The 144,179-nt window shown below is 43.7% G+C and overlaps 1 protein-coding gene across 2 annotated transcripts; it reads right to left on the bottom strand.

The window, feature by feature from the left end:
* Positions 1-32,443: 32,443 nt before the first annotated feature.
* Positions 32,444-143,287, bottom strand: ETNK1 (ethanolamine kinase 1). Of its 2 annotated transcripts, XR_010794735.1 has the most exons (11): positions 142,968-143,287; positions 129,081-129,340; positions 126,607-126,747; positions 125,716-125,858; positions 116,903-116,986; positions 115,354-115,514; positions 114,209-114,282; positions 109,045-109,821; positions 70,421-70,558; positions 34,941-35,030; positions 32,444-32,523 (listed from the first exon to the last, which is right to left on the bottom strand). XR_010794735.1 is itself a non-coding variant. In XM_066633767.1 (8 exons), exons 1-8 carry the CDS (start codon positions 143,148-143,150, stop codon positions 109,749-109,751), a joined length of 1,119 nt encoding a protein of 372 aa, XP_066489864.1. In that variant the 5' UTR covers positions 143,151-143,287; the 3' UTR covers positions 104,171-109,748. The 2 variants fall into 2 exon arrangements, 1 of the variants encoding a protein (XP_066489864.1); XM_066633767.1 differs by lacking the exons at positions 32,444-32,523; positions 34,941-35,030; positions 70,421-70,558 and having other exon boundaries at positions 104,171-109,821.
* Positions 143,288-144,179: the final 892 nt, after the last annotated feature.

Here is a 144,179-nt window from a genome sequence, read left to right as displayed (position 1 = left end):
AATGTGGTTTCCCAGTTTCTATGGAGTCTTTATCACAAGGTGGATGTGCAGTTTGCTTGAGTAATGCCTTCTAACACCTCTTCAAGTTCTTTTGCATCACGTAACCTGAGAGTATTCTTGCCTGTGTGCAGGCATTTTTTGTAACAGGAGTGCCCTTGACAGAACTGCATTCTGTTGCTGTGTCTTTTCAGTATTGTGCATCTGTGGCATAATGCTGGAGCCAGGCATTTTGGAACAGACCACAATGGTCTCTTCAAAATGAGTTCTTATGGTTTATGAACACTGTCAACCCTATACACTGGTCAGGTTTTTCTCACAGGAGCCTGCTATTTCCAGGCATGCCTTATTTCAATTTGGGCATCGTGCCACTCAGTCTAGGATAGAGACCTTGATGCAAACACAACAGGCTGGTCATTTTATGAAAGTACAGCACCAAGACTAGTTTCACTGGCGTCACACCAGAGAGCGACATCTTCATTCAGCTCATAGTATCTCCAAACAGGGTGTTTGGTAATGAGCTCTTTCATCAGTTGAAAGTATGCGCTATGCAGACGCAGTCACCTCCAAACAGCACCTAGATCTAGCAACTGGCGTACAGGCTCCACTTTAGTGGCATAGCTGGAGGGGGGCGGTGCACCCAGTCTGGCGGTGGGCAAGCAGCCCCTCCCTTCGGAGCCATTCCCGGAACTGTTTGGCTCTGTTTTGCTCCCCCCGCTGGGAATAGCTCCGAAGGGAGGGGCCGCTTCCCCCCACCAGACTGAGTGCACCGCCCCCCTCCAGCTACGCCGCCGCTCACCTGCACATCAGAGAAGTGAAGAAGACATTTGGTCAGGTAGTTAACAAATCCTAGTAGCTGCTACAAAGGTTAAGTGCTGGATTAACTGTGCATTGCTGAACTCAAGATGAGGTGGCAGATCTTGAAATACAAAGACATGTCCCATGTATGATACCACTGTCATACACACCAGTCTCAGTTTGTTCTTATTGTGTTTGAGGTTCATGGTTATGTACCTGTGCAGGATACAAATGAGATTGTGGCCATGGTCTGCTATTGCTGTGTCCGTGGTGTTGTCACACCTGTATGCCAACATCTCATCTGCAATGAGTGGGTAGTGATCTCCGGCAGCTCATGGATCGTTTTAGCTCAAAGATCTCCAGCAGCTCATGGATCGTTTTAGCTCAAAGATCTCCAGCAGCTCATGGATCGTTTTAGCAAGGCCTGCCAAGATTTTGGACTGACAATCAGCCTGAAGAAAACACAGGTCATGGTTCAGGATGTGGACTCACCTCCCTGCATTACAATCTCTGTGCATGAACTGGAGGTTGTCCATGACTTTGTGTACCTTGGCTCAACGATCTCCGACACTCTTTCTCTCGATACCGAGCTAAACAGGCGCATAGGTAAAGCAGCTACCACGTTTTCCAGACTCACAAAGAGAGTCTGGTCCAACAAGAAGCTGACGAAACATACCAAGATCCAGGTCTACAGAGCTTGCATCTTGAGTACACTTCTGTACTGCAGCAAGTCATGGACTCTTCGCTCACAACAGGAGAGGAAACTGAACGCTTTCCACATGCGCTGCCTCCGACGCATCCTCGGCATCACCTGGCAGGACAAAGTTCCAAACAACACAGTCCTGGAATGAGCTGGAATCCCTAGCATGTATGCACTGCTGAAACAGAGACGCCTGCGTTGGCTCGGTCATGTTGTGAGAATAGATGATGGCCGGATCCCAAAGGATCTCCTCTATGGAGAACTCGTGCAAGGAAAGCGCCCTACAGGTAGACCACAGCTGCGATACAAGGACATCTGCAAGATGGATCTGAAGGCCTTAGGAGTGGACCTCAACAGGTGGGAAACCCTGGCCTCTGAGCGGCCCGCTTGGAGGCAGGCTGTGCAGCATGGCCTTTCCCAGTTTGAAGAGACACTTGGCCAACAGTCTGAGGCAAAGAGGCAAAGAAGGAAGGCCCATAGCCAGGGAGACAGACCAGGGACAGACTGCACTTGCTCCCAGTGTGGAAGGGATTGTCACTCCCGAATTGGCCTTTTCAGCCACACTAGACGCTGTTCCAGTACCACCATTCAGAGCGTGATACCATAGTCTTTCGAGACTGAAGGCTGCCAACACACATCTGCAATGACACTGATGACATCTTGTTAGCAGAACAGACAGTTTGCAGTTGGTTTTATTCCAAAAGGCATTCACAATCACCTCTAATACCCTGCTGGGATCCAAGAGGAAGTAAGATGAGTGCTCCCTTCATCTAATAACAATTGACAATATTCAGTCTCAACCACTATTGGTCTCCACAGCAATTGTGTGAATGATTTGTGCTATATTCAATGTTATTAGGTTCATTTGCCCATTGGTATTAGCTGAAAGGAGGAACGTCTGCATCAAATTTGCAATCTGAAATTGTAGCTGGTACAATTTTCCCTGGTGTTCTGCCTGTAGCATACATTGTCCTTGTGGTGTGAGAATTCTGCCATCATACAGTCCCTCTCTGGCTTTGTTTGGTGATGGTTTTGTTGCTTCCTCTTAGATGATGCTGAGAAAATGTCTATGATGCTGCTTCCTCTTATAAGATGTTGAGAAAATTTGGCATTCGGCTTCTCTTTTGAGAGAATATATGCAAAGATGCTTTACAGAGAGCCATCACAAGCTTAACAAGGCAGCACATTTTCTTACTAGGTGCTGTTTTGATGCCACTTATAAAGAAAGCATCCACTGCTGCCTGGGTCATGATTTGTCACCTGTGCCCAGTTGCAGGTTAGTTTTGTCTACTTTGAGTGATTACAAATTCCAGCACCAGGATTTTTCCTTCTACAGTTTGTGCAGATGATGCCAAATGCTGAGCGCTTGCCAGCATCATGCAGGTTGCCACAGTATGCATTGTTTCCATAATGAAATTTTCAAGGCATTTCTGTGATGCTATTTGTGGCTGAGCAAATGAATTTTGGTTGACACAGTGCATCTTCTCAGCTTCTAGTGTGGTGATTTTCAACCTTTTTTGTCTTGCGGCACACTGACATGGTACTAAAATTGTCAAGGCACACCATCGGTTTTTGACAATTGACAAGGCACGCCATGCTCCTTATGAGGGGCTCACATTCCCCAAAGGCCCTATTAATAAATGACCCCCCCCAATGGCCCTGCTAATAAATGACCCTCCCCCAAACTCCCATGGCACACCTGCAGACCATTCACGGCACACCAGTGTGCCATGGCACAGTGGTTGAAAATGACTGTTCTAGCAGATGAAGCTCTCACATGTGTGTTAAGGTTTGCTCACCAGCCCTGCAGATATCTATGGTTTCGTACAGGGTTAATAAAAGCTTTATGAGTAGTCTCATCTGCATTCCTTTGTCCTTCATGCCTATGACCAATCTGTCCCTAACCAATTCTTCTTTCAAAGTGCCATATGCACAGGAATCAGCCATTAGCTCCGTTTGGCAACATAATGATCTGTGGTTTCAGCAGGACCTTGATCCAATTTGTTAAAGAGAATCCCCATACATGACATTTTGTTCAAAGTTTTGGTTCAAAGTGATTTTGCAGAGCTTCTAACAATTTAGGGGAATCCTTTCCATCTGTGGATGGTGTGCCCAGATGCTGCTGGACCATGAAATTCCTTTCCCATCACAGATACAGTAACAGTGTTGCAACCCAAACTTTTTGTCCTTGTTATGTAAGCCAATTGCAATTTTCATAATTAGGCTGGAAGTGGGCTAATGTAGTCCCCAGTCTTTTAAAAGGGGAAGAAGGAAGACCAGAGAAATCACAGACCTGTCAGTCTGACTTCAATACTAGGGATGATATTAGAACAAATTACAAAACATGCAGTATGCACACATCTGGATAACAACTCATTGAATAATAGAAGCCAACATGGAATTGTGAAAAATAAATCTTGCCAATCAAATTTCATCTCCTTTTTCTGATCGGATTACTAGCTTAATGGACAATGGGAATGCTGTGGATGTAATCTATCTTGACTTCAGTAAAGTCTCTGACAGGGTGCCCCACAACATCTTAATCAGCAAGTTGGTAAAATATGGGCTAGGTGATACAATCGTTAGGTGGATTTGCAACCGGTTGGATGACTGTACTACAAAGGGTGCTTGTCAATGGCTTCGCGTCAACCTGGAGGATGGTTTTGAGTGGAGTGGCCCAAGGCTCTTTGTTGGGCCCAGTTCTCTTTAAAGTCTTCATCAATGACTTGGATGAAGGGATACAAAGAGACCTCATCAAATTTGCAGATGATGCAAGCTAGGAGGAGTAGCAAATATAACAGAACACAGTCGAAGCATTCAGCAAGAACTTGACAGAATGGAATACTGGTTGAAATGAACAGGATGAAGATCAACAGGAACAAATGCAAGGTTCTGCACTCTGGCAAAAATAACCAAAGACTCAGGAATACAATGGGAGATACCTGGCTTGTCAGTACGACATGTGAAAGGGAGTTGCAGTGGATCACAAGATGAACATGAATCAGCAATATGAGGTGGCTGCAAAGAAGGCAAACACAATTTTAGTCTGCATTAGCAGAATCATAGCCTCCAAGTCACAAGTGGTTCCATTTTACTCTGCATTGGTCAGAACTCACCTGGAGTAGTGTCCAATTGTGGGCACTTTTGAAAAGTTGCAACCAAATTGGAGTAGATTCAAAGAACAGTGACAAGAATGATCAATGGGCTGGAGAACAAACCCTACTAGGAAAGATTGAGGGAACCTGGTATGTTTAGCCTGGAGAAGACAAGGCTGAAAAGGGATATAAAAGTGGTCTTCAAATACCTGAAGAGCTGTCATACAGTCTCTGAGAATAGAACTAGATTCAATGATAAAAACTGTAAGAGAGGAGATTCCTGTTGGATATTAGGAAGAAATTCTTGACAGTAAGGGAGGTTCAACAGTGGAACAGATTGCCAGGGGAGTGGTGGATTCTCACCCATTTAAGATCTTCAAGCAGAGACTTGACAGGAGACGCTGAACTTGACCTGCTGGAGAGGCTCCAGGAGGATTTCCTGCTACAGGCAGGGGGTTGAACTAGATGATCTTGTGGGTCCCTTCCAACTATGATTCTACTGAACCATGAGAACATCCAGTTATTAAAAATATCATGTCATGCCCAGGAAGTGAAATCAGGCTAGTTGTTCTTGTCAGAATCTCTGCTTGATCCAGTGATCAGTTTCAAACACCAGAAAGCAACTTTCTTTCAGTTCTTTTTCTTTTAGATATCTAGAAGATACTAGATAGTATCTAGAGATATTAGAGAAGTCCTAGTCATTGTTCCTTGTAAGCTGTGCAGCCACACAGCTCAGAACTGTATAATTTTGTAAGTCTCAAAATGATGCTCCAAAATGATGCTCCAAACTGGTAGTTCGCCACTCAAAGCAACTATGCACACAGCCAAGACCTTCCAGTTCTAGGTCCAGGGGCTGCTGGCAGTCAGCAATGAAAAATGATATTTCCAAATGCCAGAAGATGCTCTGTCCCACCATGTAGCAAGTAGAGGGGTCTGTGCAACAGTGCAGACCTCTTACAGGGAATACTCATAATAGCCCTTCTGACACCATGCTTAACAATGCCTAGCTCAGCAGTTCCCAAACTTTTTAGTGCATCCTCTGTGGTGAGTCATGACAACATGCTCAACGTCATGCCACAAAGTGTTCCTGGAAGCCTCTAGAAGCCACTTCCAGGTTGCACTGGGTCTGTGACCTACTCCATTGGCCTCCACAAACCCCTGAATACCTTCAAAATCCAGAAGTAAACCTGAAGTTGTAAGCACAAACCATAAGTTGCTTCCAGGTTGCTTCCTCAAGGCATTCTGCTGCCCGTGGAAGCCAATGTAGTAGGTCACAGGCTCAGTAGTGTGACCCAGAACCAGTCTCCGGAAGCTCCCAGGCATGCTTTGCATTGTGACATGGAGTATCACATCACAACTCACTGCACATCAGATCACAAACCACCAGTGGATTGCTAACCACAGTTTGAAAAACACTGGCTTAATTTATTCAAAGAATCCAGAGGTCTGCTATTTGTGGCTCCAGTTTATTGATAATATTTTGGTGCTGTGGCTCTGATTCCTACTGCTGCATTCTGACCCTTATCTTGGAGCTGCACTTCAATTGAAGGGAGAATGTCTTTGCGGAGAAGGGGTTGGGCAGCGACACAATCCCCAGGATCACGTCACTAACGGGAGGGGGGAAGGGGTGTGCTTTCACTTACTTTTAAGTAGATAGGGCTGCTGGAAGCTGCAGGAGGTGCAGCCCTCTGCAGCACTCCCGGAGGCTTGGAACAGAAGTGCTTTGTGCCTGCTTTTACTGAATGTTTCAAGCCTCGGGAGCACTGCAGGCACCTCCTGCAGCCTCCAGCAGCAGCCCTACCTACTTAAAAGTAAGTGAAAGCAGCACCCCCCTTCACCCCCCATAGTGATGTGATCCTGGGGATTGCTTCCCTTCCTCTCCCCTTCCCCTGCCCCTTAAGGGGATGGGAGAATCTTTACACAAACTGGTGGGTCACAACCCAACAGTTTGAGAACCACTGTACTAAGGGAAAGAATGTCTGAATAGGACCTCTGGTCTCTTGTAAAGTCAGATAATGCTACTGCTGCAGCTCCCTCTGTTTAAAAGCTAGCGTTCGTCACTTTGGTCTCAGATCTCAGAGAGCTTCTCATCAGTCAAAGTAGGCTGTGCTGAGCTAGATAGATCAGTGAACCAACTTGCACAAGAACTAAAATTGCTAATCAAAGGTTGCCACCACAAATAGCAAATATCAGTCTGGTTCTCCCACCTGTACTTCTAGAGAATAATTAAGGAAATTCATGGAGTGGCCTCATGACAATCCCCCCTCTCCCTAAGGCATCAATCATAAGGGCTGGGGGCAGATAGTTGCCTAATGTGAAAACAGCATGTCACACTTTGTGTATTATGAAGCCAGGAGGAGGAATGCAATTTGGGTTTCCCACTTTTAGTGGCAGGACAGCCCACAAACTACCTTAGTAGCTCTGGTCCCAACTTAAGGCAGTTTTTATGACTTTGCCAGTCATTTGCTCAAGACTAGGAGGAAAGTTAAGTTAGTTAAAGCCTTAACACCTGATTCCTGAGGCTGTGGGAGCCTCTGTGGATACAGAAACAATCCTCAGTGTAAGCAGTGGAGCACCAAGAAAGGCATAACGAAACCACTTAAATATCTCCAAACTATCAAAGCTATAGGTGTCTTGATAGAACTTTACAAATCTTATAATCGACCATAAGTAGCAGCTAAGACCTTGGCTTCCCCCACGTGTCTGCAAGTGGAAAAGGACCAAGAGGATAATTTATCCAAGCTCAGGGTAATGAAGTGTTAACCAAAACCAGATGAAGTTATTACTACAACCACAGGTCTCAAAACACAAGAGGGAGGAGAGCAAAAGACTCCAGTCGTTTTTTTGCTTCATGGATCACCTTATTGCTTCATGATCACCTAAAGGCATTCACCAAAAAAAATGAGGCAATGCAATTGGCATAAAGTGATTCATTAGCTCTAATGAACAATGCCGATCATATTGTCTCTAAATACAGTCGACTGACATTGATGTATATGTGCCTTAACTCATTCTTCCCAACTTTTATTAGGTACATATGTCTATGGCAGACACAAATGAAACATTCACAATAGGCTCACAGCCAAAAACTAATTTATTCTTTAATGTGGTAGTGAATTACTTGGTGGTTCCTTGAGTAGAGATGACAGGTCCGTGCTAATGGAGTCATACTGTAAGTTAATATAAATCATGACAGAGCAATTAATTACAGAAACCGCTGCAAATCCCTTTGTTAGTTTTCCCCATCACCAGAAGGATTTAATATCAGGTCATTTGCTAACACCACAGACAGTACAATTCCAGTGACATTTACAAGTCTTAAAAACCATTTTTAATCAAATCAATATCGCAAGGCTGCTGAATTTAGTTGTGCTATGCTAGGCGAGTCCTGGAATGTGTTGATATGACTGTTCGTTGCTTTCTCTTTCGAATGGAGTCATAGTGAATCCACATACGTCCTCCTCATTTTGCCCTGAACAATCCGGGTAAAAAGAGCAACGAGGCAGATCGGAACAACTTAAAGGGCAGTGCACCAGGCCCAAACAGGTGGTCCGTCCAAACTAGGTGTAGAGTCCAAATAGTTAGAGTAACTCAACAGCCTTGGCAGCCCAATCCTAATTCTCCCACCACAATGCATCTGCCACCACAATCCAGTCAACCCCATCATGCACTCTCCACCAAGCAGCCAGATGCCAGGCCCATAGAATGCCAGTGTTAGACAACAAGTGTGACCTGCATCTCTCCTTATAAACCAAAGTCCACAAAACCAAAGTTACTCTATCACAGTGGCTAATGCGCTAGAAAAATTTCACGTCAACTTTGAACTTTCCATCAGCTGAACGAAGTCAGTGGGTCTCATGAAGGCAACACTTGGTTGGAAGCAGGACAAAGTCTCTTATCTTCAGATGAAATGGCTTTGATATGTAGCTGTGTCTTATCAAACACACGGCTTTCTGAACTATGCCAATACAAACAGTACAATTTCATTTCATGTGCAAAAAAAAAAAAAAAAGAAGAAGAATATTCTAAACAAACAAACAAAAAGGAATGAATAGATCTCGTAACTGTTGTTTTCTGCCACTCCGGGACAGCAGCAACAACAACAACAACTGAAAGGGTTGTGACACAGTATTTCATTGAGATCTCTTTCTTTTTCTTTCAAACTGACTATATCCATATGTGCAACAATGGCTCTCAGATCTCCACCGCTCCCAAAGGACCTCCACCGGTCAGGGAATGAGAACACCAAACAACATCACCAATGAATAATAAACGAGTGGTGGAAGCAAGCCTTCAAAGGTACTGCTAGCTCTGAGGTCTGAGGTCTTTGAAGACCTCGTGTTGCATTCCTCCTGTTTATCTTCTTCCTTTATGCATTCATTTTGGTGCAAGTCAATAATAATGTCAGAGTTGTCTCTAGTTCTCATACACACCTGCCATCAAGCACGCATGCAGCAAAATGGCTGGCAAGAAGTTCTTGTTGTATTGGTTAGTTGGCAGTAACTCAAGTCATCAAAAGATTTAATGGGACAAGCACAGAGAGGTGTATTGGGCATCATGAGACAAACGCTGCAATCTGGAGCCTGCTTACTCTTGAGAAACCCTGTTGGTTTAAGAAGCATGAACACAGAGCAAGTGATTTCAGGATGATTACTAAAATGATCCCAACCACTGTTTGGAATTGCCTTTGGTTCAGCTTTCTAGCGCTGCTGAACCAGCAGATGTATTCCCATTAAAAACCACCAATGAGGCTGGTGAGGTGGGGGGGGGATGGAAGTGGTACTTGGCCACCACCACTGAGTGATCAGGGCTGAGCCAAGGACTAGGAAGCAGATGATGAACTAAGAGACATGAGTTGGAGACAAGAGTTGCGCAAAGGCCTTCCTGCTTAGGAGAGATCTATGGCTGTGTGGGTTAGCTGAGCCATTCACTAGCATAACTAGACAGGGGCTAAATGGGAGGTACTGCAGCTGCTGCAATGTGCTGTGTAAGCCACCCCTCCCAATCGCCATCAGAGCCATTGCGGGTAGCAAAAGCAACATGTAAGAAATGCCGTTTGGTTTGGCAAGCGTGTTGCGGGAGGTTTGGGGGTGGAGTGTAGGAGTCTCCAGCAGAGCAAAATCAAACGGCAGCACAACAGAAACTCGAGGTTGATGTTCAAGGCAAACTCTCAGAAGGCAAAGAGGCACTTGACACGAGAGTTAGGTTCCATCACCAAGATATATTATATACAAGGATATTTACAGCAACACTGGTCAGTCATACAGCAACACACATATACGGCATCCTGATTCCTATTCCTTAACACTCACCACCCTACACGCTCACCCTCACTCACCCCCTCACTCACCGAGGAGTGTTTGTCTTCGGCCTTGTTATATGCACAAGGCACACCCACAATCAGCTGCACAGAGTCCGCAATCAGGAACAGCTGCTCCCTGTTACTTGCTACAAACAGACTGTTCACCACAGCGTTTGTTGCATTCCCTCCTGTGCACAGGACCTGAGTGATTTCCTGGGTTCAGACCTCAACACCCCTCCAAATCATTCTGGTCCTGTCCCAGTGCACAATCTTTTACATTTAACTGATAACAGAGTTTTTCATGTTTTGTTACAGACAATGGTTTTGTCAATACATCTGCCAGCTGTGCCTCTGTAGGGCAATAGTTTAATACAATTAAACAGTTTCGTATTGCCTCCCTTACATTAGCATGTCTCAACTCTATATGTTTCGTTCTGTTTTTAATTCTATCAGAGTTAGCCATGGCAATACAGGTTTCATTGTCTTCCAGAATTTGGATTGGTACACTCATGTTAAGCCCTAGATCTATCAACAGTTGTTTGTACCATATTACCTCGGTACAGGCCAAGGATAGACTACCATATTCTGCTTCTGATGAGGATAGCGCAACGTAGGTCTGCTTTACGCAACGCCAGCCAATCAGAGCACCTGCAAACAATATAGCTAGTCCAGAAATAGACTTTCTTGTGTCTGGACAATTGCCCCAGTCTGCATCAGCATATATGAGTAGTTCTTCTGGACCTTGTGGATGAAGAACTAACCCATGATGTAGAGTACCCTTCAGGTATCTTAGCAGTCTTTTTAGTGCTTGGAAATGTTGCTGTGTAGGAGCGGATACAAAGCTGCTCAGTATATTAATGGCACAAGCAACATCAGGTCTAGTCCACTGAGAAAGATACTGCACGCTGCCCACTACTGATTGATACATTTCTCGATCACAAGGTGGACTTTCTGCACTTGCAGTTTGCATGAAATTAGGGACCATAGGTGTTTTGCAACCTTTGCACTCATTCATGTTGCACCTCTCTAGTAACTCTACTATTTTCTGTGCCTGGTGTAATTTGTACCCTCCAGGAGTGGGTATTACATTCACTCCGAGATATTTACTAATGGGACCAAGGGTTCTTAGAGTGAGGTGTTTCCTTAACTCTATTACTACCTCCTCAATTTTCTGCTGAGTCTTAGCCATAACAATAAGATCATCCACAAACACCGTCACAAGTATCTGGTTTTCTCCATTATCTTTTATGTACAGACATGGGTCCGCCTTAGATGCTGTGAACCCAATGTCTTTTAGACGGGAATCTAAACAGACATTCCACTGGTGAGGGCTTTGCCTCAGCCCATATATGGCTTTATGTAGACATAATACCTTCCCTTCATGAAGGCTTTGAAATCCTTCAGGCTCTTGCATATATAACATTATCCCATCCTCCAATGCGGCGTGTAAAAATGCTGTTTCTATATCTATATGCATGGTTTGCCAACCACGCCTGGCAGCATAAACCAAAACAGTTCTAAAGGTTTCAGCTCGAACAGTGGGTGAGAATATCTCATCGTAGTCCTGAGCTGTCTGGCTAAATCCCTTCGCCACCAGTCTTGCCTTATAGACCGGTGCTCCTCCAGTCTGGCTCTGTTTTAGTTTAAACACCCAGCGAGTGCCAATCGCTTTCTTGCCCTGGGGAAGAGTTGCAGCTGAAAATACAGCATGCTTTCTCATAGATTCCATTTCAGCCTTCATGGCCTCCTCCCAGCGTATCCTCTCAGCTCTAGGGAGCTTCTGAACTTGGGAGTAATCCCGGGGCTCCGGCCCTACAGTCTGACACATTGAAATTGACTCGGGCACATACCGCTCAGGAGGTTTTGTCACTCGTGTGGTTCTGCGTAAGACAGGTGAAACAGGATCCCGTGTAGTTATTTCAGTTTCCTGCCTACTTTCAATTTTGGGTTCACGTAGTCCCTCTTCTCTCCTACTCTGTTGTACCTGTTGTCTAGGTGACACCCCTCTAGGCAATTGAGAAACATTCTCCCTTTCATCAATCCCAGGTGCGAGAGGTATAAACACAGAGGGAGTGTGTTCTACTGAAGCCCACTTAGGGTTATAAAATTTCACAGACCTGGATATTATTAACTTGCCTGTCTTGGTCATTAACCTATACCCCTTACTTCCAGGTTCATAACCTAGCAGGGTAACAGGCTGAGCTCTGGGAGCTCGCTTTCTGCGTCTTCTCTGCACCAGTACTTCCCCACATGTACCAAATGGGTATAAATGTTTTAAAGAGGGAGGTTCCCCATGTAACATTTGATAGGGTGTCATTCCAACTACAGAGGAGTAGGTACGATTAAAGACATAGCAGGCACATTTTGCAGCCTCCGCCCAATAGCCATAAGGAAGTTGGCTATCTGTTAGAAGAGCGCGTATCTTGGTCTGCAACGTTCTGCCATACCTTTCTGCAACACCATTCTCCTGAGGACAATTAGGATTTGACAAACGATGGTGCACACCTTTTCTCTCTAGCCAAGTCATAAAAGGTTCGTTTAAATATTCAGTGCCACGATCTGCTTGCAGACTAATTAGCTTGTGGCCAAACCTACGTTCTGCATAAGCCGCCCATCTTTTAAACGTAGAAAACACCTGTGTTTTAGACCTTAGTGGAAAACAGAACATATATTTTGAATATCTGTCAAGCACAAGCAGTAGGAACCTGGCACCACCAATGGATTTATCCATGGGTCCGATTAGATCTGAGTCAACAAGCTCTAGGGGTTTACTAGCTACCCGCTCACTCCTATTTGCCACAGAAGCTGCTGTTATATTAACCTTTTTACAAACAGCACAGTCCAGGAACTCTTTACAAGGGGTTAAATTCAAGCCCTTTGAATGCTTTACAGTTTGCAAAACAGCCTTAAAGCTTGGATGTCCTAAGGACCTATGCAAGACATGGATGCAACCATGATGCTTAGGGTGGATAGCATGTGTAACATGTGCCTCAGCCCTAGGCTGGACAACAAACAGGCCATCTTTTTCAATTCCCAGCATACATTTCTTCCCTTGTTTGGACACTGTGCAATGCTTCCCAGCAAAAACAACATGATAGCCCTTTTTGCACAACGCTGATACACTGAGCAAACTGTGTTGTAAATTCGGAGCATATAGGACCCCCTCCAAAGGTTCACACAGTTCTGGCAAGCGAACTACCCCACATCCTTCCACAGGAGAGGACAGCCCATCTGCCAATACCACGTAAGACCTATCAGGTGATCCTAAAGTGGAAAAAAACACTCTTAGAATTTGCTACATGCTCAGTTGCACCACTGTCCAATATCCATACAATGGAGGTTGACTCCTTTTCAGTTGCATGTACCAGAGAAATATCTGGTCTATGTCTGCTGGGTGGCCCTTGCCTTCGAGGCTTCCTGGAGCCCCTCCTCACAGGGCAGGCCCTTTGTAAATGATCCTCTGCACCACAGGAAAAACACTTCCTCACATAGTGCAGTGCAGGCACGGGGGAGGACACACCCATACCGCAGGTTGCACCTGCAGAAACAGGGGCAGACGTAGTCCTTCCTCTGGAGTTGTTTTCCAGACGTCGCTCTTGCTCCTGCTGCAGCCGGCCAGTAATGTAAGCAAGAGTCAATTGAGCCTCTGGTAAACATTCCAAGGCAGTGACCAAATGGTCAAAGGTCTGATCCAAGGAAGATAACACAATATAGGCTTTCTGCACCTCTGGAAAAGCCATATTTTGCTCCTGCAACCTCAGGAACAAGTTCTTCATGTAGAGCATGTGCTCTGTAACACTAGCTCCTGCCCGCATCCGAGCACGATACAACTGCCGTGTGAGGGCAATTTTTGAGGCCACAGTTGTTTGTATATGAATCTGTCTCAAGGTCTCCCAACACACAGCTGCAGAGGCGATGCCACGAACATGCACAATCTGACTCTCTCCCACACATAACACAATGGTAGCCAGCGCACGTTCCACCAACCTCCTTTCAGCAGCGTCCGGTTGGAGTGGGGGGTTCTCCACCACAGTCCATAGCCCCTCCTTACGTAGGAACATTTCCACATGGGTAGCCCAGGTGAGGTAATTTGTCTCATGGAGCTTTACAATAGGAAAGCCTGTCGAAGCCATCTCGGTGCCAGTAGCCTGCATTCCGTCTTACAGCAACAGCAGATAAGACTCATGCTTCCAGGCAGCAAATGAAAACAGGAACGACCTTGGAAACATCAACAGCCTGGGCCCATAACCTGTTGCGGGGAGGTTTAGGGGTGGAGTGTAGGAGTCTCCAGCAGAGCAAAATCAAACGGCAGCACAACAGAAACTCGAGGCTGATGTTCAAGGCAAACTCTCAGAAGGCAAAGAGGCACTTGACACGAGAGTTAGGTTCCATCACCAAGATATATTATATACAAGGATATTTACAGCAACACTGGTCAGTCATACAGCAACACACATATACGGCATCCTGATTCCTATTCCTTAACACTCACCACCCTACACGCTCACCCTCACTCACCCCCTCACTCACCGAGGAGTGTTTGTCTTCGGCCTTGTTATATGCACAAGGCACACCCACAATCAGCTGCACAGAGTCCGCAATCAGGAACAGCTGCTCCCTGTTACTTGCTACAAACAGACTGTTCACCACAGCGTTTGTTGCATTCCCTCCTGTGCACAGGACCTGAGTGATTTCCTGGGTTCAGACCTGTGCATTGCCAATGCTACCTGAACTGGATGGATGGCATGTGCGAAGGGTCGCTTACACAGCACATTGCAGTGCCTGCAGTAACCTCCTCCCCAGCTATGTTACTAGAGCCATCCCAGCACCCTGGAACCCTTGTTGTCTAAACATAAGAACAGCCCTACTGGATCAGGCCATAGGCCCATCTAGTCCAGCTTCCTGTATCTTATAGCGGCCCACCAACTGCGCCAGGGAGCACACCAGATAACAAGAGACCTCATCCTGGCGCCCTTCCTTGCATCTGGCATTCTGACATAGCCCATTTCTAAAATCAGGAGGTTGCACATACACATCCTGGCTTGTAGCCTGTGATGGATTTTTCCTCCAGAAACTTGTCCAATCCCCTTTTAAAGGCGTCCAGGCCAGACGCCATCACCACATCCTGTGGCAAGGAGTTCCACAGACCAACCACACACCGAGTAAAGAAATATTTTCTTTTGTCTGTTCTAACTCTCCCAACACTCAATTTTAGTGGGTGTCCCCTGGTTCTGCTGTTATGTGAGAGTGTAAAGAGCATCTCTCTATCCACTCTGTCCATCCCCTGCATGATTTTGTCTCAAAATGATGCTCCAAAATGATGCTCCAAACTGCAACCTGGTAGTTCACCACTCAAAGCAACTATGCACACAGCCAAGACCTTCCAGTTCTAGGTCCAGGGGCTGCTGGCAGTCAGCAGTTGCCCTGGTTTCCCTTGCTCTGTTGTCTCTCCTGTGTCAAATTATAGATTGTAAACCCCTTGGGGCAGGGAGCTGGCCTCTTACACTCTCTGAAGTGCCATGTGCATGGATGATGCTCTACAAACAAATAAATGCATAAATTATTATTATCTTTATCATCATTATCCTAATGACTAGTGACAGGGGAAGGCTTCAGGGAATACAACAGAAGTAGATAGGAGCAATAGATTATCCACGATTAACCTCAGAGATTCTTGCCTTTCATGAAGACATGATTGACAACAAATATTTTCTTCTGCTTTTGAGAGGGAAAAGTGGCCTTCAAATTCAGAGCACATGAATCGACTCAGATTCAAATGTTATACCACAGAGGAAAAAAGTGCTTCATTAAGAATGCAGCAAGGCTGGAGATTCAGACCAATTTGGGATCCTGTTTGCATAATCAGTCTCAAAATAATAAGGCTCTAATTAGGCTCTTTGAATGTTTACATACATAAGATTTGCTAAAAAAATAAAATAAAATAAAGCAGAACAGTGGGCTTTGCTTTGTACAGGAATTTTAGGGAGAAGACTTGACTGAATAGGAATCTCAAAATGACCACTATTAAAATGTGTTTTGCTGATCCCATTTGCAGTTTCACCTTTGAAGTATTATGTATAGTGGTGGGGGGAAAGAGCTGCCCAAAACTCTCCCTGCTTGACAGAAGGCTCTGCAATTCATGTATTTGATTTCCCAGTCCGTGCCCATGGATAAGTTACTTAGAGACCAGGAAGTCAAGAAGCATGCAAAAGCCCGAATCCCAAGCAAGGGCCACTGGGTTCCATTCTTGGGAGCTTAGAAGGACCCCAAACATATAGAATGGATTCCCCACCTGAGAAATGATTTTCTATCTGAAAGCAAAATAGAGAACTTGTGAGAAAAACCATTATCAATGAGGGGGCCAAAGGAGAGAATGGATGAGTGATCTCCCCTGAAAAGGGGCCATCGGACTGGAAGGCAGCTAACAAGGTGAAATTAAATACGAACAAGACCAAGCTGCTATTAGTTTGGAAATATGTGAGCCAGAATTTGACTTGAGTGCATGTGATAATAGTTCTATCTCTTAGCAATCCGTATCAAAGAGTAGTTCTACTGATTAGTACTGTGATAACCCATTCACACATGAATCATCATCAAGTCGTAGGCATACATGCTTGTGTAAGGAAGCCCTAATAATGTTTGGCATGCAGAACACAGATGCCCCCCCCCCTTTGCTAAGAACTTTCAAAACCACCTGTGCCTGCCCAACCAGCTTTCTAGGTCAGAAGCTGAGGTTTGATATAATGTCACTCTCCTTATACTGAAAGCATTGCTGGACAGCCCAATCCTGAGCTGTCCAGCGCGTGGGGCTGCAGTGGCGCCAAAAATGGCTGCCACTGCATCCTGCTCACACCAGGCAGCCACTGCTGCTTCCTTGGGAGAAGGGGACTTTTGTCCCCTTCCCCTGGGTAAACTGAGTAACCGCAGTGGGGTTACTCAGTTTTATGGTAACCCAAGGATTAGTGTAGAAGTAAGAGCCAGCCCGACACAGAGGCTCTGGATCTGGTGGAGCAAAGCTCCCCTGGTCCCGCCTCCCTCCCGCCCCGCTCCCTCCCCCGGCACACCTCCTGCCCGCCCTCTCCCCGCTCTTCAAGGAAACCTCCAGCTGTCTCCCAGCTAGCGCTGGATACAGCACAGGCCACGTGGCCTGGCTGCACCAGCACTAGCCTGAATCAGACTGTTAATGATGCTATGTGAATAAGCAAGGGAGAATTGGCAATTGACCATGGTGCAACCAGAACTTCCTTTAAGCCCAAAGGGCTTTGTGGAGCAATCACCTGCAATCAGTTCAGTTGGCAGAATCCTCCAGTGTGCACCCTCTCTCAGTGCTGAAAAGTTAATATACAGAAATCAGGCCCTGTTTCAACATCTTACTGATAAGTTTTCCCCTACTTAATAATGTGTTTCATGTCGGAATAAGTTGGTTTAAAACAAGCTTTTACATCTTAACTGAGAATGTCTTTCCATTTTTCCTCTCCACTCCCTTCTTTTCCTTAATTCAAATTACACCGGCCATGAGAAGGCGTAGAAGAATTCAAGGATCCCAGAGGATGGTTTGATTAAAATTGGTTGGAAAAAAAAAACTTTTTTTTTTATGATCAGAGCGATGATTTCCTCTGCTCCTTGCACACTCCCCATGTCCACGCATTCTAGCATTACAGGAGGCTCATTAATAGATAGGTTGGCCCAGTTTGTCATCTGTTTCATTATGCAAAATATATACGTTTCATTTACAGTTCCTGTGGGAAAAAAATCAGTTACCTTCAGCAGAATATAATGATTTCTTTGGGTTTCTTCTCAACCCCCTGAACGCCTCCAGCCCCTAAAATCTCAACTGGTGGTAGAATACCAAGGGAACCCTGATGTGTGCCAATTTTAACATAATGATCTTTATGTTCACATTGAAATGCGAATCGTTAGCAGCTTAGAAAGCTGACCACCTGGCAAACAGCACGTTGACCTGAAAGGGAAAGAAAATAGCTTCAAAAGCTCTACGAACATCATTAAAAGAGCCACTTGACATGAAAATTAAAGTCGATACTCCTTAAATAGAGCCTTAGTTCCAGTCTCACTGACTCTATTAACGTCTATGAATTAAAAGTCAAAAAGTTTTGTATTCTGCCTCTCATCTTTAGACAAACTAAAAGCAGAGCCCGCCGGTTTGACAAATGGAGGTCTGCAGCTCCCCAAGTGACAGAGTCCAATAACCTAGACTGCAGAACAGTCCACGGAACCCTAGTCTTTCCCGGGAGAGACACAGATCCATAATCCTAAATGTTCAGGCAGCATCAGAAGCTAAGGGTATACGGAGATCAGGAGTGTTGCAAGTTGATGCAAAACAGCAACCTAAGTAGTGAATATGTTTAAAGTTAATTTTGTCCCTACACTGTGTTCCCTTTCCAAGCACAATTCAATGGCACTTACATGATTGAGGACACCTGTTGGACCATCTTCTCCACATCAGCCTGTAGGTTCATCATCCACGGGGACCCTACCCCATGCGCTTCCACCTCCTGGGATAAGCCAGGAGGCAACTGGGGAGAAGGCCTTCTTGGTGGTGGCAACCTACTTGCAGAAAGCTCTCTCAAGGGAGTCACACCAGGTGTCTACATTGATTTCTTTCCACTACCAGGCAAAGGCCTTCTCATTTTCCAGACTGTTTAAGCTGCTGTGGAGTTCTACCTGATATTTTTTGCACTGCATTTTTATTGTAAGACTGGATGTTGTTGTTGTAAAACATCCTGGCAACACTTATATGTTGAAGAGTGGGAAAGATTTTCAGCCCAGTCCTAACGGGCAGCCCATCCTGAGCTGCCCAGGGCATGCGGCTGCAGCGACGCCAAGAACAGCTGCTGCTGCATCCTCCGCACTTCAGCCTGCCATAGGCGGTGCCACGGGAGATGGGGACTTTCGTCCCTTTCTCCCGGGTAAGGGAAGCAGCCCTGCAATGGGGCTACTCACTTTACCGTTGGCGGTAAGGTAAAGATGTTTGTGTAGGGCGCAGAGCCCTACACGAATGGACAGGATCCAGTGCACCGGAGTGCACCTCTCTCCCTCCCTGCTCCCTCCCCCCAGCACGCCTCCTGCCCACCCTCTCCCCACCCCCACCTCCCCATCATGCCTCCTCCCCGTCCTATTTCCACCCTCTGCCCGCCTCCCCCCCACTCGCCTCCCTGACCCCTCCCTGCCCCTGCTTACCATGCCATGGCTCAGCGTTCTTGAGACCACTGAGTAGCAGAGGCCGGGTGCCCACTGGGCACTAGCCCAGTGCTAGCCTAGCCAGAGCTGGGTTAGCACGAACAATAACCCAGTGGTAGGACTCGCAGACGCGCTTTACAGAGACGTGCACAAAGCCACTGCGCCGATTCCGGGATTGGGCTCTAAATTCCCACATGGCAAGGCAGCAGCACCAGCATAGGTTATGCTGCATCCCTTGAGGAAAGTCTATGGTCTCCTGGGAAGGGGACATTTTGTCCCATGGTTAAGATCTAGAAACCTTCACCAGCTATAACACTGACAGATGTCCAAGTGGATCCATGCAGGTGGATCAGGCCCAGGAAAGGGGGATAGGATACAGTGCGCACTAGCGCTGCCAATCCCATGTTTCTTCCACCTGCCTCGCTGCTTGCCAGACACCCTGACATACCTTGTGGGTAACCACTTGCAGGGCAGGACAGTGGCCCCCATAGGTCCCCTCTTTCATACCTGCAGCTCCATTTGACAAGAGGAAGCAGAGCAAGGAGGACATGATACAGACATGTGGACGTATTGTACTGGAACTGCTTTCATGAGGCATCAAGTGAAGAGTTGCCAGCCATCTTAGGTATACTGGATTGTATGCTTGATTGCTAGCTTATGATCAGTGGTTGATTTCAGAGTCTTGTTCTATGTGCAAAACCACTCTTCAAGTCACAGGCCAAACGTGCACGGGAATAAAACTGTTTTCACACAGTATTGGACTGTCATCAGTGAGGGGGCCAACTGGGTTTCCCAGAGCAGAGAATTCCCACCCACTCTTTTAGGACCAATGTCAGCAGAGGGCACTTTTGGGCAGCTACCACCGGGCCCATGGAGCTAGTAACCAGCAGCCTGCTGTGGCAGCAGACACTATAGGGGTGGGGGTGGGAATGAGGGGTATTCCGGGAGGAAAGTCAAGGCAGGCACCAGACACTCACTCATATAGTATTGCTGCTGCTGGCCTGCTGGGAATGAAATAAACCTACATCCATTGCCATGGAGAGGGGAGACTTACCTGGAAAGAGGGGGCCCACCAGAGGACAGATTGCTGATGGTCTCTTCAGATCTGAAGCTGACCCTGCACTTTGCCATTCAGTATGCAAATGTGTCTCCAAATACATGTATTCATATCTCACCTTTCTCTGTTAACAACACAAGACCTGGAAGAGCAGGTGAGAGCCCTTTTCCCAATGGAATTCTTTATGGTGAAGAAACCCCAGAGCCACATGAGGGCCAGCTAAACCAAGGGGGCACATGACTGCTTCTCAGGCTCCACCCTCCTCAGGCTCCACCCAGGCTCCTCAGGGACCCTAGGAGGTGCTGAAGGGGAGCCCCCACAGGAGAAGGAACAGGGGGTGCCAAGCCACCACAACAAGCACTCTCTTCTCCAGAGAGGACCTGAAAGTGACATCACAATGCGGAGACATTGTTGCATCACTGCCCCCAGGGCAGTGCGTTAGGAATGAGAAACCCATTGACAGAATGCATTATTTTCTCCTGAATGCAGCAGCCCTGAAGCAGCTCTCCTTTTTTCCCACCACGTGAAACTCTGTATCAGCCTCCTTTGTTTGCATTATAATTTTTTTTTATGCGGAAGTGCCCAGGATGAAAGTTCTCGTACAGACTGGAGCCCTTATGTCTACTCTGTTTTCGGCTGAATTATCTCCCTCTGAATCCCTCTGAGTTTATCGCTGGTGGGAAGGCCCTGTTCATTTTTCACCTAATGAATTTCACACAAGAGCTGTAAAGGATCACATTAAAATAGTCAGACCCAGCCATTCAGTGAAAATTTAATTAGAGTCCAGGCGCACGACAACAAAAAAAAATTATCCTTGCCTGTTCTGATTAGGAAGTCTTTCTGTTCAAAATCGCAGGTGGTTGCTGAATGTTACCAAACAATTATGTCTGAATTTTCTTAATCACAGCCATTTTTATATATATTTTTTAAAAGACACTGATGAAAGTACGTGCGCCACTGTACGTTAGTAGGAGAAAAAGGATAGACACACAGTGTGATCCGAAGTACAATTACTTATAAGTAAATTCCATCCAAATTGATTATGGAGTCTGCCCTCACCATAGCTGCAATCAACTTGCACAAATTCAACTATATGCAATTGGCAAAAAAAAAAAAAAAAAAAAACACCCCAAAAAACACATTTTAAATAGTGTAGGTGATTCCACTTACTAACTACATACCTGAAAGAAATCCTGATATGGGAGAATGAAGCTGCTGTTCCCTCTGTTATTGCTTGTGTCTCCTAATTTCCAAAGAGACAGTATGTATTTTCCAGATTTCAAGGCTTTTCAGTGTACTTTCGCATATACACAATTTTAGCTTTATGTGCTGATTTTGGAATGCAACCCTCACATAAGACGAGGGGTGGCTGTTCTTACATCCCAATTATAATGCTCTATGATTTAGATATCCATGCTGAAAATAAGCCAGTAAAACAAGGTCATTCTCATACTTGGGATGAGGCATGCAGAAAGCCTCTTTCTGGTCCCTTTAAACGGCCACAGTGCCAGAAGTTTGGAGGATAGCAAATGTCACACCGATCTTTAAAAAGGGAAGGAGAGGGGACCTGGGTAATTATAGGCCAGTCAGCCTACCATCTGTTCCAGGTAAGATGGTGGAATGCCTCATCAAAGAAAATCTTAAAACACATAGACAAACAAGCCTTGCTGAGGGAGAATCAGCATGGCTTCTGTAAGGGTAACTCTTGCCTCATGAACCTTTTAGAATTCTTTGAAAAGGTCAACAGGCATGTGGATGTGGGAGAACCCATGGACATTATATATCTGGACTTTCAGAAGGCGTTCAACATGGTCCCTCACCAAAGGCTACTGAGAAAACTCCACAGTCAGGGAATTAGAGGGCATGTCCTCTCCTGGATTAGGAACTGGTTAAGGTGGGTGTCAATGGGTAATTTTCACAATGGAGAGAGGTGGAAAGTGGAGTGCCCCAAGGATCTGTCCTGGGACCTATACTTTTCAACCTGTTCCTAAATGACCTGGAGGCAGGGTCCAGAAGGATCTGAGGAGCTCCAGAAGGATCTGAGGAGCTCCAGAAGGATCTCTCCAGACTGGCAGAATGGGCAGCAAAATGGCAGATGCGCTTCAATGTCAGTAAGCGTAAAGTCATGCACATTAGGGCAAAAAATCAAGACTTTAGATATCAGGAGAGAGATCTTGGGGTGGTGGTGGACAGGTCAATGAAAGTATCGACCCAATGTGCGGCAGCAGTGAAGAAGGCCAATTCTATGCTTGGGATCATTAGGAAGGGTATTGAGAACAAAACGGCTAGTATTATAATGCCATTGTACAAATCTATGGTAAGGCCACACCTGGAGTATTGTGTCCAGTTCTGGTCGCCGCATCTCAAAAAAGACATAGTGGAAATGGAAAAGGTGCAAAAGAGAGCGACTAAGATGATTACGGGGCTGGGGCACCTTCCTTATGAGGAAAGGCTACGGCGTTTGGGCCTCTTCAGCCTAGAAAAGAGACGCCTGAGGGGGGACATGATTGAGACATACAAAATTATGCAGGGGATGGACAGAGTGGATAGGGAGATGCTCTTTACACTCTCACATAATACCAGAACCAGGGGACATCCACTAAGATTGAGTGTTGGGCGGGTTAGGACAAACAAAAGAAAATATTTCTTTACTCAGCGTGTGGTCGGTCTGTGGAACTCCTTGCCACAGTATGTGGTGCTGGCGTCTAGCCTAGATGCCTTTAAAAGGGGATTGGACAAGTTTCTGGAGGAAAAATCCATTATGGGGTACAAGCCATGATGTGTATGCACAACCTCCTGATTTTAGAAATGGGTTATGTCAGAATGCCAGATGCAAGGGAGGGCACCAGGATGCAGGTCTCTTGTTATCTGGTGTGCTCCCTGGGGCATTTGGTGGGCCACTGTGAGATACAGGAAGCTGGACTAGATGGGCCTATGGCCTGATCCAGTGGGGCTGTTCTTATGTTCTTATGTTCAGGGATAAGCAAGCGAGGTGGCCAAGTTTGCAGGTGACACCAAACTCTTCCAAGTGGTGAAGACCAGAAGAGATTGTGAAGAGCTCCAGAAGGATCTCTCCAAACTGGGCAGCAAAATGGCAAATGTATTTCAATGTAAGTAAGTGTAAAGTCATGCACATTGGGGCAAAGATTCAAAAATGTACATATAGGCTAATAGGTTCTGAGCTGTCTGAGACAGATCAGGAGAGAGATCTTGGGGTCCTTGTGGTCAGCTCGATGAAAGTGTCGACTCAATGTGCGGCAGCAGTGAAGAGGGCTAATTCCATGCCTGGGATCATTAGGAAAGGCGTGGAGAATAAGACAGCTAATATTGTAATGCCATTGTACAAATCGATGGTAAGGCCACACCTGGAGTATTGTGTCCAGTTCTGGCTGCCACATCTCAAAAAGGATATAGCGGAGATGGAAAAGTTGCAAAAGAGAGTAACCAAAATGATTACTGGGCTGGGGCACCTTCCCTATGAGGAAAGGCTTTCTGGTCCCTTGAAACGGCACCTTCCCTATGAGGAAAGGGAAGACCTCTTCAGTCCAGAAAAGAGGCACCTAAGGGGGGACATGATTGAGACATACAAAATCATGCAGGGGATGGACAGAGTGGATAGAGAGATGCTCTTTTCCCTCTCACATAACACCAGTACCAGGGGACATCCACGAAAGTTGAGTGTAGGGAGAGTTAGGACAAACAGAAGAAAATATTTATTTACCCAGCATGTAATTAGTTTGTGGAACTTTTTGCCACAGGAAGTAGTGATGGCATCTTGCCTGGATGCCTTTAAGAGAGGATTGGATAGATTTCTGGAGGAAAAGTTCATTACGGGTTACTAGTAGATATGTGCAAGCTCTTGGTCTGAGAGGCAGGCTACCTCTGATTGCCAGATACAGGGGCGGGCACTGGGACGCAGGTTGTGTCTGTTGTCTTGTGTGCTCCCTGGGGTATTTGGGGGACCACTGTAAGATACAAGAAGCTGGACTAGATGGGCCTTTGGCCTGATCCAGCAGGGCTCTTCTTATATTCTTATGTAAAGCAAAACTATTTAGTAAATGTCAGTCATTTCTTCAAGGAGCTCAGGGAAATCTATGTAGTTTTGCCACACACATGTGGCAAAGTCGACTATTCTGAGAGAAGGTTACTGGTGCCAGGGTACCCAAGTGAGCTTCTTGGCTGAGAGGGGATGCAAACCCCAGTATAACCTATCCTACTCTGATATTTTAACTACTGTGCACACTTCTAAATTCCTAGTCTTTATTGTTGTAGGTGCACACTTTTAAATAGAAGTGCCAAATGAATCCAAACCTAGGAGGCAAATAAAATGAAGCCCAACATTATTATGATTTTAAATGAACATGATTTCTGGGGAAACTTCTCTTTTGAGGTGCAGCAGAAGGGGCTGTTTCAGGATGATGGGTTGCTGGAGAATGGATGAGATGGGAAAAGTAGAAACCTACAAACATTGGAAGGAAACTGTATAACAGTTCTGTGCCAGTGCAGGACTGAAGCGCCCTTCTTGCTTCTCTTACCAAGCATGGAATTGAGCTGAAATTATTATTTGCAAATATTCAAACATTGCCTCATTTTCCAGGTTTCCCAAGAGAAGCCTAAATGAGTATTACACTTAAAATGAGTATTTGAATGTGAACTGTGAAGCTCGAAATTTGAAATTTGCATATACAGGATGCGTTGGCATCTCCTGAATGTTTTGATTTTGGCAAGCATCAAAATATGAAATCTCATAAGTTGTCAACTGTCAAAATATTCTTATTTACCTACTCACTTACTTAAGAGATTTATATCTTACCTTTCCGAGGTGGTGTCCATAAACTTGAAACACCAGTACAAAAACATAAATCAGATTAAAGCATCCAACAAACCAATATTAATCAAAAGCACAATTGCTACAGAGAACATGAAAACCATCCATAAAATACCTTAAAATAGAAGTTTTCACCAGACACCTGAAGTATTTTAATGAAGTCCCCCAGTGAACATGTGGGGAGTGCATTCCTCAACTCAGATGCCGCTCAGGGCTGAGCTTGGGCAGCAGTCAGGCGGAAACCAGAAACAGAACTGAACATTTACAATTCTTCCTGTTCAGGAGGGCTCTATGGAGATCCTGATGAGTGGAACCAGCCCCAAACCTGGGAACCTCTATTGCCCCCAAACAGTAGCCTTTCTAGAGGGGGGAGGAACAATGCTAATTTTTGCAGGCACCTCAACGTGCATGTAAGCGAGCCCTCCCCCTCCTCAGCTAACCACACAAAGCTGAGGATTCCTGCTAATTGCCCAGTCATTGCCACAGCAGAGGAGGCCCTGACCCTGGTGGCAATCATGACTCAATCCTATTGGCCATTTCTGCTGGAGGAATATGCATTCCACCAGCATAAATATGCTTTACAGCTATTGCAAACCCATTGGCGCCAGCTTGCACAAACCCACTGGCACCAGCAAGCCGTGAGCAACCAGGTCTGTGTGAAGATGGACACCAGACACCAGCCAGAACAGGTAAGCCTGTGCAGGATTTAGGAGGTGGGGAGTGGGAGGAATGGGGTGGAGGGTGGCCAGAATGCAAAAGAGACAGGGCCGAGAGGAGGGCAGATTGGACCTGGAAAGGGGGCAGGTTTGATGGCAGTGGCACCTGTCAAATCCCAACCTCCTTCCTGGGCCTGATCCACCTTCCCAGGTCAACGTGGACTTCCACCACCTATAGAGCTAGCACAGATCGAAGTTGACCCATGCTAGCTGCTGGCTTACCCAGAGGATGAAACTCCCCCGCAGGATAGAGTGGAGGTCATGCTGGTGCCATTGAATCATCACTCGAGAAAACTGGGCTGCCCACTAGCCTATGAAGGGGAGGGCGCCCAGAGCACAAGTTCAGATAATGATCCTAATATACAGGAAGGCTCATACTGAAGAAAGCAGCTTAGACTGTTCAAAATGCTTCACACACATCATCTCAGCAATCTTTTCAACAGCCTTGTAAAGATAGATCTATATGATTTCCCATATTGTAGAGGGTGTTACAGGAGCATTGAGGTTGCAATCCTATGTGAGCTTTCGTGAGAGTCAGCCCCATCGGACACAATGGGACTTACTTCTGAGAAGACATGCATAGGATTGTGTTCACAGTCTATTATCTACTATACTACACTAGCAATATGTAAAATATTTTAATTTCATGTAAAACAGGAAATTAGTTGCACCTGTTAGCTGAAGATATATTTCTGGTCTACTCTTGCTCTACTGCTACTGAAGAATCAACACACAAAAATAAGCTTTCCTTGAGCATATAATTTTTTTCCTTTAAAAAAATTAGCTCTCTAGTTCAGAAACATAGTCATTTTTTAAGCTGGGTCTAAGTACAGTGGCAATGAAAAGGGCCATAAATAGACTTGGTAACCCAAAGAGCCATTTATTGACTCTCATAAATTCAATGTCAAACTAAAACTGATCTAAATAACAGATCTTCCAGTTGCACTGAATTATTTTCTGAGTGGTAATAACTGTCCCTATTTATACAAATTATAAAATAATTTGTCCCTCCTTAGGTTAATCAGAAAAATGAACAGCTTGAATTTTATCTAGGTCAGTGTTTCTTGAACTGTGGGTCGGGACCCACTAGGTGGGTCATGAGCCAATTTCAGGTGGGACCCCATTCATTTCAATATTTTATTTTTAATCTATTACTTTATGTTACCATGCTATGTGACTGCATTTTGGGAAATGTCTTAGACCTGTACTTTTAACAAGCTACTATGTATATTCTTTTAATGATAGTAAATGGAACTTACTCCTGGGTAAGTGTGGGTAGGATTGCAGCCTAGGATTGTTAAAAATTTTCCTGCTTGATTATGTCACTTCTGGGCATGACATCACTTCTGGTGGGTCCTGACAGGTTCTCATTCTAAAAAGTTGGTCCTGGTGCTAAATGTGTGAGAACCACTGATCTAGGTAATAGCAGAAGAAATTCGTAGTTCCCAACTCAACCATAGAAACTTTCCCACATATAGTCAAGCCTGTGACTCCTGATTGCCTGCCTGTTGACATCATAGAATCATGATTTTATCCCAGCACTAATGAAATGCCACTTCTTCAGCTGATTAACATACAGCCCAACTGTGACTGGTTCAAGCATACATGTTTATTGTTTGACAGCTACAGCAAAAGTGTGAATCACAGACAGAAGATTGCCATTTAATATTTAAGCTAAAATCTTTCACACTTACCTGGGAGTAAGTCTCACTGAACTCAAATGGGCTTATTTCTGAGCAGACAGGTATAGACTTGAGCTGCATAATATTTACATGCCCCTTGTTATTGGCCTACTAAGGAGTTCATAACAAGGAAAAGTGATTTGGGACTAATTAAAATCCCAGTATTAATTAGGGCAAAATCCTGAGCACCCCTTCGGCCGGCACAAGTCCTTGTGCCAGCTGAACTGTGTTGAGAAAGTTCCGTAAAGCACTTTCATGCAACTTTTCAGGGAGATAGGTCAGCGCATGGACATATGCCGGTCTTCTCAGGCTGATGTAAGCCCTGGGACGAGTGAGTTTGCGTCAGCCGAGCTCGGCTGATGCTGGGGTCTGAGGGGCATGGGAATGGTGGGGAGGAGGCAGGAGGGAGGCGCTTTGGGCAGGGGGAGGGCAGGCAGCGGGTGTTCCAGGGGGCAGGCGAGGAATGGGAGGCAGGGCCAGGATCTGGCAGTTATGCCAGATCATAGCCCCTTTCCCAGGTGACCGGGGCAGTCCTGGGCTGCTTGGATTTTGTACCCCTTTAGGTGGTGCAGATCCAAGTAGACCCACTGGGGCTGCTGTTGCTCTCCCTGGGCTAAGGGGAAAAGTTTCCCCTTGCCTTGGGCTGAGCCTCAGACAGCCCAAAATCTGCTGGCCTGCCTGTTCCAGCAAAGTTAGGATTGGGCTATTAGTCCCAACTCATACAGACAGCCCAGTTCTAACTAACTGCCCACACAGCAATGCAGCAATGCCAGCAGGGCACTGCTGTATCCCTCGGGGAAATGTTTGCCTCCTAAGACCATTTCAGTATAAGGGAATATATATTCCCTTGCTGTGGAGTAAACCTTTAATAAGTCGCTGGGTCCACTCAGACCTGCACCAACTATAGACCTGGTGAAAGTCCACGTGGACCTGGGTCAGGGGATCAAGACCAGGAAGGAGGCAAAGATTTGGTAGATATTGCTGCCACCTGATCCGCCCTCCTCCCTGCTTCCATCACCGCCTGCTTCCACACACCCTCTGCCTCCCTCACACCCCCTTCATGAACATGAGTGGAAGTGTCTAGGGTCCGCTGGCTTGCAGAACTGGTCCCTTGCTGCCTGCAGTTGCAGCCGGTCCAAGTGCTCCAAGTGTTGCTTTTTGCAACATTTGGATGGCACCTAGAGCAGCTAGGATCTCATTCCGGTAGTGGTAGAAACCGACAGGATTGGGCTGTGAGTCATTTATGATGAAACAATCAAATCTCCTGACAAAGAATGCTTCTCAGTGAGGTAATGTGTTTCCAAATGTAATGGAATTTAATGGAAAAATAGTGATGTGCATACATCACCTGTGAAAAGCTGAGCACAAGGACAGGCTGCTGGTTATAGGCAAAGCATGAATATATGAAAAGGCCTTCAACTGAGTCAGACCTTCAACTGGTCTATCAAGTTCAGCATTGCTTATGTTGATCAGCAGCAGCTTTCCTGATTGTCAGACAAGGATCTTTCTCAACTGTACCCAGAGACACCAAGGACTGAAAACGGGACCGTGTATATGTAAAACAGGCACACACCAGCACTGAACTCCAGCAAATCCCCATATAACAAGCATGTTCCCATAAAGCAGATTGCTGGGTGGTGACTTAGCTTGAAAAATAATTCAACGAACATCACTGCTCTTCCAGGGACAATTTCTGCACCATTCATGGCATGTGCCCGGGTAACTCAAAACTAGCCAAACAAAATTAACTTTCAACTGCAAGAAACAATTTCTCCACCTGGTAAAACAAAACTCTGGTTTTTCTGGAATTTCTGCAGGCATTTCCCAGTGGCCAATGATTTTCTTTTTTCCTTCACTGACAGCTGAAGATTTCTTTGTACCCTTTCTAAAATAATAAAAGGCTCATTAATTATCCAGCAATGTACAGTTTCTCTTTTGGCAATCGGAGCTGCCAGGAGAAAAGATGGAGGCAAAGCCTGAGCGAGAAGAACTTCCAAAAAATGAGGAGTCTTATGAAAAAGTACAAGTTTAGGAAGGAAACAAATATTGCTAATTATGTTGGGCGACTTAAGCCAGGAAAACATCTGAGGTGGAGAGCGAAGGAACAGAACGTAAGGGAAGGAGAACGCCATCTTGGAAGGACCCTGCCAGCAACCACTGAAGGCAATCAAGCTGCAGTCAGCTTGGCTCAAGGCCCAGCACCATCTGTGCAAGATTTTACACAGTGTGAAATGGGGAGACAAAAAAAAAAAACACAACACCCTCCTTCAGTCTCTCCATTACAGAGGTGAGATGGGAGAAGGATCTTGTGCAGAGCCAGCGTAGCGCAGTAGCTAAAAGGGTGAGCGCAGACACCCAAGTTCAAATCTTACCTCGGCCATCAATTCTCTGGCTGGCCTTGGACAAGCCGTTACTCTTTGCTCCCAATTTGCAAGGAGTTAATAAAATTGGTCTACCGCCACAGTTGCATAAAGATCACTGAGAAAACATGAAATGCTACCTAACTGTGTTTTTATTACTACCACCATCATTATCAACTTGCCCAACAGAGATTGCAGTAGACTCCAAGGGCTCATATATTTGCTATGTTCTGTATAGGTACCCAAGTATAAACTGCAGTTGCCCTATTCAGAACTCATGACCAGATAGGGCAAACAGGAGGGTGCTGGCTAGCACCTCCTGGCCATGCAAGACTCCATGCTTGTACGCAGAAGGCAGAACTCTGAAAGTGGGGTAAGTTCTCCCCATGATAGGTGCCCTTTTTGCTGAGGAGGTCCAATGGTGGTCCTGCATGGGTGGAGTAGCTCCAGTACCTAGAAACCCTTCAGAGCACCTAGATCAGACATTTTCAACCACTGTGTCATGGCACACTGTTGTGCTGCAAATGGTCCTCTCACACAGCGCCAGAACCAGGGAACATCCACTAAAATTAAGAGTTAGGACAGACAAAAGAAAATATTTCTTTACTCAGGGTGTAGTTGGTCTGTGGAACTCCTTGCCACAGGATGTGGTGATGGCATCAGGCCTAGATGCCTTTAAAGGGGGATTGGACAAATTTCTGGAAGAAAAATCCATTACAGGTTATAAGCCATGATATGTATGTGCAACCTCCTGATTTTAGAAATGGGTTATGTCAGAATGCCAGATGTAAGGGAGGGCACCAGGATGCAGGTCTCTTGCTGCTATGTGTGCTCTCTGGGGCATTTGGTGGGCCACTGTGAGGTACAGGAAGCTGGACTAGATGGGCCTATGGCCTAATCCAGCAGGGATGTTCTTATGTCCCCAGGTGTGCCATGGGAATTTGGGAGAGGGTCCTTTATTATTAGGACCATTGGAGGATGTGAGCCTCCCACGGACAACACAGTGTGCTTTGTCAATTGTCAAAAAACCGATTGTGCCTGGAACACTTTATTGCCTTGTCAGTGTGCTGTGAGATGAAAAAGGTTAAAAATCACTGACCTAGATGCTCCAGCCTCTAGCCCTGCTAGCTCACCACTTGGGATAGGTGCACACAGAGCCATACCTGCCTAACTGTAGCCAGACAGTTCCTGGCAGCCATCATAGACTTGAGTGTCTCCATTTGGAGGAACCTAATTTGGGAAGACCCAGCCCAGCCACCCCCTCCCCAACAACCAAAAGTTCACTATCCCTGACTTACACTGCTGAATGAAAGGCAAATGAAACAACTTAACCTTTTAAATGCTGATGCTTTAAATATCCATTTTCTGTCAATGCTGCAAAAGAAGCACCTTGGAATGGAAGAACAGAAATGGCAGCTGAAGTAAATTAGGAGCATAGGAAATGTCAGGTAGCCTGATTTTACGAGGGATTTAAAAACCTCATTCTAGGAGCAGAAATGATTGGAGTGGGATAAGAAAATGGCAGGAGATTTAAATCTTGAGATAAGGCTGGCAGAGAAGATATTTAAGTACAATGAAATGTCAGAAGCAAGGGATAATACAAAGAGACCTCCCCCTTGCATATTTGGCCTGGGACAATGGGTTTCAGCATTGGCCCCAAAAGCTAAAGCAACTTATGCATTTTGTTGCCCCGTCTCCTCAGCAGAGTTGGTGGCCGAAAACCTTTGCAATTTTCCTTGAGCATTTTACTGGGGAAGTCTTAAAAAGACATATGCTAGAAACATCTTTAATGCAGGGATTTAGTGTTGAAATACCATTGTTAAATAGCTGAACCAAGGCTAAAAAAAAAAATACTTCCACAGTGATGAAACTCAGGCTGTGTCAAGTTGCCAGTTTTGGCATTTGGGATAGAAACTAGTGCACTGCAAACCATGTCAACTGTGCAAATATTCACCATTTTGAAAAGTCCCGTTTAGCACCATGGTTGGCCTTGACTGCTGATGCATCAGTGTCGTTCCCTCACCCTCTGTCCCGGCTGCCTCTTGGATCAGTTGCATAGATGATATTCCACAATGGGATAATGCTATAATGCAATGTAGCCAATCAGATTTGCTTACATGATGATGACACTGAGCATAGCAGTTTAAATTTAAGACTGGGTCTTTTGTGTGCTAATAGTAATGCACTTATACCTAGAATTCTACCAAGAAACCAACTGAAGAATCAACTTTCATTCCAAGAATGCCATCCACTGAATAGTTGAATCAATGGTGATATTGGAAGATTGGCTACACTGATCTGTTTGCATCTCTGGTCAGAGTAAACACAATGCCATTTAGCTTCTTGGCTTACAAGATCAAAGCTGTATTCAGTATGAGGGTTCAATAAATGGAAATTAAAATTCCTTGGATAGAATTTGCAAGATAGACACTCAAAAGACTCACAGCACCATTTTCACCCAGAGCCAATTTCTTTTACATTTTCATAGAGAATTCTAATGAAAACACCTGTTTTGAATTGCTCAACAGTGTTCATAAATAACAGAAAATAATCTAAATCAACCCAGGCTGACACTGGAATGGAAATGAATTTTAGTTATCACATACCTTGATTGGATCTTGAAGAGTCAGTGCTTCCATGTTGAATTTCATAGGTCCCTCCAAAGAGTCTTGGGAACTGGTGTTTTCTGAGGGTGCTCAGAAGGCTTTCGTAGCAATTCCAGTGCTGCAGCCATTCATACACATGCTTCTGTGAGGCTCAGAAAAGACTCCGGAGGTGAGGGGAGTAAAACTGATAAAGCAATCAACACATAAGCCACTTCTTGGGACTTCTGAACAAGCAGGCATAGGATCATGCCTCAAAGCAGGTACTATATAGGTACTATACTATATAGGTCACCCAAGCAGCTGCACCACACCCCTTCACACCCACACTCAGAAAAGCAAAGAGGTTTCAATTCCAAAAACAATTTTTGTGCAAGGGCAGGAGGGACATATTGATTAGCTGACAGTCTTTTCTGCTCAAAATCTTCCACACACCTACCTGGGAGTAAGCCCCATGGAACACAGCTTGTTTTTCCTCCTAAACAGGTGTGAAAAGGACACCACTGTCACCTCTTCCTTACCTCTCCCTCCCTGCTCAGCTGTTTTGATCCCCTATCTATTCGCTAAGGGGGAGTTGCTGTGGGTGCCATGACCATCACTGTCTCCTCATCCCTGACCCTCATCTCCTTGTGGCCCTAAGTCCCACTGGCAAGTCCGGCCTTAGGACCAGCGGGGGCCCAATTGGAAACATTTTTGTGAGACTCCAGGTTCACAGTCAAGCTCTGTAGAAACTGAGGGTTATAAATAAAATTTATTCTAGACTTTATATCTGCATGGTAGAATGAAAAACAATCGAAATGTGCGCTTCAAAGTGCGTGTGAGTACACGGACCAAATCAATCTGAGTTCATTTTAATATAAAGTTGCATACATGTAAGTCTACAAGTGAACAAAAGATTACCTTTGAAAAGTAAATAGTTGCAAAACCACTTTGAATGACTGTGAAATTTTTTTGTAAAAAATATTAATTATATCTTATTTTTATCCTAGTGTGGGGGCCCAAGCAGTTCAGTTCCCAAGCAGGAAAAGTGCTGTAGAGAGAAGCCATAACTCAGCGGCAGAGAATAAGGCAACTTTACCTGCCTTCTCATTGCCCCGGCCTCTCTCAATAGTCTATTCAGAACTGGTTTCAGTTAAATCAAACTGATCTGGATTTTATACTTTGCAAATCTTCACAGTTTGAGCAAGTTCAAATATTTGCAGGCACCAAGTCTGTGTTAAGTGCAGTCCTTTAATTAGTGTGATACTCACTACATGGAAAAATCCAGTCTGTCATCTCTCTGTAGCCTCTATGACAGCAAAAGGAAAGCAGAGCTAAAGCCTTCCAAACTTTAAAATACACTTTGGTTTCCTTTGGTACTTCCAGGGAAGGACTGTTAAAAGGACTCAGCAGGTATCTTCATTATCTAAAGGCCAAACAATGCAAGGGGGAGGCCAGCTCTATTCATGGAGAGGCTACCAGGAATTGATCCTGGGACATTCTACATGTCAAAGATACACTCTATCGTAGAGCTAAAATGCCATGCTCCATTCTAGAGTGCATGCACTACTTGCACACACACTCTCTGAAGTGTTAGACAGGAGCATCACTGGAGGCAGGGCAGACCACACCAGGTGCACCTCAGGGAGAAATGTCACCAAAATGACTACATTTGTTACATTTGTGCGAAAACAAACCAGTGGTATACAATGGGGTTTTGCTTCATTAAAAACCCCTGAATTAATAAATCAATGTTCAATGATTAAAAGCACAGAATCATTTATAGCAATTGTTTTTTGTTTTTTTATGAAATAATTTGCTTCACTGAATATGCAAGAGCTATTGTTTCTCAAAGCAATCCATTAATAAGTATGTGAAATAAACATAGCAAGGAAACCATTTATTTCACAAGTCAGAATAACATGAAATATGGCACACTACCTAGATACATGTGCGACTTGATCCTAAATGTGTCTGTGATATTGTGATTCAAAGGTGTGATTTTAATTTTGCTGGTTCTTTGTCACTACTATTGCTATTACATTCAGTTTTATATGGGGATTGCGGTTTACAAGTAACATTAAAACATTACAATGGATTCCCTATGGTGTGGTATGGGAGGAGGTCCATGGGAGTGACACCATGATTTTTGCACTTGGTGAAACCAACCCTAGTGATGCCTCAGGTGTTTGAATCCAAGTGAAGCCATACCACTAGATTTTCCTGACTTTATAAACTGCCCTGTCTAGGACAGCAGATATATTTCAAAGGAATTTTGCTTCCACTGCTTCTTCTTACTACATTCTGAATCTTCTTTTCTCTTTGGCTTGGTCTTAGAGACTTTGTTTCCTGTGCAGCCACAGGTGATGTTGAGGGGATTTGATCAATAAGCCATACGAGCTCGTACTCATAATAAGCTCATACACATTCATTAACCAGCATAACTGTCACCAACTTCCTGGAGAATGATTACTCCAGTAACAGCCTCCCTGCATTTGAAAGCATGAGAGTTGTGCCAACCTGAAAAGCGAGTTGACACTTTGCGCCACTTCAGAGGACATCTCCCATCTCTGTCAGATTGGTGATTGCTGTTTTTCTTTCAAGCACACTTTCAAATTCACTCACCTAAATCAAGACCTTCCCACACCGCCACCAACAAATATCCATGTTGTGATGGGAAGAGGCAAGCTCCGGGACGTCTTTGAAGGAAACAAACTGGAGCAAAAACAGGCATGCTTCAAAAAACAATTCTACTGTTACATTTTGAGCTGTAGCATAAGTACAATTCACAGTTCAGAAGCTTCGGAATATTGCCTGAACATCACAGTTAAAATGTGTGGACGTCTTTACTGGGTAGAATATGGATGCAGTCTTGCTTACAATTTCCTGAACGTGGAAAACCTAGAGAATGTACCTGGATCTCCACCAACAGTGAGGGCAGAACTCCACATTTTGAGAAACACAGGATGCTACTGAACCCAGCAGAATTGGGTTGCGTCCTCACCCCAAATTTCGTATCTTTCTCCTGAGATGATCTCACCTGGAGATGACTAAGAGGACTCTACCTGCAGTCAAGTAAATTAGCTAGAACTTACTCAGCTTGATATACCAGCTATATATCTGGCATAAGTCAGAAGAGAAGAAGAGGTGGGGTATGTCACATTCTGTCAGCATGCTGGCTGGACCAGGAACACATTGGCAGGTGACTACTTTGCCAAGCCAGCTCTGTTCTTGCAAGAGGATAGGGTTGGAATGAGACCAGAAGGGGCTTGGCCAGGCACAGCAGCCACCAGCTTCAAATAGAGCCAAGAAGCTGATAAGGGGGGTCGTGCTTGGGCTGGCGGCAGCTGCAGAAAGGCAGAGTTGCATCGCCCTACGAGGCAGTCCTTCCCTTCCCTTTCCCTGACCCTGAAAAGGCACAGAGGATAATGCCGCTATGAGAAGGGGGCTGGCCCCATCCTGGATTGGGTGCACGGGAAACCCCAGCCCAGGCAGCAGACTCACTGTGGCTGTGGCCCAGCCCTGCTGACACTCACTAACCCCAGATGCCCCAACCCACAGGGCTCAGAGTGAATCTTTTTCCATACAATATCGTTTTGATCCCCTCTCACCAAATGCAGTTTTCACTTTTCAAAACCTTCATGCAGGCCTGACTGAAGAAGAATTCCCAAGACTCTCAAAGAGGAATGCTGAGCAAAAGTCCAAATGCAAAAGAAAGACACTTTCTTTCTTTCTTTCTTTCTTTCTCTTTCTTTCTTTCTTTCTTTCTTTCTTTCTTTCTTTCTTTCTTTCTTTCTTTCTTTCTTTCTTTCTTTGCAAGAACAACAATGAAGTGATAATCACTTCAGCACAGTCTGTTTGTGTTTATTCCATCCCTGGCCCATTAGATGTGGTTTTGGCCTATGGAACAGCCAAAGGCTGAATGTATTTTTAAGTGGACTAGTATAACCCTGATAAACAATGGCCCTGAGGTCATTCTTTCCATTAGATGACAGCTGGCATAAAATATAAAGAGCACTGTAAAAACAAAGCAAACCCTCCTTTTTTTGTCATAATAATTCTTCGGAGTGTGTATATACTGTTTCTGAGGACTTGTTTCTCCCCCTGTAAAGCCACATGAACACAAATCAAACACAGTATATACAAGATGGTCAAGGAGCCGGCAGGACCCATCAGCTTCAACAGACAGATGTAGCACACTTGCGTTTGTGTTCCACATGGAGACAGCTTGTGCTCAGCAGCCTGCCTTTGGCTCCCTCTTGAAAGCATGGCACACTTTTTAGAAAAGGTTTTTAATGCCATTCTTACTCCCCTTTCCTCCTTATCCCAATTTGTCATAATAATACAAACGAGGTGGAATTGTGCAGTCCTGCATGGAAAATGCTTTTGGCAGCTTTGAATTTTTTTCCTGAAGCCTGCCAGAAACTCCAGTTTTGATTCTGGATTCTAGAAGTCCCATTCTCCAGAAATTCTCCCTATGTTCAGTAAATGCAGGAAAGAAAGACTGGGATCTCTTAGCCCTGCCCTTCATTGCCTCTGCTTGTGGTAGCAGTGGCCATGCCACCGAGTGGTCATATATTGTGTTTCTTGTCAGAGGCAGAGCTACACAGGGAGAACGTCTCCATTCTGTTTTGAACCCACTTCCCAGGTGACCCCAGATGGTGGTCCAGAATATATAGGCAAAGGCAGTCCCTCAGATTACCTGGTCCCAAACCATGAAGGGTTTTTAAAGCTAATACCAGTACCGTGAACTGGTCCCAGAATCAAATGGGCAGCCAGTGCAGCCACCAGAGGAGCGGTCCAATAGAATCAAATTGCCTGGCTCCAGTGATCACCCGGGCCACCACATTCTGCACAAATTGTAGCTTCTGAACCATCTTCAAGGCAGCCCCACTTGAGTACATTATAGTAATCCAGCCTTGAAGTCACTAAAGGATGAACTATTATGATCAGATCCTCTCCAGGCAGGACAAAGTTCCAAACAACACAGTCCTGGAACGTGCTGGAATCCCTAGCATGTATTCACTGCTGAAACAGAGACGCCTGCGTTGGCTTGGTCATGTCGTGAGAATGGATGATGGCCGGATCCCAAAGGATCTCCTCTATGGAGAACTCGTGCAAGGAAAGCGCCCTACAGGTAGACCACAGCTGCGATACAAGGACATCTGCAAGAGGGATCTGAAGGCCTTAGGGATGGACCTCAACAAGTGGGAAACCGTGGCCTCTGAGCAGCCCGCTTGGAGGCAGGCTGTGCAGCATGGCCTTTCCCAGTTTGAAGAGACACTTTGCCAACAGTCTGAGGCTAAGAGGCAAAGAAGGAAGGCCCATAGCCAGGGAGATAGACCAGGGACAGACTGTACTTGCTCCCGGTGTGGAAGGGATTGTCACTCCCGGATTGGCCTTTTCAGCCACACTAGACGCTGTGCCAGAACCACCTTTCAGAGCGCGATACCATAGTCTTTCGAGACTGAAGGTTGCCAATACTACTGATTGTGATCAGATCCAATCAGCTCTGGAATGGCCACAGTTGGTGCAGCAGCCAAAGCTGTACAAAAATGCACCTCTGGCCACAGTCTGGCTGTTGCCTGACTCTCCTGGCAGAGCTGTGAGACCAGGAGCATTCCCAAACTGCACATCCATTCCTGCAGGGGGAATGCAACCCATTCAGAGTGGGGAGGTGACTCAGTATCTGCATTGAAGATTTCCTGACCAGGAGGATATCCATCTTTTCTGACTTAATCTCAACTTATTGGCCCTTAGCCAGACCCTAGCTGCCTCCAGAGAATGCTCCAGGACTCCCACGACTTCCCCAAAACAAGATGGCAAAGAGAGATAAATCTGAGTGTCTTCAGCATACTGATGACAACCTACTCCAAATCCCTGGGTGATCTCCCCAGCAGTTTGCTGTAGAAGTTGAAAAACATGGGGGACAGAACAGAACCCTGTGGCCCCCCACACCATAAAGGCCAGAGCACTGAAAACATGCCCCCCCCCCAGCATCTCCATCTAGAACCTATCAACCAAGAAGGAGTGGAACCACCACGAACCAGCACCAACTTACTGAATTACAATAATTCTGTAGAGTAAGGGCCCAATCCTATCCAATTTTCCAAACTTACCTTAGGGCGCAATCCTAACCGGCACTTATGCCGGCATAGGAGCCCCGGGAGGGTCGCAAACGTGCCATAAAGCATGTTTGCTTCTCCGTGGGAGGAAGCTGTGTCGGCGCATCTAGGTGCTGCAGCAAACTCACAGGGCACCACAGGATGTGCCCTGTGGCCTCTTCTTCCCAGCACTCCTATAATGCCACCATCTTGGATTAGGCATGGTCTCATGAGAATGGCATGAGATCTCACAAGAATCACACGAGATCTCACACAATTCAAAATGGCAGCACCTGGGAGAGTTGGGAAGAAGAGGCTGCTGCAAAAGAAGGGTGCAGTGACCACTGGAAAGTTTGGGAACCGCTTGATTACACAATTCATCAGATGTAGTACCAGGCAGGATTGGCCCAAGACTTCTGATGCCTGAGATGGCATGTAAAATGCTGCCCCTCCATCTCCAATAATGTGCCACCCTCTGCTTCTCCCACTCTTCAGTGATCTAGCTCAGTTCAGGACACCACTCTTCTCTACATGTTCTCCTCCTCTCAGTCTCCCTCTTCCTTCTCCAAAGCAGAGAGTGGGAGGAGAACTGGAGGCAAACAGGCAGACAGGGATAGTGAGGTTACTGCTTCAGTTGGGCTTGTGGTTGTCTCAGCCCCAGTACCAGATGCGCATATAAGACAGCTGTCAACTACCCAGCTTAGTGATGAAACTACCAATGACACTTCTGAAACTTATGCTCCTCTATGTCATGTTTCTAGGAATTTCAGTCATGAAATTATGTTCCTAGAATCTTAAGAAGACCTCCTCAAGTATCAGGTCTGCGATAGTCAACCTGAGACTTTGGAAAGCTGCAATCAGTACTAGTCAAATAGCCTGATCCAGTTTAAAGCACCATTGCTTTCAGTCATAGTCTCAACACCCTGCCAGATAAGCTACAGGACTACATAGATGTCCGAATCTGGCAATCATTGATACAACTCATTTTTCATTATTCTTGGGTTGTTCATTTTTCAGTATCCCTGGTATTGTTTTTGCAGTCTGCATTCACAGCCATTCTCCCATTTATTTGCTTTTTAATTGTCTGATCTTGTGGCCATTCATCCTCCTTTTGCAGGAAAAAAAACATATTTATAATTTCATTTGTTTTTAAAAATGCACTTAAAGGAAATCAAAAGGGTGTAAAGAATATGATGCGCAAGCGATGTGGGAACACCTTTGAATAAAAGCCCAACTATTCGCATACAACACTGTGTTTCTTAGGCTGAATTTGCATACTGAATGAATAGGTTTCCAAAAGATTCCAAGAAAGAAAAGAACAGTTCCTGCCAAGGTCTTCACCCAAAGAAGAATATAGGGAAAGGCATTCTTCATCAGTATGGACAGTTTGTTTATTCCCCCACCCCCCACAAGCTTTCAGATAATGCATGAGCTGGAAACGGGACCTCATGCACTGGCAACAACACACACTGACAATCATTTGATGGATGTTAGGGTCATCTGCAAATGTAGCTGAAGGCATGTAGGCCTCCTCCACCAGTTGGGGATCTTGGAGAGCCTCTCAAATCTACAGAGGAGTTCTTCACATACAAACTCCTTCACACTTACATTCACGGTGTGAACACTGAGGAGCAAATCCTGGCATGACTTGCATAATTCGCCACCCACATGAACATGTATGGAAAATGAGTGATTACTGGTGCTGGTTTAAATGGTACCAGTTAAGTGGCCTTAAATGGTACTGAATACAACGCATGTATGGGGGAGGCTGTTAGCATGCCATGCAATGAGCTGAAGCATGTGAACCTGCAATGTTCACGCTGTTTTCACAGCGTGAAAAACCTCGTGGGGTCATTAATCCTCATGGGGCCGACCAGATGAACAGCAGGAAAGTTCCAGCCAAGAGGCAGGGAAGAGTCAATGTTTGCTTTTGCATCTGAGCAGGAGTGGGGGAAGCTGGAGCAGGCTCTCTTGCCCATCTCTGATGGAACCAATGATCATTGGATGAAGAACGGAAAGTCTGATTTTTTTCTTTGGATGAGGGAGGGCAGGAGGAGGAGCCCAAGGGGGATCTTGCTTTGGAATTGGTTGGAGAAGCCATGGAAAAAGGAGGCGGGGAAGCAGGGGAGATGTTCGTAGAGAACACACTGTCCAATTGCATGGTTGCTATGAGCTCCATTCTTACTTGGGGGGAGGAAGCCCCATTGAATGACTGGCTGCAATGGGACCAGTGGCGTACCTAGCAAGGGGCAGGTGGTGGTCCACCCCAGGTACCAGCCTTGGGAGGGGGCGACACCACAAATGACCTAACATTGCTAACATCATGAAGGTTAGGAGTAACCCATCATGCTATATACTGTTGAATGTGGAATTTCCAGCAGAATGCAATGCGAAAACCCAGGGTAAAATATCTCCTTTCCATCAAAAGTTATGGCCAAAAAACCAGAAACAAAAAATGCATGGGGCCCTATGGAAAGTGAAACCAAGTCATATCGCGCATTTACTCGCGAATAGGCAAACATGCCTTAGTCCATCGGAAAGGGCAGGCTGAGAGGAATCCAATGATACCAGAATGGTTCCTACCCAATGAAAGCAGCCCAAAAAAAACACTCAAGAAGGAAGTCCCTCCCTCCAAGCAGAGGAATCTATTGAGCCCTATGGAAAGTGAAAGTAAGCCACACTGTTGTATTTACTTGCAAGTAAGCAAATGTGCCTTGGCTGCTGGTCAAGGCAGCTTACGGGCAATGCAAGGCTAGCATTATGGTCCCACTCTGATGAATGTGGAGCTAAACAAATGCTCCAGAAGGCAGAACACACACTGGGCACTGGGTGGTAGGCACTGGGGAGGGCTGAAAGCGGGTAAGGTGGGCACTGGGGAGGGCTGAAAATCTCACTGATTTTTTGTTAGGGGTGTTATTGCAGGCAGGCTACAGAGACAATTCACTTGGTGAAACTTCCCCTTATTTAATTACACAGGCCAACATACATTTTTCTTCCTTAAACACAGCAATTCCTGGGTATATTTGGGGTGCTGATTCCAAAAATGGTATCCGTTTTGGCCTATCACGTCTAGTTTTGGAGACATGGCGTAGCCTCTTTGGTGAATGGTTCAAGCAGCTTCCTCATGAGGAAGCCTACACCATGAGGCTTCTACACCATGAGCCTACACCATGAGCTCATGAGGAAGCTGCTTGAACTATTCACTAATAAGGCTACACTATATCTCCAAAACTAGACATGATAGAGCAAAATGGAGGCCAGTTTTGGAATCGGCACCCCAAATTCATATCAAACCACCATAAAGTTTGGGGAAAACTTTTCTGACCCTCAATTTTCTAGGCCTGTGTTATCTGTTTTTCTTTAATTTAGGGCCCAGTCCTATCCAATTTTCCAGTGCTGGTGCTGCTGTGTCAATGGGGTATGCACTGCAACCTGTGGTGGGGAAGCAGTCTTGGAGGCCTCCTCAAGGTATGGGAACATTTGTTCCCTTACCTTGGGGCTGCAGTGAGGCTGCACCGGTGCTGGAAAGTTTAGTAGGATTGGGCCCATAATTATTTATAATTATTTTATTTTGCCTGATGATGTCACTTCCAGCCATGACATCACTTCCGGTGGTTCCTGGACAGATTGTCATTCTAAAAAGTGGGTCCCAGTGTTTAAGTCTGAGAACCACTGTCTTAACTCAAAACAGGCCAATGAGACATCAGGGGGCGGGGACACCCTTTTAGGAATAATGTACCACTTGATGCAGAATCATGTTGTACCACTTGATGCAGAATTTCATCATTGCTTGTGGGGAAATATACACTGCATTTATTTTTCACTGCATATCATTTTCTGGCCATTATTATTATTCATTTCATGTCATGACTATTACTATCTCTGTCTCACCTACCTTACAGGGTTGTTGTGAGGACAAAATAAAGGGAGGTACCATGTACACCACCCTGAGCTGCTCAGAGGAAGGACTTGTTTTCGACTCAAGTCATGGGGGGCAGAGACTCGTGACTCAACTTGAGTCAAGCTGTGCTGGATTTGCCCGTCCCTGCAAACCTCTAGGAAAGCTCTCTATTAACCAACAAAAAAGACAACTGCCTTAAGACCAAATCTCTTTATTTCAAGAAGCGTGGTGATCTGATGAACCTTCAGTAACAGGACTCACAAACATTTATCCTTCATTAACAAAGGCATAAAACAGAAGATGATGAAAAAAAAAATTAGCCCTAACCTGCTGTTAAGCTTTATCTGTCACCTCAGAAGCCCGCCACATTCCTTTTTAATTTGCATAATGACCAGTTTGGGATTCCGGGCCTGAATTTGGAGGTTAGCTACATTTTATGCAATTAATAGAAGAGAATTAACACAATGTCACTACAAAGTACTGTCTGAAAGGAAAAGGAGAGTATAATGAGGCCTTGTAAAGCAAAGTGATCAGGTGTATGCAAACCCACATTTCCCTGGAGGAAGGGTTATCTATTTGGCGGCCTGAGTGCAAAGTGGGAAGCAGGTCTTTGGCCTGCATTAGGCCTGACCCGACTACAAACTAGCTCTAGAATAAGAAGGGCTGGTTTACATGCTACAGTTGCACATTAGGCTGGTTTTGTCACTCTGTGTGGCAGCTGTTATTTGGTGGCAAGACGAGATGTCGCTCAGCCACTCACATGAGACAGTTTTCACCTCTTTGGACCAGTGATTTTCAACCTTTTTCATCTCATGGCACACTGACAAGTTACCAAAATTGTCAAGGCACACCATCAGTTTTTTGGCAACTGACAAGGCACACCATACTGTTGGTAGGGGGCTCACATCCCTCAATGGCCCTACTAATAAATGACCCTCCCCCCAAACATCCAAGGCACACCTGCAGACTGTTTGCGGCACAGCAGTGTGCCATGGCACAGTGGTTGAAAATGGCTGCTTTGGACATTTGCAGTGGCATGGGGGAAAAGTCATCCAAACTGTATTGCAAGCCAGTTGCAGGCTAACAGCAACCTCACACAGGTAAAACAGCTACATGATGTGATGTCAAGAGCTCAAGACATACAGGTGGATCCTGTTTACCTGCAGATTTTATATCCACACATCTGACTCAACACGGGTCCCAGATCGGGCATTGGGCCAGATTCGACCCCACATGAACCCTCCAAAGGCAATCGGAATTGTGCTCTGGTCACTTTGGAGGGCTTTCTGAAGCCCACAGAGGCCACGTGTGTCCACCCGGGGCCTCTGCAGGCTTCAGAATGGCCTGTAGACGCAACCCCCCCCCAAAATAAAAACCTTATGGTTTCCTTTAAGAAAACGGAAGTCATATTTTTCCCACGTCTATGGACCATTCTGAAGCCTGCAGGGGCCAAAGATCACAAATTTAATTATCCACAATGTTTAGTATCCATGAGGGGGTCTGAGAATGGATCCCCTGCAGATACTGAGGCCCCACATGTAGTCGCCACTCTGTGTAGGCCAGGTTCCCAGAAACAGAGAAGATGTCAACATTGTGTATTCATTTATATCCCACTTTTTATCTATCTGACAATAATAATATACCAAATTTAATAATTAAAATTATAAATATAAAACGGCATTCTTAACAGTGCAATCTTATACATGTTCACTCAGAAGTATGTTCCACTTTATTCAGTGAGGCTTACTAAAGGCAAGTCCATTTAGAATTGAAGCCTAAAACAAGAATAAATCAAAAACAGAATTCAAGACCAAGGGATAAAAATCAGTTCATTGGGGAAACCAAATGAATGCCTGGTGAAATCAACCAGGTGCCAAAAACCACTCAAATCAGGAACCAGATGGGTCTACAGGGGAAAGGACTGCCATAATTTGAAGGCTGAAATCCAAGAGATCTTAAATATCTCATGTCCCCATTGCCAAATTGAACTGTGTTCCAGAGCTGTACTACACCATAATGCACAAAGGGGCTCCTTCATATTAAAAAAAATAAAATTTAAAAAACTTCCCTGCACACAAAAAACAAAATATTAGGGAGAAGACTTTTAGTCCAGCCTTTTCCTTGACGTGCTAGTTTTCAACGTGCAGATAACTTTTTGTTCTTGCTGAAGACCACAGGATTCTCCCCTCCCGATGCAGTCTGAAGTGGTAAAATCTAGGAACAGTTCATGACTTTATTTGCTGTTTGGATGAACCAGGTCACAAAGTGACCTTCAGATGAGATGCTGGCTGCTCACCAACCATTCCTTCATTTTGCAGATTGTGAGCTAACACTAATTAAGGATGGTTAGCTAATACCATTTTTCTTGGGAGCATTAGGGTGCGATCCTAACCGGCAGTTATGCTGGCATAGGACGCCCTGGAGGGTCGCAAATGTGCCGTAAAGCATGTTTGTGCCTCCGTGGGAGGGAGCCGCATCGGTGCATGCAGATGCGCTGACGCACGGAGGCTGGAAGACGCCTCCGCCGCGGCTCCCTCGCCGCCACTTGTGTCAGCGCACCCACGCTGACACAAGCCTAAAAGATAGGCGTGGGGGCGGGAGGAGGCGGGAGGGGGCATTTCTGGGCGGGGGGTGGACTGTCCCGGGGGCTGGCACGCGGGGAGCTGGGGGCGGGGCTGGAACCTGGCGGTTATGCCGGATCCCAACCCCCGTCCCCGGGGTGAATGAAGCAGCTTCCAGCTGCTCCGCTCTCCTCAGACTTGCACTACCTACAGAGGTGGCGCAGGTTCGAGGAGACCCATAGGGGAAAGCAGCCTTACCCAGGGGTAAGGGGAAGAGCTTCCCCTTGCCCCTGGCTGAGCCGCTGCTCACTGCAAACCTGTCTTGGATGCATCACAAGCCTCCTGGCTTGCCTGGTCCAGCACAGGTTTGGATTGTGCCCTTAAATTCTAGATACACAAAGAACAACAAAAAAAAATAGTCCAGTAAAAACCATTACCCTGGGATAAGCTTCCACTGCGCCAATTGTTCTCTTTGAAGCCATACCATTTTCCTGGCACAAGTTGAGGAGAGTAAGGGAGAGGGAAGGAGACAGGGAACAGAGTTAGGATCTGATGCACACCAGCACTATCAAAATCCACCCCTTCCCCTCCCATTCAGCCTCCTACCTGACCAGTCCCCACCCAGAAACTCCCGTGTTCCTCCCCCTGTCCTGTTATGCCCACCCACCCACCCACCCCCCTGCTTTCAGCACCACCACTCTTTGACTTATGGCCATTTATGGGCTGTGTTCTGCAGTGGTGAAGGGCAGCCTTGTCCTAGTTAGGACTAGGCTGCAAGTTCCTTCAACTTTGGCCCATTTGCACTTGTTCAATCATGAATGAATCAGAGAAAAAAGGGAAATGAGCAGAGCAAAATACATATTGGAATTCTAAGCATTACACAACTGAAGAAGAGGACAAGTTTACTAGTCCAAGGAGATGAAATGGAAGTACTGAGGCAAAAATAAGCCCCAAAAGTGCCAGCTGAACAGAAAGGAATATTCCAAATGCGTGAAATCTGTCAAATTGTGGAATGATTTCTCCTGGGATGTCCCATTTCCTGCATGATGTCAAGGTAGACAGTCAAATATACAATGGGGCACAGTTTGAAACTGCCATTACCTCATGGGTGTTTCCAAGCCTCAGGCGCCTGGGAGGACACCAGCATCAGATTGAACAAGCTGTTCCATCAAAAGAACTTGCTTGTTGATTACTCCAGTGGTATCTCTGCAACATTCAGCACTGACTTTGAGCAGTGGTTCTCAAACTCCTCCAGAGTAAAACTCTTGAGGTAAGTCTTAGTGGGGCAGGGGGCAAGGGCAGCGACGCAATCCCCAGGATCACATCACTAAGGGAGGGGAAGGGGGGTATTTTTACTTGCTGAGGGCTGGCAAAAGCAGCAGGAGTTGCAGGAAGCCCTGTGCAGCCCTCCGCAGGGCTCCCCAAAGCGTAGAATGTTGGAAAAAAGCAAGGACAAACAATTTCCTCATGGCGATCACAAACAGGAACTCATTTTTTTCTGACATTCTGAGCCTCGGGGAGCCCTGCGGAGGGCTATGTGCAACTCCTGCAGCTTGTGCCAGTCCTCGGTAAGTACAAACACACACCCCTTCACCCCCATTAGCAACACGATCCTGGGGTTCACATTGCTGCCTCTCCTCTTCCCCGCCGCTTAAAGGGACAGGGAAAGCTTTACACGAGCTGGTGGGTTGTGACCCACCAGTTTGAGTACCACTGACTTTGACTACATTACCAGCAAACAGTCACCCTCTTCCTACAGAAAAGCTGAGGACGGCTGACTTCCAGACTAGGCCAGCATCACACTGTGGTCAACTTGAGGCCAGATTTACCCTGTTGAGACATCATACAACTGCGTTGCCAGGTACGCTTTCTGCAGGCACAAATGTTGCGTCCAGGGAGAGCTCCATCCCATGACTCCCCATGTATTTATACTGGGTGCCCAGCATTCTTAATCATGGGAAATAGCTCCCTCCAGACATAGCTCCACCTGCCTCTGCAAGTACTGCACCCAGGGAAAGTGGCTGGTGATGCTATAGAGCATGTCAGCATCAGAACAGGGCTTGCTATGCAGCAGGGTGGGCTGTTGTTCACAAAACCCAAATCCCAATCTGCCTTAGAAACTCCCGATCGCCTAATTAAAAAGGTGATCAGAGTTTGTTTGGCCTGGCCTGGGACACATGGGGAGTGGAAGGGGGCTGGGGCTGGCAGCTACAGCGGGCCTTTTAAAGGGCGTAGGACCCAGCCCTCTTCCTCCTTTGCACGTGGGCACCGTGGGAATACCTGCCCGCCCGCCCTAGAGGCAGTCTGAGTCTAACTGGTCGCCGTTTGGGGCCAGTTAGGAATTTTTTGCTGCCTGCCAAGATTGGCCGAAGGGCAGGCAGTTTTTTCGCCTACCCCAGACTGTCACGGGCCAGGGGGTTACCCCCCCCTGTTTTCGAGCTGCCATTGGTCACTTTAAGAGTGAATTGGTCACTTTAAGAGTGAATTGGTCACTTTAAGAGTGAATGGGACTCTGGGCATACACCTTCAGGCGGCATAGGCAGGGCGGAACCCTATTTCAGTCCTCAGGGGCTCGGCGGCACGAGGATGTAGACGGGGCCCTGGCCAGGACCGCGGGGCACACCTCAGAGGCTCAGCGGCTCGAGGTGGCGCAGTCCGCGGTCTGGCTGCCTTCCCCTTAGGGGACAGACATGGATGAGACGTGCCGCCCAGCAGCGGGGTGCGACTTGGAGTCGGGTGCATGCCCGCCTGGGGGCAGAGGTTTCTGGTAGCGCCCAGAGGTCCTGACCCGCACCACAGGGGCTTTCGCTGCCTTGGATGCTGCAGGTCTCAGCCTCCTCTTCTCTTGTTAACGTGAAATAAAGTGGCCCTTTCTCCCATATCTGTTGTCTCAAGTGTTCATTGGACAGTGCAGAAACAAGCAGAACTAGTCATGCCATTCTTTGGATACAACTCACTGAAATAATTTTGCAAAGAGACGGAAATGATGTACTGTGATTTGCTCTGATCAAGTAAGCTCAGCCACTGGAAAGCTTACCTTACTTGACTTCAATGTCCATTTGGAACCTAGACTAAAATTGGAGTTGGCAAGTCTCTCTCTCTCTCTCTCTCTCTCTCTCTCTCTCTCTCTCTCTCTCTGTGTGTGTGTGTGTGTGTGTGTGTTTCTTTGTAAATGTGCATGCAGTTCAGGAGTTCCTCCTTGTTATGTTACTAAACAAGCTTTGTCACTTTGCCTCAGCCAACCAGGCTTACTTTGCAGGAACTCTAGAACCATGAGCAGAAATGTTGACCTTTCACTCCCAGGTCAGGGGAAGAGGACTGCTACACACTCTACCCCTGGGCTGCACTCAAAATAAATTAGTTGGACAGCTTTTCTCCCCCACCCAACTTTTGCCAGCTGATTCACAGAGCAGAATATGCATAAACCCTTGAAAGGGATGTTCATTAGCATTCGTTGCCGAAGGCAATACGCCACAATTCTGTGAGATGACGGGTCAGCTGAAGAGGAGAAAAATAAAGGGGAAATAATGGAAATCTTCATAGAACAAGTCCATTCTCTCGGACAAACGATCCCTTTGTCTGGGGTGGATGAACAGGCCCTTCTCTGCTTTGGAGAACTATTAAAATAGGATGAAAACAAAGAGAAGTTCTATGTACTATTTTTATCAAAGCCAAGAAAGAAATGACATAGACAAAGACAACTGTGAAATTTAGTTGTGCCAAGGAGTGCTGGGAATATCAAGCTAATGAGGTCTGGGCCATCAGAAGCTCTCCTGATGAAAGCCTCCTCTTTTGGAGTCAAGAACTGTAGATACCGATGCTCTGACCTCTGCATACTTAGATGTCTTTCACAAGAGATGCTTACACAATTTTTTTTTCTGTATTTCCTCCATCTGTGCAACGACACCACACAATCAACCCACATTATGCATGTTCAAACGTTCACGTTTTGCATTCCAAGGGATTAGCTATACCACTGACTCCCATTTACTGTCTCTTTAGTTTGGTAAGGTGTGTTAGGGTTCTCCACACCCTCATCACACTACAAGGAATTCTATGGAAGAATACTACTCCCAGAATTCTCCAGGAGAAACCATATGAGCACATAATGCCTGCAGTGGAAGATCTGCTGAGGATGAAAAGCTAGCCTTAATATGTTCCTTTATTGTTCATTGCATACACTCTGCCCTGTGTCCCACACCTCCTGAACTCATGGCGAATTTCTGAAATTATTCACAGAATTGAACCAATGTGCCGTTGACCACAGTTCTCCATTCCTTCAGCTCACTGGAATCTTAGGTCCCTCCACATTATGATGTGTATGTTTGCAATAATAAAACATGGTCAAAAAACCATCTTGATGATACTGTACATTTGATTGCATCCAGATTCCTTTTGCATGGTGGTTTGCATTGCAGGTGCACACTCGTGAGCATCGGTAAGATACCACACAAAAAGCTCTTAGTACAATTTGTGCAGGGTTTAATAAATGCGCAAGTGCACTTTAGTAATGTAGAGGGAGAACGAGAAATACTGAAAGAACTGAACACAGTGGCAAACTGTGCGCATACGGTGCTTTGTAAAAAGCTTGGCCAAATGAGGGGAGAGAATCTAGAATTGCCAATGCACTGGTTCCACTTTGGAAACAAGACCTGGGGCCAGTTGAGACAATATTATGAGAGCCAACCCCTCCCATGCAGTTAGGGATATACACAACGATATCCAGATCTCCCTCTTGATGCAGTGAACAGGACCCCTGCGGAAGCTCTTAAATTCAGACAGGCACTTATGGCTCAACCTCTAGGCATGTACATCATATAATATCACCCAACTCATCCCAACTAAGACAGGATTTGAACCCAAACTCCCAAATCCATGTCCAAAACATGACCCACAGCACTATACAGTGCTCACATTCAAACAATGGCTGCTTTCTTCATCTTCATGTCAATTGGCATATTTCCACATTATTGAATGTTTTGGGGATGTGCCAACATTTTTTTGTTATTGATTAATAGCATGTTGTTAAATATAGAATTGTCTGAGATCAAACATTGCATCCTTTTTATCCTGAATTCCTTCAAAATGGGAGACTGGAGGAGGGAGGAAGATCGAAAGAGGGTGTAGTAATAGTTATTCAATTTTTCTTTTCATCTAAGTGATATATCACTTTTCCTATTAGGCTTTAATTTGCTTAAGCATTGGAGGCATCAGCGAGTAACTTCTGTTTTAATTAGACAGGTACTAAACAGCCTGGTAGTAATTTGAATACTGACAAGCTGGAGTGTTCACTGGTCCGTGAACAAAAACGATTTTATAACATGCAGTCTAGTTGAGGGGAAGTGGCAAGTGGAGGGAGGGGATGTTTGAGGGAATCCTTTACACAATTTGCATGCAGGGGAAGAACTGAAGAAGCGAAGAGGTGCACATGTGCCAGGCCCTACACATTCCAGGCACATGTTCAGAGCCCTTTCACCCATGACAACAAATCTAGCTTTGTTACCAAGCATCCGTTTCTACCTGCAGCAAAATCAGGCACTGAAGTTTTTCCTGGGCTGTACCATTGGAGCTGGGGGGAAGGTGTTGCAGATTTTAATCAGTGTTGGGGAAATCCCAGTGTGGTTTGACCAAGTCACCGCCCTGATGACTCAACTTGAAAAAGATTCCTAATGGGGGCAGTTTCCGAGTCGCTGAGTCACCTTTTAGTGACTCTAATGGACTCGAGTCAAGTTCCCCCCCCCTCAAAAAACCCCTGTTTAGAAAGTGGAAAAAACAGGGCAGCTGCTGGGGAGTGTGTGTTGGAGCTCTCTTTGAGCACTCCCCAATGTCCCATCTGTAACAGGGTGGGAGGGACTGAGTGAGAGCTCAGACAGAAGCAGCAAGAGGGAGGAGGGCCACAGGTAGCAGCTGGGAGGCTTACCAGGATGACCCAATCTTTGGCAGCTCTACTCACAAGTAGTCCCACTGTAGCATTCATTCAATGAGGGTTGCTTCTTCTCCTACCCTCCCTCAGCCAATGGAAATATGAGAATGCCTGTCCTATGTCCAATAATCATCCGTTCCTTCCTTCCTATCAGAGATGGGAAAAGAGAACCCAATCCTCTCTTCCCACTCTGCTCGCATCAACTCTTTGCTGCCTCCCACCTGGAACTTCCTGCTGCTCATTGTCAGGATACTTGCCCCACGAGGTTTTCCATGCGGTGAAAACAGTAAGCAGGCACCCCCAGACACAGGCAGGCTAGAGTTAGCATGCTTAGGGACGAGTCCCAAGTCAGGGGGGCCCTGACTCAAGTCTTTTTCAGAGTCTTCCATATGCGTGACCGAATCATTAGTTGCCGAATCACCCAAAATCACACATTTTCGCGACTTGAGTCAGAGTCACTAACTCGAGTTCCCAACACTGATTTTAATGCTCCCTTAAAAAAAAAAATCCTAGTCTTTGGAAGAAGACTAGGTTGAACCACTTCCCCAGATGTGTAGTTGATAAGTGAAAGAAATGCTTTTCTTAGGGGCATATTTGCACATATACATATACCCTGCAGCCTGAAGTGGTATAATCCACAAAAAGCTCTATCACGTGATTCTGCAAAATCTAGAAGTGAACCCCTCAAGTTCACAATCATTAGCAAGCTACAGTCAACCCTGCCATCAGAGCCAGTATCAGAGGTCAACCAGATCGTGCTCTGGCCAAGGGCCCATGGGTGGCCCAACCAGCCAACCCCTGAAACCCCAGTGACCCAGGTAACTGATGGAGCAAGTCATGTGGTTGAGTTCCTCAGATTGTTGCTGTCTTCTCTTGCTCTTCCTGTACACCATCAAACTTCCTCACAAACCCCTGTGATGGTGCATTAGGCGTCTGTGGAAGCCCATTGGTGGATGGGGAGGCCCAAAAAGGAAGAATGCTTGAAGGCCTTTTCCTCAGCACCACAAGGGTGCCAAGGGAGAAGTATACATGTGTATGTGTATGCATGCATACAAGTGACTAGAAGGGCCTAAAACAGTCCTGGCTCAAGGGCCCCTCAGGTCCCCAGCACCATACCTACCTGCACTGTTGCACCCCTCCAACTTTTTACAGATGCAAATAAGGATATGCCTGTAACACCTCTACACCTCTATATTCTCACACAATCACGTTGCAAGCTCCCCTTCACACATTGTTGAAGGCTTTCTACTGCCTACTGCAGCTTGTGTGCATTTATTCAAGGCCATGGCCTCTATTCTCCATGGATTTAAAAGCAAAATGGATTATGGTTCTTTTGGTTAAAGACACACTAGAAAAACATAATTGTGTCACAATATCAGTGGTGGCACCAGAAGAAATAAGCTTGTTTGAAGAGGCACAAATGGAGTAAAGTGCATTGTGGGAGAAGGGGACACATTTTGTACTTTATGTTACATTCCTGAGAGAGAGAGAGATAACGGCATATTTCACATTAGCACTCCCATCTCAAGCATAGGAAGACTGCTGCTGGATAGGACCAAAGCACCTTCTAGCCTAGCACTCTGTTTCCCAGAGTGGAGAACCAGATGCTTCCAGGAACCCCATAAGCAGGGATTGAATGCTACATGCCTCTGTTGTGCCATTGCCCCCCCCCCAAGGCTGGTATTCTGAAAAGTGCACATGTTCTGTAAAGAAGGTTGCATTCGTTTTGAAGGAGCTAGCTTTTAAGTAAGCATGTTTAAGGTCACAATCTCATCCAAATGCTCAGTGTATAATTCAGCAAAGGGCCCAGCCATGAGTGGGGCATGTGTGGGGCACCCTAACGTCTGGGGCACTTGCCCTTCCCTCAGCACCTTCTGTGATACCCTTCTAAGAGGTTCCTTTTATTCTTTTATGCTGGTTCTGCTCTTATGGTTTGGTCAGCCCTGTTCCTTCATATGAAGTATTACTGTTTTAATTATTGTTAGCTGCCTTGCGCCCATTAGGATGAAGGGGAAAGGTGGAGTACAAATGCTTTAAAATGAATACATGAAATGAAAACTATAAAACATTCCTGAAAATGAGACCATAGCTCTCGTTTTTGGTTGAAAGGACAACATTGACTGCAAGCCAGCGCCTTATGTAAGTTTCAAACCTGTAATATCGCTGTTCGATCTAGGACAAGAATTCCCACAATGCATCACTGCAATTAAGCACACTCAAATGGCCTTGTTCTGGTATGCTTTGTTGTTGTTCTTATTATGCTTTTTCCAGCTTCTGAATGTCTTTTAGAGTAGCATGTGAGCAGCATTTGTGGCAGAAGGTCAGTTCATGCTTTAATTGTATGAAAAATCAGAGACAACAGTCTAGTGTTGCCTTTTATCTAGTGAGTTATTCATTGCCCCTAAGACAAAGTTTTCAAAAACACAAACATCTCCTTTTGTCAAATTGTTCTTCTGTCCTAGAAACAGATTATCACAAGACACTGAGTGTTAATGGATACAAGAACAATCCAACCCCACCAAGTCCAAATATCCGGTCCTATGATGCCGGCCGTTATAAGAACTGGTCATGTGTTATATCTCCTGAAGCTAGATTATTTATTCTTGGAAAATATTATGAAAAATGGGCAACTTAGGCTGCAATCCTAACCAACTTTCCAGCACTAACATAAGGGCAATGCAACTCTGAGGTAAGGGAACAAACATTGCCCCTTACCTTGAGGAGGCCTCCAAGAGTACCCCCCCAACTGCAGGATGCAACAAATGCCCCACTGGCACAGCTATGCCAGTGTGGGAAAGTCGGTTAGGATTGTGCTCTTATAGTGCTATCCTATGCTGGCAGAAGTGCACCCCATTGATTTTAAGGGTAAGCATTTATAGGATTGCAGACTTAGGTTATATGGCAGTGGCTTATCAAGCTTTCAGATTTCGTGGAATGCTTTTCTCATTGATTACTGAGAAATCTGTGAGCATCTGCCATTGAACCAAAGCATGTTGCAAAGGATTCCAGGACATGATCCAGAGTACTCATAAGAGTCAAGGTGGGCAAACTTCAGAGGTGCAGGTCTACATTACATTTTACTGTGTCTGTCAACAGTAGCAAAAGAGTGGCAGGGCAGGACAAGACACAAAATGGGGGCTTGGGTTGGAGACCATTATCTACTGCACCTTACGAGCTACACATTGGGTTAACATCCACATTTAAATACAAACATCTTTTAAATACAAACATCTACATCTGAGTTGTGACAGATCAGGGATTTCAGTACGAGTCTCTAACACAGAGGCTGCACAAAGACCTGGTCAAAAGCAACAGTATTTTACAGCTGGGAACTCAACATAAGAATGTAAGAAAAGTCCTGGTGGTTCAGGCCAAAGGCCCATTCCATCCAGCATCCTGCTTCCCACAGTGGCCCAGGAGCTGTCCCTGGGAAGCCCACAAGCAGGAAAGCAAGTCAGATTTCTCCCCCACCATTGCTCCCCTGTAACTGGTATTCAGAGGCAGGCTGCTGCTGAATTTGGAGGTAGCACACAGGCATCATGACGAGTTGCCATTGATAGTCCTATCCTTCATGAATTTGTCCAATCTCTCTTTAACACTATCCAATTAGTGACCATCAGCAAATCTCATGGCAACACAGACTAATTACATGCTGACTGAGGAAGAACTTCAAGACTGAGAAGAGCAATCAAGGTTGATCATTTTTTTTATTCACCATTTTATTGAGTGTTGTTAAACTATTGGGAGTCAAAAGAACTTGCCAATCTACTGCAAACCACTCAAGCAATAATCCTCAGCACACTTTCCTGGGAGTAAGCCCCACTTAATACAGTAGACATGCATAGGACTGAGCTGTCAGATATCGACTAGTTCCTCCTTCACCTACCCTCAGTGTAGATCAGTAGGCCAGGCCTTCTGAGTTTTGCTGTTGCCCCTGCTTAAAGGAGAATGTCACTCTCTGGAGCCATAAAACATTTCATGGGAAGACTGGTAGTTGTCGTGCCTTTTGACAATGGTCATGTGCCTTCTCAAGTGTGAAGAACGCAGCTCTGTAGAATTTCATCCTTCTTTGCATTTGAATGTCTACAGTTTTCCTGCCATTCCTCAGGACAACTTCTAAATGATCAAATTCTTTATGCTGGTGTTTATTTTGGACACTCAACAGCAGTGGCCTGGTCCCTTCTTAATCACCATGTTGGAGTTGTTGCTTTTTAAAGAGATGTGTCCCAAATTCTGCACATGTATGAAACATTCACAATTGTATTTTTAAGCTGTAAAGTGAACACTGATCTTTTGTCACTTGGTCAACTTCTAGTTTATATCATACCTGTCTTATGTCCTTGATTTCAAGACAGAGAAAAAGTAAGAAGAGATGATAGGCTATTGATTTTTTTTTCCAGTCCTGAATTTTATTCATTGTTTCTATCACTGTAAGTGGTTTCTGTGGCTTCCTGGATCTTTTGAGCCAACTGGCCATGCAGCATCTCATCCTTCCTTCCTCTGGTGCCAGCAATCACATTTCTCACTCTTCATAGAGCCAGTCTGTATTTCCATTCATTCCTTTGTGGGAACAATACAACTGCAATTGGATCCCACCAGAGAATGAGTAGAGGGATGAGACATTGTTGCCACTTGAGAACCCTAAGAAAAAGGGTTATGAACAGGAAACCAAAGACACCTTCTCTTTTTAGTTCCCCTTATAAGAGTGAAATGAAGAGCATCCCATGTACACTGGCCTGAGCCCCTCAGAGGAAGGGCTGCCATATCCTGTGTCAGACCATCAGTTCATCTAGAGCAGGGGTGTCAAACATAAAGCCCAGGGGCCAGATGCAGCCCCCGGAAGATTTTTATCCAGCCCTCAGGCTCTCAGCTGCTGAGATGTTACAGCTGAAATGGCAGCCCACATGAAAATTGGGCTATCCCAAATCTTGAAATATGATCAAGATTTGCGTACGTTCTCTTCTGTCATTTGCAGTTAATGAGTTTCTATATGAGAACAGGGTCTGATTTCTGGCCATTAGCTGCTTAATGATGTCACTTCCTTTCTGCTTAATGACATCACTTCTGGCCCTCAGCTGGAGCCCTGAATGCTAACTTCGGCCCTCTGTATTAAATGGGTTTGACACCCCTGATCTAGAGCAATACTGTCAGAACTGACAGACAGCAAGTCCCCAAGGTTTTCCAACAGGGATCCCTCTCAGCCTTACCTAGAGACACCAACCATTGAAGCAGGGACCTTCTGCATGCAAAGCTGCTGCTCTGCCACAGAGCTACAGCCTCTCTCTGATACAGAAATGAGAACCAAGAGCTTGAGATTTTTTTTAATGAGTGCTGATTTCTATATCTGACCCCAGTCATCATCTGACCCCATATCGCATATGAGAAATGATCCCATATCTCATCATGTGCTTGTGGAATCACAATTTCCACACAGTTGTCTCTTTCTCCCCTGTTATGTGTGAAGATTTTTCCCAATGATATCTAAAGGACTGTATTGTATGTAGAAAGAATGAGAGGGAGTCACAATAAAATGTTGCAGGGGATGTCCAGTTGTGAGGGGGAGATGGTGGAAAGGTAGGGGTGTGCGTGTGTTATTTTAACCCCGGAACGCATACCAATTTCCCATCTCTCCCTCCCCTCTCCATTTCCCTGTATCGATTGACACAGGAACCTTTCACTGGTAATTTCTGTAGTCTCTTCAGCTGTCCTCAAGCTTAGAGTGAAGTGACAGAATCACATGGCCTGCCCAACTCTGGGTTTCTTTAGGCCCTTTCTTTTCTGCATTGTTCTTTCCCCAGGGGTGGGAATGAGAGCTGCCTATAGAAAACAATGGAGAAATCCAAGATTTGGGGATAGCTGCCATTGTGCAGCAACAGTGGATCTCTTCCTCCAATAAAAAAAAATAGCAGGGAAAATGGGAGTTCCCCCTCTCGAGACAATAAAGTGAGCTTTTCTTATCTTTGTTTACCATGCACATTCTGAAAGGTCTTGGAAGGTTTCCACAATCCCCAGAAGCGGAAATGGCCATCATGGGGTGGTTTTAATCTTATTTTCGTTTAGAAAGTGAACTACTTCTGCATGCCTAAGAAGTCCCCTGAGTATTAGAGACCACTACCTTATTTTTGGGTGTGCTCATCCTCCTGGGTGCAAGTCCCACTGGACTCAATGAGGACTCACTGTGTCACATCACAGTGACCCATGCCTTGGATCATGGTGTCAGATAGCAGGATGCCTGAGAGTCTTCCGCATAGAACACTCTGCCTTACTTTTCCTTTAATCTCTGTGGTTTGGATCTTTCCAGTTTGTTTTCTTTCTGTCTCCCTCTCCCACTCCCAGCAGGGTAAAACCTCTGTAGGAATTATCCTTGTACACTGTGCCTTCAACGATTAGATTCTCCAGGAATAAAATGTCTATTAATGCTTTTTTTTACGCCCCCCCCATTGGTTATTCCTGCCCCCCCCCCCAGGTTTCAAGCTTCTGAAGTTCTGGAGAAACCTCTGTCTTCTCTGAGTGCAGCCATTTTGGCTATAGTCCTCTCATCACTGTGTGGACACTTTAGCAACTGAGGCATAATGATGATGCCCCTTCCACCCTATTTGCCCACCCCACTCATAAGCACCCAGAGTTCCACTAAACCAGTGCCCATTGTTTGGACAACACCAAGTATGCTGAAGCATCTCCAGCACCATGTCTCCTATCCTCCGTACACCACACAGCAGCTGTGCATCAAGCACAGGGGAGCCCATTTTCTTAGGGACTGACAACCTGTCTCAATGCTGAGGAAACAGCTCAGTATAGCCCGAGAGACCAAACATATCATTTTCCTTGTCAAAATGGAAAGCCGTAAATGTTTAAGCCTAATGCTTAATGTGTCCAGATATTGAACATGGGGTTTTTTATCCTCCACTTAATGCCTTGCCTAAAATTGTCAAGAAAGATTACTTACAAGTTTCAGTTCCTCAAAAGTCCTCCAAAGATGGTGGTGAGCATTTGCAGTTTAACCTGAGGGCACAGGGTTTCCTATCCTTTTTTCCTTTAATTGGAAAGCATTCTCAGAAAAAACAGGGTGTGTGTGTTTAATTAGACTTCATTCTTGTGTCCAATTCAGTGATATGTTTAACTCACCAGCTTCTATCTATCAATTTTACATGGCAATAGGTTTTTTTTTCTTCTTTTCTGAATTGGCCCCTTTTTGCTGAGATTGGAAATAGCTGCAACCTGGACAGTCACAGAAGTCTGAAGTTGCCCCAGATGTGGTCATTCTCATGATCAGTCATGATGCTGACTATCAAGCAGGAGTTGGACTAGATGACCTTTTTGGTCCCTTCCAACTCGATGATTCTATGATTCTCTCTATGATTCTAAGCGATTGCTGAATATTTGCACGTCCAGGGATTGTCTGGAGAATGTTCACCATGAAGATGCACTAAAAGAACTGTATGGGAGAAATTCACTATGGCTCTAGAAACTGTAAAATCTGACTGACTCACTCTCGCCATGACTTTTGCTCAGTTTCTTACATGTTCATCGCTTTGTACCTGCATACCTAAAAGCATTGAAGTGGCCTAACATTCACAAATATCTGTAAACCACACTGCAAGGCATGTCTGTCCTTATCTGTAGACTGCAATGCTGATGATAATAAAAATAACTATTATAATAATTTGCCCGTGTGAATTATAGTCCACATCTGAAAACGTTAGTAAATGCCATTGTTATGCGTCAACCCATCAATCTTTTCCTCTCCGCTGCTTGGTGGTCCATGCAACTGCCAAGTAGCAGAGGCCGGGTGCCCGCCTGGCACTAGCCCAGCGCCGGACCGTGCATGCCGGCTGTAAGTTGGCGTCTCGAGCTCAGGATTGGGCTCTGAGATGCCAATCAGGACTTCCTCACTTCGAACTTTGCCTGTGCCATTAATTCACTAGGGCTGCAACCCTAACCTACTTTCCAGCACAAACATAAGAGCAATGCAACTCCAAGGGAAGGGAACAAACATTGCTTTACCTTGAGGAGACCTCTGTGATTGACCCCCAACTGCAGGATGCAGTACATGCCTCACTGATTACTCTGCACATATTTCGTTGCCACATCCTTAAGGGTGCAATCCTAACCCCTTATGTCAGTGATTTTCTGAGGTAAGGCAATGCAGTTCTGAGGTAAGGGAACAAACATTCCCTTACTTTGAGGAGGCCTCGGTGATTGACACCCAACTGCAGGATGCAGCACATGTCCCATTGGCGCTGGAAAGCACTGACATAAGGGGTTAGGATTGCGCCCTAAGTTGCTTCCTCCTTTTAGCATTGGTGTATCCAGCACAACATTTGCCAGGAGGCTTCTTAGGGATAGGAAGAGGTGATGACTGTGAGAGGTGTGAGGCACATTCGGGCTGAGGAAGGGGTGGTGTGGTGGACACGTTCAAGTTCACATGGCAGGTACCCATCAAAATGGCCCCTAGAAAGGTCCTGCATAAAGTGTAGCATCCTCACGGGGTGACCTTCACTGCGAGTCTCTCATAGAGCTCCCCATTGCGGTAAACTTTAAGACAAACTCAAACAGTTGCCTAGCTGCCACCAGCTCATATAAACCACCAGAAGAAAAGGGTTGGGACATGTGAATGAGGTACTCAGTGGAGCAGGTGGAGCTGTCTCCCTTGCTGTCATGGGCCATGATGGAGAACTCATCCCAGTTGTCCACCGCATGCCTCATGATGAGCTCATGAACCTCTCTAGCCATTAGCTGAGTGTCATACACGAAGTAGGAGAGGAACTGGAACAGGCAGGCTCTGTCTCCTGTGGTGGGGACAATAGTGAGAGGCACCATCTCCCCATTGATATTTAAATACTCAATTGCCATACCAACTTAAATTGAGGGACACTCAGTTGTTATTTACAGCAACTACAGTCAAGAGAAAATGCCTCCTGTGAGGGAAGCAAGATTGTGCCGCACAACTGTTGAGCCAGTGTCCCTCCCTAACTCTCCTCTCACTAGCACACAGGGATAAGCAGAGCAAGGGCTGGCGATAGCACATGTTCTCAGGAGAAAGGCTTGTCAAAATTTGGGGGTAGCAGAACTTTGTATTGAACCAAGAATACACTTTATTATCAATGTTCAGAGTAAACACTAAAATAACTGTTATTTTGTTCTGTTATTTTACTGTCAGTACCCCTTACCATAACAACTTTAAAAGGGTTAAGTTAAAAGGGCCAGCTGGCCTCAGTTGCCATATAGGCCACCAGTCTTTCTTAGGCAGTTGCACAGGGGGAAGAGCCAGTCGGGCCTAAGAAATAAGAAGTATTCTACAATTCATCTCCGAATTTAGATTCACCCCTTTAGGGGTTGATTAGGGTGAAATCCTGAATTATGTTTTTAAGCATTTGTGTGGGTAAGCTTTTTAAGCAAAAACCAAGTCAATATCTCATTGGGCCTAAAAGATATTGAGGAATCCATGAAAACACATTCTACCCCTTTTCACCCCCTTGGGGGTAGAATTTCTAAAAATCCCTTCTTACTGGGTCCTTACGTCATGGAAGAAATATGCTCCCCAAATTTCATGTTTCTAGTCCAGGTGTTTGGGCTGGGCGTTGATTAGTCATACAGGACATTCATTTTTAAATACGTATATAGATGTATAGATTTCATCATTACAGAATCGTCAAAGAAAGAATTCTTGATATTGAACAACAAGAGCTGTTTAGTGCCGCCAGAACCACATGCTCTCCACTCCATCTCCATATTCCAGTCAGTTTTGGGAAACTGGCCTCCTTCTTTTACCACCTGGAGTGCCCGCAGGCTCGGAGAGCTTTCACACTTGCAAGATGTAACGCTCTTCCATCAGCCTTGTTAATGGGCAGGTTCAGTGGTATTCCCTACTCAGAGAGGAAATGCAAGTGTGGTAGGGATTGCATTGAGACTCTAATACATACCTTTTTCTACTGCCCGCTACATGATGCTTCACGCAAGAACTATCTAGGCCCATTGTTAGCTAGGATGCAGGGCTGGGAGGATTCAATCATGCTTCAGTCTCTCCTTTCCACACCTGATTCTGAGACCCTGGATAAGGTTGCTTCCTTTTTATCTGGGGTAATAGCTAGGCAGAGCCCTGGGACTCTGGGCAATGTGTGAGGAAAAGACTGATGTTTATGTTGTGTTATTTTATATTTTTGTTCTTTTTTCTTTTTTCTCTGTATTTTATGCCAATAAAGGTCTTACTAAACTGAACTGATTTCATCATTCCTATTTTCACAAAGCCAGCAGACATTTAAATATGAATTTCTGCAGCTAGTACTGCGGCCATCAAATAGGTGTCATAACAAGACTTCAGACAGAGTGAGGAAAGAAACCTTCCATTCTGAGAGATAACTTTTGTTTGTTGAGCTTTGATGGATGTCTACTAGGAGCAGAGTCTTTTCGGTGATAACATCCACCTTATGGAAAGTCCTCTCTACAGAAGATTGCTGGACCCCAACGCTTTACTCCTTCAGGCATGCAGTCAGGCTCATGCAAACTCGTCAGGCTTCATGCAAACTAAGACTAAGTTGAGCTAGCCCTTCTTTCTGGGGGGAGGGGTGGCTAGTTGTCTTTGGGCACAATTCAAAGGTGCCCATGGGCCAACGCAAGTCCCTTGCGCCAGCCCAGGAGGGTCACAAATGTGCTATTAGGGTTCCTGGGTGTTCCTGGGCAGGGGGAAGGCAGGTGGTGGGCACCTCCGGGGGCAGGCGGGCGGGGAGAAGGAGGTGGAGCTCCCGTTCCCAGGGAGAACGGCTTTAAGTCACTCCGCTCTACTCAGATTGTGCCACCTGACGAGGTGGAGCAAATCCAAGGAGACCCATAGGAGCCAGCAGCCCTTACCCAGGGATAAGTTTCACTTTGCCTCTGGCTGAGCCGCTTATGGACACAATCCTGCGCTGGATACAGTGCAAGCCTCTTGGCTTGCCTGTTCCAGAGCAGGATAGGATTGTGCCCTTTGTTTTACAAATTCCCATTGGGCTTGATTGGTTTTGTTTTTGCTGTTTTACTACTTTACCTAAGTAGTCTTGTTGTTTGTCTTTTGCTGATTACTTTGTTTCTTATCCTTTAGCTGCTTTGGACTGTCACTGATAAAACCAACTGGGGTATACATTTTGAAAATCAATAAATTACTTTCTCAAATTGTTTCACATACAGAACTGTGTGTTTATAAGCCATCGCAGTAGACAGCACTTTGCAAAGCACAAAAGGACAAGTTCTTGCTAACAATTTAAATCTCACCGCAAGGGAGATAATGGGGTGGGAGAGAGGTGGGGACACCTCACACCATTTTCTGTACTTCTGTAATGCAGTCAATAAATCAACACAACTGTACATATCCGATAGCTTCATGATTCATGCAAGAGAAAAACCTACACTCCTAAGTCACCCGTGATGAGTACACACCTCTTGATCTCTCTGTCAGGACCAAAAAGTAACATACTAATCATGCCTAATAGCATTTCAAACCAGAAACAATTACCATTTCTGTGTTGCCAGTACCCAATTGTGTTATTTTAGGACTGCAAATTTTAATCCAGGTAGTCAAACTAATTCTGAACACAAACCCAAAAACCAGGGTTAGAGAGAGATTTTTTTCAGCGTGTTGGAACTGAACCCAGACATTAAATTTGCTCATTGCCTTGAATCTGAAATGGTATCAAACCCTCAAACACAAAACACGTCAAGCAGTTTAAATTAAGTGGTTCAAGAATCAGGCACTGCTTTCAGTCGCATGATTAACCTTTTATTTGTTTGTTTTTGTTTTTTTAAAATCATGCTGTGCCTGGATATTTTTGTGAAAAGCTTTTTAAAAAATGAATAATCAACAGTTAAAAATAATAAATATTTTTTCTCAAGTTCAACTGTTATTGTATATTCATTTTACAATGAAGTGTCAAAGGGAAGCAAAATAATTTGCTATCACGTTATTCTGCATGAAATGCATTGAAACTGACTCAAAACCAGCCCACAAGTCTCTGATCTGGCTATCAAACTACTTTTGAAAGTTGTTGTCAACCAGAAAGTTAAACAATTCTGATAAATCTGAACCAGAACTGAAACCAATTTTTTAATAGCTCAGCTCTGTGCTGGGCAGCCCAAGCCTAACCTGTGCTTGAACAGGCAGGACAACTGGTCTGCACTGTATCCATTGCAGGTTTGAGGGTGGATGGAATGCAATTTGGAGTAATGGGACTTATATTCCCTTACCCTGAGTAATGCCCCAGCCACCACAATGGGGCTATTTGGATCTGTGCCAGCAAAATCACTGACACATATCTGAGCAGCCCAGTGTAATACTGGGCTGCTCGGGAGGGAAGTTAGGATTCTGCCTATGTGCTGGAGGCTGGTCCCACCCCCTCCCAGACCTGGTCCACCCATCCGCCCTCCCCCGTCTGCCCCCCCTTCCCCAATTCCCCACTCCAGCCAGCCTCAGCTGGCGCAAACTCACCATCACTGGATCTGACACAAGGAGGCTTGTATCCTCACAACAGCCTCCCCGACTTCCACGGTGGAGCAAACATGCTTTACAACACCCAGCACATGGCGCAAGTGATACACGCCAATCTGGATTGCACCCTTAATCTGTTGACAGCCCAACTCTTAAAAAACTAAAGTTTCCCAATTTTTTTTTTTTCTGAGATTTGTACCATACTTGCCCATTAAAACTCCCCACACTATGATACACCACAACACTCAAAAGGATAGAAATCAGCGTTCACATACCATCGGGAGGGAACCTTACTCTAAAATAGCCATAACTGCATTGGAGAAAAACTAGCTCCTGTCTCACGTTTCATCATGAGAATAGTGACTTCCTGACACACTCAAAACATCCAGTAGGGAAAGCAACTGAAGTGTTGATTGCACAGTCACTTTCTGTTTAGTGGTAGACACAGAATACAAATTTACAGGGCACCAAATAGCGTATATCATATACACGATATATACCATATATCAAGGAATAAAGCAAGAGCAGGAAAAGGTGCTATTCTCGCAGCAAACCTTACCACCATGTCAATCAAAAACAAAATAACTGAACACCTTGTACTGAACAGAGTGGAATCACTCTTGCCTGCTACCTGCATCCATTGCTTTCAGTTAGGTTTAGCATTTTGTGTTTATTTTGCCCAAAAATAGAGAACAAAAGATATCATAAATGCCCTCCATAATTGTGTGAATTGGTCCTGTACCTTCTGCCATGAATGGTTTATGGATAACCATCAGTCCGTTCCACTCACCCCTCTTAAGAAGTTTGATGTACTACTCAGAGCAAAGGATGCCTCTCTGTTTAACAGCTCTTGGCAGGAAAATTTGTTGCGTGACACAACTTTACAAAGAACATTAAAATCAATGACAATTTATACACCAGAGGCTGGAAATTATGCTTGGGATTCTCATAATTCATCAGAATAAAGCTGTCAGAGACCTTTTATTTTAAATTAATAACATGTTGTCTAAAAGTGTCTCACTTCAAGTGCATTTACCAAGTTAAGCAGTGACATCTAATGGACATTTTTAGGTACAGCTGCCTTCTTTCCAAAAGATGGCCAGTGGTGGAAAACGCACAAGGAAAATGAATTTGATTCCACTTTCAAACATTTGTACAACCTTTCACAATCACTTTACATTCACAAGCACTTTAGGGCCACAATTCTCAATAATTATTTTTTTCTGATGTACCCCTACAGTAACCACGAAAACTTTGGGGCTACCTGAAAAATATGTCACACTTTTCAAAACAATTTTTAATTATAGGGGTTCTCCAGATTATTCTCCAGATTTTGGCTAGAAACCAAAGTCAGGTTGAATCCAAAGATGCCTTATTGAATCAGTGAAAAATACTTCTTTTCATGCAAAGTTCCCCCCAAATTCTGCCTATTCCCCCTTCCACAGCAGACCCCCATATGTCATTCCATTATGGAGAGTCCCCTAACTCAGTGGTTCCCAAACTTCTTCTACGGGTAGCTCCCATGACCTACTAGGCCATTGGCTGTAGTTCCCCATTATGTCTACAATGCTATACACTGTATAGGGCGGTGGGATTTTCATGAGGATTCCGTGGTTCCCTTGAGTGGTTTCCATGGCTTCCAAGCTCACAGTTTGGGAACCACTGCCCTAATCCATAAGCATGAATTTTTGAAGACTTAGGGGCCACAGTGAGGAGGAGTGGGTGGAACAGCTCCATTCTGGGAGAACATCACTCATGTGTCTTTGAAATGAACTCATTTATTAATTTATGAAGAAAATCCATACTCTGCTTTTCATCAACCGTCCTTGGAGGACAATAGAATACCAATAAAACTACATTAATAACAATAAAACACTTTTTTGAATTGTGTCATTAGTAGCATTCCGGAAGTGTTGTTGTCCCAGGATTTTGTCTTATTGTGGTGCTATAGGGTATGCCACTGGAAAAAAAATAGAACCATTTTAAATGAATAAAAAATTAAATGTAAGGAAGATTTTTTTTTTATTTCTTGACTTCAGGATAACCACTAAAATGGTCAATTAGTTGAACTAAGCACTAAGGGTGCAATCCTAATCAACTTTCCAGCACTGGCATAGCTGTACCAGTGGGGCATATGCTGCATCCTGCAGCTGGGGGGTAGTCATGGAGGCCTCCTCAAAGTAGGGCAATGATTGTTCCCTTTCTTTGAAGTTGCATTGCCTTTATGCAAATTGGTTAGGATTGCAGCCTAAGTAAAACCATCATCGCAGAAAAATATGGTTCAGACATTTCCATTTTTCGCATGTCTTTTGCCATACGTTCTTTAAGAAGTTAACATGCCCCATTTTTAAAAATGAAAAAAAAACTAGGGCACTCAAAATTGGACTTTTGATGTCCATTTAAATGAGCCACTGGATATTAAAAAGGGGTTGGGATGCTGTGATGGTTTCTTGTGATGAGCATCAAGTCATATTTCTATCACTTCCTGCAGAGCTGAAACTCTTGGCTTTAAATGGTAATAACTTTATTACCAATAGAGAATGGTCTTTAATACCTTCTTTGCCTTCCAAATTTAGTTTGGTCTCTTTCTCTCTTGTCCCTGCATGATAATTATATACATAAAAGTTGCAAAAAAAAAGTATCAAGATTTTCTGTCTCTATCAGCGTTGTTGGCTCCCACAGGTCCCAATGATAAAAAGAAACACATGAAAAGATAGCACAGAAAAAAGGTATCGTTGACTGTTAGCAGCTGATATACAGCTGATTATTTTGGACACAGGTGAACTACTTCCAAACACAGTCCTCTGGCTCTTTCCATACTCATTGGACTGTTCCATGCATGAATAAAACTATAACCATTACTTGGCTAGGTTAATTTAAAATATTTTGATTAATTTAAAATAGTGCCCCCAATCAGTTGGAAAGCTCTTTAAAAGAGAAAGTAAAAAAGAGTTTACAAAAATAATGAGCAACTGCTACCATCTTAGAAGAGGCATTCCTCCTTCTCTCTCACTCTCTCGTGAGAATACCTCTCGTAAGATGGTGCCTGCTGTGAAACAATCATGCATCAAAATTGAGTATGTGTTTTTCTTCACAGCACTATACAGTGCTTGTAATTTGACAAGTTTTATCCAGGTCCTATACAAATCAGTGGCAGAGCTCTTCAGGCCTGCAATGGTTTCTCCTAGGCCATGGAAAAAGACAGGCAGGGTCTGTCCACTTAGGAGCGTCACCAAGCAAATGCTTCAAGCAGTGGACTGAAGCGCCCCATGGGCAACTGGAGATGGGCAAATGGAGAGCCATCTATTGCCTCTGCCAACCAGCCATCACTTCCAACCACACACTTGCTGTCTCAGCCCAACTCTCTCTTTTTGGGTACCATGCTGCTCCTTTGCCTCCTCACCCATCAACAGAAGCAGGGAGGAAGAGTAGCAACTGCTGTAGCTGGAGCACCCATGATGTGAATCCTCTCTACTTCTTTTCTCCAGTCTTTATCCTTTCCCAGAGCAGTGGGAATGGAGTGAGGGAGGAGGAGATGTAGGAGAAGTCAGGGCGGATTTCTGGTCTCAGATGTTCCACAAACTATCCACATCTAAAAATGAAGAACTGGAAACTCTAGTGGTCACTGATCAATGCCCCCTCCCAGACAGTTCTGGATGGGCATGGGCTCTGTAGTCTGCCATGCAAAAAGTTTTGCCTCTCTGGTCAGAACAATGGCAGCTCCCCACAAGGAGTCATTAATTTTGATCATAGGAATTGTCTCCTGCCAAGTCAGATCCTTGGCCCACCTAACTCAGCATTGTCTACAGCAGGGGTGCTCACACTTTTTTGGCTTGAGAGCTACTTTGAAACCCAGCAAGGCCCGGAGATCTACCAGAGTTTTTTTTACAATGTTCGCGCCATCATAACATATAATATTTATGTGTACAATGTATGTTGGTGTACCTTGAGCCCCACTGAGTATAACAGGACTTACTCCTGAGTAGACATGCCTAGGATTAGGCTGTGAGGCTGCAATCCTAGCCACACTTACCTGGGAGTAAGCCCATTGAGTACAATGGGCCTTACTCCTGGCGTTTCCTCCCAGAGGCACCTGAAGGGGGGGTCGGCACTCCGCAATCTACTCATTTTGCCTCGCGATCTACTGGTAGATCGCGATCCACCTATTGAGCACCCCTGGTCTACAGCAATGGTTCCCAACCTGTGGTCCATAGACCACTGGTGGTCCATGAGATTCTGAGAGGTGGTCTACGAGGTTTCAGGAAAAAAAATTGCCTTTGCTCACTTCCAGCATCTTGCCGAGCAAGCACTCTCCCATGGACCACCAGACAGGATGGAGAACGGACTGGCAGCAACCACTGAGGTGTTGGCTGCAGCTGTGGATGGTCTGTTCTCTGCCTTCTCTGGTAGTCCAAGGAGGAGTTCTCAGGAGATGTTTTCCCATAGGCTACCAGAGAGGGCAGAGAATGGACTGCCCACAACCACAGTCAGCAATGAAAGCAGCAACCCACAAATCATCTCTATAAATAATAAATCTAATAAATCTCTCATAAAGATTCTCTAATTATTACAAATTTAATTGTATTTTTATTTGCAGGGGGTGGGGGATTTCATATGATCCACACCAATTTTAATTTTTGCCTCAATAGTCCGTGGGCTCCTAAAGGTTCGGAACCACTGGTCTACACTGACTGGCAGTGGGTCTTCAGGGTTTCAGAGGGGGGCCCTTGGCAGCCCTACCTAGAAATACCAAGGATTGTACTTAGAACCATCTGCATTCACAGTTGATTATAACCAAGTGATGGCTACTATCCAGGTCTCAGATGCCCCTGGAGCACGTACATTTCTACGTACTTGCCAGACTTCTCCGGTGCAGGCATCAGAAGTTTCTCAGTTTCATGCAAGGCACATTTTTAGTCCTAATGGTACAGCATGAAAACTGTAAGTACAGACAGATACTGAGAAGATTAAAATTGGCCTGGTTGTTTCTAATCTGCAAGAGCGAGCAAAGCCATTCACAAAAGCTTCAGCCTGGGTCGTCAGTCTGCGTACGTTTCTGAGAAGGGCATTTCAAAGCAGATCACTGCAGTGGGGTTTAGCAGATTAAGTAGAAAGCACTTTTCCCCCCTCTCTAATTTAGCTATTGTAAGTTATGACTCCAATATGGCATGTTTTACAGAAGTAGTGTGTTCCACAGTGAGAAACATGAGCTTCATGGCTAAATTGCAGCTTTGGAAAATCAGAGCTCCTTGAAAGTATTCCGTAGGCCAAATCCGTAGATGATAGAACACGATAACCCTTCTTTGGATAAAGCTGAGCTGGATTGGCCTGCTGGGAGTAGCTTTGGGAGGTCATTTGCACACCACAAAAACAGGCTTAAAAATAAGATGCCATTTCAACAATGAGAGCATGGCGGAGTGGTTAGAGTGATAAGCAAGGCGTTGACAGGTCAGAGTTCAAATCTGTACTCACCCATAAATCGACCTAGGGTAAGTCATTATTTCTTAGTGTAGCCTACCAGACACCATTGTTGTGAGGACAAAATGGGGGAGAGAAATTCCTCCTTGGAAGTAGGGTTCTGTTATGTTACAAGAAATACAGGTTGAGTCTCATTATTCACAAGGGTTCTGTTCCCAGAACTCATGTGGATGGCAAAAATTACATTAAAGCAAATCCATTTGAAAAACAATGTCCCCTTTCTAGGCAATTTAAAAACAGCCTTGCTGATCTTTGTGATGTAAGATAGAGTCATTAGGCAGACAATCCATCGATCAGTCCAGGAGCTTAGAAAGGCTTCACTCTGAGTCAGCAACCCTTCCCTTCACCCAGAGTGCAGCACTGGGGAAAAATGCAAAGTGATTATCTTTCTTTCATTCGCTCAGGGAGAAGGGAGGGGTCTTTTGCTTTGGAATGAAGCTGTTTTAAGTGCCTGGAGAAAGACTGATTGATGAACTGTCATGGTGGAAGTGACATCATCAGGCAAATTAAAATAAATAAGTATAAATAATTAAAGTAAAACAAATAATTAAAAAAGCCGAAGCCAGCCCTGGTTCACCAAGGAACAGGCTGTCTGCCTACAATAAGACCCCCCCTCCCAAAATCAATAAGGTTTTCAGCCCTACCCAGTGCCCAGTTCAATTTAAGAACTTCTGTTTAAACCAGATCACTGTCAGGATCCACCTGGCTTTGCAAGTCTCAAAAAAGGTCACCTTATCAGCTGAGGCCTTGTTTTGATCCTTTTTAGTGGGGGGGGGGGGAGGCTGCCTTCTGGAGCATTTGTTGAGCTCCAGTTCCATCAGATCAGGACCATTCTGGTGGCTTCACATTCCCCTTTGTCTGGCCTGACCACCAGCCAAGGCATGTTTGCTTACTCGCGAGTAAACGCAACGTGAGGTTTAATTTCACTTTCCATAGGGCCCAATACATTCGTCTGCTTGGAAGGAGGGACTTCCTTTTCAGGTATTTTTGGCGGCTGCATTCATTGGATCAGGACCATTCTAGTGTCATTGGATTTGTCTCAGCCTACCCTTTCTGATGGAGTAAGGCAACTTCACCTACTCGTGAGTAAGTGCGTGATATGGCTCATTTTCTCTTTCCATAGGGCTTCATGCATTTTTTGTTGTCCGGTGTTTTGGCTATAACTTTTGATAGAAAGGTGATATTTTACTCTGGTTTTTTGCATTGCATTCTGCTCGAAATTCAGCATCCAACGGTATAGAACATGATGGTATTACTCTTAACCACCATGAATTTTAGCGTGTCACCCCCCAGTGCGCTGTCACCCCATGCAACCCGCACCACCCGCACCCCCTAGTGACGTCACTGCACCCCCCATACTCAATAGATGTGACATATGGCACCTGGAAGTGGTTTGGCAGTGACGCAATGGCATCATTGCACCATTGCACCACCACAAAGTGCTTCGGGGGGGGGCCACCATTTTGCAGACATTTGAAACCTGGGAGAGGGATGGCCCATCTGCTGCCAAATGTTGCACAGGCCTCCACTCATACCCGCCCAGGGTGTGTCACCCGCAGTGGATTGCCCTTTGCCCCCATTTGCTATGCTACTACCCCCACCTGTATGTTCATCAAGTATCTGAGAAGGGCTGTTTAAGAGAGAGAGTTGCAAAACAGAAAGAGGAGAGTTACTCTTGCACCTTTGTAGTTGTGTCAAAGAAAGAGTGTCAACAGGTGCAACTTTTCTCAGCCCTACATGACAGCTGAATCAGCCAAATTCCTTCTTCTGTATCGCTATGAAAATGATGGTAGCCCAGCCTTCCACTACTTTGATTATCCTAGAAAAAGAAAAGAAGACATGTACTGTCAAGAATGAGTGAAAGTGGGCCCACAGTGCAGCTTGCGACAAAGGATGTCCTTGGGACAGCAATGCTTCTGAATGGCAGTGCGACTGTACTCAGTGGCATAAGACTGGGTGAGATGTACATTGCAGAAGCAGCAAAATGCAAGAAGCATCCAGTTAGGGCCTTCCTATGGTAGGGACTTATCAAGTGATTTCAATAAGAAGCTGTGTTCCTGATCAATTTGAAGAGCCTTGCAAATATTTTACAAAGAAACGAAGACCTGCAGCTTGAGACATTTGGGAGAAACAGCAACAGGGATTATTAATTTACATTTGCTGTACCGCGGCTGCTGATATGTGTGTGTGTCCCCAAAGCATGTGATCAGGGGCGGCTCCATAGGTAGGGCCTGGTGGAGCACAGGCCGGGGGCCCATAGCCACAGAGGACCCATGCTTGGCCAGCTCCTAAAACAGTGGGGGTCTCCGGCTACTCCCCATCATCCACCTGGACAGGTAAGAGTCCCCCTTCACTGCCACCACTATCACTGCAAGAAATGGCACAAGGAAGCACTCATCTTTGCCTGGCTCCTGAGCACTATATGAACATTCATGGTCCATGCACATGCTGGCAGGGGGGTGAGTTTGCCAATAGGGGCCTTCACAGGGCCAGCACCTCACCTGCAAGACAGCAGAATCACCACTGCAAGTGATCTTCACCAAGTATGCTGGGGACATTCCATCATAGGTCTTCATGCCCTGCTCACAGAAGAAGCCATAGAGATGAATAGCCCAAAACTGGTAGTCTACATCAGGGGTGTCCAAACCCTGGCCCTGGGGCCACTTGCGGCCCTCGAGGACTCCCAATGTGGCCCTCAGGGAGCCCCCAGTCTCCAATGAGCCTCTGGCCCTCCAGAGATTTGCTGGAGCCCACACTGGCCCGAAGCAACTGCTCTTAGCGTGAGGGCAACTATTTGACTTCTCGCATGAGCTGTGGGATGAGGGCTCCCTCCACTGCTTACTGTTTCACATCTGTGATGCAGCAGTGGCATCAAAGGAAAGGCCAGGCTTGCTTTGTGCAAGGCCTTTTATAGGCCTTGAGCTATTGCAAGACCTTCATTCAAAAGAACATTCATTTACAACTGATGAATGTCCATCTTAAATATATATATTTATGTAAATGTATGTAAATTTATTCAAATTTTAAATGTATATTAATTCTTTTTTTCCCCAGCCCCCGACACAGTGTCAGAGAGATGATGTGGCCCTCCTGCCAAAAACTTTGGACACTCCTGGTCTACATAGTAATTATTCTGTTTTAGCTGTGATGAGAACCATTCACCACTAGGGGGAGCAAAAAAGAAAAAAGTCTTACCACATTCGTTCCCATTATTTAAATGTTCATTAATTTTCTATTTATTATTAAAGTCACATATGTTTTTCCCCTCATTCATTACCATTGCATTCATTTTCACAAAACTTCATTTTTCTTGTTTCCTATTGCCTTAATGTAGGTCGCTGCCAGGGCAAGAGGGTCCACTGTGGGAATGAGCTTTTACCCTCCAGCAGCTGTTGTGTGTGTGTGTGTGGGGGGAGCTGCAAGGTCCTTAAATTCCCCCCCCAGTCCAAATGGGCTCTGAATGAATGGGTAAACCATTCATTCTTCATCTGTGGCTCTGCTCATTCATTTCAGAACAAAATATGTAGGAAGAGACCTACTGGACCACACTTTAGCCAGTCCTGTTTTGTGTCCCCATCCCCTGTAATCTGAAACTGACTCTGATACAGCTTGATGCTACATAAGCAGATGTGGTATATTCATTAGCATACAGTATATCCATCCGTATCTACAGTATATAGAACCATCTATGACAGAAGCATACCACGGGCTCCATATTGCACCTGGTAAGGTAGTTACCATGTGGAGCTTGGTGTTCCAGAAGTTCAGGGATGACATGATGATGTGATCATATCATCCCTGACCTTCTGCCCCTTCACACTGCTTTTAATGCAACAGGCCCACCTCCAGACCACCTCCACTCGATGATCTTCGGCCCTGAACAGGCGCAGTCACTTTGGATTATCACCGGTGAGTAGCAAAAAAAGATGGCAAGAATGTGAGGGAGCTGGACCCAGAGAGGACTGAAGATTGCTGAATGGAGAGTCAGGCAGTGCGATGTCACTCCCGCTGAAACTTGCACCTGGTGTGGTTTGCACCAGCCATGTGCCCCCAATGACACCGTTCATCTATGCATATGGAGCTTTACAACAGGTCCCCACTCTGAGAGGCTCACAATCTAGAAGCATACATAAGGGAGACAAAGTGGAGAAGGAGGGAGCAGTGGCAGGGTAAACGGGTAAAGAATATGCTAATGGGCTCCGTAATAGGGTGTAGGAACAGGGGGTTCTGCCAGAGGCTTCCTGGGAAATCATGATTGTAGGTCAAGAATTTTGCTCCAGAAATACACAAGCAGGTATCATTCTTGAAGCATCCAGTCTGCAAATGCAAAAAGGTTGAGCAACTAATCCAGGCTAAATGGTCCTGAGTATGTGCCCTACAAAATGTGATGTGCTTTAAAAAACAAACCAAAAAAGGAGTAGCTGACAGTTTGCCAGAATATATGAACCTGGCATGTGAGGAGTCATCCCAAAAGGTTTTCTTCCCATTTTGCAAAAGGAATTAATAGCCTGGGGCCACTACAGGGCCGCCGTTGAGACATATGCAAGAGAGACTGCACAGTCGGATTCTAAGCCAAAGGTTTCTCTCAAACAGCAGGAAGCACATTTCAGAATCAAGTGAGGAGATTTGATCGCTGTGGCCAGATTCAATACAAGACAGAACTACTTTATCTTTAGGGCTACCTCACAGACGATTCTTTCCAGCACGTAGGATCAGTTTTCCAGGGTAAATGCTGTGAGCCATTGCAGATATTTTGCACTGCTGGCTCAGATGATAGGTTCATTTAGTGCAACATCCTGCTTGCCATAGGGGCAGTCAAACATCTTTGAGAACCCTTAAATGCACGTGATGAACCCCCCTTGCAGTTTGCCCCTCAAGCATTTGATAGTCAATGTCATACTGCCTCTGAACATGAAGGATCCAAAGATTCACCATGATGGCTTCTTTTGATAGGCCTCACTTGGTGGATAGGGTTGGCTTCCCCTTATTTATTTGTTTTACTTTAATATAATTGTTTATAATTATTTATTTTAATTTGCTTTATGATGTCACTTCTTGCCATGACATCACTTCTGGTGGGTCCTGGACTGATTGTCATTCGAAAAAGTGGGTCCTGGCACTAAATGTTTGAGAACAGCTGCAATAAGGTGTTGACACCGGGGGGGGGGTGACACCACTAGTGACCAAAATCACTAAAATCACAGTTTGTAAGAATAATACCATCATATTATATATCAATCAATGCATAATTTCATGCAGAATGCAACGAAACAAACCACATTGAAATATCTTTATTCTATCAAAAGGTACAATCAAAAAACCAGTGGGGGGCAGGGCAATGGTAGATCACCATACCCACCACCTGGGGTGTTGCCCCACCCACTGCACCGGTGACGCGAACCCTAGTGACACCACCGCATGTGCTGTTGCAAAAGCACCATAAAGAGCTTTGTGACATCATTTGTCGTTGATGTGTTGGTGGGAAGACCAAAGGCTCCCTGCACATGCCAGCAGCTGTTACAATGCCTGCCGGACCAGGTAAGTTCAGTATAGGGGCAGGAGGAGGGGTGGAATGGGGAGAGATGGGGCAGGGATAGGCAGATTGGACCTAGGAGGGGACAGGATTAGCTGTGCCAGTGTATATCATATCCTAACCTCCTTCCTGGGTCTGATCTGCTTTGCAAGGATCAGGTTAGACTTGCACCAGTGATATCACTGGGGCAGGTCCAGCTTGACCCATTGCGGCTACCAGGGCTTACTCTGTCGCAAGAACACAAATCTCCCCCTACCAGTACGTAAATAACGGACAATTTCTGAGGTCTCAGAGGTCCATTAAATCATGCCTTACAGGACTCCCTCAACAATGCCAAAGGAGATCTGTAAGGTAGTTAATGGCTCAAAAGTACAGGGAGCAGGCTTAACCTCCAGTGCTGGGGCTGCAGCTGCCATTCTCCATTTCGCCCTTGAGCAGGATGCGCTAGGAATGGAGACATTTCCATTCCTAAGGGCACTTGAGAAATGGAGAGGTCTTCAAGAAGTGAGCGACCTCTCCTGAGGAAACTCTCAAATCCAAGGGCAGTCTCAGAAATGGAGATTTCCATTCCTAGAGCATCCTGCTTATGGGCAAAATGGAGAGTGGCTGCTCTAGCACCAGCCCTGGGTAAGCCTTCCTCTTCAGTCCCTCCCAAACGTGACCGACCTTATGGCCAAATCCTATCCAATTTTCCAGCGCTGGTGCAGCCATGCCAATAGGGCACAAGTTGCGTCCTGCAGTATGGGGGGCAGTCATAGAGGCCTCCTCCAGGTAAGGAAATGTTTCTTCCCTTTCCTTGGGGCTGCATTGTGGCTGCACCGGCACTGGAAAGTTAGATAGCATTGGGCCCTTAGAAAGCTCCATCGATATTCCTAGTACCCTGGTGGGAAGGAGAACAGAGTGAAAGTGCTGAGGGTGCTTTTGAAGGCTGAGGTTTAATGGACTAATTGGGGGAGGATATATTTGGATTTAATGGACTTTCAGTATTAACAGACACCCCTTTCTCCAATAGTCCATTAAATTGAAAGTTCACTGTAATTGACATGTTGAATATACAGCCATTGGAAACAGGTATAGTAGCACATCATATTAACCATGGACCAACCATTCTGTGTGAGAGTTCTTTCTGGGTCAGTCTTGATACTCCTCTTTTGCTCAATGGCCTTGATGAAAACACCTGCCTGATTTGGTTGCCACATCATTTGGATTTGAAAGGGATGGTGAAGAAGGGCACCTTTTTATTCAGCCCATAGAGACAACAGAGGAAAGAAAGAACCTTTTCCTCTGACACTTCGTTTTCTAAGTGCAGGGGTTTTTGTGTGTAAATGGAGGAGAATTCAAACTCACAATTCACCTTCCTGCAGACTGAAGTGATATAGGCCAGGCATGAGTTTGTTGCTTCCTCTGTAAAAACTTGGCCCAAAACTGGAACTGCTAGGAACACCAACTGTTTCTTCTTTGAAGGATGCTCTCAAGACTCCTGCTTATTGGGTGGGAAAAGAAGAATGCGGGAACTGAAGTAGCTTTGAGATAAGCAACACATTCAGCCACCACTGATTCCACAACCAACCAAGCAAACGAAGTCATAACTCTAATTTCAAATTGGTCGTAATCCAAAAACATATGCACGGTTTTATCGTATAACACTAGATTAATGAGACAGTCATTAGAAAAACTCTCCTGGTGATGGGGTTGTGAAAAAAAAACAACCCATAAACTGCAGTTAGCAAGCAGATATATCATTTAATAGAAAATAATTAACTTTACATTTCCCATTTTTGCTCATTTAGGAGAATGTTTTACAAGCTCAGGATTAACATCAATGGAGAACCCATCTGGACATGTTGCCATGTCAAGCTAATACGATAATGCTTATTTGTTTTATTTTATTTATTATTATTATTATTATTATTATTATTATTATTATTATTATTATTATTATTATTATTATTAGCAATAACAATAACAATAACAATAGCAATAGCAATAACAACAACCACCTGTTATTGTCTTTCTGGATGCATTTATTAGAAACAAGATAGATATTCCTTAAACCCATCCATCTTCCTCATCATCCCAAAAGCTCTACAGGTGAATATCACTTAGCAATGTTCTGGCCAGCAATGGGCCACATATGTGACAGGCCATTACTGATCAATGTTCCTCCACCAAAAAAACCTCCAGAGCCAAGGGGAGCAGTGCTCTCTTTGCCTCCGTGGGGCTTTCCTGAACCCCACAGAGCCAAGTGCAGATTATTATTCCCTGGGCCTCAGAATGCCTTATAAAGCCAAAAAAAAAAAGTCACTTCTGGTGTCCTGAGGAAATAGAAAGTTGTGATTTTTTTCACCCTTTTCAGCCATTCTGAACCTCGCAGTGGCTACACACAGACATGTGCAGCCTCTGTGGAGCTCAGAAAAGCCTCCAGAAGTGAGGGAGCACAGTTCCTCTCCGCTCCGGAGGCTTTGACAGGCGATGTCATTTTGAAAGGTGACAACTGGTGACATCATTAGCTCACTTGATAACAGGGGTGCAGGAATGCATCTCCATCATTAAGCAATGCACACCTGTACTGTTTTGTAGATATCCAACATGCTTCAAATGCTTTACATTATTCACCCTCATTGCTATTTTTCACTATTATTTATTATTTTTGTTTCTGTTTGGGGGCATCTGGAGAAATGCTTCCCATTACCAGAAACACACTCTGTGAATCTCACAATCAACAGGCTTGTCTCAGACCAACAGTGGGACAGACATGGCCATTCTGCAGGCTATGGCCACCAGGGCAAGCAACTGGACACTGCGTGTGCGCAAGAGTGGCCCGCTGAAACTCCTCCATCTTGCCTCATCACCAGTAAGTCAGTGGCGGGGGGCAGTTCAGGGGAGGATCATTGGCGGATTGGGTTGTGGAGCAGGAGGGGGGATCTCAGTGGCAGCCACATACCCTGAGATTTTGTTCCCTATCCTCAGACCAGACCCCACCCCCAAGTCTCCTTGGGTTTACGCTACCAAAAGAGCTGGAACATAAGGAGATCCATCAGAGACCAGGCAGTATAGAATGAGATAAGAAACAAAGTTTTCTACTTAACTCTTCTGGACTGCCTGGGTTGCCTCTCACCCATAGCATGCAGCATGCACTCCATTATCGGTGCTATATGCTCAGGGCTGGTGGTGGAAAGGATTGGGCCCTAAGTTGTATAACAGTGTAGTGAGACAGGAAGGCTTTGTCTTTGTTCAGGGCCAAGTAAATTCAGTCAAGTTTTCTGTGAAATTCTAGTTCAGCATTCCTTGCAGGTTCCTTGCTCTCTCTCAGTAATTCAACTGTTATAAAATGGTCAGGCCAGAAATGGAGTGTCCTGGGAGACCAAAATGGGCACCAACCAGTTTCTAAATGTGCTATATTGTGTGTCAGATTTGCATCCATTTTGTCTGTGTAACACTTGGCCTGTTTGTCCTACATAGACAACAGAAGGACATTGTCAGCAGGTGATCACATACATCACATTGAAGGATGAGCAAGAATGAGTTCCTGAAGGCACAGCAGATGTTGTCTGGTTCTGGGATAATGTTGCCAGACTGGATACGTTGGCACCTGAGTTTGTGGTAGGGTCTGGTCCCTACATTTGCCATGTGGCCCGTTGTTGGTCAATAGCTGTTTCAGGTTGGAAGGCTGCCTGTCAGGATAGACCTAGCACCCAAGGCCTGTGAGAGGTGTCATTATCCAAGATGGGCTGCAGGTTATTGATGATGTGTGGTAGAAGTTTTTCATCAGAAATCCAAGGATGACTTGTCAACTGCATCTTAACAGGTGACCACTGGAAGTGTCAACAGCACTTTAGTGACTCATATGTCAAAGAGAAGCCAGTTGTGATGGAAGATATATTTCCATCCCAATATTTATGGTTGTGAGTTTCTTAGTCAGGATGGAAAACTGCAAGTACTTAGGTGCCAAATGCTATTGGTACAAAGTCTCTTTGTAAACCCATGAATACAAAATGGCTACTTGAAGGCCTAGGAAGGAAACACCATTGTGAATATTAAAAGAAACCGAAGGTCGGGGGAATCAAATAACTATTTCCCCCTCTTCATCAGATTCCAATTGACTTTTTTTATGAATAGCTCTGTGGTGAATATTGTATCTTTTCTTTGTTTGCTTGTTTTGTTTTGGGAGTTTTTTCCCCACGAAAAAAAAGATAAAAAGGAATCAAGGAGTCAGAGGGCCAAGCAGCTTAATCTTTATGGTTGAAAGCATATTGGACTCAGTTGTGAAGAAAAAGAACTGGGAAATAATAACACTGAAGCAATGAAGTTTAATTACTGAAACTCAGCATGGGTTATAACTAGCTGCTTGTTCCTCTTTTAGAACATACTCACCGTTGAAAACATACAACCATGAGGGAAAATTACAAAATGTTGCTCGCATTATTCACATCAGATGCAGGACTTGAAAATAAAGGCATTGAAGTTTGAATTTTAAATGTTGGCAGGGGGTAGAAAGAAGCCAAGATTACAGGGACAATAGGAAAGACATTACAGAGGGTGATGCTGAAGTGTTGGGTTCAACAGCACACAAAAGACAACAAGGGGGCTGATTCTGTGTACGCCAACAGGAACTTTGCGCGTGTGCAAGCTGCAAGATGTAGCTGTGCGCATGCCAATGTTATCACACAATGGCAGTGTGTTAGGCCACTGTAGCACAGAAGTGCCAATTTGCTTCCGGGTTCAATAAAAGGTGCTGGTGCTTGCCTTGAAGGTCCTGTAGGGCACAAACCTAACCAGGTCTACTCAGAAGTAAGTCCAATTTTGTTCAATGGGGCTTACTCTCAGGAAAGTGTGGTTAGGATTGCAGCCTTAGAGTCCGGGTCCACATATCTCCAAGAGTGCCTCCAGCCAAGGCAGGAGATGGCTGGCTGGCCAGGCGATGGTTGTGCAAGTGTCCTCATCTCTTGGCAAATGTGTAGAGCTCTTGCAGGGGGATTGTTTAGCAGCACTGCCTCACTGCATCTCCTACTGCACAATCTCAAATCTCCCTGCTTCCCCTGTTGTTTTGGGATCACATTTCACATCTGCAGAAATCCCAGATTGAAATTGGTCCAGTTGTATTAATTTATGTATTCCTCTGATGTTTGGACTCCAGTTTTGGCCCACACATCAAACATGTGATCCACACTACATACATACTGGGGCTAGACTTCATGGGATTTTTTTCTTCAGTGCCCTAAATATTCACCTTGCATGTTCCACTGTGAATCCTAGTCACAATTTAACTCCTTAAACTCGTCATAGGGCGCAATCCTAACCCCTTATGTCAGTGCTTTCCAGCACTGACAAAAGGGCACTGCAGCTCTGAGGTATGGGAACAAACATTCCCTTACTTTGAGGAGGACTCTGTGAGTGACACCCAACTGCAGGATGCAACACACGTCCCATTGGCACCGCTATGCCAGTGCTGGAAAGCACTGACATAAGCGGTTAGGATTGCACCCATAGTTGCCCTATTTGATGTTTTGCATCAATGCAAGAACCTCTGCGAAAGCACACATGCACCTTGTGTGCAGAAACATTTGAGCATTTCTGCAGGTGGAATATTATCATCCAGACAGGCCCTTTTACAATCTCTGTATGCAAGCAAGTGCTTGCCTTTTTTGTTTGCCCTGCCCTCCACAACTAGCTTTTGTTCTTCTACGTGGAGTCTTCTTTTTTCTAAATCTTTTTCACGCATTCCAAGTTAATATATCCATCACACCTCCTCGTAACTCTGTTTCCCCAGTTCTGCTGCGGCTGTCCAAGATGCTTTCAGAAGTAGGGGACAGGGGACTGGCTCCCTCTCCTTCTTGGTTGGCACTGAGTTGATGTAGCATCAGTTCCCTGCTACATCCCTGACTCGTTTGGCTTTGCACATTGTGCTCCAACCTCTTGATGAAGTAAGCAGAGGAGTAGCAGCAGCTGCCTTCCCAGAGTATAAGAGCATCCAGCCAAGGGCTCATCTTGATCTCTGCCTTTGCCTAATTACAGAAAAATGACCGCATTGGAAAATAAAATGCCCTTTGGCCTCATATCTTGTGCAAAAGGCACTTCTGAAAACATCCTGCCAGAGGGTGAGGCCAGAGCAATGCCTCATGGACAGTTTGGCCCTTCAAGGAGCCTGAGGCAACTCAAATGAACATGTGGCAGGCCCACAATTGGTTTTAATAAGTAGTACAAGAGGGAAAACTTCATATTATTAACCAAGGGAGCAACTTTCCAGCACTGGCATAGCTGTGCCAGTGGGGCATGTGCTGCATCCGGCAGTTGGGGGGCAGTCATTGTTATGTATGCAAGTTATGCAGGATCGAAATCCTGCGTAACTGATTGGCCCAGACTTCTGGCTGGCCAATCGGGTGATGGTTCGAAATCCTACCATCTGATTGGCCCTCTAGTTAATGTTTCAGCTGCACCAATCATGGGGAGTCTGGGCGGAGCTAAAGGGTATAAAAGCCAGGGGTGTTTGCCTTGTGTCAAATTCATTCAGATTCATTGTCAGGTCCTGTTTTTATTTCTTCTCAGATTTCATGAGTTGAAAGACAGAGAGCAGTGTTATATGTTTTATTCCAAGTTCTCATTACAAGTTCTAAGTTTCATTAATTTTAGACTCTTTAAAAGTGTACAGGTTGGTGATATAGTCTCAGTAGATGCAGCCACAGTATTTTTTCTAACTGGAAAAGTAATCTATTTTGATTTCCGGAAAATATCTTAACACCAAACACAATGTTTTGTGTTTTTACGGCCCAAATCCTAACCAACTTTCCAGCACTGGCACTGGGGTACCAATGGGATATGTGCTGCATCCTGCAGTTGGGTGGCACTCACAGAGGCCTCCTCAAAGAAAGGGAATGTAAGGCGTGCTTTTAAGTGAGCTCTTTCTGGTTGCTGTATGTGTGCCTCCTGGAACCAAGTACCTCATTGGGACAAAGAGAAGACACAGTGAGTTAAGCATTACTGGAACAGGGCTAAAATTCAGGCGTGATGATAGAAGAGATCTCAAATACAGGTGTGCACCCCTTAATGATCTTCTGACCAGCAATGGCTCACATATGCGACGGCAGCTGCTGGTTACATGGTCAAATGTGGATGCACCCTCCAAGCTCTGCTCCCCTTGCTTCTGGAGTCTTTTCTGAGCCTCCCAGAGGCAGCAAGTTCCATGCACTTCCTCTGGGAGGCTCAGAATGCCCCAATTATGCAAGAGACACAATTTTCCGCTCTTGCATGATTCCAGAATTCGGAGCCCCGCAGAGGCTCAGAAAAGCCTCCAGAGGGGAGGGGAGCAGTGCATCCCCTCGTCTCCGGAAGCTTCACATTACATTAAGCTCTGCTTGACAACAGGGATGCCATTCTGCATCCCTGTCGTTAAGCGGTGCATGACTATAATTTAGTACTATTCCTAATTGAAAAACATCTGCTATATTTCTACACCAAAAATTTTGGCGAGGGCACTTCCCCTTCACAAACTTGCGAAGTAGAGGAATCAGAAAGCACTCCTTTGGTTGCAGAAAAATGTATATCAGCTTTCATAGCTCAAACAGCCAGCCCACAGTTGAGGTGACTCAAAAGGGCAATTCCAAGAATGTTTCCTATGAAACTGAACCCTGAGTTATTTGTAATTCTCAGTGGGGTCCATGTTACGGTGACAATTTTCCAACAACGTCTCTTTCTGCCAAAATAAAGGTGTTATTTTTAGAATCATTTAACAGCAAATGTTCTATTTTGCCCAAATCACTCAAGATCTTAAGCAAGGTCCCAACCTATGACCCAGGGACCACGTATGGCCCACCAATACATTTTGACTGGTCTGCTAGAAACATACAGGCCCTTCTTTTGTATGAGTGAGCACACACCCTAATGTCTCTGGTTCACTAATGGGCACAATATTCCTTATTTTACAGGGCCTTGTAAGTGTTGCTGAAATCATGTTTGTGAACTGCTGCAAACACTAGAAATGTGCTGTGTAAATACCAAGTAAAATCAGAACCTGAGTACTGTGGACTGTTCTTTGTACAGCATCTTCTTCCTTAACCTCATTGTCTGAGCAGTTCACTGAAGACCCAAATGCATTTCCTATTGGGCCTCCCCTTGGACACACTACCCTCTCTGATTAGCTCTGGCACAAGCAAGAGATCACACCCATGCTAGATTTTATCTTGATAATCCTGATTAGTGCAACCAGTTTCCTTGGAGGGTCTGGTGAACAGAGTGAGAGACAAGAAGACCAGGGTAGGTGGCCTGTCGGCAAATGCCACTGTCACAACTATTTAAAGTGATTTATTACTCTTCTAGCCACCTTCAGAGTTCTAGATGGTGCACACAGTGAGATCTCTCATCTTGGTACTGACCAGAACCAAACCTGCTTAGCTTCAAGCAAGGTTGTTGTATCATGTGCCTTTGGACCAAGCCCTGGACCCACTATGTCAGTGGTGGAAGGACAAGGGTATTGCTTGGAAGGCCAGATTTATTCAGGGGCTTCTAGTTGCTGATCCCTACTTTATATATTCGATTCATTCTTTATTATTTCATCTGACAGACCAAAAAAAAAAAAAAAGAGCCATGGTGTGTGATAGGAAGGAAGCAGTTAAAAGATAAAAAATGTGAAATGTAGCAAGCTGTGTACAATTAACTACAATTCAAATATACACCTTGTTCCAATCCAAGCCATTTATCAGATAAAAATAGTCTGCTACAAGAATGTCATGATTAATGAGGTGAGACTCCAGCTAATTACTGTTTCCTCCAGAAGTAATTAGGTTGGCATTGCTAATCAAGATGAATGAACACTCTGACCCGCTTTTTTAAATGTAAAACTATGAGCTGCTGCCACAATAACATCATTTAGTTCAGGCAACGGAGTCTTTATTAAGCTTGTAGTTTGATTAAATTCTTTTGTTACACTCCGCTTTGCACACATGAGCAGATGAATGCTGTGATGTTCAAAGAGTTTGTCACCCTTAATTAAAGATTGAAAAGGTTCATTTGACTCTGAGGGCAATACACACGACAGCTCTAAATTGATAACTTTTAAGTAAGGGATAACTGGCACAGTCACGGGGTTTGCCCATCTGCAGGAGAGGTTCCCTCAAGCTTGCCATCGTTCTCAGGCAAGGAAATTTATGTCTGGCTTCTCTTTTAAGGAGTGTGTGTTTAACCACAGCGCTTTCTCCTGCCTACGGCTTCCCTCCAATCAAGTGGACGCATGACTGTAATATGATTTTGCCAATTAACATTTGAAAACGTGACAGGAAGTTATTCAAAATGTAACCCAACTGCTCATTATCACCACACACTTTCCCTGGCACATATGCCACCTGCAGTAAACATGCCTTTTTCAAGCGTAGGGGAAAAACCACCAGATGTCATCAGAGACCTCTCCCTGGGTGTCCTTGCCTGCAAAAGGACTTGTGGCCTGATTACACAGGCCAACACACATTTTGTTTCCTTAAACGTTACACCAATTCCTTCCTGGGTATATTTGGGGTGCTTATTCCAAAAATGGCATCCATTTTACCCTATCACGTCTAGTTTTGGAGATATCATATAGCCTCTTTAGTGAATGGTTCAAGCAGCTTCCTCATGAGGAAGCACCATGGCAATGACTGTGGCTTAGATCAGCTAGTCAAGGAGCCCACCAGAGGACAGGTGACTCTGGATTTAATTTTGTGCGGTACGCAGGACCTGGTTAGAGATGTAAACGTTACTGAGCCATTGGGGAACAGTGATCATGCTGCGATCCGTTTTGACGTGCACGTTGGGGGAAGAATACCAGGCAAATCTCTAACAAAAACCCTTGACTTCCGACGGGCGGACTTCCCTCAAATGAGGAGGCTGGTTAGAAGGAGGTTGAAAGGGAGGGTAAAAAGAGTCCAGTCTCTCCAGAGTGCATGGAGGCTGCTTAAAACAACAGTAATAGAGGCCCAGCAGAGGTGTATACCACAAAGAAAGAAGGGTTCCACTAAATCCAGGAGAGTGCCCGCATGGCTAACCAGCCAAGTTAGAGAGGCTGTGAAGGGCAAGGAAGCTTCCTTCCGTAAATGGAAGTCTTGCCCTAATGAAGAGAATAAAAAGGAACATAAACTGTGGCAAAAGAAATGTAAGAAGGTGATAGGGGAGGCCAAGCGAGACTATGAGGAACGCATGGCCAGCAACATTAAGGGGAATAATAAAAGCTTCTTCAAATATGTTAGAAGCAGGAAACCCGCCAGAGAAGCGGTTGGCCCTCTGGATGGTGAGGGAGGGAAAGGGGAGATAAAAGGAGACTTAGAGATGGCAGAGAAATTAAATGAGTTCTTTGCATCTGTCTTCACGGCAGAAGACCTCGGGCAGATACCGCTGCCCGAACGGCCCCTCCTGACCGAGGAGTTAAGTCAGATAGAGGTTAAAAGAGAAGATGTTTCAGACCTGATTGATAAATTAAAGATCAATAAGTCACCGGGCCCTGATGGCATACACCCAAGGGTTATTAAGGAATTGAAGAATGAAGTTGCAGATCTCTTGACTAAGGTATGCAACTTGTCCCTCAAAACAGCCACGGTACCAGAAGATTGGAGGATAGCAAATGTCACGCCTATTTTTAAAAAGGGAAAGAGGGGGGACCCGGGAAACTATAGGCCGGTCAGCCTAACATCCATACCGGGTAAGATGGTGGAATGCCTCATCAAAGATAGGATCTCAAAACACATAGATGAACAGGCCTTGCTGAGGGAGAGTCAGCATGGCTTCTGTAAGGGTAAGTCTTGCCTCACGAACCTTATAGAATTCTTTGAAAAGGTCAACAGGCATGTGGATGCGGGAGAACCCGTGGACATTATATATCTGGACTTTCAGAAGGCATTTGACACGGTCCCTCACCAAAGGCTACTGAAAAAACTCCACAGTCAGGGAATTAGAGGACAGGTCCTCTCGTGGATTGAGAACTGGTTGGAGGCCAGGAAGCAGAGAGTGGGTGTCAATGGGCAATTTTCACAATGGAGAGAGGTGAAAAGCGGTGTGCCCCAAGGATCTGTCCTGGGACCGGTGCTTTTCAACCTCTTCATAAATGACCTGGAGACAGGGTTGAGCAGTGAAGTGGCTAAGTTTGCAGACGACACCAAACTTTTCCGAGTGGTAAAGACCAGAAGTGATTGTGAGGAGCTCCAGAAGGATCTCTCCAGACTGGCAGAATGGGCAGCAAAATGGCAGATGCGCTTCAATGTCAGTAAGTGTAAAGTCATGCACATTGGGGCAAAAAATCAAAACTTTAGATATAGGCTGATGGGTTCTGAGCTGTCTGTGACAGATCAGGAGAGAGATCTTGGGGTGGTGGTGGACAGGTCGATGAAAGTGTCGACCCAATGTGCGGCGGCAGTGAAGAAGGCCAATTCTATGCTTGGGATCATTAGGAAGGGTATTGAGAACAAAACGGCTAATATTATAATGCCGTTGTACAAATCGATGGTAAGGCCACACCTGGAGTATTGTGTCCAGTTCTGGTCGCCGCATCTCAAAAAAGACATAGTGGAAATGGAGAAGGTGCAAAAGAGAGCGACTAAGATGATTACAGGGCTGGGGCACCTTCCTTATGAGGAAAGGCTACGGCGTTTGGGCCTCTTCAGCCTAGAAAAGAGACGCTTGAGGGGGGACATGATTGAGACATACAAAATTATGCAGGGGATGGACAGAGTGGATAGGGAGATGCTCTTTACACTCTCACATAATACCAGAACCAGGGGACATCCACTAAAATTGAGTGTTGGGCGGGTTAGGACAGACAAAAGAAAATATTTCTTTACTCAGCGAGTGGTCAGTCTGTGGAACTCCTTGCCACAGGATGTGGTGCTGGCGTCTAGCCTAGACGCCTTTAAAAGGGGATTGGACGAGTTTCTGGAGGAAAAATCCATTATGGGGTACAAGCCATGATGTGTATGCGCAACCTCCTGATTTTAGGAATGGGTTAAGTCAGAATGCCAGATGTAGGGGAGAGCACCAGGACGAGGTCTCTTGTTATCTGGTGTGCTCCCTGGGGCATTTGGTGGGCCACTGTGAGATACAGGAAGCTGGACTAGATGGGCCTATGGCCTGATCCAGTGGGGCTGTTCTTATGTTCTTATGTTCTTATGTTCCTCATCAGGAAGCTGCTTGAACCATTCACTAATGAGGCAATACTATAACTCCAAAACTAGACGTGATCGGGCGAAACGGGTGCCATTTTTGGAATCAGCACCCCAAATTCATATCAAACCACCATAAAGTTTGGGAAAAACTTTTCTGACCCTTAATTTTGTGGGCCTGTGTTATTGGCCCCCTCCTAAAGAAACACCTTTGCTGTTAAGGCACCTTTGGTGCCTTTGCTGTTATTAGGCTTTCCAGGTATTTTCTTTATTCTCAAGCGGATGGGCACCAAAGATCAGTCCCACACCATTTTGGGGCTTCCACTCTCACCCTGGTACCAGACTTCTTTCCACATTGTTCAAAGATTAGATGCCTTGTGAAATCATAAGAGCTCGTCGTTTGAAAATTCAGGTGTTTTGATGCATCCAACCTTGTCACCCTATGTACTACTGCTTATCTATCATTTTCCATTGCTCAGTACTCCCATTTCTATGGCACCAGGACCACTAGATGTGGAACAATGCCCATAACTATCTCAATGTACACGTCATGCCAAACTGTGTTTAGCACAAACCATGGTTTGCAAACTCCAATCTACACATGTTGCAAAGTGAGGTGGGTAAGCTGAAGTGATAGAATTCTGGGCTGTTCCAACATCAGACTGCAGGAGAGGAGTCATTTTTTTAAAACCTTGTGTGAAAAAAAATTCTGCACTAAATCTTTCCTACACTGTGTTCATTTATTCCATGCAGTGAGGAATGTGTAGATTGGGTCTCACTTGCAGATGTTTTGGGCGTTGCTGTGCTAGGCCCCAATAACAAAACCATCTCCCTGATTCCCAAATACAGGTCCAACCTATTTATACACGGATTTTTTATACACTGATTTGACTCAAATGGCCCCTGCAAATGAGAAGGAATGTGCTGATCCCTGCAGAAGGGAAAAAATGCATCCCTTTAAAATCACAGTTTAAAATATTGAACAGTCCTTTAAAAATAGCCTCCTTAATGAGGAGGGGGGGCAGCTGGCTGACAATCCATCAATCCTTCCCTCTCCAGGTTAACCCTCTCTTCCTCCTGAGCATGTGAAAGAAAGATACCTTGGATTGGTGAAGGGAGGGGTTGGAATGAAGCCTTTCTAAGCACTTTGAGAGAGACTCATTGTTGGATTGTCATCTTAATGACTCTTATCTTACATCACAAAGGTCAGCAAGGCTGTTTTTAAAAGAAACTTTGTTTTTCAAATGGATTTGCTATAGTTTGTTTTTCTGCCATCCATGTGAGTGCTTGGAATAGAACATAAACTGGCATGAAGATCCCTCCCTTTATTAGGGTGAATGGGATCATAAACTGGCATGAAGATCCCCCTTCATTAAGGTCCCCAACGTGCACTCTTTTTTGCAGTATTCGCTCCATAAGACGCACACACTTTTCCCCCCACTTTTTTTAGTCTCAGCCTGTAATCTGAACAGATCAATGTATCTCCATGTGGAAAAAGCAAGCATTCTGAAGTATGCTAGACCTCCTAGACCATTAGTGAAGCTGCAGCAATGATACTAAAATAACATGGTCATAAAAAAAGCAGGAGCAGGGTGTGCAATCAGCATGTAGCAAGCACAGAAATAGCATGAAGTGGGAAACCCTATTTTTACTTTCCCTAATCTAGCAAGAAGAGATAGCAAGCAGGTGCAGGAGGAGGAGATTGACCTTCAGTTGAAATTGTTGAGGAACAAGAATATCATTAATATGAGCAGAAGAACTTTTAACTGCAGAGTGACATCCTGCCTGCAAAGAGCTAAAGAGAAGCGGAATTTTCCAGTCTACTAACTACAAAACTTCTTATGACAAGTAGTCTGCTAACTACAAAACTAGGATTAGTTGGATCCTAACTATTTCTTGCTCAAATGGACAGCCCTTTCATTTGGACAAGGGGGAAAGGGTGATTTTCTCCAAGTCTCCTTTCCTGAAGCACCCCCATATGCCAGATATCAACCTGTTCTGGAAGGTGCCTCAATCTTCAGAAGCAGATTTGCAAAGGTGCTGCAGAGGGAAGTGAAACTGGTGAAAATGGTGAAAGTGCCTCCCACTTGCACAAGAAACATTTAGGGTACAATCCTAACCACATCTACTCAGAAGTAAGTCCTATTTTGTTCAATGGGGCTTACTCTCAGGAAAGTGTGGTTAGGATTGCAGCCTCAGATATTCAACACAATATTTATTATTAATTGGTTTTCTAATCAATGTTTTAATGATTTTATTTAAATTTTTTATTTTTTTTAACTTTTATTTCTTATTGTGGTACATTGCTTTGAGCAAACAAAAAGTGAATAATAATATAATAATATACAGTATTTATATACCGCCTTTCTTGGTCTTTATTCAAGACTTTATTCAAGGCGGTTTACACAGGCAGGCTTATTAAATCCACGCAGGGATTTTTACAAATTGAAAGAAGGTTCTCTCTTTCAAGAACCACCACATTCAAGATGTTACACTCCGATCTGGTTTAACATTCTGGCCTCCATCCTCCCACGCTCCGAGCAGATGGAACAGCTCAGCTGCAGCTTGCCAGCTGCTTCAAGGTCGCACGGTGCCGGTGGCCTCGAACTGGCGACCTTGTGGATGTTAATCTTCAGGCAAATGGAGGCTCTACCCTCTAGACCTAGAAATCTTTTAAATTTATCATTATTATTACAAACCTTTGTATAGCACTTGTAAGGAGCATGCAAAGTCGGTTAGTATTCTTATCCCCATAATGCAGATAGGGAGACTGAGGCTGAGAGAGGGCAGCTGATTTAGGGCGCAATCCTATCTGAGCCTTGACAGTTTGAGAAATGGCACAGAGTTCTTCTATTGTGAGAAAAATCAACAGACATATATCAAAGTAGGGGTTGGGTTATTCCAGCTGATCTATTTCAGCTGTTCCTGATTTGTTTGGCTCCTATACCTCTTCCTGCAGGTTTTTGCATACTATGTAGACCATGCTTAATCGACTATTGATTTAAAGAAATTCCAATTTCTCCTCAGTGTTCAAGGCCAGTTTCCTTAGTCCAACTCAACTGATTAAAAAACTTCTTTAACTTGAGCAAACCTGTCTTTTAAGATCAAATACCTTGCTGTTTTAGTTTCAGCCCTGCACATGCCCAATCTTGTCTGATCTTGGAAGCTAAGCAGGGTCAGGCCTGGTTAGTACTTGGATGGGAGACCGCCTGGGAATACTGGGTGCTGTAGGCTTATACCATCGTCTTTCGAGACTGAAGGTTGCCAACCACCACTTCTCCAAATAAACTCAATCACTCAGTGGGCACTTGATCAGGCTATTTGATTTTTTCCCCCTATGAGATCATATTTTCAGCATTGGCCAGAGCTAGTGATGTCACTAAACTCAGCAGTGTCCCATTTTGGAAGATAGTTTGCCATGCCTAAAAATCTTCTCTGGAACACTGGAATGCCCCAGAAGAGAATGGCATATGGTATGGGGACAAACAGGCAAAAATTGGGGTGCTTGCATCTGTGTCATGCTTTTGCAAGGCAAACTGAGCCACAGATTTTGGTGGGAGCCTCGGCACAGTCCTCTATGAGAGTGGAACCACCACTGTGATGAGGCAAGCCTTGGGGACAGTGGTGTAGCTAATGATCGTGTAGCCTGGTGCTGAGCTCAAAATGCTGCCCCAGAAATGATGTCACACCCGGGCTTTTAAAAAAGTGAAAATGGGGGAAAATCTGGCTCCCCCTCCCCCGCAGCATGCTACACACTTGCTCTGCTGCCTCCCCCAGGCTCCCCCTTGTATTAACAACTTATTGATTCCCTTGGCTTTTGGAACAATCAGTCTCATTGTTCAGTTTTGAGTTAAAATCCCGTTTTTGTTACATAATGCAGTTGTGTTTTTATTTTATAATAATAATATTATAATAATACAGGTATTTCTATACCGCCTTTCTTGGTCCTCAGATTTCTCCTTAGACTTTATTCAAGGTGGTTTACATAGGCAGGCAATTTAAATCCCCGTAGGGATTTTTACAATTTGAAAGAAGGTTTCTATCTTTCAAGAAACCACAACATTCAAATGTTTCTTTCTTGATCTGTCCGCACATTCTGGCCTCCATCCTCCCATGCTCAGAGCAGATGGAATAGCTCGGCTCAGCTTGTCAGCTGCTTCAAGGTCGCACGGTGCCGGTGGCCTCGAACTGGCGACCTTCAGATGTTATCTTCAGGCAAATGGAGGCTCAGCCCTCTAGACCAGACCTCCTGCCCAAATATTTTCTTGTTATTTGGTTATAACTTTTGATAGAATGGAGATATTTTGATGCAGTTTGTTTCATTTCAATATGCATTAAATCAAATAGTATATAACATGATAGTATATATAACAAGTATCAAATAGTATATAACATGATGGCATTATTCAAAACTACCAAGGTTTTCACAATTTTGGCCACTAGTATCAAGCTCAGGTTGTTGCCCCCCTAAAGCTTGTTGCCCGTGCAATTGCTACCCCCTGCACCCCCTTAGCTATGCCACTGCTTGGGCATAAGCTCTGAGCCGCTGGGCAGTGCCTAACTTCTCTGTCCCCAAAGCCACTCCTGATGTCAGAGCAGCTGAGGTTCCAAGTAATTTGCTCTATCAGTAGTTATAGGCTGTGTGCTGCAAAATTAAACCTCTGCAATGGGGCAGGGGATGATTAGGCATTCTGGCCGCGATTCAGCTGAAGTTAATCATGACAGACCGCCCAATCCTACCTAGCTCCCTACACAGCAGTGCAGTGGTGCAGTGTGGTGTCCAATGAATCCCAAGGGGGAATTTCTGCCATGGGAGGCCTTCTTGGGGTAAGGGAACATTTGTTCCCTTCCCTTGGAGCAGGGGTGCTCAAAGTTTTTGGCAGGAAGGCCACAACATCTCTCTGACACTGTGTCAGGGCCGGGGGGAAAAAAAGAATTAATTTTCATTTCAAATTTAAATAAATTTACATAAATGAATATATTAGAGACCGAAAATGAATAAATGAATTCCATCCAGTTTATGATCCCATCCACCCTAGTAAAGGGGGGGGTCTTCATGCCAGCTTATGATCCCATCCACCCTAGTAAGGGGGGGATCTTCATGCCAGTTTATGATCCTCGCCCTTCCCTCCTTCGTTTGCCTGGGCTTCCTGCCTGCCCATGTGCTACTGCTGCTGCTGCCTGCCTGACTGCCTGCCTGGCCGGCCAGCCAACCAGCCCTCCCTCCCTCACTCCAGAGGGAGACGTGCTGCGAGCTGGGCTGGGTTCCCCTCCCTTGTGATCTCTCTCTCTCTCCCCTGGCTCAGGTTGCAGGAGGGGAGGAGAGGGGAGGGAGCTGAGCCAAACTGAGCAGAGCAGAGCCCAGCCCAGCCCCTGGGCAAGAAAGGAGACTAGCACGCAAGCGCGCAGGGTCTTTTATAGTAGGAAGTAACGCGAGACCTGCAAGTCTCACGTTACCTTCCCACTATAAAAGGCCCTGCAAGCCGGCTGGGCTCGTCTTTCCTTCGCTGCCACTGAGCTCAGCGGCAGCGAGGGAAAGCAAGGTGCAGAGCTCGCGCAGTGGGCCAGCGCGGGCTGGGGTGAGGGCCGAGTGCCCATTGGAGGTGGGGGGACCCCCTGGGGGCCGAATGGGGACCCGCGGTGGGCCACAAGTGGCCCGCGGGCCGGGGTTTGGGCACCCCTGCCTTGGAGTAAGCCCCTGCTACCCTGGTGGGTCAACTCCATTGGCGTACCTGGGAGAGCCAAGGGTTGCAAATGCCCCAGGTGGCACACTAGAGGGGGCAGCACCACACTTCCATCCCCCCCATGGCAGGAGCCATCTTTTTCACTGTTTTTTAAAGGGATAGAAGTGGGTGGCTGCTCTGGGGGCCACCCATCTTTATTCCTTTTTTAAAAAGAGCAGCTCTCCCTTTTGTGGCAAGGTTTCTCCGTTCTACAATCCTCTCTTCTCTCTGGCTGCCAGAAAAAGGCTTGGAGGTGGCAGGAGGTGAGAGGATGCCTGGCATGGCTCACAGTGCCTCCCTCACTCCCCAGGGCAACTTCCTTCACAAGCACCAACTTGCCCCCAGGCAGAAGGAGAGCAATCCAGTGTTGTCTGGGAGGAGGTTCCTCTCCTGGCTGGAGGTGGACATACTTCCTGGCCAGGCTCTGATAGTGTGCTCTCAGTGGACCCACAAAAGGAAGAGGCTCCTCTGCAGGTAGGAGGGCCCCAATCCTCAATGCCTATTGGCCAGGGAGGAGACGATACCGCTGCTGCAGCTGTTGCTGGGAAGAAGGGGATGGCCCTAGATCAGAATTTCTGATTCTGGGGGGGCAGCATTTCATGCCTTGGCCCTGGGTCTGCAGGGCAGCCACAACCACAAATGGTCAACCTGACCTTCTCTAGTGATATCACTGGTGCAAGTCCATGTTAACTTGTGAAGGTGGATCAGTCCCAGGAAAGAGTTAGGATTCAGTGGGTACCACCGCCAAACCTTCCCCTTTCCTGGACTTAACCAATTCTCCTTCCCCCCCCCCCATCTCATTCCTATTTCACCCACTCCCTGCCTTGTTCAACATTTTAAAAAAGCATATGAAAAGCAATCAATCAATCAATTTTAATGATTGTGGTCTTTATTATGGTCTCAGGCCAGCAAAATATGAAAAGCAGAACATTTTTTTCTTGCTCACATCTTTAGTGTAGGATCCTGTTTCCCACCATGATCAGTCTGATGCCTCCAGGAAGCTCATATGGCCAATGCTCTCACTCTCTGCTGCTTCCCCCCCAATATATATTCATTTAAATTGCTCAATACTGGGGGCAGGCAGGCGGAAGTGAGCTGCCAACTATTCTGGAATGGAAGATAAAATGCTGGACTTGTATGAAATCATATCAACTTAGAGAGCAACTTTCCAGCACTGAGTTAGCCATAATGCAGCCCACAAGGTAAGGTAACAAACATGCCCTTACTTTAAAGAGGCCCCCTTGACTGCCTCCCAAGGACAGGATGCAGTGCACACCACACTGGCACAGCTATGTCAGTGCAGGAAAGTTGGTTAGGATTGCGCCCTTACAGTGTTTAAAGAGTAAGGAAGAGAAGGCAAAAATATTTGGATACAGGGAATGTAATTAATTTTTTTTTTTCAATATTGGGCAAACTGGAATGAGTTAGTAGAGGAGAATTGGGCTGATATAATCTGACATGAATTTCTTTGCTGCTTACCTGTCAAACAATTAGAATAAAATATGAGATTGAATATTGTCATTACTTTTTTTCTCTCTTGTAATTTTGTAATAGAATAAAAACCCCGATACTGAGTGACAAATCTCTGAACCTAAAGGTTTCATGTAACCACTATAGCTAATGGCCTTTGATAGCCATATTCTCCCCAAGTTCTGTTAATGCCTTTCAGGCCAGCTGCCATCTCTGAGTCTTGTGGCATAAAAATATATTTTCCTCAATCTACTGCCCACCAGTTTCATTGGATGACTTTCTATTTTAGTCTTGTGGCAATAAACACCTAAAACCTGTTTTAAACCTTTACTATATCAATTGGTCTTGTATAACCACATACAGTGACTTTGGGATTGTACAAAGCAGTAGCAAATCTAGTATTCGGGTAACAGGTTAAGAATGCTTTAGAAACAATTGAAGCTATTTTATAACCAATCTGGTATTTGAAAAGTCACCAAAGCACTGCCCTGGGCACTGGAGCAACCCACTGGGTCAGCTCAGCAGTAGTTTAGACTTTGGCAACAGTGTCAGTGAAATCTGGCAAGTCTTTTCCTCAAACAGAGAATCAGCTGCAAACCAGGTCCACCACTTTCTGAAATAATTTCTTTTCTGCATAAAATTAGGAGACAAAAGGAAAAAAGGGCAGTTGCAGTCATGATGGAGGTTTTTTTTTTTTTTTAATGGTGAAATGGCTGGTAGCAGCTTGATATGTTCGTAGAAAAACAAAGCAACCGCTACTAAAACTGCCACTAAGTCCGCTGTGAATGTAGATGCTCATGTACCAAGATCTCAGATTTTGACCATCATTACTCCCTGCGAAGGAAAAGTTTTATGAAGATTTTTGGCAAGCTCAGGAGGATCTCTACAGATGGAAACTATGGGGATAGTAGCCATAGCACTTTGCCTTCTCTCTGTCATCACCGTATTTTTAGTCATATTCCTGAATTTGCCATTAGCTAGAATTTTATAGTTGCGCTGGTGTATCTCTATATCAGTCTTTACTGGTTAAAGGCAAGGTATGCAAATTGAGAGCTCAGATGGTCACAGCACTTACATTGTTAGAGCAGCAAACAGCACTCACTTACCTTCACGGGTTTGCAATTAGACACCTCTGTGTTTTCTCAAAAACCCATTTTCCAAACATTCGTTTATACACCAGAAACAAAACTGTCAGTTAATCCAAGTATATCAACTAACTTGGTAAGATTTTCTTTGTACTGTTGTATATTGAGTAAAGCATCAGTCTGTGACAAAAGAACTGTTCTCTCTCCCCCCCCCCTTTCTGCTTCAACGAAAAGGGCATCACTAGCCCACTAATTCTGCAAGATAGCTTCCAGATGCTTGCCCAAGAGATTTCTTTTATCTTAGACAAATCTCTGTCATGTTCTATCTGCTTGTTTAAAATGACAAATTTTAATGTAGGCATTTTGAATAGGTGTTTATCACCTTTGTAACTAATTTGGATTTAAAACATGCATCTAGGAATTGTATCTTTTCTTGTTTTAGGAAACTTTGTGCTGTTGATGTAGATTTAGAAGTTATTTGTAAAAGCAGCAAATTCCTTTTCTGTGATTAAGAAACCAAATCTCACACTTCTCCCATCCAGTGCAGGCAGATCAAACAAGGTATGATGTGGAGGTTCTACAGCTGTAAATTTCAGTGGGTTGCAGCTAAGTTTAGTCAATCATGACGGGCAACCCAATCCTGAGCTGCACATTGCACTGGTACTGCTGTGGCACCAAAACGGCAATAGTGGCATCTGGCATGCAACAGGGCAGCCGTGGGCGGCTCCTTGGGGGAAAGGGACATTCGTCCCCTTCCCCTGGGTAAGGTAAGCAGCCCTGCAATAGGGTTACTCGATTCTGCATCAGCCCTCGGACTGCTGTAGAATCAAGAGCCTCCATGACAGGCTGGAGTTAGTCATAAGCCCATTGATTTTAATGGAACTTACAGCACAATCCTAAGTTGGCTATCACCGGCAGGGCAAGTGTATGCACTGTCACAAATGCGCCGTAAAGCATACTGTGGCAGTATGGAGGATTGTGGTGGCAGCAGAAAGGCCTGCTGGTCTGCATTCACCAGAGTAGGTAGGCTGCCTGTGGGTCAGCAGAGGGGCATGGGAAGGATGGAACAGAGGTGGGAAATGGGTGTAACAGGGTGAGGGGGGAAGGGAAAGGGCAGATGGGCCCAGGAAGTGAGCAGGAAAGGCTCAGACTTGTGCCAGAAGGAGACTTGCGTCCCTTTCTCCTTGCTAGGATTTCTCCATTCTTCTCTGTTCTACTTAGAAACAGCTACGGTTCACTGTTTGAATGACTGCTAAATATATTGCATTGCATTTTACCGATTCTTCTCACCCTAATTTGAATTTGTATCCTCACAATAAAAGTTATCTATTGTTGCACCTTTTTCTCCTTCCATGCCATTCCACTGAAGTGTGCCATTGGCTACAATACGTGGCCCCCCACATGGATATGTGTCCTTGAAGACACTGGTAACCAGAGCCCTTTGTGCCCACATAATTTGGCCACTGGCCCCATCTCTGGATCATCTCTTGGCCCCATCACCTGGAACGAGGTTATTGGGGGCCAAGCCCTCCATTGGGATTCCATATATTGCACCCCATGCTTATCCCAATTATGCATGCAGCGTTGCCACTTCGTTATATGGAATGTTCAGGGGGTCAGCCTAGCTAGATGGGCATTCTGATGGATATGTGCCCTTGGTAATTGACTGACCTGGTCAACTTCAGATGGCACCCCTGTCCAAACATTTTCTGCCTAAGGCAAATGGTTGAGAATATATATGAAGAGTTAGGCCAAACAACTGAGACCAAACCATCTAATGAAATATTTCAGTTCCAAATGTGGCAAGCTAGATGTTTCTGGGAAGATCATGTGTAGTGCATGAAGAGAAAAGCTTCCTTTCATGTTTTATCCTTCAGCAACTGGTATTTAGTGGCAAATGTCTTCTGAGCACGGCAGTCCCATTGCATGGCCTTTACTAATAGCTACGGATAGAACTATCCTTCTCTGTGGATTTTTTTTCTCATCTGCTTTAAGAACATCAAAGCCAGTGGCTATTGCCACTTCCTGTGCAAGTGAATTTCAAACATTCATTACACATGTTGTGAAGCCTGTCCTTGTCTATACCTTTACACTTAAAAGCAAACTAACAAAAAAAAAAAAGCACAAGTTCAGCCAAATCTCTGTCCTGTTGGCAACTGTTTGCTTGGGTACTTTCCAGGCATGCTTTCTTCTGTGAGCAACGTTTTCCTGGCAAATGGGCAAACCAATCGCCCATTGTTCATTACTGGGGGGGGGAGCAGCCTCTACCTACCACAGAATAGCTGAACGATCACAGAAAGGTAGAAATGAAAAGGTTTCACCCAGGACCTACTACTGTGGGGTTTGGAAAGGGGGGCCCTTGAAGTGCACTGCCCTGAGAAGGGCAAGCCATCCCATGCACTGGCATATGTGCCCCTAATATGCAGAGTAGATGTGCCTTGAGTGGTTGTGGGGCTTTTTCCCCACACACAGAGAAAATTATGTGACATTGGTCTGTGCGGAATGTGTGGTTTTGTGACACTTTCTTTTCTTGGGCCATGTTCCCCATTGAGAAATCCCCCATTCTTGTGGCCCCAGAAGTTGTAGTGTGTAGTGAAGCAAAGGTGTGCTTGACCTGTCTCTACTAGTGTAAATGAACTGTGCTGCGGTGATTAACTGAGCTTGCAGAGGATACCCAAGAGCTCCATTCCCTGGTTCTGAACAGGAAGGTTTCCCTGGCAAACCTCCCAATCAGTCCATAAACAAAATTGTGATCAATTCTGGGAAAAATGTCCTGCTTGGAAGCAAGGAGGGAAGTCCATTGTATCCAAAGGGGTTTCATCTCAGGAAAACCCTACATCCTTGGTTGAAGAACAGAAGTGCAGAAATCATGGGGGGAGGGGGATATGTTCCCTTTTTGTCAGGGTGGCCATGTGACCCATGGATATATTTTCCCCATATAAGTGCATTGGGTCTTAACTGACAGCAGCAGCAATGGGAATGCCTTCTAGAAGGCCTCTCTGCAAGGCTCGTATTCCTCCCTTCTTTGCATCTGAAATGCTAAAATGACAGCATTCTTGGTGCCAGTGACCATGGGAAATGTAGTTTTCCCAGGCATCTGAGTATTTAGTACAGACATCTGGTACCCTCAAAACTACACATTCCAGTGTCCTTGAGCATGGGACACTGTCATGGAAGTATACCAGGTTCAAGGAGACCTAGAACATGTCATTTCCAGGAATATTTGGTCTGATCCAACACACTTTTTCTTACATACAGTTATAGAGATAAAAAGAGTACCATAAGCAGAGAGCAATTCTTAAAAAACCAAATTGGGGACAATCAGTGGGAAATGGCTTGAAAGCCATGAAGGCAAGGGGATGCAGACATGCAGGCAAAGAAGCTCCTCCAGCTGGTGATCAGAGCCATTTGTATCACCTGTATGTTTTCAAGTTTCTACACCAGCCATTTTCAGTCACTGTGTGTGGCACATCAGTGTACCGTGAATGGTCCACAGGTGTGCCATGGGAGTTTGGAAGAGGATCATGTATTAGTAGGGCCATTGGGGATGTGAGCCCCCTGCCAGCAGTATAATGTGCCTTGTCTCTGCTGGTGTGCCTTGACAATTTTGGCACCTTGTCAGTGTGCCATGAGATGAATGAGACTGAAAACACGAATCTTCACAGCCACTGCAGCTTCATCTTTTAAAGAAAGCTGTTCTTCCCAGGTTCCTGTGTTGCTTGCACAATTCTGTCAGATTCCACACAAGATTTTCATTGCATAAACACAAAGGAAGATTTGCTGTAAAAGGTTGATAATTACTCCTGGCTACCGTTTATTCATTTATGGTTACCCTTCATGCACCACTTCTTAGGTTTAAAAATTCACAAAACAGTTTCTATAAAAACCAATCACACTAACAATAATCAACACAAGAACTAATTCTCTGCAGCAGAGCCTAAGTCAGAATCAAACAATCATGCTACCAGTGCAATCTGGCACATTTTTATTCAGAAGTAAGCATGACGTGTTTAATGGAGTTTATTCCTGAGTTAATTTGTTGATGATTCCAGACTAGCCCAACTAAGAGCCTGGTGAATAATTTAAAAATTATTTGCTGAGAACCAGCACCAGGACAGTGTCCTTGGGGAGAGTTTTCCAAAGATGGGGGGCCACCACAGAAAAGGCTGTATCACAGGTTACCACCTGATAGACCTCATATACTGGGTGCCCAAAAAAAGAGATCTCCGATGAGGATCTTAATATCTAGGCAGCTCTGTGTAAAAGCAGGCAGTTGCTGAAGTATCCTCCTTGCAAGGTCCTTAGCTGCTAAGCATAAATCGTAGTACTATAATGTGTTCAGAGGATGATCATGTATGTAAAGCCAAAGGGATGTGGAACCAGGCCAACATGTACGAAACATTTTGAAAGGTCAAATCCTCACTTGCACAGTTCATTTCCTAACAGAGGTTCTTTAAAAAAAATCATTTTGTTTTATCAGACAATCTGGGGGAAAATATGCTGCTTTTATAGTACAACACAGTTGGCAATCCTTCACTTTAGCAAAGTGTGGGTTGGAACATGCCTGACTAACGATTAATGATGCTCATTAAAAAATGAAGTTCTGGTAAAATTCATTAATGCTTGGCTTGAGTCTTGCTAACAGTTATGCAACATTAAGAGCAAGGCAATTACAGATCTTGGCTGCAACTCATTAGGAGATAGAGAAGGGATAAAATAATACCTTTGCCTGGGCTACTGCACCGTATGACTTGCTGTCTTGATAACAACTGGAAGGAGCAGGTGCGAATCCACTGGCACCTGGGAATGCTTCCTGGACTTTACCCAAGGAAAGTGAACTGAACTGAATGGTTCTACATTTTAACACCTCTGTAGTTTAAACTATTCATGCCCATCTTTGGACACTGCATTTTGCTTTTCTCCTTGTTTCATAAACCCACTTCAAACATGCATACTACAGTTCATTGTGTTCTTTCAATCATCAGATGAGATATAATGCAGCGTTTTCCTCCTCCACCCACCTTAAAATAGGTGCAGATTTTGAACTTAGAATGGTGTCCTGAATGTGCAAGCTTCCTTTTCCATGCCAGCTATCAGTGGCCCAGTGGTAAGGGAAAGGGGAAGAGAACATATCTCAGAATCAGGAGTCATCTAATGAAACTGATTGGTCAAAGGTTTAAGACAGATGAAAGGAGAAACTTCTTCCCCACAGATTAATCTGTGGAACTGCCACAAGATATGGTGATAGTTGTTCACTTGGACGGTTTTCAAGGAGAAATGAACACATACATGGAGGATAGGTCTATCAGTGGGTAGTAGTCACGATGGCTATGCACTACTTCAGATCCATTGGCAGTTTGCCTCTGAACACAAGTTGCAGAGGAACCATGATGGGAGAAACCACCTTGTGGGGTTCCAGAGGCAGTTGGTAGGGCCCCTGAAGGAAATAGGATGCTCAAATGGCTGGGCCTTCAGTCTGACCCTGCAGGTCTTTTCTTACTACCTTAGTAAAAAAGAAGCATCAGGTGGCAAATGGAGGCATAAGGGGGCCAATGGCTGCTTGGGAAACAGTATGGAACTAGTGGAACATTTAAAGGTACTATCCTTTGCAGATTTACTTGGGAGTAAGTCCTACTGAATACTGTGGGACTTGCAAGCAAGCATGTGTAGGCTCACTCTAATATACCTTTTATACAGTGAACAGGTGGAGCCTCAGTATCTGTGAGGGATCTGGCCTGGGACCCCTCACTGATATAGAAAACCACAGATAATCAAATCTGTGATTTTCTCCCCTTTCTCCCTCTGAATGGGACCTCCTTCTGGAGGGCTTTCTGAAGCCTGCAGAGGCAGTGTGCGTCCACCTGCTGCCTCTGCAGGCTTGAGAATGCCCTGGAGAGGTTTCAGAAAGCCCACCAGAGAGTACTGGAGGGCTCAGGTGGAGCAGAGTCTGGCTCAATGCAGGTTTAGGGGACCCACATTGAGCCAGATCCATGGATGAAAAAACAGACTCCACCTGTATTTTGGACTTTTTAAAATTCCTTTTAAAATAATCCCTTCAATTATTATACAAATATATGTTTTAAACTTTCAATTTTTAAATCCATTCCAAGAGTCTGAGATGAAATAAGCTAGATATTTAAACGAAGTACAGGTTGGGCATCCCTTATCTCCTAAGTGTTTGGAACCAGAAGTGTTTTGGAATGCTTGCATATACATAGTGAGAGATCTTTGGGATGGGGCCCAAGTGTAAAACAAAATTCATTTACATTTCATATACCCCTTATATACATAGCCTAAAGGTAATTTTATATTAATTTTTAATAATTTTGTGCATGAAACAGTTTGATTATATTTTTCTAGGCAAAAATGTAAGAGACATGTTGGTGCTCAAAAAAGTTCAATTTCAAAATATTCCCTCTTTCAGGAATTCTGAATAAGGACGATACAGAACTATTAGAGCACGCACCACACGATTCCTTAACTGTTTTATCGCACAGCCATAATTATGTTGAATAAGGCGATATAGTTGTTACCATGCTCCTGGGCATTATGGTCTTTTATACTGTTTTTATATTATGATGCATGTTGCATAGAATGTGTGGGTGAGTGTGTAGAGTGTGATTGTTGGAATTGTAGTATATGTTTATGCTTCTATCTCAAAGGTGCATAAATTTTGTTGTGCTGTAGCACAATGACAATAAAGTTACTACTACTACTCAACCTGTACAAGTTTCAAAGTAGAAATAAATGACAAGACACTCAACAGAAGAAATTTTATGTTTGCTATTATGTTATAAGAGGAGGTACATTATGACATACTCCTACATTTAAAAGTTTACCACTGCTCACTTCATGTAATATTACAACCTCTTTGTATTTTGTCTGAGACAAAATAAAAGTTTGTTCTTGTTTGAAATAGGAAGCCATTTGGGTTTGAAACAAAGCAGGAAAAAAATAACAATTTCCCTCCTAGGAGTAACATCCTTTTCCAGGCCACTTACTGCCAAATCAAGTCAGAGAAAAAGGTTTAAAATCTATTACTTAAAAAAAACAGTGTAAAATGTGGCTAAAAATGGTCAGCACTGAAAAGGCTAGCAAAACTGGAAGCCCCCAAAAGCCAAGCTATCACTAAAGTCTGCTGGATCTAGAATAGGTGCAAGATCCCCTGAATTCGGTGATGGGACCATATGGAATTCAAACCTACAGGTAGAATATTGTCCTGAATATGCACCAACTTTCCTTTCAGAGTTTCAATTTTCAAGTGTGAACATTGCATAGTGTGTACAGGTTGTGCCTTGTTACCCCTGGGCGTTCCATTCCAGAACCCTCAGTGGATTAAAAAAATAAGTGGATACCAAATCAGTAGTAAAATAGCTTTAAAGACCGCTTCTAGGTTTCTTGTTCCTCATTGTTGTCCCAGAATGCATTGGTATAGCCACTACACCGCATTCAGCCAGATGGGGTGAATAATGGAATGAAATTATTATTTAAGTCCACGAAAGTAGGAAATTGGATTTTGGTGCTATTTTTCCTTGTTACAAGGCATTTAAATGTGGACCTCCGTATCAACAGTGAGTCAAATCAGCAGATACTGAGGTCCCACCTTTATGTATAGAGACTGTTTAACACAAAAATTTGTACTTAAAAATGGATAGGGAGAAGGTTGAATTGCATTTTATACTTTAAAACAAAATGTCAATTTTCAATCTTCTAGGGAGACTTTGCATCACTTTTTCTTCCCCTATTCCTAAATCAACTTGAGGGTTAAGCTGGCATTTGACTGTGAAATGTAGAAGCATATGTTGAATGAGGATGTCCAACCCCATATCTCAATGTTCAGCAATCAAAGAGTTAAAATGTTGAATGAGCTAACACCTGCTTGACAAGTGAACTTTCAAAACTGAGAACTGCAGTCTTTGTTCACTGCCTTCTTTCAGGTAGTTCCAGGACCATTTTTCCAAGTTAAATATATAGATCATAGCTGCATTCTCAAATCTCCTTATTTTAAAAAAAAATATAGAACTTTATTGTAATGTCACTTGCCTAAGGGTCTTGAGTTTAATATTACCCAGCTTAGCTGGTGATGATTGAACTAACTCAAAAGGTCAAGCAAATGTGAAATAGTTATATTGTATTATAGGGTTGCCACTCAAAGCCTGTTAACACACAAGTCCTAAGTTGGTGCCCCAAAAGAATTTGCTTCATTTCTCCAGCAGCTTCTGCAAAATTGCACTCATACCTTTTAACATGAAGATTAACTCATTTTTGCCTGAGCCATACATTTGGTCCCTGTTGTGTATCTACACTGTTGGACAGAAATTGTTTAAGAGGCCAAAGAATACCATGAAGATGTGCCAGGGCAGAAGATTTACATTCTGATGCATTTAAGCCTAGATAAGTACACCATTGTACAGGAAGCAAAAGCAGTGTCAACACAAGTGTCTCTGCTTTGTTCTCAGTATATCAATTTGAGAACAAAGTCAAGCCAAGTGACTTGTTGAGAGTCCCTTTGATGGGGCAAGATGATTTTCAATATGGCATGACACAACAGCTTTTTTTCATGGTCACTTTCTCAAGAGAATGAGTCTCCAGAGCAAGAGATGGCAGACGATTTCTTCCACACAAGAATCACCATCATCTCTGCAAGGATGCCACAAATACAAGTGGTAGAAATCTTTCAGTGGTACTTTAACTTTATGGGTAAAATCTCCATTTCAGCCTAGGCACATTTTTTACAACATGGAAAACTGCAGTTCTCTAAGTTACAACTTTATCATTTTTCTACATCTACATCATCTTTCTAGACTTCATCCATGCTGGATGCTTTTTACAGTTTGCATAGGTTAGCCTGAGAGAAAACTTAAGCTACTTTAATATGAACTGCCTATACCTTTTTGCAACTGATCTAGCCTTTTAGATCTACCTAGCCTAGTGCTGTCTCTCAGACTGGCAGCAGCTCTCCAATATCATAGGCGCATTTCAACTATTGTGCAAACAAAGCATGTGTTCAACCACTGACTTATGTGGCCCCTAACCCTGCATGAAGATATGTGAACAGTGAATTCATGGTAAGGGCATTAGGTTGTAAGGGACACAGCTTGACAAATCTTACTTGTCCTCATGTGGGATGGGTAAATTTTGATCAAGTCAATCAAGTTCTGTACCAAGGCACAGCTGACCAATGCGAGTCAGATTAATCTGATGCACACTTTATGTCAAAGTATGAGAGATTATAAAAAGCTGAGAGCATTTTAAATATGCTGTGAGTTCTAACTACAGGATATTGTTTCCTGAAAGCACTCTCAAAATGCATATGATACAAAATAGAACTTCTACTACCAAAGATAAACATGGGGTTTTTCTGAATACATTCCAAAAGAGAAACACCAACCTTGAAGAGTTTTTCCAGACAACTTGTCAAATATCTGGAAATGGGTCTTTCAGGGAAATCTGTCAAAGGCTGACCATGAATTTTGAGTACACATAACAAAATCTGAATACAGACAGTTTCTGCAGTTAGAAACCAGCTTTATTGTTACAACCAATTTATTTACATAATATAAATCTTTGCAAGATACATTCCTTCATTGAAATAATGGTAAAAGGCCATGTTACACAGCTTCAACAATGCTTAAAGAAATACATTTCACTCCAGTACAAGCCAATGAACAGAAAGCACAGTTTTAATTCCATTCATAACATACAGATGAGGTTACTTTTTTTCCTTTCCTTAGACAGACAAATCCATTTTATTCACAGGACAAGATCGACTCAGACAGATATAAAGGGACAATATGAAGTCATGGGAAAACACCCTTGGTGTGCTATGGTCAGATATGGACAGTAAGCCTCAAGATAGAACTAAAACACCCTTAAATGCCAAGTTTTAATTACCTGAGGTATCAGAATATTCTCAGTGCTGCGACTATTTTCAAAAAGTATGAAGCAGCTCTACGCATTACGGTCTATGCTTGAGAAAACAATTACACACACAACGGGCATTCCAGAAAGCATGCAAGACCATTTTATACCTACACCCTGCAGAAATTCATGAGGTCTGGCAATAGCATTGCTTAGTGAATTGCACTCTACAGTGGATTTTAATTCCTGATCCTCATTTCCTCAGTTGAGATGCTATATTCAATAGTGCTCTGACTTGCCTGCTTCTGTATTTCCCCTGTACTCTGCTGTACTGGAGGAATCACTTTGACTCATTTATAATTTCTACAGTACTTTTAGTTTATAGTGCTTCTTACTAGTTGAAGTGCTTGTCTATTATTCTTCATCTTCACATCTAACACCTGAATTAATACTGCTGTTTTTCAGATGAAGAGCAGAATCTGAAAAAAGAAAAACTTGACCTAAACCACGCAGGGACCGGAATCTAGCGCCTATCAGTGACTGGCCTGCAAGAGACTATCAAACTAACATTCTCACACATATGCTTTGTTCCCCCACCCCAATCCTCATGCTATGCAAATATTCATCCTCTAAACACACCATGAGATATCTGTGACCTCCATAGTTACAAGAAACTGAAGAGTGTAGCAATTATAGATTAGCCAATGTCAACTCCAAGTCTAGATTAAGAATATAACAAGTGCCCAAATCTGAGCTTCTGTGAAACTGGGAGGAGCCACAGAAACAAGAAGATAGCAGTACATATTGCCAGTCACACAATAATTCTGAATATATTTGCTTGGTTCATGTAGGGAAAGAGTACTTGGTAATTTGTTGCTATAATAATTTAATTTTTGTAGATTAAATGGCATAGTAAATCTATTAAGAGCTGATATTGCATTGTTTTGCAGTCAGTGGCATATGTAGATGTTTTTCATGCTTTGCATTTTCCATTCCAGAGGTCTTCATGCCAAACGCATACTTGGTCATGTGCCATCTGGCTATGCACCTGCACTATCTCCTCTGATTTCTATAGTTAACAAAAGCATTTATGCTATATTTGACAAAGGCAGCTCTTTTACCATAATCTTCAGAACAATAAATTACCAAATGGGGTCAATAGACTGCTTGAAGTTCAGTTATGGGCAACTGTAAACTATGCAGAAAGGTTGGACTAGGGATTAACTGTCCAGGCCAACAGTGGCATATGTGTAAAAATCAAGCATGATTAAAGCATAAGTTCAATCAAACTAGGTTCAGTGGAGTACAAGTTTTTCAAAAAGCATACCAGGATCAGGAAATATGACTAGGTTCTAACTGGAATGAACATTATATCTGAGAAAGTGAGGTTCAATGGTATAAGCTTTGCTGCAGAGGAGTGCAAGAAAAGTCAGCCACGAAAGCATGTAACTTCTTAAGATTTCAGCTTTTAAGGACTGCCCAACTAAAGCTCTCTCTCCATGTGCAGAACAAGATTTATAAAACCAACATGGCACAATGGGCACAAATCAAGATTTCCTTTTAGAACTATAAATAACTAAAACTTTAAGCAAACCTAGATACATACTGGAATTCTAAATGTGTCTTATGGCAACATTTCAACATATTTGCTTGTGGTACTTGATTACTTGTACACCTTTGAGGCAAGTACATGCCACAACACCACAAATCAAGTAATATAGTCACATCTCCCTGTCATGTCAAGTCCTGTCTACTAAAAAGCATCCCTGTTCCTGTTCACAGGGGCCTACACTGTCAGGAAAGGAACCTGCACACACTTTTTCTTTAGCAAAAGCCACCTATTCATGCACTGACAAACTATAACATCTTAGAAATTAAGTTGGCCTCAAAGTGGAACTTCATTATTTGTCTCAAATGAAAAAAGGAATTTTTCCTGTAATTAGCCAATCTGCTCCCTACTTGAATAGTGAGCATCACCACTTAAAGCCAATTGTATTTACTCATTTTAGAATTATTACATCAGCAGATGTGCCAACATGAAAGCAGACAGTACAGGCACAATGAAAAAATGTGTTATGAAAGCTAATGTGTACCTTCTGGTACCACATCCCATTGAATGTGGTTAATTTAAACAAGAATCAGCACATATCAGGAATTGCATTTTTTTACATCAACATTTCTACAAAAAGGAGAATACAATGAAATACATACGTTCATAAATGCAACATACAATTCACACTAATTTACAAATGGTTATTTACACTATTGTATATACACAGTCAGACCCGGTTACCATAAATCAATTAGCAAAGCCTTCCAAAAAATTCAGATTGAGAACCCCAGGCCAGAGTTCAAAGGAATACAAAAAACAATCACTATTACCCTAGATGCTTCTATATCTACATCAGACATGGTGAATAACCTGATCTGATTGTGAAAGTGTGATTGGGGGAGACAATTCTGCTTTACAAAAGCAACTAGGCCACTATGGTCTGTGGGCTGAATGCCACTGTCAGTAACTCTTTGTATTTTCAATATATGTGCATTACAACATCATTAGTGATGGCATTCAGAATCTTTAGTTGGAAGTAAAGGCAACAGAATAGCTTGTTAAGTCAGAGCCAGAATTATGAGTTTCTCTCTCTAGCTCTGAGAAGAAAACTTCCTCATTGCAATAATGTTGTGGGGAGAGAAGTGTTCTAATGTTATGACAAAAGGCCACTTTAAGAACTTAGTTTAGACTGGGAACATCAAAAGGGAAAAAAAATAGCTACTGGTCAGAAATCAAGAACCAAGATATAGCAAAAAATTCAAACTGACTTCATACACTAGTGTTCAACAGTATCCAACAGGGCATGCTTTCCAAAGAATGAGTTAAAGCAGCAGACTTTTTGTGAGATGATTCAGATTCAAGAGCTCTCTGCTCTGGGGATATGTCTCAATAAGGGTTACGCATTGAGCAATACAAGGTTGAAATGCAACGTCTGGGAGACTAAGCCAAAAGCTTTTATTCTACAGAGATCACAGTTTTGTTTGAGGTTCAGTTTAAGCTCAATTTAAACAGAGAAGAGGCATAACTACATCTGCAAAAACTGGCATCTAGCAGCCATAGACACAATCTGACTCTCTAGTCTTCTCCAGCAAGGCAGAAGCACTGAACTGTCCAGCCTGTGTTGGATTCTTATACATGTGCATATTTGAAACAGTAACTTTTTAACAAGGTCTTAATGCAGGCAGTGTGTTTAAACAAATTACGAAGGCCCAAGTTCATTTTAATACTAAAATATCTCACAAAATGAATTTTAGAATAAGATAGTATGGATGAACTATAATTTAATGCATGAGATAATCAAATTTGAGTAGTTTCTTGATAAAGAAATTCTGATTTTCCTTGGAAAGATCTGTTCACTGTTTGGACATTTCCTAGAGTTCTGGCAACATCCTTGACCTGATGAGTTGCATCTTTCCTGTAGTTAGCCCAACACTGATCAAGAGGTGCAGCCCAATTTAAGAAATCTCACTGGTAAGTGCTAAAAATGCTTCTTAGAAGTACAACTTTTAGTCTATTAGCAGTAAAGTTTAAAAATGACACTGGATTTGAAGACTGCAGCCTAATAGAACTACTCCAGAGTACTGCATTGGTGGCTTTTGGAGTGAAATATTACCACACACCTCAAAACATGTGTAAAGCTATGAAATGGTTTTTAATAGACAGAAGACCAGTGATCTTTGGGAGAACTGAACCTCCATTAACTGTTGAATGCACCATTAAAATAAATACATTATCCAATGTTATTTTACAGATTATAAGAATTCTGAATTATCCTTGTTGAGTCTATGCATCACAGACCTTCCATAACCTCTCTACTTATATTTGGGATTACACATAACTGTGTAAGAACACAGACAGTGTATACATGGGCACTTAAACCAAAAGTGAAGAGTTTCAGACAAAGAATGGATCGTGTGACTCTTCAGCTCCATGCAGTGACTGTTTCAAAATTTAAAGTCTTTCCCCCATTCTTAACACATGCATATACACATGCCCCCACAGGCGCGTTGGCTAAGTAAACATTTGCTTCATTTCACATTTTTTTGAAATTCAAACCATTCTTGGTATAATAGCTTTTGAAAAAATGTACTTATGATAAAATCCTTACTCTTCAAATGCCATCTATTTCAAGATTTCTTCTAATATCTTGAGGCTTTAGGCTAGTCGTAAGATGAGTTTGCCACTATCTGGCAAACAAATTATGAATAAGCTACTACATAACTGATCTCAGAACTGAACACAAGAAAAGCAAGGCAAGCTAGAATAAAAATGACAGACTCGGATTGTAAACCAACAATATAGTTTTGCTCTCAAAGACTACAGGACTACTCAATAACCTGTCTTGTTGGTTTTTACAACAGTATCTTATGAACACGTCTATTCCTTGACTATATGCCAATATTTGGGGGGGGGGGAATCCTTGAGAGGAACAGATATATACTGGAACAGTGGTCATTTAAAAACTTACATTTGAGATTAAAAGCTCTCCTCTGCGCAAAATAAAAAGCATATACAGGGACAAACTGCAGCGGTACATTTCCTTAAAGAGCGAGCAGGACTCCGCAAAGTTTTTGTCTGTGTATAATTAAACTAGAATGCCCTTGCTTTTTCACAGTACTTGGATAGAGTTCAGAGAAGTATTGTTACGCGTATCACTGTGACCCACCCTCCTCTGCCTCTCCAGTCAGCACCAATGACTTGTGCTTCAGTGTAAACTGCTTCTGCTCATACAGAGTTGAATGCACTTTGCAGTTAAATCTTCACATTGTCCAAATTTCTCATAAGTTAATGTCACTGTAACATAAGATGAGAAAAACCTCCATCAAAGTTTCATAGCCCATACCCCCCCCCCTTAAAGAGAACTGATGAAAAGCAGCAATGGAATGTTGAATTCATAATAAATAATTCACATATATCACATGAAGAAGTACAAAAGAAAGGATTAAATTTGCTCTCCCTATGTTTGATAAACCTAATATTTCTATTCCTTCTACAACAGCAGTAAGATCTTAATTTTAGGTTTAACATTAAAAGATTGGTATTTTAGAGGCATCAATGAAAAGCAAAACCACCATCAGAACATTACAAAACAAATGTTTAGCTTTTTCCATTATCTGTACACAAACCAGAAATTTAAAAGAATCTTCTCTGGTTGTGGATAACTGAAGGTGTTTACTCAGGAAGTTTTAATGTCATGACCTCATTCTTCATTTTGAAGTACTGACTGAAGCGGACAATTGCATACCTGTTTGAAGAAAACAGTGAATTAAATCTTACTGGTTTGGTTTAAGTCTTGGTTCCACATACAACTTTTTTGCAATTGATTATGGCTTTTTAGCTTTTCCTGCCATCTAGTGGCCAACTGGTTTTTTGCACAAGAAACTGAAAACTTCAGACCAATTTACATGTCAAGTCAGTAGGTAAAGGTTTACACCACATGAAAGCCAATATTACATCAGTTACGGGGGAAGTAAAGTTTCAAATTCCAGAACATTTCACTCAAAAGGCCAACTCAGCTAATAAGTGTAACCAGATACCACAGCTGGACCTTGATATCTGGTGGGGATCCGTCCCCAGACCCTCTGCAGATACCGATACCTGCAAATAATGAAATCCATGGGTCAGTCCTCACAGGACTTCCCATATGCGACCAGAAGAGCCTTTCGAATGCTTCTGGGGTGCAGGAAGGCCTCATGTGGCCTCCCCAGGGCTCAGAAAAGCACTTATGGTTTTCTGCTGGAAACTAGATATGCCTTTCAGAGGCCTCTGACAGGACTCCCAAGGTACTGTTTGCAACTGGAAAACTCTTTTGGTTGTGTCCAGAAGGTAAAGTAAGAACCTCTTGAGTTGCACTGGGTCCAATTGGTGGGTCCCGAATCCACAGATTAAGGAGGGCCAACTTGCACCTTCATTCCCACTAAACTTGTTGTCTCTCCTCTACCTACATCCAGACTATGGCCCTTGGACATTATCTTGCCTTTTCACTCTACGTAAAATTCTATGAATACTGATAGCTGTATAGCACTGGTTCCCAATCTGTGGACCACAGGTGGTCTGTGAGACCCTGAGAAATGGTCCACAAGGTCTCAGGGGAAAAAATATTGCCTTTAACCACTTCCAGTGTCTTGAAGAGCAAGCGATCTCCCACAGACAACCAAAGAGGGTGAAGACCGCTCACAGCCATAACTATTTAAATATCAGCGGTGACAGTGCTTGGTTCATTCTCTGTCCTCTCTGATAGGTCTGTAGGGGAGTGCTAGGGAGACAGACCACCATCGAGGGTGGAGGCCAGACCACCCACAGCTACATGTGGTCCATGATTTCAATTTTTACTTCAGTGGTCTGTGGGCTCCTAAAGGTCGGAAACCACTGCTGTATACAAGTATCTTGATTACTATTAGCATCAAAATAGGAGGACAGCAAGCCTCGATCAATACTGTTACCACTCCTTTTCTGAGGAAAGCAAATCTGGTCAGTGTAACACATGCTTTAGTCAAGTGTTTCTCAAACTGTGGGTTAGGACCCAGTATGAGGAGCCACTGTCAACACCGAATTCAGCAGACACTGAAAATACAGGGTATAGAGCTGCTGGGCAGGATGGGAGAGAGGTAATGTTTGAATTCCAAGCTATGTAAAATAAGAGCACAAGAACAATGTGTAATGGGATCTCTGGCTGATTATGTCTTAGGTTTGAAGTCAAAATTGAAGTCACTTCTGGTCATGACATCACTTCTGGTGGGCACCAACAGACTGTCATTCAAAAAAGTGGGTCCCAGTGCCAAAAAGTCTGAGAACCTCTGTTTTCGCCACAGCTAGATTGGACAACGCAGTGCACTGTGCATAGGGCTACCCACAAAGAATATCCAAATGCTTTCATACAAAAAGCTTAGTACAAAATGCTGCAACATGGATTCTAGTCAAGGTTTTTGAGCAGGAGCATATTACTCCTACTTTATACTATCTTCATTGGTTAGCGGTGACCTTTAGGAATCTGCAGACCACTGAGGCAAAAACTGGAATTGTTGTGGATCATATCAACCCCCAGCCTTGCACACAAAAATGATTTGTAATAGAAGATTAGAGATTTATAGAGAAGATTTGTGCATTGCTGCTTTTGTTTGCTGCAGCTGGTTCGTTCTCCACCCTATCAGGTGGTCCATATGGGAGTGCTCATTTGGGAAGATGCCAGAAGTGGTCAAAGATTTTTCTGAAACCTCACAGACCATTTCTCAGGGTCTCATGGACTGCCTGTGGTTCACAGACCACAGGTTTCCTGCTTGAGGATGTCACTTCCAGTCATGACACCACTTCTGGTGGGTCCTGACAGATTCTCATTATAGAAAGTGGGTCCTGGTGCTAAAAGTTTGAGAACCACTGCATGTATTGCTTTATTGTATTGTGTGCTCCCTTGGGAACCTCATTGGAGGCTAAAAGGCAGGGTATATATTCTTAAAGAACATTTTCAATGCTGTACTTAAAACACCAACCACGCTGTGAAACAGAGTCTACTGTAGATGTGGGGCCAAGTGTGACTTGCCTAAGGCCAACTAATGAGTTCATGACAAAGGCAGCATTCCAGCCAGCAAAGTCCCAATTCAAGGAGGTACCATGCTTATGTACAGTGCTACACCTATTCACACAATCTGATACTAAGTTAACGGAGATAAGGACAGGTTTAGATTTTTACTGGTATTTTGATTATAGTGCAACGTAACATAACAGGAAATGAAAGGCTGCCTTACACTTCAACATTGCAAATGTTTTTTGTTTTAATAGTACTATCACTATACAGAACACTTTATGGAGTACCGTAAGCAAAAGGCAAGTCCTAGCCCTGAGTTGTTTATGATCTAGATCAGCGGTCTCCAAACTTGGGACTGTTGCATGCCGAAAAATCTCTCCCTGGTGTGAGCAGAGCTTGCTGTTCCACAAGGGAGTCAGCTATCTTCATCTCCGATCTTCCCCAAATATTGTGCAAGCCAGCCACGTCTGCCTGGAAATCGGGGTGCAAAGCCCGCTGGGGCGACAGAATGCAGAAGCACCTGGCCAGTGCAAGGTTTGGGAGAGGTGAAGATAGCAGGTTTTCCTGCAGAACAGTAAGCTTTGTTCACATGGGGGAGGTGATTGCACAGGCACTGATCTGGCCCATGGGCCAGGGTTTGCAGTCCACTGATCTAGATCATGGGTGGGAAGAGGAGGGGGACCGAGAGACATACACAGTTAAAGAATGCTATTATAGCCAGTACAAACTGGGGCCTGCAACAAAATGTTGTGGAATGTTATCATCCTCTATTATACCTTTTGATATCTTTTTCCGCATTAGCTCTCCAATTCTGTCTTGCTCTTGACAGTTTCTCACTTCTATCCCCTCTTTCTAATATTGTCCCTTTTTTCTAGTTTGTCTTTCTAATTCTTTCCCCCTCATTGCTTTATCTCTCACCAATTTTTTTCTTTTATTTTTAATTTGTTGGTTTCAATCTTTCTGTCATACTTTTCTAAACCTATGGCTTTCTGTTCCACAACTCATGTTGTTATTGTTATTATTGTTGTTGTAATTATTGTTATTGTTATTATTGTTATTATTAACAGTATTTATATACCGCTTTCCAACTAAAAGTTCACAAAGCGGTTTACAGAGAAAAATCAAATAACTAATGTTCCCTTCTAATGCTATTTACCCCCCCCCCCAAAAAAAAATCAGGTTTCTTGGCTCGCAGTTTCTCAGCGTGTCCATCAATTGGCCAGCAAACCAGCAGGCCAGTTAATGTCAACACACCTGCTCACTGTTTTCTTCTTGGCTTTTCTACCCAAAGTGGTACACCAACAGCAAGGAAGAGTAGCGCAAAGGGATTTTCATAGCAAGAATTGTTTGAGACTTTTTCTTCCAACTTGAGCTGGGCAGAGGGTGGCAGAAGGGAAGAATGGAAGATAGTTTGCTATACCTGGTGTCTCCTTGGATGCATGGGCTCCCTTCTCTCTTGTGTGAAGCTTCAAAGCATAGAGATCGCAAATAACTACTGTATGCAACACTGAAAGCATTCAGGCTTAATTCTCCCTGTTCCTTTTTCCTGCAATTTCTACCCCTTTTGGTTGAATTTTTTTAAGCCATCTACTTCTGCAAATCTATTTATGTTGGGGGACCCTTGGTTTTTCAGTACATGGTCCTACAGACCTCACCACACAAAGAGTTCAACATTAGACAAGTAGGTAAAGGTCTTAACAGTAAGTGTTAATCAATACACTAGGTCAACTACGTGAAGGACTTTTAATCAATCACTTGCACTTTTGACTGCTTATAGTCTTATCTATTTTACAAACATAAGATTACACAGGCCTACAAAACTGAGGGTCAGAACAAACTTTATGGTTATTTTGAGGCTACACAGTGTTTCCAAAACTAGACACGACAGGGCAAAACGGACAACAGTTTTGGAATCTGCACCCCAAATATACCCAGGAATTGGTGTAATGTTTAAGGAAGCAAAATGTGTGTTGGCCTGTTATAGATACTTCAGTTACCACAAAATTCTGCATCTGTAGTTGTCAAAAGGCAGTTACATATGAAGCAAGTAAGACGTGGGCCAGAAGTTCAGGGAGAAAACAAAAGATCTTCAGATGATACAGCTACTTACCCAAGAAAATCAAAATCAATGGTGGAATATTTTGCTTGAATCAGGGCCCACAATCCCCAGAAGAAATGAGAGGCCTGCAAAGAAAAGGCATCAGTGTCAAACAGATGTAAAGTAATACCCAGCCTCTCACTGGTACTTTTATAGCAAAACCAGTTTACTGTTCAGTTCAAAGTCAAAAACAAAAGCTGCAAAATATCTTGACAGTAGTGAAACTATGGTACACTGTTGTGTCTTACCCTTAAAAAAGTCACTGGTTTTCATCAAAAAGCGTAAGCAGTCACTTATATTCATATAACTTTAGGTAACTAGGCAGGGCAAAACTGAATGTGAAAAATTCATTAGAAATGAACACTTAAAAGAGACTTACTACTTTGCCTAGTGATTCAAGGTCCTTTTGATGGCATTTATGGGTGACTGAACATAAGAACAGCCCCACTGGATCAGGCCATAGGCCCATCTAGTCCAGCTTCTTGTACCTTACAGCGGCCCACCAAATGCCCCAGGGAGCACACCAGATAACAAGAGACCTCATCCTGGTGCTCTCCCTTGCATCTGGCATTGTGACATAGCCCATTTCTAAAATCAGGAGGTTACACATACACATCATAGCTTGTAACCCATAATGGATTTTTTCTCCAGAAACTTGTCCAATCCCCTTTTAAAGGCATCCAGGCCAGATGCCATCACCACATCCTGTGGCAAGGATTGCAGGTTGCTATAGAGTGCATCAAGCAAGCCTAGAATATGCTCTGAAAATCAGTTTAGCTGACTGATAGCAGTACTGAGAAGGAACATGGTACCCCCATGTAAAGGAACACTTTTTTCAGGAGAGTTATAGGAAGTGCAGAAGATGTCCTGAATACAGAAATATTACAAGATATTATTGATAACTGTATTCAAGATAGACATAGCAGGCCTTTAGTGAGCTTTCTGTATTCAAATCTTTGGGGTTTTTTTCCATGCCCCATTTGCTTTTGCTAGAGAAAAACTGAAATCAGTGATAGGAGATGCAGCTATCATTCATATCAACAGAAGATGATAAATTGAGTACCTTGTTAGAAATTTTTCCATGGTTCTTCCAGTTCCTACATATCAGGTTTACACCAGATAGCAAAGGTCTTGTATACGAAAAACTTTAAACTTACCAGAGCAAACTGGTTGACTTGAACATACAGCAACTCAACCTCTTTCTCAGTGACATCTCTTCCAAATCCTTTATATTCCTTGTAGGCTTCCAGGTAAGCTCTCAGCCATTGTTCTTGCAGTTCTCTACTTGGATAGAGGCTATAATCTACTTCACTTACTCCTAAGAAACAGCATCTTTTTAAAAAAATAGCTAAACAGAAACTTTACAAAATGTTTGCACTGCTACTTTACGACTTGCTCATCATCAAACTGCTTATACGAGAGGTGTAATAAGGAACATCCAAGATACACACACAGCTAAAAAGACATACATATTTTAACATACTAAAACCAGTTGTGTGTTAGCCTGAAGCATGCCAAAATTTTACTTCACAAAAGCAATTGCCTTAAGGGACACTGCTTCTGTATAGCAACATCAAGCGTAACTATGGGTTGTATCTAATCTCAATTTATGTAAATATAAGGCACTTCCATTTGTACAACGGGTGGGCGAGTTTCAACAATTCTCTCTTTTGGCAACATCCTCTGCAGCATCCCATATTGATAGGGAGAGTTTCTTAACTTCCAAGACACCACCATGGAGGGGAGGAAGATCTTATGTAGGAACTTTCTTCTCTGTGCACTAGGGTTAGGATGCAAAACTATGTCTGATAGCCTTAATTTATAGTCAATTAATGCTGCTGATTAAATGAGTTTTTGAAAGTATAAGGGAATCCCTACTAATAAAGTTGTTGCCACCAGATTTGAGTGGTATACTGCAGATTTAGTTGTGTTAGTTTAATTGGTTAAGAGACAGATCCACATTTCTTTAACCGACAGCCTAAATTGTAACCTATGAGAAATACACTTTGTGCACATGCAACAGAAATCCACAGGTATTTGCAACTTCTACTGTGTATACATGGAGTGCTTTTTCATTTATCATGGTGCTAATGTGGTTTTCCTACAGGAACAAAACCTGTATTTGAAACTCGCGTACGAAAGTGCTAGAAGGAAGCTTAAACTGGAAATTGATTCAAGAGTTTCTTCATTAGAATTGAAGTAGAAAATGGACATATGAACAACACCTGCAGTATGTTGTCTGGCTATGCCTCCTTTCTCTAATCTTGTTGCTGCCCATTGGGTGAGTCTTTCTTCAGGCACACTAGACACAGTGGTTCACAAACTGTGGGACTGGGACTCACCAGTGGGTCATGACCCAATTTTTGTGAAGTTGCAAAACTGACAGGGCAGATTAGACTAAATGCATCAGGGTTAAACAAGTTGCTACTTGAGGGGAAGCACTGCTGTCCAATCAGTTACAACTACATCCCTTGGCATTTATAAATCAGGCAGTAGCCTCTAGAAAGTTTGAGAACCACTACACTAGAGCATACATGCAAGGAACATGTAAAGTACAAGTAGGGACAAAGGACATGGATCTGAGAAATTTACTACTAAAGGTAGATATTGCATGCACCCCTCAGCACAATAGTGTATTAACATGGTTCTCATTAGCTGAGAGCTCCACATAAGACTTCTTCTAGCCCACCCTTGTTACTATACTACCTGCAAATTCATTGAAGTGGTTTCCAATGTCATAAGCCAGGTAATTGTATCCAGAGTATTCATAGTCAATGAACTGAACATCACCTGCATGAGACACAAAACATAAAATGTATAAGAGTAAGTATAGGAGAAGTCAATACCCTGAACCTTCACTGTGCCTTTTAAACACTTCCCAGTGTTCCAGTCTGTCATGCTAAGTTACATGCACTTAACATTTCATAAGGCTGTATTTATTTTAAAAAATGAAGTATGCTTCTTTAATATGTTCTTAGCTATTTGGTCATGATCATCTATAATGCTTAAAACTCAGAACATTACATTTGCATTTTCTAGCACAAGGGGGCATCAGATATCTTAGCCTCCAGCTATAATGACAACTACTTGCTATTTGAATATATAATACAGTGGTACCTCGCATAACAAGTGCCTCACGCACGGAAAAACTCGCAGAACGAAATCGTTTTGCGAAGTTTGGTAACTCGCACAACGAATTTTTATGACCCGTGCTTCGCAAGACAAATTTTTTTGTTTTGTTTTAAGGGGAGGATCTTCATGTCAGTTTATGATCCCGTCCACCCTAGTAAGGGGAGGATCTTCATGTCAGTTTATGATCCCGTCCACCCTAGTAAGGGGAGGATCTTTATGTAAGTAAGTCCCATTGTGCATGCTCCCAGGAAAGTGTGCACAGGATTACAGCCTTCAAGCTCCCCACTCAGTATTCCCCCCCCCGTTTTTGAAATCCTCAGTACAGTATGTATGCCTTTAAAGAGCACTTAATAAACACTTTGTAAACCAAATTTGTTCTGACTTTTCTTGCCCATAGGAATGCATTAATTAAATTTCAATGCATTCCTATGGGAAAACGCGCTTCGCAAAATGAAAAACTCGCATAAAGAAAGGACTCGCGGAACGAATTAATTTCGTTATGCGAGGCACCACTGTACTCAAATATTAGTCTACACTCAGCTACCACACTAACAAACAAGTGTGTTTCTCAGTTTGTGTTTTTTAATGGTTTTGCATGAGGGAATGTGCGCACTAAGCTGTTTTTGTTTAGCTACTTCATCCTTTACACCGGACTGAATTCAATGGAAAGGTGTTACAATATCATTTCACATTTATATAGCACTTTGCATACTCAAAGTGCTTCACATGCATTATCTTGATATAATTTTTACAAAAACATTGTAAGGAAGTATCATTCCCATATTGCACCTGGGAATTTGAGGCTGAAAAAGAGTGATTTGCCTAAGGTCACCCTGTGGAAGTTCATGGCAGAGGAGATTTGAACCAAGAAAGTCCTGATTCACAACTCAAGTCTCCCAGCCACTATGCTACACGAATGTTCTTTTCTATACTGTGGCACACATTCTCACAGACAAAGAGTTATCCATTTCAAAACAAAAAATTTATGCTATTTTTAAAAATGTCTTCAAGACAATTGTAATTTTTGAACTAGCTTTTTCTGAGAGATTTTCCATTGTTAGATTTATTAAACCTTGAACCCTCAAATTTCTGTTTTTGTAGACTTTCAAGTGGAAGAGACATGATCAGGGAAAATGTGTTGTGAAGATACACTGCAAATGTTGAAACAAAATGCAGTTTGAAAATAAGCATTAAATGTTTGGACTGCAAGAACATTTTGTCATCGCTCTTAAGGCACATCTACGTCTCAGAACTTAGAGGGGTTAAGGTTTAATCAGCCATTGCTCTCTATGGAATCCTGGGAATTGTAGTTCTGTGAAAGGTGCTAAGAGTAACTGATTTTCAGCACACGAACTACAGCTTCTAGGATTCTTAAGACAACTGATAAAATACTGGTTTGGAGTACAGATATGCCTTTAGAGGCCTCTAAAGTTAAGCTTTTAAAGTTTATTTTTAAAATGCATAGCCCAACTCTGGTTTAGTGCTTGTTTTTCCATGACAGAGCTAACTTTTTAAGAGAAGCCCATTCACATAAAATTGTTTATACAAAGGTTTACAATTAAAGCACATAAAGATAGCAGGTAAAAAGCCTGCTTCCACAAATATTAAGCAGTTAAAGATAAACATTCTTTTGCACCCAAGTTATAGTTTGGGATGTGTATGCAATGCTAATATCACCACCAGATTTCATTCAAATGCTAATTTCCAGTTATAATTAACAATATTACAAAATAAGAAAATGAAGCTAAGATACAGATGAGGCTGTTACCAGGCTCCGTGCTCTCCTAGGGGGGAGGTGCACGCGAACAAGTGATGCGATAACCTCCAGTCAGTGCCTTTAAGTAGCACGGTGCACGCCGCCACTTGGCAGCAACAATGGCATACCTAATCTGTAGCAGATGAAGAAAATTTGGCACACTCATATTTGATAAGACACAAAACTTTAAAAAGAAAAGTTCTGCATTTGACTGCCCTTCCTTTTCCAGCCTGACATTACAGTGGAACTCAGCCTTAAATTTAAAGTTCTGCAAGAAATACAGAAGGTACAAGATGCACAGGTCTTTGATTCTGGTCATCAAGGAAACATGGTTTTGGGCAAATGTAATTTTACTGATTTTTAAGCGTAATATGTTTTACCTGCTCCTATTGATGCCAGAAAGGAGCTATCTGTTATGCTGCACAATAGCATGGCAGAATTAGGAAAACTTAAAGGGAAGACATTCTTCTCAAAAGCAAATTTTGAGTTTCCGTAGCAAAGCATTTGCAACATGGTCTTTAAACTAGTCCAAATCTGGTTCTGCTTGGATCAAAAGGAACTTCATCACAGACTTCAAGTCTGAGTAGAGTTAGACGTGTGAACACTCTTGAAAATCCTAAACAGTTGCATCACACAAATGCGCAACTTTGCAATTAACATTTTCAAAAGTATCTAGTGGGCATTAATTTGAGAGAGTGAAAACTGTTGCTTTTAAGTGATTAACTTACTTGTCAGAAAAGACGTATAAATGCACTCGGATTTGCATACAGTACAGTACAAGTACTGCAGTACTACAGTACAAAACTCGTACTACTGAAACACTACAGTCATGAGAGACGAACTGACCTTTTTTTTTAAAAGTCTAGTAAAAGATACCAAGTGCTAGTGCTATTCTGCAAGCAGTTTCTCTAGAAATAACTTGCAGCAATTATAGATGTGTTATGCAGGACAAAACTTCTTAAATGTTTAATATCCTGAAGGGTAAAAGCCAAATTAGTAAAGCAGCAAGAGACAACCAACACAATGAGAACAAGTCCAGTTCACCCACCAGTTGCCAGAAGCCATTAAAGTGTTCAATTACAGACAAAAAAATGAGTTTATCCAAGACCATCTATTATTGTATGTAGAAACAGAAGTCACACCAGGAAATAGGAAATTTGAAGAGGTAGAAGCAGGAAAACTAGACAGTTTGAAACTAATTTTATATAGGTTGCCATAGCTAACGTCAGATTGAAATGATAGGACCCACTTTTGTAAATCAAGTTTCTGCTGTTTTAAAAGTGATAGAAGATTGTTGACACATATTCAGAAATCTTCACGCTGGACAGGAGTCAACAAGAAATCAAATAGTGTAGGACAGTGGTTCCCAAACTGAGAGCCATGGCTCCCTGGGGAGCCACAGAAACCAGCCAGGGGAGCCACAAAATCCTTACAAAAACCTGCCACCTTATACAATTTATAGGATTGTAGCCCTAATGGGGCACTGTGCCAATGGCCTAGTAAGTCAAGGGAGCCGCTCGCTGAAAGTGTTTGGGAACCACTGGTGTAGGGAAATGGCAGAAAAAGGCAGGTCTGCTCTACACTCTACTTAAGATATTTTGCAATATCTTAACTCTTTCTTATCTTAATATCTTAAGTTAATATCTTAACTCTTAATAGTTAACTCTTTCTGAATCTTTAACACTGTCCTAGATGTCAAATGTTAAGTTGATACCATTATGTCAGACTAGAAATGGAAACAAAGCTTAAAATAAAATCAAAATACTATATGAATACTGTCTTCTAGGAGAAGCTATGACTTTAGAAAGCAGCTTTATAAAACTATACAATGACACTAAACTGCAAGCTGATACAGGATCGAACATTCATAAATGAGAACTAAGTGTAAAGTACTCAAAAGCTTTGCAGTATTTGAGTGATAAGCATTTAAGTGCTGAGTTATGCAACAGAATGAGTGTCATGACCACAGTTCAACACTAAGATGAAAGATTTAATTCTATATCTTCAGTTATCCTAGCGAATGAGACACTAAATATAAAGAACTACAGATTGTACCTCGTTATCCACTGGAGTTCCAATTCTGGAACCCCAGTGGGGGAAAAAGAAATCGGTGGATACCAAATCAGTGGAAAAATAGCTTTAAAGAAGTACTTCCAAGTTTCGTGCTCCTCCACTGTCAACCTAGAATGCATTGGTATAGAGAAGATCAGGGGTTCCCACCATTTCTTCAACTTGCATACCTCTTGGCAGTCCATTTTCGTAAATTGTACTCCTCATATTAGCACAATGTTTTTAATTAATATAGTTGCTGTTATTTCAAATTTATGACCAGAAACTAGCAGTTGCTGTAGCCAGCTAGCTGCCTTCCTTCCCACCTTGCCAGCCCTGCAAGGCATTCTAATACAGACCTGCCTTTTTTTGCCATTATTCAGTTATTTTTTTTCAAGTACCCTTAAAGATCCAGGCAAGCAGCCCTGGGGTATACATACCCTAGATTGGGAACCACTGGTATAGACACTACACCGAATTTAGCTACTAATGAAATTTCATTATTCATCCCATCTAGGAGCTGAATGCGGTATAGTGTCTATACCAATGCATTCTGGGGTGACAATGAAGGAGAAAGAAATCTGAAAGTGGGTCTTTAAAGCTATCTTTAATTCCAAGAAGCCTGCAACCAGTGCAATTTAACATCATGAAGGTAGGAAGTTGGATTCTGGTGCTTTTTACCTTGTTTTGAGGCATATCAAGGTAGACCCTGGCAACACTGGAGAGTCAAATCAATGATGCCAAATCAGTGGATACAGAGGTCTCACCTGTAGTTACTAAAAGTTCTTTATCTAGCAACTAGTAACAACCTAATTAAATTGTTAACATTCAGCCCTGTCGCAAGCCAAGTTTATGACAATATAGCCAAGCAAGTATAGAAAAGCACTAGCATTATCAGGCTGTGAGAATCAGCTAAACATTTTATACTAATCCGTATTTTATGCTACTGAACCAAAAAAGCTACCATACTGAATATGCTAGTAAGAAGATGAAGCTGCAGGTCATGAGTTTCAAGGTAATGTAAGCTTAAGAATCATAAAGCTTATTAATGACTGAAAGTTAGTTAGGGTCTTTTTACAACTTTGAATTAGGATAAAGGGTAATATACTTTAATTAATGAACTTTAGCCATTTTAACCAGCAAGTGATGAAAGTAAAACACCTAATAAAGCTAAAAGTTAAATGCTAGGAAGAATGGAAAAAGTACTGTACATTATCCATCAGAGGAAAGACATGAAAGCAAAGGTGATATTTTGATAAGCTGAAGTAAAAGACCAGCAAGAAAGCAATAGAGAAACTGAAATTTAAGGTTGCAACCCTATACATACTTACTAGGAAGTAAGGTCCATTGAACGAAGTAAACCTTACTTCTGAGCAGGCATGCACAGAATTATGCTGTTAAGTTTTCAACCCCACTGGCTTAATTCTATTGAACTGTTTTTTCACAGATAGCACAATGGATTCAAGAAAGAGACACTGACAGTACAATTTAAAGTTCAGAAGAAACCACTGACAACATGCCAAGGCTAAACACATGAGCTTTAAGACTTGGTGGAGACTGTTCTCATTTTGCAACTAAAGCAACATAAAATGCCCTTGCATTGAAAGAAAATTTTTTAACTAAGATACAATTAAGAATGCAAGTCAAGAAGCATATTGCTTTGTGTCACTATTTCAAAAAATGAAATCTTTGGAGAAAAGCCTCAACAAAAGAGCAACCAGAGAGCAAAGTGCATCTTTACAGTGTGGTTATTCAAGCAACTTGCAAAACATTTTGGTATGCCAATGATATTTTAACAGCATTCTTAAAAAACAAATTCTAGCAAATTGCAGGTTTATTTTCAGTTAAAGTTAAAGCTGAGTTTCCACTGCAAAAGTAAATAGTCCCTCTTAAGACTGTATTAGGTATCCATTTCATAAACAATTGCCCAGTACAAGACAATACACAGTTTTAGCATTTTACACATAATTCTTCCAAGATCAAAACAATGTTCAACATTGCAATAGTCTTAATGGCTAGGACTAAATTCAGAAGATCTCTTAAAGAAGTAGTTATCAAATGATAAACTTGAGATGCAACATGACTACCATTTGGTAACTCCATTTATCATATGAAAAACACGATCACATGATGTCTGCCCTCACTGTGTATGTGTTGTGCTGCAATACTCAAAACACTTAATGGACACAATCTGGCTACTACATACATGTAGTATTTTCCCCACCTTAACAGTTGCAAGCAATTTTTCCATATTTTCCCTCCCTCTGCCCCAAAGCTAAACACTCACACACTGGTTTTTGCAGAAATGATGTACTGCTCTCACTGATTTATTCTCCACTCTGTTTACAAAAGAAAATGACAGTACATTTGTTTCAAAAGTGGGAATTCAAGCCTAGCAACTCTGACAGTGTTCAGTTCTGAACATTTGTCTTGGGTACTTATAAAAAATGCTTCCCTTACAAGAACTGTCTGCACATAAGAGCCATTTTCCTTAGATCTGATTTATCAATTGATACAAATGTCAAGAGGGTGAACTCTGATTCAGTGAGAAAAGGAACATTTGTGGACAATAGACACTCTAGCAGAAGGTATCAACTAATAGCCAGGGGTTAGAACCTGACAGATGGGTCCACAGAAAGAGCCATAATTCCACTGGAACTTCTTGAACACATACACAATTTGGGAGACAATCATTTTTCAAACGTGACATTTTTCAATCAAGAGCTACAACTCTGCAACACATCTAAATAGTATTGCATACATACAAGGTACTTGCTCTGAGTAACCACCTTAGGTTGTTACAATTTACAATGAAGATAAATATTTGCATTAAGAAAGGCACAAGATCTTCCTGGAGCCTAGAAATAAGATTTTGGCACCTAGGAAATAATTTCAAGACTGTATTAAAAGCAACATGCTTTGCCAGCTCTACCTGCACGTATATGGGCTAGTTAACAAATAATTTCTTTGGATTGCATTCCATCCATATTTAATTTCTAATAAAACAAGCATCAGTTCCAAGGTAACAGATTATCCTTGAACATTTTCAATTACAGGTGTGCACCCCTTAGCAATGTTCCGGCTAACGCTGGGATCACATATGTGATGACCACATGGCGTCACATGTTTGTCAGGGGCACACACCCCCACCCTCCAAATGCAAGGGGAGCTCTGCTCCCCTCACCTCTGGAGGATTGTATGAGCCTCCCAGAGGCAGCACCTCTGCCAGGCTCAGACCTAAGGAAATAGCGACTCTCACACAATTTCCGACTTCCCCTGTGAAACCGGAAGTTGCACAGGAAGCACGATTTCTCTCAGTCTGAGCCTTGCAGAAGCAGCGCTTGGATGTGCGTTGCCTCTGGGAGGTTCAGACAACCCTCCGGAGGCAAGGGGGGCAGAGCATCCCTTCACTGTGGAGGTTCCACATTGCATCAAGCGCCACTTGATGGGATCATGATCCCAATTCCAGTCATTAAGTGGCGCACAACTGTATTCCCCAATGCAAATTTTCCTTAGACATGAACATTCTAGTTTTAGTTGGCTCAGCTATAGAACTGGCATGTTAACATTGGTTCCTGCAAACTATAGTTGCAAATTGGAACCCAGGACCCAGAACAAATACTACCATCACCATCTTCTCCAGAGGGATTCCATCCCCACTATCTTCCCAGCATCAACCACAGTTTTGCATTACAGAAACACAAGTTACAAACCATGGTGAAAGTGACCAAAGTTCCCTCAAACAGTTGAAAACCCATGGTTTGAAGCAAGTTTGTAATCTCTGGTTTATAAGGGGTTCATTATTTATACATGTAATATGAAACCATGGTTAATGCCAGAAAGGGAAGCAGTAACATCACTCCAGAGGGCAGAAAGAACAAGTTTACAGTTGGCTTTTAACCCCAATCAATCAGTAGCCAATCTTCATGTCACCACACCATGAAAATTAGCAATACACTTCATTAGTTAACTCACTGATTCAATTCTGATTCAAATGAATATGCTTTTCAAATGTTTAAATATTGTTGAAATGGGCAATGAAAATAAATCCAGTTAGCAAATTTCCAGTCTAATATATACAAACACTTAAGCTTTAAATATACCATTGTACCTCATCAGCAAGATTAAACAGAGCCTTGAAAAGTATCTTTCCAGATACCCCCATCACGTAGAATTCTTCTGCGGCATCAATAAATCTGACAAATCAGAATACAGAGAATGTACACAACAACCTAGAGATATGTTTTCCTAAGGCTCTTGAATCCAAACTTGTTTCAAGTACAGTTGGGCAGCAGCAGCTAACCCTGGAATCTCTGCTGTCAACACAGTGAACTAATAGTTGCTACGATCAAGCAATTTATCCTTTTCTCAAAACCTTAAAAAAATCAGTTATAGCTTTATAAATAAATAGCTGCTATGACAATGAATGTATGATTCATGCAACCAACAGTAAGAACATGGACATTCAGGTTTTTGTTTTTTTTAAACATTAGTACAGTTGTATTCACCCACCATAAACTACTACATATTAAGTAATACAAAACAAGCCTAAAGATTACTTACAGCCATGTTCAATACCTACCTTGTTTTCCATTGTAGATTATGTTTTTACATAACAGATCATTGTGACAAAGTACCACAGGGGAGCCTAGGTTGGACAATCTCTCCTTCATCCATGCCATTTCCTCCTTAAGGATTTGAGGACTTGGGACATCACTTAGAAACCTTTAGAATTTGAAACAAACTTCATTTGCTTTTTTCACTGAGCACATTTCCATCAGACTGCAGCAGACAAATAAGCATGATAGCAAGGACTATTATGATACTATAGTTAACTTAAGTATGCCTATATCAATAATCGTATATTCTTTCCCTGTTTTCCCTGCCTCCACTTCCTACTTTTGTCTCCCTAAGGGTCTTTTTAGCTAATGAACTTCTTTCTGGACAGAAAATATTTATATACCACTTTTGAACAATCAGTTCACAATGACATTTACATAGCTAAATAAATGGTTCCCTGTCCCCAAAGGGCTCACAAAGCGGGGGGGGGGAGATTCAAAAAGCAAGAGCCCCTAGAAAAAGATGCCATGCTGGGGTGAAGAGAGACTATTGCCCACATCCTGCTAAACATAAGACCTGTTTAAAAGGTGCCACTTGTTACGCAAATCATTGAGAACTTGAGAATATAAATATCCTAAGTCAAATACATGTAAAGAATTCACGACTAATACAGAAACAATTCCATTCTTTTGTTTTCGTCACATTACCCAACAAGTTCCATCACACTATGCCACAGCTTTCTAAGATACATGTTTGATATTCCACTGTTCTTGCTCACAATTTAACTATAAATATATTTCACATTTCTAAGCTGAAAATAGTTAAGTTTATTCCTTCTTCTTGGCAGATTTCACATTCATTAACAAGCTTTTGAACACCACCACAATTAAGAAATAATCTGAACACTACTTACCTTTTGTGCAGCTCCTCATTTGCAAATTCTGTTGGTATAAGAGAGAAGTATTTTCCCATCTTCAACCACAAATTTGACTTGGGGATCCAGCCATTGTGAGCATGAATAGCATGTATTTTAGCAAGTTGTCTGGCTATAAGCCTGTAAGGAATTGAAGCCCATGAGTGAGTTAAAATTTTATACTGGTTAGAAAGTCTGGTTTTCAAATAATCTGAGCTCAGAACACTAATGTAGTTTCCATCTATTCTCTTTCTCCCACCATGCGGTTCAAAAGTAACCTTGTTTTTAAGAGACTTTTGGAGGCATAGGAGATGGCAAGGAGGAGAAGCAACAGAAAAGCTCTACTGGATAAAAACGCTCCTATTTGCACTACTCTGGATCCAAGTCATTTTTCTTTGCCATTTTAGAAAGAAGCACATGACAAGAATATCAATCATTGTAATTCAGTTATTTTTTTCCACAAGTTTTAATACACTGCTACAATAGTCAGTCTGAAGACTTAAGTACCAACTGGTGACAGGCAGACCAAGTACTTCAATGCAAGATCATTTCTAAAACCTTAGGACAACCCCATTTCCATAAACACATGGCACATTTTGCAAGTCTCTGGTCTGTCAATAACTTTAAAAGTGTTCTTTATTGCTCAAAATGGTTCTCTTTGTTTTTGATATTTGTCAGTTCTGTCAGTTCCAAGAATTAAGTATGGATGAAACATAGGGATTTTAAAGGCTCAGACATCCAAAACAGAAGCTCTAACATTAGGCATTAATAAGAGAGAGCTGTATGTTTTCCACTGTGATCTGAAGAACTAATTATGATAACCGAACAGTTTTATTATGTAGAACATTTCTAAATTGGTCTATAAAAAGTAAAATAATCCTTCAACTGTTTCTTACAGTAGGAGGAAGTTGGGTACTAAGACCAGCTATTGTTAGCTAAACATACTAAAAGATATTCACTTAAAGAGAAGCTGCTTGGAATGAAGAGACAAATTAAGAATTTATGTTCCTAGGTCAATTCTGGAGAACAGTGGACTGCCTCCAAAACAGCCTCCAGCAGACTGAAAGAAATTTACACCGCATGCATGTTGATGCGTATAAAATCCTTTGTAAAGACACTTTGAAGGAAGAGAGGTGGCACCATGTAGCTCTTCTAGAAGAGTTTCAGGTCTGGTGAGGAACAAGGGAAAATGAGAAGACACTCTTTAGGAAAAGTGAGACACTGGTCCTCGAGGGTAGCAGAGTACAGTTCAAGGTCTGGAAGGGGACATGTACAGTTCATGGTCTGAAGTGAATGGTTCGAGCAAAGGAACAAAAAAGAAGGAGGCAAAATCAGTAGTCAAGATGGTAGATGACCAGGACACAAGTAAGGGCTGGACAGCAAGAAGGTCCTACAAGGATCCATACTGAGACCAGTGCTTTTCATGTTTGGAGTTATGTAGCCCAGCAAGGTAGATAAGTTTGCAGATGATCCCAAAATATTCAAGGTGGGAAAAAACCAAAGAAGACTGAGAAATGCTCCAAAAGGACCTCTCCAAACTGACTGAGCAACCAAAGATACAGCAGCTCAACATGTAAAGTGATGCAATTGGTGCAAAAAACCAACCTTGTATACACACAGGTCAGAGGTGGGCCATATTTACAACACTAAAGTTTTGGTTGACACACGTCAAGAAAAATGTCAGAGAGCTATAACACCTTCCTGACATGGAAAGGCTACAGGACATGGAACATTTTACCTTGGGTGGAAAAAAGACAATGGGGAGGGACACATGACTGCAACTTCCAGATTTATGTATAGTGTGGATGGACAGAGATGGTTTCCTTCCTCTCACAATATTTGGAATGGGTCATTCCATGAAACTGATTGGCAAGAGATTTAGAATCAACAAAAGGAAGCACTTCAAATAGCACATAGTCTGCAGAATTTGTTGCCACAAGATGCGGTGATGGTCACTCGCCTGGATAGTTTTAAAAGGGAATTGGACAGGTCCATCAAAGTCTCTGTTATGACAACTATGTGCTACCTCAGTTCAGTGACAGTATGTCTCAATACCAGTTACAGGGGAGCAGTGGTAGAGAAGAGAATCTTATGTTCTTGTATTAAAATATGCAAGGATCATATATCACAGCTCTATATTTAATCCCACACTGTTTGCAAACAGAGATGCATATACCCAGACTTGGGCTATGTAATGAAGTGCTCTTTCCAATAGGCTTAGGCCATTAGGTTAGTATGAAGGCTCTTTTATACCTGCAAATTATGAGTAAGTTACTGGAGGTTAAATATCAAACTGCTGAATGGCCACTGAGATTGCAGGTAAGCACTGAAGCTTGGAGTGGTTGTCTACTAATTTGTTCACAAAAACAAAATTCTCTCTAACATGGAGCACAATTTACCAAAGTGTGCCATGGGAAAGAGCAACTTAATAGAAGGGTACAAACAATTCAATTCAATAGTGCCAGGGGGATTACCTGAATATTTCTGGATTGCACACATGTTCTGGATCTAGTGCTTCTCCTTGCATGAATTCATAACACAAGCCATTGCTGAAAGTACAGTAAAGCTGTGGCGCACAGCCGTGGGCCTGCAACACACGGAAGCTCTTCACTTCCTCTTCTCGATCTACTAACAGCTCCGTCTTATTTCCATAAATTCTAACAAGGACAACATCATCCATTTCTTCACCCACATAACACCCAATAAGCTTATTGGTGATTCCATCAGTAAATATCTGGAAAATAAGAATACACACAATTAGGTATTTTCACTATGTTTGTCAATCATTACTCTCAAAATGGGTTAAAAAGTTTTAATCATGTCATAAAACAAATCAATAAAATTCAAAAGTTTGTGTTGTTCAAGTGATATGGTTTATATTGTTCACTATTGCATCTGCAGAGTGCTGTCCAGCTTTTCATGCTGTTTCAGGGCCTTCTCTATCTGACAGGGGAATGATGAGCATACAGCTCCTTACTGTGATGAATTTCCTAAGCATTTTACAGATATGATCGCCCATAACCATGAGGACAACATGCTGAGAGTACCTGAAGATGTCCCTGCAGCATCTGTTGGTCATGTTCTGGTTTCTTTACAGCAATATTGCCTGAAGATGCGGACCAGATCCTTTGGCAGCTGACACTGCCTATCCACTTGACACTTGCTCAGTTTGACTTATATTATTCTGCGGTTTGACTGAGACACACTTACAGTTTTTAGTTCTTATATTTTGTTAGCTGCCATAAACAGCAGCAACACTGAATGGACATAGAAGGTTTCCCATCTGTTGAGGTTCATTCCTAAGGCTTTCAGATTCCTCTTGCAGATATCCTTGTAGTGCAGCTGTAGTCTACCCATAAGGCACTATCCCTGCACAAGTTCTCCAAAGAGGAGATCCTTTGGGATCCAACCATCGCCCATTCTCACGACATGATCAAGCCAACGCAGGCGTCTGTTTCAGTAGTGTATACACACTGGCAATTCCAGCTCATTCCAGGACTGTGTTTGGAACTTTGTGTAGTACCAGGCACACTGTTATAATATGCATGGTGTTACTCTATTATTTATGTATGTTCACTTTTCTATACTGTTCTTCCTCCAAGGCATTCAGGGTAGTTCTCTCCTTTTGTCCTCACAACAACCCTGTGAAGTAGGTTAGGCTATTTCTCTGTGAAGAGATAGTCCAAGGTCATCCACAAAGCTTTATGGCTGAGAGGGGATTTAAACCTGGTCTTCCAGGTCTAAGTCCGATTCCCAAACCAGTGGGTTCTGACCCACCAGGGGAACCCAAAGCAGGGCATTCCCCCTTAAGGAGAGTGGTCCAGCAGCAATGGCAGTAACAGCGCTGCAGCAATTGTGGCACTGCCATGACCAAAGGGCTTCTTAGCATACCTGGGGGTCAGCAACAGCCTCTTTTGAGGGGAGCCCTAACATAGGTTATGGGTTACATAGCCCTAACATAGTTCCAGTTATGGGTTACAATCACTATTTTTAGAAATTCTGAGGCTTGGGAACCCTTCCGAGGTGTCTCTACATCCCACCGGTGCTCTTAGGTAAATAACTCCTTCTGTCCATGGCAGTGGCACAATCCTGGGTATCGCATTGCTGCCATCCCTATACCCCCACAAAAACTTACGTGGTTCCCAACTTCCCAGGAAAAATTTGGGAAATTACTGAACCACACCATCCTGGCTCTCTTCACAGCAACCAGTATAGTATTGCTAGACTTGCCCAAAGTTATCGAGAGGATTTACAGCATAATCCTCTGTATGCCTATTCAGATGTAAGTTTCACTGGATTCAATGGGCTTAATCACAATATTAAGTGTGCACAGGATTTCAGTCTGAATGCCAGAGAAGCTATCTGAACCCAGTCTTCCCAGTTCAGATTCAGCATGCTATCTATTACACCACAATGACTCAGTTTATGCAGCCCCATATGGGGATTATCAAGAACCTGGAGGAAGTTAACACCAAAGGGTCTATGTAAGTTTGATAATTTTAACACAAAACATTCCATCTGAATATTCAGTTCTCTGAAGTTACATATTTTAGACAGCAGAGCTGAGGTATTCAATCTGTGCGTCCCGCCTCCCTAGTGAGGCGTGGCTAGCACCCAGGAGCGTCGCCAGGCATCTCGGGGAGAGAGGTGGCCAGGGCTGTCAGGCTGGAGTGTCATGACACCCCAGTTTGAATAGCTCTGCCTGATTCACATCTAGATTAGACTATTGTAACAAGCTTTACATGGTGCTGCTTTGGAAGATGGTTCAGAAACTGCAACTAGTGCAGAATGCAGCTGCTCATATGGTTGCTGGGCTGATCGATTTGACTTAGGTGGGTCGCTGACTCAGCAGCTAGACTGACTGCTGGTTTGTTTCTGGGTTCAATTCAAAGTGCTAATTTTGGCTTTTAAAGCTCTATATAGCTCAGGATCAGGGTATCTCAGGGACCGCCTCCCTCCATATAATCCTACCTCTTTTCAGTTCATCAGAGAGGCCCTTCTGACTGTGCAGGCAACTGCAGAGGTGAGGGGAATGGTGGTTAGAAATAAGGCCTTCTTGGTGATAACCCTGCTTGTGGAATTCCCTCCCCCTGGAATTTAGAATGGCTCCCTCTCTGGAGACCTTTTGGTAGGGCCTCAAGGCCTTTTCATTTAGGAAGACATTAGACTGACATTATGGCTGGCATTTTTAATGAGATGTAATTTTAATAGTTCTGTGTGATCCTGGGGTCTGTTCTGTGTTAGTGTTTTAATTGCTTTCAGTATTGTTTAATTTAATTCGTATTGGGTTTTATTATGTAAGCTGTCTTGAGTGCCCTTGAATGTGGGAGAAAGGAGGGATATAAATTCTTCAAATAAATAAAAAAATTCCAAAGATACTTCATTCTACGCCAAATATACTGTGCAGGTAACTTTGGGGGTGGTAGTATAAGAGGAAGTCTGATGAGTTCCTTAAGCATAAGGATTTTTTACTGAGTGCAACAGCCAGTCCCTATGGCCCTTACAGAATCAGGGACCACCACACAAACGGTACAAATTAGCAGTCTTTATGCTCTGCTGCTGGGTTGGAAATGAGGTTGGGAAATGCGCATGCAGAAATGACTAAACAAGCAAACCTGCAGATCATTTAGCAATAAAAGCCTGCTTCATTGACATGGCCAATACTTGTTTGGGCCACATTCTTCTACAAAAGAAGCAACTTAAAAAACAATTGTTATCAGAGTGTAAAGAAAACACCTAAAATTAGATTATATAGATGCATTTAATAACACTGGATTTTAGCTTAGAATAGTATTTTACAACCAGTGGTACACAAGGTGTTGCCCAGTGGTACGCATGCAGCCACAGTACCTGGGGTTATGACATCACTACTGGGTCTGGCAAAGAAGCAACCACTCTAAGCAGAGTGGAGAAGCAGTCACTGTGCCCTGTTCTGTAGCCAATCCGAGCTTTGCCAAGGTGCTGTGGCCTGTTCTTGTGATAACAGGGTGCAATGACTCTGTCTCAGAGCAAAGAGACTACTCCAAGTTTAGCAAACCCAGAAGTGACATCACAGCCTCAGGTATTTTAGGTATTGGCAGTGGTAGCACAGAGCCTAATAGCACCCAGGGTGGGGTGGTGACTTTGTCCCCTGCTTCACCACACTGCAGCCCACATCACTGTGCCTCTCCATCACACCAGAGTACAGAATGGCTCCATTTCAGAGCCAAATGGACACAAGAAGGCAAGAGGGTCCAGCTTTTGACGCTGCTGCTCTTTGCCTTCACTGTCTTCCGTAAGTCCACACCCTTAGACCTGCTTCAACTGTCACCTGGAGCACCACCATCCTACACCAACCATGATACGCCTCTGGTTATTGGTGGTACTTAAGACAAAACATAAGTGGTACATCAATAAAAATGGGTTGAAAAACACTGGCTTAAAAATCTGCCTAACATGCGGCTTTTAAAAGGTTCCTGTGACACCACCTGGAACAAGATGGTCTCTCAATTCTATTTTCCTATCTTCCTTAGGCAGGATAAAATTACTAGATTAAAAAGCCATTCTCTCAAGCCACTAATTACACCTCCATGTGTTATCTACAAGTGCCCCTTATCAAGACAACAGATTTAGAGACAGAAGCTTTCATAATCCATTCTTACAATGATAGCTAAATCTAGGTATATATTCCTAAATGACTAGCAAACCAGAGTTATCAGAAACACACACATTTTTTAAAAGTTACACAATTGCAACCTAGAGCAGTGCTGCTCAAACTGTGGTCTGCAGACCGGTGCTGGTCCATGAACCATCAGCTGCCAGTCTGGTGTAGCTCCTCTGGCTTCTTGCTTCTCCACATCTCCCAGGGCTTGCTGCAGAACATGGATGCACATCAAGCCTTGCGAGAGGCTATGAGACAGCAGGAAATAGAGAAACAGGAAAAACAAGGTAAATTGATGTGCTTGCTTCCTGCCTACCCCCCCCCCCCAGTCTCCAGCACACTGAAAAACAATTGTCAAGTCTGACACAGTGGACACTTTGAGAAGTACTGACCTAGAACACACACTGATGCAGCCTTTGGCTTATAAAGGGTCTCAGAGCACATACCTCAGTTGCCTCATCTGGTAGAAATATTACATAGTGAATCTCCCACCACAAATACAGTTAGGTTTTCTTAATCATAGGACATTATCAGAAGATTCTAACTATATGGAACAGATAGCTCTTGCATGATGTCATAAAATAGCAAAATTATGTGTAATTACCAATATAAGTATTCTATTAACAACATTCTGGAAGTCTCCTATATTTCTTATCTTGGTTACTTCTCTCATCTTAAAAGTTGCATGTATAAAATTCAGACAATTCTACTGTCTTAGAATTGAACAGTAGCAACTTATGATGCTGACAAGAACTTTGCTTAAAGAAAAACTGAAATCAAAATAGGTTTTCATGCAAACACATCTGTCCTGAATTAAGAATTTACCTGTAAGCAAATATCTCAAATCAGAACCTAGGCCATACTACATCACACACAAAAGGTCCAAAATGATCAACTGATGCTTCTTATTACAAAGATACATCTCTTTACTTGCACATGAAGTGGGAAATATCGTAGACACTCGCCTATAGGGCAAGAAATTTCTGCCAGTAAATTATCATTCCCCTCCCCTTATCTGCATGGTCACTCAAGGGTCAGAGCTTTTCAAGCAAGTCCTGGCATGGGAGAGGCAATGCAGAGTTAATGAGTAGGCTGTTAATCTCCAATGCAACCTCTCCAGGGCAAAGCAGCAGCCAAAGTTAACCTTTTATTCTCCTCCTGAAAAATAAGCAAGGCTTCCACTGAAGTTAAGTAAGCCTCATTTTCTTTAGCAGACCCTGCTGAGCCTTGTTCCATTTTACAAATGCTTGGCAGAGGTCCGTTTTTTAAAATACCAGGATGCAATCCTCATTTCCATTTGAAACAACCTCCCAGATTACAAGTCAGAGCACCATTACTTAAGAATTAACACCCATGGAAAGTAATAGGTCTGCTTCTGAGTAAACAGGGTTGCAACTATGTGTAGTTGCACTTGCTCAGTCATTTCATGTTGCTTGTCTCTCGACTGTGAATTGAATTGCACACTCCCAGTTATGTGTTCTAAATTCTATGTTATATGTGGAGCTTCTTGTTTAACACACCAGGCACCTTAAAGAAGGATTTGATTAATGGTTCTCCCGCAGTAGTTCCGAACCTTTTTTCATTTGCACACCCCTTAGTAGCCCATTTCCATAAACTGTACACCTCATATTAGCTAAATGCTTGAAATTAATAATAAGCCCTCTATATGAAAGCCCATATTTCATGTATTAATCACAGTATTTCCTCCTTACCTGTTTGAAGAACTGAAGACTGTGCCTTTGCAATGTTTTGCACCAGAAGTGTCTTAAGAAATTCTTGGTGATTGATCTCTCCATATTATTTATTTATTTGTGTTTGTTTGTTTATTTATCAATCACATTTTTATACCGCCCTTCCTCCAAAGAGCTCAGGGCAGTGTACACAGCTGCTCCCCTCCTTTTGCCCTCACAACAACCCTGTGAGGTAGGTGAGGCTGAGAGAAAGTGACTGGCCCAAGGTCACCCAGGAAGCTTCATGGCTGAGGGGAGATTTGAACCTGGATCTTCCAGGTCTAAGTCCAATTCCCAGAACACTACACCACCTTGGATCTCAATGGTTCAGCTTTTTTGGTTCAGCTATTATGGTTCAGCTTTTTTACTGTGCTGGTTTTCAATCACTGATTCAAATATGAATTGATGTCCAAAAACTAGCTATTGGTAGGGCATTCACAACCGACTAGCTACCTCCCTTCCTGATTCTTTTTCAAGTACCCCTAAAGGTCCTGTGGAGTGCTCCTGGGGGTATATGTACACCAGCTTGGGAACCAATGTTCTACAGATATGTTGTTTACAGTGCACTTACTCTGATAGTGTTTACAAAAAGGTTGTGAAGACCAAAATTTTAAAAGTTAAAGAATAAAAATGTATCTTATGATCTTTTACTATATTTTTAATATATTAGAGACTGTACAGTTTTTAGGTAACAATTACTGGTAGGTTATTTTTCAGGAACTGGCCTCAGGTAAAATCAGACAAAACTATAGTCAGACACCCCCCTATGTTTAATCTCGATTTATCCAAGAGTCATAGAAAAATTCCATAATTTTGGGCTCAAGTTCTGCCCTCGATAACCTGTGAGATCGCCTTATACTTTTACCTGCTGTAAAACTGTGTTGTGCTTTAAAAAGACCACAATGAATTACACATGTATAGGGCAACATGATATGCAGAAAAAGGTTTGAGTAACAAAGGCTTACAAGGATACGGAAACACAGCACAAACCTAAAAATGCCCAACAGGGAAAGTGGTCCTTATGTCTGGCTTAGAGGGTAACAAAATTATGGGCATTAGTTAACTTGGAATGAAAAAATGCACCATTTGTTTCTGATGCATTCAAACTCCAAGAATGTCCTACAAGGGAAATAGCAAATAGTGTTACTTTTTAAAAGATACATATTCATCATACCTAGCAATCAGTAAAGCGATATTTGCTTTGACCGGATTCTCAGTACTGCCTTAAAATTCTTCATTTATAATCTTGTACCAAGATGGTAACATTTATTGATTCAAATAACAAAGGACAAAACATTGCAATGAATATAAAGCTGAATCCTAGCTACAATACATGCAAATTGCAACAATGGTACTTTTTGTCCCTATAGCAGCCCCCTGTACCCGCAAAAAGGTTTAGATGGTCAGGAAATTTGGGAATAGGGTGGGGTGCAGGGTGAAGGAATTTGCATTACACAAGTTACTTCTGCCATAATTTGGGCTATTTTCCCTTTCCCCTGCACCCTACCACTCTTAAAGGTCCCAATCAGAAAACGTCTGGGGACAAGGGGCTGCGGTGGGGGACAAAGGAACCGAAGTCTCCTTAGGCAAACTGCCTTCTGCATTCATTAGTTAGGATCCAACCCAATGTGCTGAAGAATCAAGAAACATAATTTTCAAATTCTAAAAGCAAACAATATAATATAAAACAGTATAATCAACATATTCCTTAATGATTTGTCATGGAATGAAAAGGCTATCCAAGGTACAGTTTTTACTCTGACTCTGGTATTCATCTTATGATAAGAATTGTTACTACACACTATGGCAGGGGTGCCCAAACCCCGGCCCTGGGGCCACTTGCGGCCCTCAAGGCCTCTCAATGTGGCCCTCAGGGAGCCCCCAGTCTCCAATGAGCCTGTGGTTCTCCGGAGATTTGTTGGAGCCCGCACCAGCCCAATGCAACTGCTCTCAGTGTGAGGGCAACTGCTTGACCTTTCAAGTGAGCTGTGGGATGAGGGCTCCTCCACTGCTTGCTGTTTCACGTCTGTGATGCAGTAGCAGCAGCAAAGGAAAGCCAGCCTTGCTTTGTGCAAGGCCTTTTATAGGCCTTGAGCTATTTCAGGACCTTCATTCATTCATATAAGTTCATCTTTAATATATTCATTTGTGTAAACTTACGTAAATTTATTCAAATTTTAAATGTAAATTAATTCTCTTCCCCCCCGGCCCCCCCGACAGTGTCAGAGAGCTGATGTGGTCCTCCTGCCAAAAACTTTGGACACCCCCACACTATGGTATCAAAGGTGAAACAAAATAGTTCTATTTTATTATGGTCATAGGACTTGATGAGCTTTAACAGTGAATGAACATTTTAAAAACACTAATAATGTTTTTAAAAACACTGATAATGGGTCATGCTCTATTCTGGAGTGGAACAAAACGTACAATTACTGATAATCCAAAAGCCAGATAAATGCAAGATGTTTAGATGTTATAAGTTAGAGCTACTGTCAATGCTTAATACAAATACAAAACACAGATAATGAGATGAGTACACAGGCCAATACTGTATTTATTAATATTAAGAAAATGTATATAAAGCAACCCTATGAACTTCCCTGAAAGTAAGCTTTACTGAACACAATGAGACTTACTTCTAAGCAAGTATGCACAGAATTCTGCAGTAAGTGAAATTTGAATCTGGCATATTAAGTTGCAACTGAGTACAAAATTAAGCTTATTTTCCACAATGGAACTAATTTGATACAGTTTATCATTAACTTCCTCTATTTCTTGAAATTTTACAAGGTGAAAACATGGGATTGAAACCAAAGGTGCCTTTTATATAGTAGAAAGTCTCTCATGCTCTCATTTTAAACTAAGCAGAGAAGCACTGCATTAAAAAAATGAACAAAATCCAAAGAAGGTTTTCTATTGGAACAAAACACTTTCAAGATAATTTTATCAGCTATTAGAATGTATATGCCAAAAATTATAGCTTTCTTATTTCCCACAGTGTAAGACAACCCCTGTGACCCATTCCAATAGTCATCTCATTCAGCAGTAGCTGGACAAAGAAAGGTAGTGATGAATAAGTTGTGGAGATAAGAGGGAGGGGGCTATACATATTATAACACCAATGGTGCTTCAAATGCATTGGAGGTGGCTGATGGGCTGTAAACCAAGGACACCTGTCTCTTGCATTTGTGCAAGACTCCATGAAAAGTCCGAATGAATTTCCTCCTTCCACTGATGGGTTTCAGTGAACTATATCTTGAAATTATGAGCCACTATATCAGAGGGAGCATTATGAAAGTAATTCAGCTTCATACCAGTAAAGCATTTTTGACACCCCACTCAATTCCTGCAACCAGAGGAAGCCTGTTAACTGTCCCCTTCTTACTCTCTTCACAATAGTCTCTATCTTCTTTCTTGCTAGTAATGTTACAGACACTCCTTGTCCTATTTCACCACGAATATCTATATACAGGACAACACACTTTGGCTGCCACAGTATGGCTGTGAACATGTCCAGTCTTCCCTCACTGCTGTGGGCTGTATTCTTCTGCGCACACCTGAAACTGTGGAACACACCCCTCACTATTCTCAAGGTAATTCTGTCCACACATCAGTACATTCTCAGCTATCATATTATAGTACTGTTACTCAGATAAGACAAAAGCATTTAGCCTGCTACCTACTGCTAGATTTCTTTTCTTAGAACCTATCATCTCTTATTCCACTGAAGTTTACTTTGACACTTTTGGTAGTATCCATTTTAGAACTATGCGAAATATATTCATATATTGACATGGTTTCCTTTAGTATTCTGAAGGACCATGCATACAGATTACTGAATCACATCTCATGCAATCTAAGGGACTCAAGAGGCAAAAAAGATATTCTTGTCCAGCCTTGTGGAGCCCCAAGACCCCTTTAGGGACTCCACAAGCACACCATAAATGGCTGCCATCTGCTCAGTGCTGTGTCACTTCATGCATGCACCAGAACTCTGGGGCTCCCCAAGACTATTTAGGAGTGTAAAGGGTTCAGGAGACCCAAAAGTTTGAGAACCGCTGTGGTAAACTATATCTCTATTAATGATGCAGCAGTTCAAGAGCCACCATTCGTATTTTGATATTTACTTCTAATAAATTCTTATAGTAAAAGTTCTCCACCCTTGCTGTCTCTGTACAAAAGAAAACCAAATTCAGGAGGTTATTACTTGATATGTTACAAATTAGAAGTTGCACAACAAAGTACCTCACAGTTGTTGAAGATTTTAGAAAGTTGTTTCAGTATGGTACAATTATAGAACCCCTCAACTACGATCTAAGGAATTGGAATATGTCAGGGGACCGGGCACTCCTCCCTTCCTTCCCACACTTATTTTTTCCTTCATTTCTGAGTTACTTCTCATTAATTTTTCCATGATATCTGAATCAAGCAAATTATGGTTAGCAGCAACAAGCAAGCCACAGTTTGTAGGTTACAATTAAATCACAGTTTGACTGATTCGGTCATCATTAAAGGAAACTGAAACAGTGGAGGAAGCCAATCTTGCAAACGCAAGACAAAACTAGGAAAATATTTTCAATATAGAACATTACAGCTGAATCACAACAGATGATAGAGCATGCCATGACAGTATTTATAAGCCACTATTTACTACTTCAAATGAGACCTTCAAATAATAATCCAACATCAAGTAATTTCTGGAACTGTTAGATCAGAACCCCAAATAGACAAAAAATCATTTATGTATGTCTCAGTGAGGTTCTATAATTTTAGACTCGGAATATTGGGAGGCTTACTTTGAATAGGTCTGAAAACAGATACAGCAACAAAACAATCGATAGTAAAATAAATCCTCAGAAAGCTCACAGCAACAGAAAGTATATTCTAGAAGCAACACGTTCTGACAGCATAACTAGATCTTAAGCAGATAAACAATGAATACAAATGACAACTCAACCTGAGATGACTAATGACACCAAGCACACCCATAGTTAAGCAAACTAGTCAAATACTGATATAGCTACAAGGCAGCTTACAGGAAAACCAGATATCCAATATTAATACAAAGTAACACCTTTACCATCAAATCTGGTTCACATTCACAGCTTGACACATCACAGAAGGAGCAAAAGCTAGGATGCACTGCAAAGCTACCTTCCCTCAAACAGCCTTGCAAACAAAGGCATGTAGAAAAGTGCTCCAACCAGCGCACCAAATGTACAGTATGGACAGAACCCTTTCACCCTCCCTTTAATATACTGCAACAATACACCAGGTATTAGTAAATAAAGCTCACGACTACTTAATTGGCACTCAGTTCATCAACAATGCAAAAAAGAAACCTGATAACCTGGATTTACCACTACAATGTACAATACCACCTTTGAATGGGTTTATTCACTGGTCTGGGACAACACCCATTTTTTTAAGCAGGAAAAGTTGGTAGAGTGGGGCTATCTGAAAAGAGGCGGAGGGGGGCAGAATAGGCTACTGTATTTACTGGCATTTCAGACAGACAAGCTAGGATTCAAAGTGGGTGGACCTTTTTTACTTAACGGGGAGAATAACTGGCCCACCTCACCCCAGCAGTGCCTTTTCTAGTATCTGTTTGCTGGTGTTCATTTATATCTTTTTAGATCCTGAGCCATTATTTTATTTTCTCTGTTAACTGCTTTGTGAACCTTTTGCAATAAAGTAATAATAATAATACAAGTATTTATATACCGCCTTTCATGGTCCTCAGATTTCTCCTCAGACTTTATTTCAGGCAGACTATACTAAATCCCTATGGGGATTTTTACAATTGAAGAAGGTTCTGTCTTTCAAGAACTACAACATTTCAGATGGATCCTTTTATGATCTGGTATCACATTCTGGCCTCCAATTTCCTCCCACGCAAGCTGACAGTCCTTCATATCTCACTTGAAGGGCGACCAAAGAGCAGATGGAAAAACTAGGCTCGGCTTGTCAGCTGCTTCAAGGTCTCGCCGTGGTATATATATACCACTATATATAAAGTGGTATATAAATACTATTAATAACAAAAACACCACAACATGGAAGTGTCTCCCCAAGGCAAGTGATTTGGGGGGGGGAGGGAGGGAGGAGGCAGGCAATCACCTCTAAAGTGCATAAAGTGGATAGGGGAATGATCTTTTCCCTCTCACACAACACCAGAGCCAGGGGACATCCATTAAAATTAAGTGCTGGAAAAGGACAAAAGAAAATATTTCTTTACCCAAAGAGTAATTAGTCTGTGGAACTCTGTGCAACAGGATGTGGTGATGGTATCTGGCTTAGATGCCTTAAAAGGGATTGCACATGTTTCATCACAGGTTACAAGCCATGATGTATATGTGTAATCTCCTTATTTTAGAAGTAGGCTGTCTCAGAATGCTAGATGGGAGAGAGGGAACCAGGACACAGGTCTCCTGTTATCTTGTGTGCTCCCTGAGGCACCTAGTGGGCAACGCTGAGATACAGGAAGCTGGAAATGATGGACTTTTGCCCTAATCCAGCAGGACTCTTCTTATATTCTTTTCCTAGCACTCTGTTCCTTACACTGCTTGGGCTAAAACTGCACTTAATTTTTAAAAGAAAGTTTCATGACCTCACCAACCAACCTCACCCATTTCCCTGAAGTTTACCAACTGTATTAATCAAGATAACTAAAATACACATTTGTTGTTCTACAACAGGGGTGCCCAAACCCCGGCCCTGGGGCCACATGTGGCCCTCGAGGTCTCTCAATGTGGCCCTCAGGGAGCCCCCAGTCTCTAATGTGCCTCTGGCCCTCCGGAGATTTGTTGGAGCCCGCACTGGCCCAATGCAACTGTTCAGCATGAGGGTGACTGTTCGACCTCTTGTGTGAGCTGTGGGATGGGGGCTTCCTTCACTGCTTGCTGTTTCACATCTGCGAAAGAACAGGCCTTTCACGGCAGCAAAGAAAAGGCCAGCCTTGCTTTGTGCAAGGCCTTTTATAGGCCTTGAGCTATTGCAAGACCTTCATTCATTCATATAAGTTCATCATTTAAAATGTAAATTAATTCTTCCCCCCCCCCGGCCCCCAACACAGTGTCAGAGAGATGACGTGGCCCTCTTGCCAAAAACTTTGGACACCTCTGTTCTACAACATTAGGAGTGAGTTTCTCCCCTACAAGAGACACATTTTACATGCACTTCTGGGAGGATTCCACTTTTCAATGATCACAGTCCAGGGACAAGCAGTGGGTGGGGAGGCAGGTGAGGCAGAACCTCCCACTGGAGTCCTTTGAAAAGCATGGGTAGTGAGTGCTTGCACACCTCACAGGGTAGGGGAGGCTCTTTCTTACCTGCCTCCCCACCTGTGTGTGAGCTGTGAGTGCTCACAGGGAGGCAGCGGCAGTGCTTTTTGAAGGATTAGTGTGGAGGCTCTGCCTCACCTATACTTGGTTTGTGAGTGCTCACAGGGTGGTGGCAGTGCTTTTCAAAGGACTACAGTGGGGAGGCTCTGCCTCATCTGCCATCCCACCTCTTTGTAAATTGTGAGTGCTCACAGGGTGGTGGCAGCGCTTTCCAAAGGACGACAGGGGGAGGCTCTGCCTCACCTGCCTCCCCACCCACTGCACGTCCCTGCACAGTCCACCAAGGCTAGGGGGAGAAGGGAGAAGAAGCCAGAGCTAACCAGCCAGTCAGCCCCGCCCCTCCTCCTGATTTGCATCGCTCTGCGCTGCGAGGAGAGGCGCTTGCTGGGGGGAAGGAAGGAAGGGAGGGAGGCCATGCGAGAAGCAGGCGGCGCTCTCCTGGGGGCGAGCGTGAGTCTGCGCGTCTCTCACTCACACTCGCACTCCCCCTGCCCGTGCGTGGGGCTCGGTTGCTGTGGAGCCCGCTCGGGCTGCCCAGTTGCGCCCCTCCCTTCCTCGCCACAATGGCTGCTCGTCACCCTCGGCCGCGCCGCCCTCCTCACAGCTCCCGCAGGGCCACCACCTCCCCTCAGGCGCTGCCGCCGTTACCTTGAGCGTCACCTCCTCGGGCTCCCAGTCAGGCCTGAGGCGGCTGAGCAGCTGCAGCGCTCCGCGGCGGTACCCCGGCCCTCCTCCGCCGCCTCCGCCGCCCGAAGGCTCGCTCTCGCGGACGGCGATGTCCAGCTTGGGCACCTCGGGCGCGCCGGGCGGCACGTGGATGTAGTTGGCCATCGTGGGGGGCGGCGAGCGCGAGCGGGGCTGAGCCTCAACGGCAGCGGCACGAGACGGCGGGGGGAGGAGCGGCTGCGACGTTCCTCGAGCAGCGCGAGCCGGCGACTGAGGGGAGGGTGCGCGCTCCGCCTCTCGCCTTTCCCAGGCCTCGGCTGCAGAAGCTCCTCCCCCTCCCACAAGGCCGCCTCGCAAAGCATCCTGGGAGGGCGAGGGGCGGGTCCGCCGGTGGGAGAGACGGGCGAGGGGAGGGGCCATCTCCCTGGAGTCTCCTCAGATACTCCTTCGTGCCCTCCTCTTAGGTCGCTGTAGGGGTGTTGGGTGGCGCCCTCTGCACGCCTGGGAGGGAGCCAGGCCCCTTGGGCTTAGTGGCGCTGCTTCTGAGGGAGCCTCTCAGGGCTGTGTGGCCAGTCCTTAGGGTGCCTCCACACACGCATGTGTGCAACGAGACAACCCACATGCACTGCTCTCCCTCCCTCCTCGCTCTGCATGTGGGTTGTGGGTGCTTGGGCACCTCACAGGGCAGCGGCGCTTTTCAAAATCTCTGGTGGGGAGGCTCTGCCTCACCTGCCTCCCCACCCACTGCAAGTCCCTAGCTTGCAACTGACCTCTCAGGAAGGTGCACCCACATGTACATGTGTCTTGAGGCACCTGCCTCCCCACCCCCACATGTCCCTGTTGCAAACACACAACCATCCACTCCCAACTGACCCTATTTACCTGGAGCAGCAGTATCTGTTTTGCAGACCTGTCCCTGGTAAATCAATGCCTCTCTTTTTGCATGTGAGGGAATGCACAACTGATGCTAGTGTGAGTTCTGAAAGCCATAGGGCTGGCTGGGTAGGTGGGTGGATGCATGCACCTGAGCACTAATGTACAGCAATTCCATATGCTGCAGCCCAGCAGCAGTCTTGGCACTTTTCACTCCAGGTGCTGCTGCCCCCCAACCCAAAAGTAATTGTGATGACATTGCTGCAATTTCTTCTGCACCTCTTCCCCTTTCCCCCTTTAAAAAAAGGGGGGAGGAAGGAG

This window comes from Tiliqua scincoides, chromosome 7, assembly GCF_035046505.1.
Source record: "Tiliqua scincoides isolate rTilSci1 chromosome 7, rTilSci1.hap2, whole genome shotgun sequence".
Classification (NCBI taxonomy): Eukaryota; Metazoa; Chordata; class Lepidosauria; order Squamata; family Scincidae; genus Tiliqua; species Tiliqua scincoides.
This window is presented reverse-complemented; position numbering and strand designations above follow the sequence as displayed.

What these genes read in the sequence shown, in the direction of transcription:
- ETNK1 (XM_066633767.1), bottom strand. Translation starts at nt 143,150, where the DNA reads ATGGCCAACTACATCCACGTGCCGCCCGGCGCGCCCGAGGTGCCCAAG. An exon ending in CCACTTCAATGAATTTGCAG is followed by an intron (nt 115,515 to 116,902) that starts GTAGTATAGTAA and finishes GCTGTTTCTTAG; the next exon opens with GAGTAAGTGAAGTAGATTAT. An exon ending in ATTGATTTTGATTTTCTTGG is followed by an intron (nt 109,822 to 114,208) that starts GTAAGTAGCTGT and finishes TTCTTCAAACAG; the next exon opens with GTATGCAATTGTCCGCTTCA.